This window comes from Tachypleus tridentatus, chromosome 8 (assembly GCF_004210375.1).
Source record: "Tachypleus tridentatus isolate NWPU-2018 chromosome 8, ASM421037v1, whole genome shotgun sequence".
Lineage (NCBI taxonomy): Eukaryota > Metazoa > Arthropoda > Merostomata > Xiphosura > Limulidae > Tachypleus > Tachypleus tridentatus.
In genome coordinates this window covers 82,173,242-82,317,420 of record NC_134832.1, presented here as the reverse complement: position 1 = coordinate 82,317,420, position 144,179 = coordinate 82,173,242, and the positions used below count along the sequence as shown (strand labels likewise).

Genomic DNA, 144,179 nt, shown 5'->3' with positions numbered 1-144,179 from the left:
AGTTGTCCTAATTGAGAGTGTTATCTAAATATTAACTAGTAGTGTAAGAAGAAAGAGTTAAGTTAAATTGTAAAGTTCGTTGCGAAGGAGTTCATTGACTCTTGAAATATCATAAACAAGGCATTTCTCTTGCGTGTAATTAGAAATACGGCCCCACATGGCACGACCCTTCTCAGTGACGCTGCTAAGCGTATATGTACTTTACGTTGACATCGCGAGAAACCCTTTTTATATTATTGTTATCGCTTCGACATTCGCGTTATGCACTTATCTAGACTGAAGTTTCAAACCAAACAACTCACTTTACCTAAAACACAATTATGGATTCACGAGATGGCAACTTTCTTGAAGAAACGTATAAACAGCATCCAGGCAACAGCTACGGTACCTATTTCTGTTCTTACGATACTTGTTTTGTTTTGAAAAAACAAACAAAAAACGTGAATTGAAACATTAATTGTAATATTTGACACATAATAGAACATGCTGATTTTGTTTAGGTAGAAAAGAAAGATATAATTGAACATTTTTCTAAGACTTTCTTAAAACAAAAAATAAACGCATTTAAGATACAGCAAAATCATAAACCGATGAAATGTGCTAAAACATCGCGAAAGAGTTACACACTCGACTGCTTTAGTAGTTGTTGTGTTGAATTAACTTTACAGGGCGTTCACCCACAGCTCGTGTTCACGTGGCATGGAAAAACTGACTTGTAACCCTATTTCGTGAGTCACTTGCGGGGAAGCGTCACAAGTGAGAGTGAACACTCTTATTATTCCCCTTGTCGACAGAACCGGTTTCTGTCCCTCATTGTACCGTGTATAATAAGATCTCGAAGTCAGGAGTTTCAAGTATACCTCCTGCAATGAAATCAACAGAACATTGGCCTCTGAGGATTTTTTTTTTTCATTAAACTCTGGTGCAGTAAAAGCTATAGATAGGTCGTGATGGGATCCGTATACCTGTCATACAAGATTCTGACGTCAGACAGTTGATTACAGGAGTAAGAAAAGGTGCTGAAGCCCTGATAACAGTTTTTTTAGGTTTGCCTACTACGTTAAACATAAACAAAATGTTATGAACTCGAGATTGATTTTAAAATGATAAAAAGAAACTGATCATCTACAGTCTACACGCTTTCTTTCACTCAACACATCCTCTTGTGGGAAATGTGCAGCTCACCACTGTACGGCAATCGCTGTCCCGGCTTGTAAACTTTAGAACTATCACACCCAGATCATATTAGTATACAACAACGTGTATAATCATAACACAATAACATTACAACAATTATCACACCGAGATCTTCTTGGCTTAAAACAATGTGTAGAACCAATATATATGCAAAAACGGCTCGTTTGGGTTGAGAAAATATTTTACATAGAAGAGCAAACAACGTTTTGACCTTCTTCGGTCATCGTCAGGTTCACAAAGAAAGAAAGAGGTAACTGACCGGAAGCTGACCACATGTTTGTGTAACTGAGTGTCGGAATGTAGAGGGCGGTGTTAGATGTTTGAATATATAACCATATATAGAATATATTGAATATAGAACCATAACACAATACCATTAAAACAGTAATCACACCAATATCTTCTTGGCTTACAATAGTGTGTAGAGCCACAACACAGCACTGCCTAAAACAGATCATCCTGGCACATAATACGTAAGATAATACGTAAGTCTATACAACAACACTCGCTGTCAGGATTAATAAACTAAAATGTAATAAAAACGAAGTTAGGTATTAATGGCCTACTATAACATGTACAACTATAACACAAAGTTTTTACCAAACAAAAGACTGTCTTACTCGTAACTCACTAGCACACAACATCTAAAACTGTAGCACAGCTGTTATCATATTCGTATTATATTACCACACAACAAAATATTATCATACTCATAATTTACTAGCCCGAAATGTGTAGAACTGCGGCACAGTGCACCGCGATAAAGTATTTCTGTACCCGGATTCTATTATAATATACACATGATTACTAGCACGTAACTGTAGAATTGTAGCAGGCGTATTGCAGTAACATGTTATTATACCCAAGTCCTGTCAACAGTGTGTAGAATCGAAACACAAGGTCATACGTTATCGCACTGAAATTATGATGTCACACACTGATAAATCTTCAGAATTGCAATACCCCCTTATATTTTCATACTTTGATACTACTTCGCACACTGTGTAAAGCAACAACATACTGCTATGTAACAGCTATCATGCTTAAATACTGAGAGCACACAAAATTGTAAACAGAAGTATGACAATACGGTTATCACTCCCAAGCTGTAACGAAACGCTATATAACATCTTTTTTTACACCCAGTTTCTACTAACTGACTGTAATTTCGTATTTCACACAATTCACACTATCGTAAATCAGCGTTAATTTTGCGTATGCTTCAGGCTCATGCCTTGTTCACGTGACACTCATTCCAATAAAAAAATGTATTTAGTTCTAGTTTTGATGTTATTGTATACTCATTTCGACCAACAATATCAAAACAGAATTTACTTGTTTAATTAGATCATGCACATGGTTAAACTCCTGTTCATAACAATGTGTACGTTTGACCTGCATCTTACATAAAACTTTACTTAACAATGCTCTGCTCAAACTACCTTTTCAAAGGCATACATGTCCTAGTAATCTACTGTTCTAACACTGAACAAATCTAGCCAAATTTGAGTAATAGAACATAGTACTGATCTGAGTATATGTATTAAGCAACCCACAAATTTTACTAACTTTATTAACAAAGCTCCTTTTAATGTCTGCTTTGTTGAAATCAGTAGTTCCGCAGTTATAGTAAAATATGTAAACATACAATATCATGAAACTACTTCATTATCTGTCGGTTGAGTCATCGTAAGATTTCATTTACACAAGATCGCAAGACGTTTCTAAATTATCGGAGAAACAATGTATTTAAAGTCAAGAAATCTTCTAAATACTTATACTTTATTCAAACTAGTAAAACACGAGGGAAACTCAGAAAAACCACAGTTGGTTGGTCACAAGTAAAACAGAGAATGTAATGACACTAGTTTTAAACAATGTACTGCAATCAGTTCCTTAAAAAAAGATAAACAGCCAGAGTGTTGTATGTGATGATCAATCTACAATCTAGCTTCACTCTTAAAGTCTCTCAACATTAAAATGTAAGTCTTTCTCCTGCTACGTGATAATCCAGACCCTACGTTGTTTCTCGCGTAACGCTACAATTAGGAAGTTCGAATGGATATTCCTTCTCTGTCCGTTTTCAAGTTCGAACTTAAAATCTTATGATTTATTTTTGTTTGTTCTTTCAAGGACAATTTGCGTAGACAACACTTCTAACAAAGTAACTTTCTTAAAACATTGGTGTGCAACTGGATGTGTAATATCACACCTTCATTTCACCGAACAGGGGCTACGAAGTTCATTACACGGTGGAAGAAATGAAATATACTTAATAGTTACAAATTTAGAAGATACATTAGGTCTCCCACATCTTCAGCATCATTATTGTGTATTTATTGGTTGGAATCTGATATAATTAGCTTACAAGAAATAAAACCTCGTTTCTTTGTGTACAACATTGTCGTATTGCCATAATATTATTCACGTTTTTATCTGCGGCTAAAACTTGGTAAGCCTCACAGATTTAATTTGAAATCATCGTTGTTTTCTCGAAGATTTGTTTTATTTAGTTAAGTTTCCAGAGATATCAGTAAACACATTTTTTAAATCATAATTAATTATATGGCTGACAGGCAGCCATGGTAAATACCAGATTCTTCCTGTTACAGACAGATAAAGAAGAGATTGTTCAAGTAATGTTTTCTCTGGTGAACAATTAAATAAACACAACTTACAATATAATTTAAAATCATAAAAAGATAACCAATCTTTTAGTTAAGCAATAACAGTTTTAACATATATTAATAATGAACTAAATTTGTATAACTATTGGTACAATAATCTCAATTCAGACACAAAATATTCATAACCAATGAACATTTGCTAATAAAAGTATTCGTCAAAGAACGAGTGGGCCATCGATTGTTAAAGGTTACTCTCATAAAATTCTAGTATTAGGTTTGCAAAATTTTGTAACGATTTACATTGTTTTAGTGCTTAGTCCGATGAAAAACATATGTTTAATTGACCAGAGTCATCTAGTATGTGTGTGAGGTGTGTTTTCTTATAACAAAGCCACATCGGGCTTACCGCTGAGTCCACCGAGAGTCATCAAGTAATCAAGGGTAAATCTGAGAGTTTATCACGCAAAAAATTCGACGTTCAATCCTTGCGATGGCTCCAGCATAGATAGCCAATTGTGTAGTTATGTGTTTAACTACCAATAAACAAACAACTGACCAGAATCAAATGGTCTTGATTTATGTTCTGCGAATAACTTATATCTGATTATAAAAATAACTCGTAATGTAGAGGTAAACATCTATCCGACACTTAGAAACAAATATCACATATCTAAGAATTAACTTTTACATGATTAAAGAAAAATACAAATGAAAAGTACCGAAATACAGAAGAAAAATTTAGTTTATTTATGAAACTGAGAAAACTAAAACAGCTCTCTTGACGTGTTTTCATAAACTTTATGGTAGCGAAATGAGGAGACCTGTGGGATATAGTTCGATTTTGTTTTATTTTTACGATGTATTTAGGTTTCATATTTCGTTAATGTAGTTGTTTTGATCCAAAATACTGTTGGTTTGTTATCAGTTATTGCTTGTTTTAGAATGGTTGTACAAGTATGCACAACGGACAGTCCCATAATGTACGGAGCATTTTTGCGATATCGGGACGAGAGTAATGTTCACTGGGAGTCACAGTTTGGGTACATTAACTATTAAGAAAGCGATTTTTATGTATCACACGGTACCCCTGTTGGTCAAAGGTACGTTTACAGATTTACAACACTAAAATCCAGGGGTCGATTCCTTATGTTGGACAGAGTACGAATAGCACATTGTATAGCTATGCGCTAAAATCATTATATATTTAGATATATTTCGCTTTCTTGCCATTTGGCTCACCAGTGAAGGAACAGTAAGTCAACGGAATTACAATGCTACAATTCTTGGGGGAGCAGCAGATAGCTCAACATAGATTTGACCTAAAACAAACCTTACTTTTTTGCACAGCTTACAACTATCAACCGTCAGTCGTTTAAGACAAAATTTCCAAAATCAAATCACTAATTTAGTATGTATAAATGGCTAAGTTATAGGATCACTATTCTAACTTTATTAACTTTCAGTAAAACTTTATAAGATAATGCCATGTTTAGAGAAGACAGTAGCGATAGAGTCTAACAACTGTGGTAATCCAATATTAACTGTTTGGTTAGTTACAAAAACTAAAAATGCAATGACAAGAAACCCACTTGAAGTGAAAATGTATTCTAAAGATGGCTGGTATGGGTATTAAAACTCTTAACTAAAATAAAGTATATGACAACGTTTCGACCTTCATAGGTCAGATTCAAGTTAACTTCTACTTTATTTTAATTAAAGCTTTAATGCCCATACCAGCCATCTTTAGAAAACAAATAAAACCTGATGTAATGTAATTATCTATGGATATGTTTACACTGAATAATGTTTTGACGAAAAAGCCGACTAAACTTTTTAACTTGTTTAAAAATCCGGAAAGTTTATATCATATACAGAAAGATTGCAACAGAGATACTACGATATATGTAACACAGTAACTCGAAACAGAGATACTACGATATATGTAACACAGTAACTCGAAACATTACTTAACAGAGAAGGAGAAATATTTTTTTACAAACATAATATTTTTATAGAATAAAAGAAAAAACAACAGTAAGAAGACCGTATTAATATTATCAGTATCATTTAAATTTCGTGTTTACGTGACATCAGAGAGCACAGACCACTTTTTTCCATTACACATGGTTTCTATAAGCTCAACCCTTGCTACCTGTACCTAATGGTCTTACGCGAAGGGGAAATAATTGAGTGTTGCAGAAAGGTAATTTTGGCCATTCACCTGTTTTTGTTTCTCGGGGGAACAACAAGTTCTTGCGGGAAACTTGAGGCTTATAAACGCGTGAGGCCCTAGTTAGGTTGCTTGTTGAGGCCATCGTACCCTTGACCTTGAAGATTATCCCCTTCTCCCCCCTGGTGGAGATAAAAAAATGCCATACAACTGTTGTTTTTATCGTTTCCAAGCAGTTTAAACACGGCTGAGCTTACTTAAATAACATCGCGGGTAAATAAGGAAGCTATGGTTGCCATTGAGTCTGCCAGACTTAAAGTTTAGATTTTGTAAATAAACAAATTTAATATGGAACCGCCATAGATGTTACGTTTTGTTTATTTTGCCTGAAGTGTTCTTATCAAACGACTGTTGAAGTCTTAACATCGGCCAAAAAAATACATTCAAATTTTCGTAGAGCTATTTAAATATTCAGCTCTGCTGCTTTCTTTATTAATGAGAAAACTGTTTACTTAATCTCATATTTGTATCGAATTGTTGATAATACCATACTTTTCTGATAATAAAAGGGCGTCTATATGGTGTATCATGAAACACTGTTTAATCTTTCTGTCTCCACTGTACACTTCCAAATCGCCGCATCGGAATAAAAAAAATGCATGTAGGTATTGCCTCAAACTGGGTCAATGATACTTTGGTGAAATGAAATGAGTAAGATTTATTGTTTAAGTTCTTAGTATATTTCATGTAATATACGAATATAAATTACGTAATATATATATATATATAATTAATAAAATGAATTGAATATATAAAAAATAGTGTGAAATAGAAATGATAATGTTTGCCAAAAAAGTTATTACCACGAAAATAAAATAAAAATATATGCAGCCTAAAATTACCAGTTCATTAGTTTAGTGGATAAATGCATTTTAGATATCGAATCAAAGCAGACGATGTCCAGATAAAAGTGTTCTGAACTCATATATATATTTAACTCAAATGCTACTTAATTCGTCTTTTCTCTACTTGTTAGTCCCCCTTGAACCAAATTCCTTTTTTTTAAGTGGAAGAAAACTGATAAATGTTCTATTTAAGAAAAGAAGCAGAAAATACAAAACATGGTCTAGTATTTGTTTCATCGGCTCTACCGTTCTTTGACTTATTTGTGTTTATATGTTCTGATAACGTTTCTTTAAGCATCAATTTTATTTCGAACATTTATTTATGAGTGCCGGTTGACCCTGCTTGAAAATCATTGTAGTAAATTGGTACTAATGTTTCTATTATGAATTTCAGCAACATATGATTTGAAAGCCGTGATAAAGGTTTTTTTTTTTTTTTTACTGATTTAAATAACTTTTAGGTTGTCGTCTTAATGATTTAAGTTATTGCAGTTAGGTTGTTTAGACTGGCCAGATATTTTCTAAGTTAATTTAAATGTATATGTAAACATGGCGCATGATGCGAGAATTGCGTATGGTAAACAATCTATCAAAGTGTTTTTGAACATCAAAGTTTTTGAAATTAACCTTTCACAGTAAAGTTAATATATGACTAAGAATATATCGTGCTAATATTTCGTGTCTTGTTGGTTGAAACAGACTACATGAAGAAACGTAAACAACCAAGGATGGATCTTCGTAACCGTGACCCCGACGTTGGAATCAAGATCTTACGTAGAGCTTCGTCCTGAACCAGCTGGGTGAGTTTTTACCCGGTATAACGTTGTTTGCTGGTTCGTTGGGCTTGTTCTCACAACAATGACACGTTAGTTCATTAGCTGTAAACATGAGCAAAGGGATTAATGCAGATTAGTAATTTGGTTATTTTTCAGTAAAAAAGATCAAACTCAATTATTTAAAATTAATTAGTTAATTAAATTGGATTTTTGATAGCACAGATAAGTAGCTTTAGTGAAAAACAATGCTTGTTGTTGTTTTAGCGCAAAGCTACATATAAAGTTAACTGCACGCTATATATCGGGGAGAATCAAACCTCGGATCTAGCCATTGTAAATACACAAACACTGCTTACTCAGCGAGTGGAGGTGAATAAAGATAACTTAGTATTAAATGCCAGAACTAACTGCAGAAACAGGGAAATTCTTATTCAGAATAAAAAAAATAAAATCAGCAAACTTGTGTGTGTCGAAACAAAACCTACACAATGAAGTTTGTTTCAAACACTGTGAAAAAACAACATTCAAGTGACTCTTTCACATTAAGTGAGGTTTGGTTTAGTTTCGTAATCTGAGGGTAGCGGGTTCGAACCCGGTCGCACCAAACATGCTCGCCCTTTTAGCCGTGGGATCGTTATACTGAGACGGTCAATCCCAGTATTCGTTGGTATGGCTCGAGAATTGGTGGTGGGTGGTGGTGACTAGCTGCCTTCCCTCTAGTCTTACACTACTAAAATAGGGACGGCAAGCACAGATAGCCCTCGTGTAGCTTTCCGCGAAATTAAAAAAAAAAGTTTCAGGGCTTATAATGCTAAACTTTAGAACACGTGGGAAAAACAGGATACACAGCAGATAGCTCTCTACGTATCTGTGCGCTTAGTCAAATAAATAATTGTTAGGTTACTGATTCTCTTGATAAAGTATAGAAATCAGCTTAAGGCTTACAACCCGAAACGGATTATGTCTACAAACGTGATGTTTCACGAGTGTTCAGCAGTAATTTACTTTTTTTCTTTATGTAAGTGTGCCAAAAGTAACGATCCTTCCTTTTACGCGTGATTTGTTATTGCTTGAAACTTTGAAAGACTGTTCTAAATTCGTATTTGATATATTGACTAAGCAACGAGGAGAAATTGTAAACAAATTAAGTTTCTCTTTCTCTCAATTATAATGTACTTATTAACTCCACAAAAGCACTATTGTTAAGTAATAAAAAAAACACACAAAAATTCAAAACCTTCGGCGTCACTTGAAACATTTTAAAAACAATATAGAAAAATTACTATACATTAGAGTTTGCTAAATAATTTTAAAAAGAAAGAATATTTTAATTACATCTTTAGCATTGCTCTATCTAGTATTGAAAACGCATACCAAAATCTAAGACCTAAATCACACGTATTGTAAAAAAAACTGAAACAATGGATTCATTTTTGAAACGCCATCTTCCAGACGGTTGATATTGTGTTTAAGATTAAATCACCATTAATTTAAATTTAATTTAATGTTTTCTTTCCTGGAATTCCTGATGTGTGAGTGAAATTAACTGAAAGTCTTAGCTGATATGAAAGAATAATCAGCAGTATTTATGTACTCGAATTTCACCCATTTTTATTTACAGAGCCAATATTTGTTCTGAGGATAATAGCAAATGTGAAAGTGTAAAAAATAATTTGTACTCTAACTTTGTTCGTATCTAATTATAGAGTAATATTTGATTCCTGAGAACTTTAACAGTTTTTAAAGTGTGAACAATGGTATGTACTCGAACTTCACTTGCATCAAATTACAGACCAAGTATTTGAATCCTGCGGGCTCTATAAAGTGCGAATTTGTAAATTATAGTATGATCCTGATCTTCACTTATATCTACTTACAAGACTAATATCTGATGCCACAACGCAATATGCTTTTGCGAATTGTAAAACCACTGAAAACAAGAGGGAATCCTCAATAGCTTCGGCACATGAAATTCTTTTAGATAGAATTTTAATAAGTTAATTTGTGAGACTTTTTTTCTTCTTTTGATCAGTTATATTTTTAAACGCCAGCAATAGCAAGCGTTGGGTGCACGCGTACCAGATTTAATGTTATCACTCATCAGAATTGTTACCAGTCTACCATTAAATTGTAGTTGTTTTAGGCAGGATTAGAGCAAAGTAATCTATAAAACCTTGAGCGTGACCAACACACGTTTGTACTTCAAAAATAAAATGAAAAAATTCAGAACCGTTCCACATCATACCTCTCTGTCTACGGATTTACAACGCTAAAAGTAGGGATTGGATTCCCCTCAGTGGACTCAGCATATAGCCCGAGTGGCTTTGCTACATGATAAAACACAAACACAGATGTTCCATGCCGTGGCTAATAATGGGAAGCCCATTCTGTTTGCCCTTGTTCACCAACCATAAAATACCTAGCTTTATAAGTCAGACAATACTTCCCATAAAATAGTCAGCCAAGAAGAGCATGGACTGGTCCTGTGGTAAACCTATGGGTTTCAGACTCTGTGAGATGCTTCAACATATTCCCCCCGCAGTTTAAGTTGTACATGCGTGGTAAGCGTGACAGTCACTCCCTTAGCATGGATTGTGGGGTGCTGCTGAATGACTGCTTTCCCTCTGACCAGTAGTTAGAGAAGTTAGCAAATAACATTAGCAAATTTGCCATAAGTAGAAATATAAAAACACACACAAGACATACAAATAATCACAATTTAATTAAACAGTTGAAGGCGAACAATTAAGTTCTTCTCATATATGTCTGTATCTAGTTATATTTAACACTGCAGTATTACTTTAGCCACTAAATGTTTCACCAAACCAATGTTGAAATGGTATTTATTGTATTTCCTCAACTGAAGTAGCACTTATTCTCGATGAACTTTGAAATCACGCTTATCCTTTCTTTCGAATCTGCCCCTCGGGTAATTCAGTGGTAAGCCTTAAGCTTATCACAAAAAAATTGGGATTCAATACGTGTGATGGGAAGAACGAAGATAGTCCATTATGTACTTTAGGCATAACAACAAACACCCCCACCACCCCCAGTAGTATAGAGATATGTCTGCGGACTTATGACGCTACAATACGTGTTTCGATACCCTTGCTGGGCAGAGTACAGATAACCCATTGTGAAACTTTGTACTTAATTACAAACAAACAATAATTTGAATTTATTTTCAAAATCAAAATTCTCTGAAACTGTATGCTTTTTTCTGGTTACCGTAGATTTTTGATAAATTTCTATAAATTTTAACATTGTCACCATTTTCAATTCATTGTTCCTTCAAGTGTTGGCAGATCTTTACATATATGTTTCCCTCTTTTAACTTTGATTCTTTATGTATAGTAATTACTGCTTTATGTACATTGAAAAAAGGGTGATATACACACACGAGTTTTTCTTGTATTGTCTAGTAATACGAGTATATCAACTTTTTGTCTGAGTTAGTATAGGTTAAGATAGTCATTACATTTCTTTTTTTTCCAGTCTTAAGAGCTTTCCTCACTTTCTCGCCACTATGGAAATGTTTAGAAAGAGTCTCCTAACTTTCAGGTTTTCACAAGTTAGAAAATCATATTATCAACAGAGAGAATAAATAACAGTTATATGGTTTGCCTCTCCTCAAAGAGCAGTTTGTTATAGCACGTTCTTGAAAGCAAAAGAAGGAATGGATAGCTATTATAAAGCTGTATGTGAGCCATTTTAGTCTTTTATTTTAGTTTTAATGTTACGTGAATGTTAAGCACTTCTGATAGTTATATTGACTTTGTGCATCCTTTCAATTCACTATTACTGTCGCATTCAGTTTTGAACTTTGTTGTTGGATCTTTTACAAAAACGGGTTCTCTCACGCATAAATAATTTTCGTCGTTGGTGGGAAGGTTAATTTAAAAAATTCCGTCACCTCTCTTTTTACTTCAGTTGCTATAGATTTAAGTTTGTAAGTGTTATTTTTAAAACCAAGTATATATTAAGATGAAAAACTTGAAAAATAACTTGCTTGAAATAAACAAAAGTGATCAATTTGAAATTCAAGTACAAATTTTGTTTGTTGTTTCAACAGGTCTTACAGGTGAAGAGTTGCAGAAATCAGAATTCATCAAGCACGAAATGAAGAAATGTTGTGATCTATTTACGTTCTATAAGGGAAAAAGTTGCCCAAATGCGACTGTTGATGGTAAATAAAGTAAACACAACATATTAATTTAATATACGGATATATTATGTTGGTAAACTGCGTTGAAACTTGTTTAATGTCTTTTGAATTTTGTATTGCAACTCCGTATTTGATTCATATATATAATTTAATAAATAACTTTAACGAAGATGCTATTACAATTTAAAAAACAAAACATTTTGATTTTCGTTTCGGAGTACATGAAAGAATATGTTTGTAGGTTTTGAAGCTTAATTGTTTTGGTGTAAACTTTTCGATTACCCTTTGAACAATTTTGATAAATATGACAAAAGTAAGGGAAATACTTTTAAGAGACGGTAATTAGATGGAATATTTCTAATATAATGTTTTAAGCCCAAAATGGGTCATTTTTTATCGCTATTCAAAACAAAAATAGAGCACATGTTGCACGGTCGATAGTAATTCGATGTTTCAAACTGTGTTCTGTTCTCTGTGCTGTCAAATTTATGCTTGGGTTTGACCTTATTTACGAAGTACGAGGCAGCATATATATTTTCACTTCAATCGCTGAGCTCCGAAACACACGTGTGGTGGAAAGGATACATATCTATGTCTCAATATAAAAGCTAATCAAAACTTCGACGTGTTATTAAATACGAGTTTAACGGTGTCTGGCAAATATCTGCAAGTTTTCTTTGAGTTGAGGGTAACTAAATTACACTTAGAATTCATATCTGTGCAATCTTTTCGATGACTTAACAACATATTCATAATTCGTATTGGTTTATGCTCAAAATATTTCCATAAGTCAGGGTTAGACAAAAAAACGTACAAATGTTCAAAAACCACCGAAAATGAGTAAAGATTTACTATTTTGTGAAGCGGCAAACAACATGTGATTAAACATCGCAGTGTTCTGGTTTGTTCTTCTTTAATTCAGTTTTGACCAAACTTCGCTGTATATATTTTGTTATATATATATTGCTCAGTTGAAAAACTATGCTAGATTTTAGTTTGTGTTATTATAGCTAAACTTTTATCAAACATTTTTTTTTGTAGTTTGGTTCAAGTTAATTTACTGTTTATATTTTATTTCTTTGGGTGTGATCTTGTCACTATATAGATCCAGGAATTTCAAATTATATGCACTTCCCAATGTTATTCTTACGAAGCTGTGTTTTGGAGTTCTTAAATTATTAATGCGAGATGCTGGTTTTATTTTTTAAATAACTCGTGGCGAAATAATTATTTAATTTTAATTTAGGTACTTACTTAAAAAAGAGAGTTACAAGAGTATATATATTTATATACAGAATATTCTTTTCTGATTTTCGTTTTCGTATTGTTCAGTTACACAAAAAGGTGACAATCGTATAAACCCCTTCATTCCACTAATGTCACAGTTCTGTCTTCGTATTTTAAGTTTACAATGATGCACACATTGCATGATAGGGCCTATCAAAATCAGAGAGAGTTGTACAAGGTTGGTTTGTATTATGACACAGGTCACATCTTCCACTTTAGTCGTTTCTGCGTTTTGTTTCACGTCTTGAATGCACTCTAAAGTTCTTTGTACTGTTTTAAAATTCCGATGTTTATAAATTAGTCAAAGTCTTGTTTATTGTTTAAAAAGTACAATTCTTGATCTCAAGTGCATTTGTTCTGTTTGTGACGTCATAAAATATTGAATATGCGAAATGTTGGGATTTGGTTCACGCATGTAAAACGTTTTTCTCAGTGGTGCAATTTGCTGTTTTGTTTATTATCTTACGGTGGTACGTAGAAGATAGAGTACTTTTGGAATGCTTCTTTAGATACCACTTCAAGTGGATTTCTTAGCTATGCTATATATCTGTTTTTCGTATTTGTTGTATTCAATTATAATAGTATTATTAATTTATATATATATATACACCCACTTTATGTATTTTAGTGTTATTATTATCATTATTATATAACAACAAATAAAATCGAATTTCGTTTCATGATTTAATTAGCTCATCAAAATTTATTATTTATATAGTCTATTAGTATTTTTTTTATTCAAAACCAGTAAAACCTTAACTGTTAAAACCTGTAAAGTGAAACGCATTGTAACTCATGGCTGAGCATTAATATGCTGCAAGTATTTTATTTATAGAAAAAAAACCTTTTGTACATAACGCATTTCCTGAATCATTTGTAATCTGCACTTAGAATTAGGAAGTTTTATTAGAAAAAATATTATATATTAATGTACCTGTTAGATTTATCGATATATTAAAAGAAGTAAAACAAATCAAGTCTACTGAACTATAACAAATGTGTATATACCTGTTAGTACAATCTGTTCGTTCTAGTATTGTACATTCCCAGAGAAAGACGATACATACCTTCCACACGAGGGCTGAAATGTTAGTATTTTATAATATCGATAAATGTTCGTACTGCTGTAATTTCCACGTAATAAAATGCGTTCACATTTATTCTTGGTTTGATCAGATGAATTTAAGTAAAAAATATCACTGCTGTTTTAAAACGAATACACACACGTACATGTAATTCACCTACATCAAAAGTCGAAGTTGTCTTGTCTTTATACTGATGTGGAACTCAGAAAATTGCTAGCAAGTAACGGTTGTATTACCAAAATAAATTTGTATATTCTATAAAAATCAAAGTATTTCAGGAAATGCTTATGAATAAACATGCAAAATAAAATATTGTTATTTTTTGTTTATTAATTTAACAATGAATGCACACCATGTTAGTAGCTTGTAGCTTACGAACTGCTCTGCAAAAATGATGAGGTAACTTAATTACAACATTTAACACAAAATTGCAACATTGTTATACAGACCTTGGAAATAGTACCTGTAAAACGAGATGAGTCAGCAGTTAGCCCATACATATCACTACCTCCAACGAGTGATCTGACAAAGTCCTCAGCAAGAAACCAAAGTTTACATTTGTGAATTACTTGTGTTAAATGTTAAATTTGATTTGTACTGATCTCTTTTAAAAATAAGAAACCTGAGATGTCATCTAAACTAAATTACATTAACAACGATTATTCATTTTAGCTTAACTGGAAATATATATGTGGTGGTTTATATCTTTAACTTCATCTTTCCCTTTATAACAGTGCAGTTAGTTATTAGTGGTACTAATACAATTTTGAACAAATAGTGGTCGTATGCACGAAATCTATAAAGCTAGATAAATAAATATTAGTTTTAAAATCATTTTTTTTATTAATACACCTAAGGTGTTAGTCTATACAACATAAAGTTATCGAGGGTATTTTGCTTTCTTCTACTGCGTGAGAAAATAGAATTATAGAGCTATAAAAGAACTTTCTGTAGTGCAGTAATATAAATGTGCACCAAAGCTAATTTGTGTTCTTTGTGTTATACATTCTGATTGCTTAGTTCTCAGTATCAACGTTTCGCAACACAACAGTTTAGGGCTGTAATGTCTCAGGTTTCTAATATGTACCGAATATAATCTCAAACATTATATGTTCATTCAAGGGATGTGTTTTACTATTTAATGTTATTGGTGTGTGGGTGTGTATGTGTATATACATCTGTATTAAAAGCTATTCTAGCTCAGTTTCACTGGCATGTACAAATGAACATGTAAATTTATTTTGTGAAGGCGGATGATCATGTACATTTCTATCTAATAAATGTTTTATCTTGCATACACTAAGTATGATTATTTCATTTGAAAATACACGTCTCATAATACAGATGAAATATATCTATGTTTACTTACCCTTTCATTCGTTTATCGTGTTTTTGACGTAATCATTTGTCTATGACAAGTATAACACAAATAAATGATATTGAACTGTTATAACAACATTTTTTTTTTTCATTCTGTATACGTGTACACGTTTGTTTTTATTTACTGATGTCAAACTCTTTACACATTTCTGCATGGCGTCTTTTTATTTTGTGAAAATAGGTTTACGTGACTTTCTAATATCAAAATTTACTTTGCAACTTTAGTTCTAACAGGTACAAAAATTTTATAACATTATTCAAGTTCCTGTGTTATAAACAATTCAAAAAGTATTTTGCTATACACTTCTTATAATTAATAGCTGTGAATCTATGCCACTAGATGGCAAGATAGAGCTATTTGTTTAAACAACAACAATCTATTTTAGACATTCCCAAACTGTGGTTCTTGGCCGCCTGGAGGTCCGCGACAGGATTGAAGGGGGTCTGTTTTAATACATGAAGTTTATGAAAATATTTTATTCGTTACTTTTTCAGTAAATAATAAAGCAATAAGACATTATAAAACTAACATAATAATATGTATATATATATATAAACCCCAAATTAGTAATTGTAATTAACAAACTAAATTACGTGAATGTTTTGTGCATTTGGCACCGTTGCCTGCCGATCGCAAAAAACAACAACAAAGAACAACAAACAATCCAGTTAGCTTGACGCATCTAAAATCGAAGTATAGAAATAACATAAATGTGCAGCCGGATCTTCGTTTGAAACTGTCAGAAACTGATCTAGGAATTTCCAAGATTGTTTCAGTAAAGCAGTGTCATCTTTCACATTGAAGTCATAAGATATTTACAATTATCCATATTTAAATTTATTTTCATTGTTCTTTTCTTAAAACTAGAAACAAGCTGTAAAGATAGTGAAATACACATACGTACACAAGTTGTAGACGATAAAAATCATTTCTAACAAGAGGCGGTCCGCCAATAGAGTAAAGAACTTGAAGGTGGTTCGCCGATTGACAAAGTCTGAAAACCCCTGATCTAGCCTCTTTTCTTACCCGTAATTAGTGTACAGTTTAAAAAATTTAAACTCGAATGAAAGTTTTAGTATTAGACTACTGACAAGCTGGGTGACCGATCAACCAAGAATGTGGAGTTGATAGATAGCTAGAACTGCTAAAATCAGTAAGTGACTTTGCCTTATTCAACAATGTTTCTCAAAATGCCACTGTTTCACCTAACTTTTCGGAGAACTTAGAGGAAATTTACATTTACTGAAACAAAGGTTTGGATAAAACATTATACCGTGTAATGGTAATAAATAAAACATCTATACAAGAAAGAGAGGGAACGAGTGAACATAAGAACAAAGATACATATAATGCATAATAAAATTATTATGAAAAAAGAAAAGTAGTCTTATTCAAGTTGTTTGCTTCCTTAGAATTGTAATGGAATAAATTACAATTACAGCTCAAAATATTCCAAATAAAATACAGTACGATATTTTAAGGTCGTCATGATTACACTCAAAGTAACCAGCAGAAAAAGAATAATTCGACAGGTACTGTATTACAGAACAATGCTTCATTTTTTCCGTCTCTGTTTATGAATTTCGCGGAAAGCTACACGAAGGCTATCTGCACTATCTGTCCTTAATTTAGCAGTGTAAGAAGTGCCAATGCCAACTCTTGGGCTACTCTTTTACTAACGAATAGTGGGATTGATCGTAATATTATAACGCTCCCATAGCTAAAAGGGCGAGGATGTTTGGTGTAACGGAGATTCGATCCCATAACCCTCAGTTTACGAATCGAACCCTAGCCACGTGGCCATGCCGGGCCAGTTTATTGTGTAATAACAGAATCTACTTTACTGAGTAAAAGTGTTATAACAAAATATTATTTTGTCATTATTTTCATTTTATATGCTAATTTGTTCCATGCCATTACAAGATGTAAATTTCAACACTATGGTGATGCCTCACTGACCTCTTTTGACAGTTCAATGAGCCAGGCTAAATATACTTCTCATATACTTGTACCAGGGGCATGCTATAAGAGTTCTGCTTGAATGAACATGCTGACCAAATTTAGGGTCTGAAATAACTGTCATGGTAGCCCGTGCAAGGTTTTTAACTATACAGATAGAAGCTAGAAAAAATTAATTTAATAGCTCGACACAAATAATCTTTGATAAAAAAAACATGTTTAATATTGTATCATTAATTCTTGATGACGAGAAAACAACTATACTAATTAATAACCTAACATCCACCTCCATCGCCCCTACAATTCCTTACCCGTTTATATTCTCGTTTCTATGACATGTGTCCGTTACCGGTCACATTCAAACTCTCTCTAGGAAGGTCGAAACGTTGTTCTCTCCGTACCAGAAAGTGTTAATAACCATACCATCCATTCTGAAATATATTGTATTATTAAGTTATAGTTTCATAACACGCCTGAAAAATGTAGAGAATTATCGACAAAGCAGGGAATATGTATAAAAACATCCCATGATGCTAGTGGGACTCTCCATGTTTCATATTTTTATGTATCAAAATACACATATACTTCCTATTATGTATATTGTTCTATAAATCTATTTGTACAGTACACATCATTGCATATACCCGTAGCCGTAAACAGATCACCTGTGGCATCATGCCATTAAAATAATAGATGATGTAACGGATTTTCTATTCTATACACTGCTGGCCAAAATCTTAAGGCCAATGAACATAAAGAAAAAATATGCATTTTGCGTTGTTAGACTCAACCACTTATTTGAGTAGAGCTTCGAAAGATGAAAACAAGAAAAGGGGAAAAAAAATTAGCATTTAATAGGGAAAATGTAAACACTATGAAATTAGCCTAAATACTAGCTGGTCAGAAGCTTAAGACCATTCCAAAAAGAAGTCCTGAACAGGGTAAGAAATGCCCAACAAGAGGTCTCAATCGTGAGTTGCATGGCCGTCATTTCGAATAATTGCAAACATTCGCTTTGGCATGGTCGATATAAGCGTTTGCAGAAGGCTGGATGGAATGTTATTCCAAGTGGTGAAGATGGCTTCACGAAGATCATGCACTGTTTGGAATTGATGTCCATTTCTATAGACTTCCCTTGCCATCCACCACCAAATCGCATGTTCTTACCCAATGTAACACAGGAGATGTTGACAACGCTAATGCTTGAACACAAATGACTAAATTTCGTTACGTGTTTACCGATTAACGCTTCGTTTCAATATGGTCTTAAACTTTTGACCAGCTGGTATTTAGGCTAATTTCATTAGTGTTCATATTTTCCCTATTAAATGCTAATTTTTTTATTTTCCCTTTTCTTATTTTCATCTTTCAAAGCTCTACTCAAATAAGTGGTTGAGTCTAACAACGCAAAATGCATATTTTTTTCTTTATGTTCATTGGCCTTAAGATTTTGGCCAGCAGTGTATAATTTTAATATCGACGTTTGTGTGAGTAAAATTTAAATTTAAAAATGCATGCGGCTTGTATAGTAAAATGTGTATTGCAAAATTCTCGCCTATCTTCTATATTTATAAAAGATTATTGAGTGTAAGAATGAACAATACATGTTTTACGAAAGAACTAGTATATTGTTTGGTGAGCTGAAAATTGTAGAACCTCGCCTTAACGTTTATAAACCGACAGGCAAAGAGAAAGTTTGTATTGTTGGTTTGCTACAGTTGGTATATTATGAATCTCGGAAGCTGTAGCTGTGATAAACACTTATTAATCGAGAAACTACAGATATTTAACCGAGAACGTTTACATATTACAAACTGCTTACCCTCAGCTGATTAACTTCGGATGCTAGTATTTGCATGAAGACATCGTATAATTTTAGCTGTGAAAAACTCGCGTGTGCAGGACTAGCTAGCTCCCCGTTAAGTAAATTGTACCTATATCGATTCAGGATTAATTTGTTCATTGTGAGCCCTCAATAAGATATCAAGGAAGTTCCGGATCGGACAGAAGACTGAATATTTTTGCAAGTTCGTAAAACTTTTGAATATAATTCATTATTTGTAATAATAATATAAATCATATTATTGTTTGCATATTAAAATATAATTGTATCAAGAAGGAAAATTGCATGTATCAATCTTGTTGGCAAATACCACAAATTTTATACATCTTTACATTCAGTTAACTTCTAAATCCATATTACAATTTAACTGAGCTTCAAGCTGCTAGAAATCGTAATACATAATAAATTGGAGGCTCGTCCGAAATAAATTATAATGTGTAACACCGAGAAGGGCAATTACCGTTAATTATGCGTCAATAGTTATTATGTTGTAATGTGCACCCATTAAACCCAAGTTTGTTTTCTTTTTTAGGAATTATGAATTAAGTATTTTTGCAGAATTCAGCAAAGCCAAGATATTTCAGTTTAAGTTCTTATCAGGATCAGCATGCACACTATCACCACCTTACATATCAATCACGCTGCCGCACCAAGACGTATTCAGTAAAGTAATTTACAATCTTGGGTAACTGTTAACACTAGTAGCTAAACTAGCTAAAGTAATCGATAATGATCAGCACATACCTCATTTAGTTTATTGGAGAGGCCTGGTCACATTCAGAACTATTCTGTGAAGAAGAGAACTAAAATTATTTGCTAGTTTTCCCTCGAGATGACGGCGACTTAACAGTAACGATACTAGCGTCTAATATCTTGACATAAATGCAGTCAGTAAATCTGTCTTTGCAAATTAACACAAGTATACATTATAATTTGGTAGCTTTCAGTCCTCTTTATTCACTAATATTCTGCAGATTCATTCATTGTTCTCTTTAGAAACAACACTTTTCCTAGTCAATCACTAGAAGACAGTTTTATGACTTTATTATTTTTAATTCAACATAATAATAATAACAACTATCCATACAGTATTATTAAATGTACCAATTTTATCATACATCATCTCTCAATGAGATAAGTTTACGCACTTACAATGCTACAATGGGTTCCAGTCCCCACAGCAGACACAGCACATAGCCCAACATCACTTTGCTAAAAAACAAACAATTATATTTTTCTAAAAAAAAAAAAAGTAAGACTGGAGGGAAGGCAGCTAGTCATCCACCGCCAACTCTTAGACTACTTTTTACCAACGAATAGTGGGATTGACCATCACATTATAACTTCCCCATGGCTGAAAGGGTGAGCATGTTTGGTACGACGGGATTCGAACCCGCGAACCTCAGATTACGAATCGAACGCCTTAACCCACCTGATCATGCCGGGACCACAAGCTGTTCACTAGCATACTTCATCAAGAACTATTCTTATTCTTTATCTTCCATAAGCTGACCTAATACGTTTCTGATTTTTACATTTTAATTAATTTTACAATAATGCATAAAGAATACACATATGAAACAAAAAAAAATCATAAACCATTCCTCTCTTCCCCAAGTTCAAACACTCATAAATACTAAGTTAAGATAAAGAAACAATTTTTTAACATCACGCATCAGTAAGGTAATCCCTTTAGCTGGATCATCTGTTTGCGGTTCCCCCAGTGGAACAGCCGTAAGCCTCCGGATTTACAATGCTAAAATCAGTGGTTCAATTCACCTCGGTGGACACAACAAATAGCCCGATGTGGCTTTGGTATCAGAAAACACACATACCCGTTTTCAAGGTTATCTACTGTAGCAATATTTATTTAATGCTTACACATTACGGAATTTAAATAAGCAAAGTAACGTAACAATATACAATGGGTCCTGCCAGTAACTAAGCACGTTAAGAAAAGTACTAAAGAATAATAAGAGAAGGTATATTGTCACATTTCACAAGAGTGAAAAATAACGTTCTTTAAAAGCCAATCTTAATAATATCCTTAAATACGGCGAAGTTATAAATGTAATTGGTATTTTTATTAAAATGCTTTGATAAAACTGAAATAGTAGTATGGTCTAAACATTAAGGATTTTTTACACCTACCTTATTGAATTTTTAAGGTTCCAGATATCTGACCTGTATAAACATTTTTACAATTAAAACAAGAGACAAACGACATTCTTTAGGAATTTTATCTCTACGGTATTACAAAATTGTTGAAGTCTCAATAGATTTATAGACTGCGCGGAAATAATCTTTATTTAAAAGTAATACTGAAACGTCTTTTATAAAACGTAAATCAATCTGAAGGGTATTGAAATTTATAAAACAAAAATGTCATCGATTGTTTAAAATTTATTAACAAACTATGGTGGTGAAGAATACCAATGTCGGAACAAGGTTTGTTTTTGAATTTCGCGCAAAGCTACTCGAGGACTATATGCGCTAGCTGTCCCTAATTTAGCACTGTAAGAATAGAAGGAGGGTAGCTAGTTATAACCATCCACCGTCAACTCTTGGGATACTCTTTTACCAACAAATAGTGAGATTGACCGTCACATTATAACGCCCCCACAGCTGAAAGGGAGAGCATGTTTGGGTGACGGGGATTCGAACCCGCGACCCTTGGATTACGAGTCGAACGCCTTAACACGCTTGGCCATGCTGGGCCAGGAACAAAGTCTTTAGATTTTTACTTCTACCAATTCCTGTTCTATATAAAGAATAGAGCGTCAAAAGCTCCTTTCTTCGGGTGTTTAAGTACATTATATTTTATGAGTTTGGAAATAATTTTGACATACCTTCTTCTCGAAATCTCACGTTCCTGTTATTTTTGATACAAGCGAAAAAAAAACTTCAAAAAAAGATAAGTACTTTAAGTGTCTTTCTTCACTAAAAATTAAACACGTGAGTCAATGTTTTTGAAGTGAAAATGGAAGTATGCAACTTGCAATTCCAAACACGCAAAAAAAAGCATCAACATGACATGTCCATATTTTATGCGGCCCCGTGGAATTGTTTATATCTGTTCAACATGTTTCACAACTAAATTGTGAATAACAAATGAAGTCGCTGATGTTTTACTAATCTGTTAATAACATAGTATTGTTTGTTTGTTTGTTTGTTTTGAATTTCGCGCAAAGCTACTCGAGGGCTATCTGCGTTAGCCGTCCCTAATTTAGCAGTTTAAGACCAGAGAGAAGGCAGCTAGTCATTACCACACACCGCCAACTCTTGGGCTATTATTTTACCAATGAATAGTGAGATTGATCGTCACATCATAACGCCCTCACGACTGAAACGGCGAGCATGTTTGGTGTGAGGGGGATTCAAACCCGCGACCCACAGATTTGATAAGAGTCGAACGCCTTAACACACTTGGCCATGCCGGGCCCTAACATAGTATTACGTAAACACATTTACAAATCATTAAAATGTTATTCAATGATATTAACCTTTAAGAAAAATATATTTAAATCTTTGAAACAAAAAAACTTGAACAATGATGACAGAATCAACGTTCATACTTTTTACCGTTCTCTTCCTAACATTTTTCAGTTGCTGAGATCACCCGTGATGTCATTCATCACGGTGTGGATTTTATTTCAGCTCCGTTATAATCATTTATTTTTCAATAGTTAAGAACGTATTGTTTTACCCACACTTATTCACAAAGGTTTGATTTTTTGTTTAGGATCAAAGCCACACTATTTGTGCAAGCCCATAAACTTAACATTGACTCGCAAAGAAACTTACCATTAAATAATAATTTTATAATTTCTCAACACATTTGTATTTTAAATTACACCTTATTCTATGCCAGAGAAAAGTCTACTGATCTTTAAATGTCATTTAATTTTCATCCTGGCCTTATAGCAACGTAAATTGACTAAATTTCTTGAGTTGAGCATTTGTAACATAGTTAAAAATACAAGGAATGTATTATAAGTTTGTACATTTGAGAAATATACGTATTTAATTTAGATTATTTACGTGTTGTTGAAAAACAGTATATGTATGTTTTTGATGTAGATCCTCGATAAAATTATATCCTGAAGAGTGGATCTTTGAAGTCATGAAACCGGCTAAGAAATAGAGAAAGGGTAAAAAAAGAATAACCTCTATTTTAGTGAAACAAAACTAGGATGTCAAGAGTAAGGGTTAAGAACAACAAATATGTTCGTAATTCCTTAACCATTCACTGAAACATTTGAAACAAAACAAAAATATAAACTTTCAAGGTTGATTTTTTTTTATTTGTTCACATGACCGCACTTTCAATGTTCGAGAACTACGCTGAACGCTGTTCAACTTATATTACACAAGATGGAAAGCACATGACCTTGAGTTCACACTGTCAGTACGGTGCTGCATTGTACAGATAAGACAGTTGACTGTATAAAAAAGTATTAAGGGATTTTTTTCGTAGTTCTTCTCATTATAAAACGAAAAAGGTGTTAATATGAGCCAAACGTAGTGACTTGCATCCCGCTCCATCAAAAGAGTGGTAAATTATCTCAATGGGAAGGGTGAAGTAGCTCTATACTACTTTATCACGTTTCTTCCTTTTAACATAAATTCGTTAAAGTCACATTACATTATACAAACAAGATGGAATCTTCAACAACCGCAACACTTGAAATTATTTTAGGCAGAATTAGAGTAAATTAATTTCGATACATTACTACTTTAAGTCTTGCTTCTGAAAGAGCTGGAAATTGACCACACAGATACTTGAAACAGTGGTCATCTTTGATTAAGGGCCTTTACGGATTGATAAATTCAACCCCACTTTTACGTAAAATGGAGGTAATAGGACCTTATGTCAATCAAATTTTCACTTTCAATGTTTTTCGATCCTGGTATCAGGCGGATTCTGCGTGGCCATCGCCTTTCATTTAGTGCTTTGTTATCCTATTCGCACAAAAAACACGGAAACTTTGTATAACCGGATTCCTGGCCCAACAACTTACAAAGGATAAAGTAGCCAATCATGGTTGTATTTGATCTTATTAAAAAAAATTCGGAAGTTTCGTATGTTTCCCGCAAGTATACCGAATGATCCATAGGGACGGACGCATATATTTTACCAATGTGAAAGAGAAAACATTTTAGATTTCTTTTGCATGAATCAATGAACAATTGCCACTCACTCAGTTCACAGACTATAGCTCCTAGCAATAGTATTAATTCAGCAATACTGTTGCGACAAACCAGTGAATCTTTTTGTGAAAAGTATAATATAAATTCTTTTTCACGATTTCTGTACCAATAAAATTAAGCTCATAAACTTTCGAAGAATCTGTAGGAAGGTCCAAACTTCTCACCAAATCCTTAAGGTCACCTTATATGAAAAGTTGTGGTTTACCAGACGTTATAGGGTGAAAACAATTCCTATCATCATTTCTATTGACAACAGATCCAGAATCAGATAAAACTCTATCAAGAATCTCCAGTAGAATAGGTACAGGTACATCAGGTTTATGACCAACAGACCTTATAGCAGAGTGAAGGTTTGGATAAGAAACTTTCTTTTTATTTTGACTGTTGTAGTATTGTACGTTACATGAAAAAAAATAGCAGCCACCTCTGTGGTGTCTGGGCTCATGCCAGATAACTGAAATTTCAAGGAGCAAAGGCTTTTTTCTTACCTTTAGTTTATTGTTTCAACTTTTCTAAACAAACGGTGTAAACTTTGTGTGAAGTTTATGATGTGTTATATTCAAAGATACGCTATTCAGATGAATTCTATAATAATTTGCCTTTGTTTCAAATGCAACAGAATATGTTTGTGTCATTAACACAACCTCATGTTGTATAGCAACAAATAAATAATACTGAAAAGAAAAATATAATGTTAAACTTCACGCACAAATACTATCCAGAAATCACACGGCATATTAAAGGTTTATACATTAGCGGCGTGTTTCCCAAATGATCGATAAGATTCCCACCTCGCGATTGGTCTAGAAATATCTATAGCCAGTGGTTGTCAATATTTTAAGCATAACAAAATGTAACCCAATTTTAGCGAAAATGATTCCCCTATATAAAAGTACACGTGACGTTTGTTGAAAATTTTTCATGTGATGGAGAAAAGTGGATATAATTTTCCGATTCAGCATACAGGAATTATCGCAGAATAAGCAAAAAATTGTAAGACAATAAAATCATCGCACGCATGTGTAATTAAAAATACGCAAGAAATAGTTTGGCCAAATTAAGTCAAGCATATATTTTTTTGAAACATGTATGGCATCTGAGTTATCTCGTGCAAATCATGGAGAAATTAATGGTAACTTTCGATCAGAGCAAGTTACGAACTTACGATCAAAACTAAAATGCTTGAGGTAGAGGTGACATTCAACTCGGTTCCTTTAGTGAGGTTGAGATCAAGCAAATAGAGAAAAATATGACAAGTTCATTCTTCGAAACGGGCAGTTATAAAACTTATAATGAAACGAAGTTTTGTACCATAAACAAAATGTCTTAAAGACATAATATACATTACGACATGGCGAACCCCTTTCATGCAATCTACAACTTTGAATGAACTTTCCATGTTTAACTTCAAAGTGTCGCCCCCTATCGTTAATGACTTTACGTTCTGCAAAAATTTCAAATTGGGAATAACGTTTTCAACTGTGATTTACGATTATAATTCACGGCCTAATTACTACTGCACTCAATACTATCAAAAATTTTATAAATTAATAACGATAATAATGCAACTGTGTTAGTTCAGTTTTGAAATGGAAACAAAATTGTAAGTTAGTTACCGACAACTCTCAACGAAAAAAAACAAACAAACCAAAAACAAGATCTCTATCTTCGTAGTCAAACGGATTTGTATGCAACATACCGATATCGTTTCTTTCTAGACAGTGCGTACCAAATTAGACCTTCAGATACAATCAATGTATGTGTACTGAAGCCACGCCACCCATGGAAAACACTAAGTCCCATCATTGATAATGTTCTCTCAATTAGGCTGTCATAAAACTATTAAGATTCACAAAAACGTCATTCTGTAATAAATATCACGTGACACGACGCAACTTGATCATGAAAACAGATTAATAACGTCAGCAACTTGAAGCGTTATAATGATCTAAGATCGTATTAAGACGTAAATTATACCGATAATTACCAAAAATGTATAATTAGAGTCAATATAGTATCAACACACAAGTTATACTGATATCTACCAAAAATGCATAATTAGTATCAATATTGCATCAAGACGTAAGTTATGCCGATAACTTGATTGATTTAGTGTTTTATGGCACAAAGCAGCTAGGCTATCTGCGCCAAACTTCCGGTAAAAATAAATTAAATGTAGTAAAATACATAAAAGGGAATGAAGGTAAAACAAAACATTATTGAAAAACAGAAAAAGCATAAATCCAATGTTGACACCTAGTTTACAATGTTAAGAAAGAAAGCAGAGTAAAAGAAGTTATAAAGTACTTTCTCTAGCATAATGGTAATGATCATAACCCACCAGGAAGACTAACAGGTAAGTTCAAGAACCACCGTCAGTCACCTGAAGTTGGCCTTTCCAGTCCTGGTTCTGGGTTATGTGTCATAGCAGCCATTGTCAAAATGTAAAATAATAGAAGTTTTAAAAGACACATAGCAAAATCGTAATAAGGTAAAAACAAAACAGCAATTAAAAACAGAAAATTGCATAAAACCGATGTTGACATCCAGTCTATAAAGTTGTAAAGAACTTCTGTAGCAGAATGGTAATGATCATAACCCGCCAGGAAGACTAACAGGCAAGTATCAGAACCACCGTCAGTCACCTAAAGTTGGTCTTTCCAGTCCTGGTTATGTGTCATTGTGGCCAGTACCAAAGGGTAAAGTAATAAAAGTTTAAAAGACATGCAGCAAAATTGGAGTAACAACTCGCCAGGACGACTAATGGGTAGTTCAGACAGCAGCGTTAGTCACCTGAAGTTGGCCTTTCCAGTCCTGGTGTCGACTTATTTAATGTTCTGGCCATTTTTCAATGTCAAATTGAACTAGAGAGAATGAAACTGTGAAAAGGGAACCACAATTAAAAAGGTGTAATGAATAAATATCCAACACTTAAATGAGATTAAAAAGATTAATGGCCGTTAAAAAACTAAAACCTTTATCAAGGTGGACAGTGTCACCATCATTATCCAATGTTACAGATAAACCCTGGGAAAAAATATGTTTAAAATAGTGCCGTCGTTGAGAATCGTAACGATGACAAGAAAGTAAAATGTGGCTGATAGTGATTTGAGTGTTACACAAACTACACACTGGTGCAACAGTTCCAGATAAAAGAAAACGATGAGTTAAAAAACTGTGACCAATGCGTAGTCTAGTTAGAAAAACTTCCTCCTTCCGAACCTTACGGAAGCTAGATGGCCAAAGCCCAACATAGGGTTTTATTTGAAAAAGCTTGTTGTCGCGTTGCTCACTCCAAGTGGACTGCCAGCTGGCACGGAGCCGAGCCTTGAATACAAGACCATAGTCCATGTACGGAATAGGCACAGTGGTGACAGTGCCGGAGCAGATAGATTTAGCTGCCGTGTCTGCAAGCTCGTTTCCACGAATACCAACATGGCCTGGTATCCAGAAAAACTGGATAAAGTAGCAGTTAATGAGAAATGGGCCAGTTGGTTATGAATATCAGTGAGAACAGGTTGTGAGCCAACGTGTAGTGATTCCAGGGCCAGTATAGAACTAAGCGAGTCAGTATAAATAGTGCAGTTGGAGTACTGGTCAGCTTCAATATGATCCAGGGCAAGAGATATGGCATACAGTTCAGCAGTGAACACAGAAGCTGTAGAGGGGATTCTGCGCGCAACCACCGAACCGCAGCAAACCATAGCAGAGCTCACTGAATTACCTGATTTGGAACCATCTGTATAAATGGGAACTGAATGATTGTTTGAAAGATGTTCATTAAATAAATGACGGTACTTCTAATCTGGAGTATCTGCCTTTTTCAGATGACTAAAAGAAAGGTCACATTTGGGGGCTGTAATAAGCCATGGTGGGATGGGCTGACCTGTGGAATCTGCAATGTTATCCAAGGACAGACCCAATTCATACAATTGTGCCTGGATGCGAAGGCCAAACGGAACAATGGCAGATCGTCTGTTCTGAAAAAGTACGGCCCACTGAGGAAGGAAAACACATCCCCAGGTGGGATGCTTTGGTAAGCAACGAAGTTTCAAAGAATATAGTAAAGATAGTAGTTGCAAACGGCAAAGGTGCAGAGAAGGTTCATGAGACTCAACGTATAAGCTTTGAACTGGAGAGGTGCGGAAAGCCTCAGTGCAGAGTCGAAGCCCTTGGTGATAAATGGGGTCTAGCAACTTTAAGGCTGAGAGTCTGGCAGAGCCATAGATCATTGATCCATAGTCGGGTTTTGATCGAATAAGAGCACGATATACCTTTAACATAGAACATCGATCTGCTCCCCAACTGGTAGTAGAGAGAACACGGAGGATGTTTAGTGCTCTTGCGCATTTGACCCGTAGCTGCTTTAAGTGTGGTATAAAGGTCAGCTTACGGTCAAAGATAAGCCCCAAGAACTTGGTCTCAGGAACCACTGGCAGTGAAACTTCACCGATATGAAGTTCAGAATCAGGGTGAATACACCGTTTGCGGCGAAAGAGAGAAATTAAAGTCGTTCACCATAGTCCACTTCAGTACACAATTGAGGGGAGTTTGTAGTCGCCGCTCAATATATCTCATGTTCGACGACTGAATGAGATGTGAAAGTCGTCGACATACAGCCCATTCGCAATAGTGAGAGGGAGTTGTTCAGTGATGGCATTTATCTTTATACTGAAAAGTGTGACACTCAAAACACAGCCATGAGGGACTCCAAGTTCCTGTACAAAAGAACGGAAAATGTCGAACCCACACAAACTTGGAATCTCCTGTCAATTACAATTTTTTTTAATAAACATGGGTAAATGGCCACATAACCCATATGTATGGAGGGCTCGCAAAACGCCATACCTTCACGTTGTGTCATAAGCCTTCTCAGTGTTAAAGAATATTGATACAAGATGTTGGCGTTTGAGAAAGGCTTCTCTGATTAATGTTTCAAGTCGAATTAGGTGGTCTATAGTGGAGTGCTGTCGTCGGAACCCACACTAGGTGGGCGAGAGGAGGTTGTTTGATTCGAGGAACCAAACAAGATGAGCATTAACCATCCTTTCTAAGATCTTACAGAGACAGCTCGTCAAAGCAATTGGACGGTAGTTTGAAGGAATCTTGGGATCTTTTCCTGGCTTAGAGAAAGGTAAAATAATAGCCTGGTGCCGGGCATCAGGAAAAACATTCTCCTGCTAGATCTGGTTAGAATATCAAAAGAAGCAGGAGAAATGGCAAAGCATGTCATAGTGTACATCATCAGGTCCAACAGATGTACTGCCAGACCGATGAAGGGCCATTTTCAGTTCCACCAGTGTAGAGAGTCAATTATAGTCAAAGAGACAGTCAGTTCGAAAGGAAAGAGGTGAACGCTCTGCCCGAGTCTAGATGGCCAAGAAGGTGGAGAAACAAGCAGAAGTGCTAGATACCCAGCAAAAGCTTTCACCTAGAGTATCAGCAATGCTCCGGACATCAGCCACCTTCTGACCATCAGAAAGTAGGATCGAGATGGGGACAGAATTGTAGTGCCCACTGACCTTTTGAATCCTGTCCCATATGACCTTGGAACTGGTGGTAGAAGATATGCTAGTTGTGAACTTAATCCAAGAATCCTTCTGCTTTTGACATTTTATCCACTGAGCATGTGCACAGGCCCACTGGAAAGCAATGTGGTTCGAAAGTGTGGGATATAACTACAGAAAATCAGGCCCGTTTTTGAGCCTTCCATGCCATGTGGCAGGCAGAATTCCACCACGGACGAGAATATCATGGAAAACGTGTCGAGGTTTTAGGAATACACTGAGCAGCTGCTTGTATAATACAGTCAGTTACCGCTGCCACACAGTCATCTGTTAATGGCTGATTCACGATGGCAGGATCAAGTTCTGCGAGAGGAGTGAAAGTGGACCAGTGTCCAGCTTCTGCTGGGCCACGCAGGTAGGGTAGCATTGACCACAACCAGTCTCTCTCAAAATTATAGGAAAATTATCACTGCCTAGTGGATAATTGTCAACCCTCCATGAAAAATGGAAGAATAATGAAGGGGAGCAAACTGAGAGATCAATCGCGGTAAAGGACTGACTAGGTGCATGAAAATAAGTGGAAGAACCAGTATTGAAAAGAGAAAGATTGTGATCAGAGAGCATACGCTCTACAGAGCGACCCCTCCCATCAATAACAGCACTTCCCATTCAAGTCCCCCAGGAGTAGAAAGGGAGATGGCAACTGTTCAATGAGAGCATCAAGGTTTGATTGATCATATGTCTCTCCAGGGGACAGATAGAGAGAGCAAACAATGATGGTATGACCCAAGGAAACACGGATGGCTACGGCCTCCAAGGGTGTGTTGAGTGACAAAGATAGGGTGGGCACATGCTGATCAACCAATAGTGCCACCCCTCCATGTATTCGTCGATCACACAGCCTGTCATTTCTGTACAGAGAAAACTGCCGAATGGCGACTGTATCAGCAGGTTTTAGAAATGTTTCTTGTAAGAAAAGACATACAAGATGGTAGGAAGCAATCAGTGTTTTGATATCATCCAGATTAGAACGTAAACCTCGACAGTTCCATTGTATCAAGATGGCCATTTTTAATGACGGGTAGGCGAAGTGGCTGGAGAACCCTTCTGTTTACGACCACGTCTTTCTTCCTTACTGTCCTTAGTTGGAGGAGGTCTATCAACCTCCATGGATCCTGCCCTGGGTCGATTGGGCAGGTCTTTGTTATTGGAAGAGGATTCCAGTGACTGAGGACGCGAAAGAATGATTGTTTTGCCTCTTGGGGTGGGAGAAAAAAGATGTATCAGAAGAAATGCCTGTACCTGGAACCAAAGGATGTGGATCTTGGGGTTTGTTGGAATGTATGGGAGGAACAGAGATGGGTGTAGAAGTTGATTCATCAACCTTTTTAACCATGGAGGTCAAAAGATTTTTCATTTGTTTTGGAAACGATTCTCTTGGAGGCACAGAGAGATCTGTCTGCACTCCCACTGTAGTTGTGGAACAAAGTGCAGCAGCATATGTCCGAGAAGGAGTGGCAGGCAGCAATTTCCGAGCCTCAGGATAACTAATGTTATGAGTCGTTTTCAAATGCTGCACCTCTTTTTCTTCCAACCATTTTGGGCAAGAACGAAAGTAGGAAGCGTGAGAACCATTGCAGTTGATGCAATGTGGGTCCATGTCACATTCATAGGCATCGTGGTCCTTGCCACCACAACGAGCACATGTCAGGGAACCACGACATGATGTCTTTGAGTGGCCGAACCTCTGACATTGGAAACATCGGAGAGGGTTTGGAATGTATGGCCGTACCCTGCAAATTAGATAACCTGCCTTGATGGTGGCAGGTGCACGTGATGATGTAAATGTCAAAACGAGGGTATTTGTTGGCAGTGTAACTCCATCTTTGCCAGTGGAGATGCGCCTCACTGCAGAAACTCCTTGAGTGGAGAGACCAGCGAGAATCTCTGACTCGGGGACATTCTTCAAATCCATCAACTAATATGTCTCCAGATCGAAGCTTCTTTACTGACTTTGGAGAGCCAGCAAGACCCTCTAGTCCCTTCTGAATAAAAAAGGGGGACAATTGCTCTAAAGGTTTTTCTGAAAGAGAATGTAATATAAGAAAATGAGGTACGTGTGTTTCAGATGTTGAAGATTGCTGCTCAGTCTTCAAGACGTGGTCGCTTACCTATTTACTGTTTTTTCACCATTTTATTTAAATTTCTTGAAGGAGGATCCATAGGAAAAAAAGAAAAATTTCGGTACCCACTGACCCCACCCACCATGGAGCCCTACAAAGGGACGCACTACAATGTCATGCAAGGACAATGCAGGAACGCCAGGGTTTCGTGAGCACTATACCCAAACACCAGCATCAGGCACAATCTCCACAACAGAAGTATCGAAACTCAATTTTAACAGTGTAAGCCCTCAGACCTACCACTGGGCCACTTTTAGGGTGGGTAACAAAATATAAGTTATGTTTTTACAAGGTATGAGCAACATTTTTACATCAAACTGGTTCTATGAAAACCCCAAAATAAGCGTTATGTTACGTAATAGTTCAGAACATCTTTCAACAATGAAACACGAAAACTACATTAAATATACTATATACTAAGAAATACTTTCACTGACACTTTTAGTGTGTTTTCTTTCAGTTATTTTAATATGCATCTGCGCTCTTACAAGTAATAAAATTTTTTATGAAACATTTCGAATATCCTTATTTGATATCTGCGGTTATATCTTCATGAAAAACATCCAGACTAAGTGAGACTTGTTGCCAGTACACGTCGTTGTCTTCTATATCAGTCATCAATACATTTTGGTATACATCGGTAAAGAAAAGTAGGGTACGATAAATATTTTTCATCATTTTACACTTTATTATTTCACTTTCTTTTCATGCCATCTTTAGATCACAGTTGTGGATCTCGTTAACTTTTATGGCTGGAATATTATATAGATACAGTACACACTTTTTTTTTAAAAAAACTATTATCAGTGAAAACCAATACTCAAAAATGAATAGGTCTGTCAAACTTTCCACGTTAGGTTAAATGAAAAGAACAGGACCCAAAGATGTACACCAATTTTGTTTTGGTAGTCTTTCCTCGAGTACTGTATTTTGACTACGACAAGATGACATAATAAAATGGTGTAAAAAACGTTCAACAGATTATATATATGTTTTTTTCATAATGTGACAATATAAGTGATAATAAAAAATCACAATTATACAATAATTTATTTGCATCTAGTTTCTTCCAATACAGAATGCAAATGATTTACAAATGAAACAAACAGTCCAGAAACTTTATAAAAATGTATTTTGAGCTAAAAAAAATTCTTCCGTGACAATGTTGGTGGTGGATATTTTTTGGAAAGAAATCACTAGATTACATACATTACTTGTCTGTTAGATCAAAGCCAAAAATATTTTTAAAAAGTCAACAAGAACATTATGACGTTTTGAACCCTTTTTCTATATTTTATGATACAGTACGAGTGACTACAAATAAGATCCATACGACTTAATGGTATTTACTTGTAACTACCTTCTATTCAACATGGTTGATGTTTCAAAAAATACCCCATTACATAATATTCTATTTTCCTAGTTCCTTTTATTACACAATGCTGTTTGAAAACACAATTAAAATACATATTTTTCTGCGCCTAATCTTAATCCCCCCACTCCGTGCACACGTTTTTTAACGACAGATATACTTATTATCAAGAATGTACACTTCAAGTTTTAAGACTTAACAATCCAGCATATGATAACATAGGAACTAATTAACGACATTCCACGTGTTCAATAATGGTTACTCACACTCCATACGAATAAACAAAAACAAACATCCGTCAAAATCACAATTGGTTCAAAAACAAGGTAAGTAAATGGCATCTACGTATCATGGCCAGAACTGATGTGTATACACCTGTACACAGAACATGCCACAGTTACAATAAATTTACGATACATTTAATTACAATAAAAATTGACAAATGCTAAAAATCTTCAGATTATTTTTATCATTCAATGAGGTGAGGTTTCATACACTTGGAGTAAACTTACCTTTCATTTCTACGACGAAAACACTTCCTTCATTTGGTTTTTTTCCTTTTCATAAGACGTGTAATTTACAGACAGAAGTACTTTCTTTTTACTGCCAATATGAATTAATTTTTCGCAGACTCACAGATACTTTTATTTTCTGTAAATGCTCACTGCTCTAACTAGAATTTAAACAAACAATCCACGGTATCATAATAAATTAGAATGCTTTATATAACATATAGATTAAAAGTAACCTTATTTCTTGATTCAAATCTTTACATTTATAGTGCTGAATGATGATTTCAGACATTATTAATTTAGGTTATTATATTACAAAGTCAACGGTCCTTAAAAAACAACAACAACAAAAAACACGTCAGGATGACCTTCAGGTGGTATGTGTTTTCCAAAATGCTAAATCAACAAATATTTATTGGTGTCATGAACGTTTCACAACAATACAGAATTAGCCAAATTAACCAAAAGTTCGACTAACACAATAACTTTACTGGTGTGTTAAGTACAAAAACCCTAACATGTAATGATCATGTTAGTAAATCTTAATATCCTGCTATATTGTTCAAAGGGTCAATATTGCGTAGTGGTCTTTTTTCTACTCGTTATACAAATAAATCACTTTTAAGGAGCAGAAAAATAAGTAATAAAGTACAAACAAATCCTTGAAGTTAACACTTATGTTATTTACTAATGTCTCTCTTGCTAATCACACACTTATCGATGCAGTTCAACTCCAAATGGTACCCCAGTGGAATTCTTTACTCGCAAATCATTACATTAAGTATTATGTTTTTCTTGAACATGCCTAATACGAATGTGCAATTCATAAGTCTGGAGAAAATCCAATTTAATTAATACATTATAGTAAAAGTCCAAAAAAGAGAAGAGAATGAAAACAAAAATACATACAGATCCACTAACAAATTGTTTGATAAAACATACAACAAAGAAAGATTATGTTGTGTAAATGTCATATATATATATCTGATAACACCTATAGTTATTCTAAAAATTGTTGTTTGAAGTCAAGCATGAAGCTACACAATGGATTATCTGTGCTCTAACCACCACTGGTATCAAAACCCAGTTTTCAACATTGTAAGTCTTCAGACATACCACTGTGCCACTGGGGGATATTCTAAAAATGCAATTACTTGTACTCTATAAACAAATACATATTTTAATGCTCTTTTTAAAAATTCTATTCAAAAAAAGAAAACTACATATGTGGCTATTTACTGCTATTGTTCCTGTATATAAAAAAGTGATGTTATTTTATTGTACAGATAAATTTATCTAAATATTCTTTCTAGTTGAAAATACTAAATTTTTAGTGGTTAATAATTTGAAATGACCGATTATCTAATATTTGATTAAATTGATCAAATCAGGTACTGTCAAGTCACAAAGCTCAACATTAATTTTCTATCTCCTCAGTTTTAAAACAAGAGATAAAGGTCAATTAATAATTGATAAATGTTCCACGAACAACAAATGTGGGAATAGATGATAAAACTGTTAACAAAATTAGAAGACAAACATCTATTCTTCAACTAATGCTTTATGGGAAAAACAATATAAAGAGGGACCTGCCCCTTACCTAACAAAGGTTGGAAATAATCACAGTAGGAAGATAAGGAACATTCTATAACAGACAAATATCATCACACAACTGGATCAATACATTTAATCACTACTAGGGCCAGAAGAGTAAACCTGAACATCTATTTCTTTGTTCACTTGCATGTGCAAGTGACCTAGTAATGCTAGGACGATGCTTTACTACTTCTCATCATGGTGCACTCTTAATTTTGATCACAGATGTCAGTTAGATATGTAGTGAGAGAACTAGGTAAAAACATAAAAAGAATGCTTAAAATCTTTCAAATGTTATCAGGATCAGGACACCTGTATCATCCTGATGTGGCGTCTGATGTGGGTTGGAGAAAAAACAGAAGCTGCTGATGACCCTCGACTTCTCTGACCAGTGGCAAAATCTGACATGTCAGGACAAGAAAAATTGCTGTATTTCCAATCATTATGTTCACACTCAAGGCTTCCAAAACTTAAACGATTCTGAGTCCGTTCCATCGATTCACTTTGAGGCAGTTTCATTTTCCGCCTATAAGGACTACTATCAACCCTACCACAATTGACTGTACTTCTGGCATCAAAGTAACTGAAACCAGCAGACTGATGAAACTTATCTGCAATAACTGGACATGACTGGGCCCTATACAAACCCTCTCTATTTTCATTCTTTTTTCTGGGCTCTATTGAGAGAAACCAATTATGTCCCAAAAGTCTTTGTCCATCTGGAAGATTTTCCAAAAGGTTTTCTTGGAAGTTCTGTAGCCTACTGTCTTTTCTTTCAGTAAAATTCTCCTTAAAACTCTCTTCTTTACTACAAACACATGTATTCTCAGTAAATTTTGTATATCTTTGGATGTCATCATGAGAGAGTTGAAGGGGTGCCTCCACTGAAGAAGGTGAAGCTGGTATACCTGAATCATGTCTGTCAGGATCTGTATTTGTGTCCTTTTCTATATTATTTGTTCTTGATAAGAAAATGTCATCTGTAATGAGAATTTCAAAAGAGACTAGTAACATGTTCAACATACCTTTTATACAAGAGAAGTGCTGAATTTGTAAAAGATGCTAAAAACAAAAGAATAAGTTCTTTTATTCATTTACTTGTAGGACTTATTTATCTCTACTGTTACCACAGTACCAGTTTCTTTAATGAAGTAGTTGCAATTACCCCAATAAACATGCCCTCTTTAAGTGAATAGCACTTCATCTATTTATATAAATATTAAATGTATGAAAAGATGAGAGATTTATAAATTGCTTAATTCAAAAATCTTCATTCTGACTGATGCCAAATACTTTAAAAACAGTTGTTTTTTAGTCTCTAATTTATTTAAGTTATTACTTAACAGCCAGTATCTGTAAAGGGCTTGTTTATAATAACAATTAACTCATTAAGAAATTTTGCTTTACTGAATGTTAAAAGTTACAAAATATAAATTATTTGTTTAATTGTCAAAAATTATTCTATAAATAAAGAAAATAGGAAAATCATTTGCCACAAGAATATTTTGATGATATCAAACACTTCATGTAAATATTCATAGTTATTTTAAATATATACATGGCTTTATAATTTGAGCCAGTTTTGATTTAACAACAACTATATACATGTAAAATATATCCCAGTAAACCTTTATCTATGGTAAACTTTATGTTACTATCAGGAGCTAATCTGCTTCTCCTTCAGTAAAATGTTTGAAATGTTTTTTTACTGCTAATGGACTCATTGAAGCAGGGTAGATAGTTTTTTACCTCAAAAAAGTATTTACAAATATATAGTAAAATTTTGTTTGTTCAATTAGTCACAAATTACTCTATCAACCAAACAGATACAATAAACTGTTTGTGCCTAAGAATTTCTTCACTTTATCACACACTTTATGACATTATTTATAGGTGCTTGAGATTTTCTAAACACAGTGAACCAAGATTTTAACCATAACTTAAGTGAAAAACAAACAAACATTGTGCAACATTTAAAATCAAAATGAAAACCAATAAATTTTCTTTGAAGGTAGGCTGTATGTTCATAATTTTGAGCCAATGTGTTTAATGATGCAAGATGATGATTTTTATCATGTTCAAAATTATATTTAACACTATTTTTTGTTATCGAAATATTCCAAATATTCCAAAACATGATCTGGATCCTTAAAAAAGTAAAAGTTTCATCCACAAACTTTTAATAGTGTAATATTTGAAAGACTATAAACAATCTATTATCCATTGTACTTCATGAAAACAAATAACAGAACAATAGAGTCTATCATTAAACAAAACATTTAATTCCCCAGTTGTAAACTTCAGTAACATCAAACATACAGATTCTGGAATATGTACTTCATTTGAGTTACTAAGAATTAAATATTCACTTAAATGTATTCCTTCTTTCAGATTGATATAAACACACAAGGACTAATGATCAAAAATGGGCACAATACAAGTTTCAATTTGTTACAAATTGAAAATTATCCTTCAACACATTTATTATTGGAATAATTCTTAAAAATGAACAAGTCAAAGCATGAGTATTGGTAGGTTTTAGTGGATATCCTTATTTACATATTTTGAGAAGGCTAAAAACAAATCCCTGGATGACTTGCTGATAGTTTCATGTTTCTGTGAGTTTATTTCTCTAGTAAAAGTAAGATCTTGAACAAATTTCAGAAATTTGGTTAAATTACTTAAAATGGTAATGAACTTTACTTAAATATTCTATAAATCAAAAATAATTGTACTACTGTCTTTATCACATTTAGTAATGAAAAGTTTTACCAAGCTGTTTTAGTGCTGACAGTTATTTAAATTTAAAAACTGATCATAGTTCTAATTATTAAATTCAGCTAAAGCTATTTTACTAACTTCAGTTCTAATGTTACAGAAATATTACCCAGATTTAAATCTAACAGGTTATTTCTATAATAACTGTGAAAACTATTCAAAAATAAAAAAACAATCTTCAAAGTTTTAATTTACTTGTTGTAGTAAACAGTAAATCATGCTCAATGATTTTCTTTTAGCCTCTTGAAATATAACTAGAATATTTTAAAGTGGCAACATCTGGTTGTTTTTTAAACTAGTCTAACATATTTTAAGGAAGGAAAATCAATGACGTTTTTTACCTAGATTGTACAAGAATCTTATAATTTTGCATTTCAATATTTTTTTTAATATGTAAAATATCTAAACCACTAAAATGTTGTTTCAATAAACAATAAATGATTTAAGATGAAACTTACAAGTTGTGATAAGTTTCAGGTCTTGTTTATTGTGCTTATAAAATACCAAGCACTTATGAATAATGGCATATAGCATTTGATATAGTCAAGAGAATCTGATGCACAAACATTTTGTATCTGTTTGAAAAAAGAAACCTTCACAAACCATCAACACACAAAGTTCTGATGTTATAATTTTACCCCACCCTATTTTGTTGAGAGTACTATAAGCAATACTAAATTTTTTTAAAAAACTGATGTCTGCAGTATCCCTCCACTGAATACATCAAACACAATTTATGAGGAAATGTACACTAGTTTCACTACAGGAAAGTTTCATGTCCAAACAAATAAGCATGTAACTTTAAGAACACCAAATAAAGCAAATGCTGTGTAGAACACTACAAGTTAATTTGAAATTATTATAAGGATTTTAACATGGGAAAATATTAAATAAAGTCATGATACAGGAGATCTTTCTCATTCATGATGAAAGGCTATAAATTAATCAAGTTAGCTCAGGATATAAATATCTGTTTATATTACTGCATACAATTTTTATTTACAAATCATGACATTAAAAAATGATTCTTACAAACTATATATTATGGTGCTCAATAACCACTGTGAAATAAAAAATTGAAAAGCAAACAAAAAATCTCGAGATAAGGAAGAAAAATACCTCTATTTGTCAGATCATCTGTTTCCATGAATTCTTCTAAAAGGTGACTTTCTGAAGGACTTAAAGGATCTTCAAATCCTATTTCACCAAGTGGGTTTTCATCTAATGCAACAAATGGCAAGTTTCCCAATGAGATCTCTTTTTGTATTGACTGTTGAGTTTCATGCAATGATTTCTTTACTGGCAAATAAGCAAATTTCTGACTGGGACTATTTTCAATTTTTATAGTTGCCCCTTCTGAGTGTTGCAATTCTGTATGTTGCTTATTATACTGACTATTCCTTGCTGACAGAAAAGTAGGTGTAACTTGTTTTGAAAATTCAAAAGCTTTGTTCTCTTCAATAGAAGTACACCAATCAAGCTGTTTTACTTCTGATGAATTGTGAGAATCATCTTTTAAAGACTTAATCCGTGTTGAAGAAGAGCTGCTTGGTGTTGCTTCAATAATTGTTTCAAAAGAAGTAATTGAATTTTGTTGAGGGCAAGGTAAATTCAGTGTAACAGATGATAAACTGCACGAATCTTGACTGTTACCAAATTTTTCATCTGTTGCATCAATGCAAGTTCTGGTTGTTACTGCTGATGTGTACATATTACTTGAGAAATGATAGCCAGAAATGTATGTTCTATCGAAGACTAAATTGTTAAGTTTTGAATCATCTCTACAAGAGTTTTTGTTACTTTGTTTACTCTCTGAAAAATAACTGCCAGTACAGCTGACACTGCGATAAACATGATTACCGGGTTTTCTCCTTTTACTGTTGTCTTTTAAGGCATTTCTAGATTGCTTTCTTTTACCATTTTCTTCTGGGTCTCGTTCATGGTTTTCGAAACTAAGTTTTGAAAGAGCAGCAGTTGGAGATTGATCTTCGCTTGGTGAGTTTTCTCCAGTAAGAGATTCAGGTTTAGACAAACTTAGCCTAAGGTTCTGTTGTTTATCTCTCTGATAAAAACTTCTTTGTCCAAATCCATCTGGTGGTGCAGACATCACTTCTGGTTTACAATCCAGTACACTATCATTGCGTAGTTGCTTCTCAAATTCAAGTAACTGACCCAAGAAGTTAAAGTTTGGAGAAATGGTTACTCTTTTTGATTTTACATACCTAAAAGAAAGTAGTACGAAAATCTGCTTAACAATTTTGATACAGGTTGATACATTTTGTATTACTCTTACTGAAGAACATACATGCAAAACACATAAGGTAACCCTGAGTATTCCTCACAAAACCTTGTAAGATTCTGTTAAAGTATATAAGTATTCAGAAAAAAAGTTATTTATCTGTAGCAGTTATTTTCATTTACTCTGTTAAAATAGTTCGAGTGCAAGATGATTTTTATTTTAAGTATAAAAACACTTTTCTTCATCTTACAGTTTTCATATTTCATTTATATAATATCAAGAACCTCCTAAAAGAATATCAAATGTTTTTTAAGATAATTATTTATATTTTTCATTCTTTCTACTATATCACTAACTGTAGCTATTATCAACAACATACAACACAATGAAATAATTAAAATTAGAAAACAGAAAGAATAATCACATTTTAATTTTTTGTATAATACCTTTAAATATTTCTTTTGTTAAATTTATAACTATAGTCCTTTTTCTTTTCATATATAGTTAATTTTTAATGTGTTATTTTTCTTTCTTGTCTTTTATCACCTATTATTCATCTAAACGGAAGTTGACAATGCTTTGGAGGCATATTACAGTTTTTTTGGGAGAGAAAGCAGCCCTTTGGCAAAATTTTTGTTCAGTGCATAATATTATAAGCCTTGAGAAAGGATACAATTATTGTGTATTTTTAAATAAAATGTTTAAACCTTTTAATTAACACATAAGTAATAAAAATATAACAGTTAGGCCTACATACACCAAACTGTATCTCTAATACATTTAGATAAAAAAAACACTAAGTGTTATATAGTCATTCAAACAGCTAACAATACAACAGGTAATTCCATGTACTCCCTGATGAAAACTGGGTACCAATTTCAAAATAACCATCCTTAGATTAGAGTTTAAAATAAGCTCTTTCTAGTGACTATATACACAGGTATGTAAGGTTTACATTTAGGCTAGAAAGGTATAAAATCTCTTGAAGATGGACATGCTACCCATCATGGGTTGAAATAATTTATTACTTGTTATAACTGTGTTTATTCAGATAACTTTAAAATGAATGAGTCAATATATGTAAAAATGGCTGGTTTGGGTTGAGAAAATTTTTATGTAGAAGATCAAACAACGTTTCGACCTTCTTCGATCATCGTCAGGTTCACAAAAATTCTCAACCAAAACCAGCCGTTTTTACATATATATTTTTCTCTACAAGTGGGTTTTCTCATCATCAATGAATGAGTTAATAAGTTATGCAAGATATTACTGTCTAGACATATCTCTACTAAACTACCATTATATTACTGAACCAAAGTAGATAATTTTCACAGCTCATAGATCACATAACAATACATATGAAGTTGCAAGTAAATTTTTAAATTTATTTTAAAACAAAGGATTTGAAACTTGGATAAAATCAAACTTTAAATCATAACATACATTATAATATTAATTTTATTCACATACACTGAGAGTAAAGGTGCTTAATGAAATTTCAAATATAACACAGTAACTTGCCAAGAAAATAGCTTAATGGGGCTCCCATTTTGAAAAGGTTAAATATACTCAATATAATCCCAAACAGTATGTTATCAAAGTAATGGTTCATGAAGATTAAAATCTGAGGCCAAAATGGCATAAGGAAAGAAGTTCAAACACCTTCAGAGGATGTTTGGTGTTAGTGTCCAAGCCATATCACAGTTAAATTAGGACTTTTATTAGCAGTAAGCTGTGAAAAAAATAACATGGCTTGTTATCCTTAATAATTTTTTAACTTTCTGTCTTAACTTTTATTCATTGAAATATCCCATGTCATGAATAAAGAAATGCAAGAAGGTGCTCCTTCTTAAACATATTTCTACCAGTCCCCATCTATATACATAAAGTGGACATTCAGTTCACTTGAACAGTCTAACAAGATGTCCCTTTTGTAATATTTATTTAGTAAAAAGGAAAATAACTTAGATAACTCATTACTAACATATAAGCCATCTCATCACTATAATATAAAAGATTGAAAATTCAGTTAACTTGGAAATATATCCTATTTAGATATCCATATCAGTTAACTTTCTAAATAGAGAAATGTGAATCCAAAAGGTCTGCTGGTGTTTCACTAAGAAGTGAGGTCCTGCTAAGAATGCCATTTTTTTTTAATAACAGAAATCCAGTTCAATTTCATGCATTTTTATTAAAAAAAGTGACTTGCAAAAACAACTGCAATGGTGCCAAGTCCTTGTGTATCATACTAACACATGATAATGAATAAATCTTTATACACAATCTAAACAATTACAGTTATTGAGGAATAATTCAATTTGTAAAGTCAAAAAAGCAAAACACTTAATTTTTTTAATAAATTTTAAAGAAGTTTCAAAAACTTATGTTTGAAAAAATGTCAGACAAGTGGCTAAAATCGAGTTCACTTGGTAAAAATTTTAATATTAAAAGAAGTGAAACCTGCAATAGATGGAGGTATAAATATAAATTTTGAATCATTTAATAACAATGAAAACAATACAGAAAAATACAAAATGTACCTGTAAGCAACATCTGAAGATAGTCGAAGATAATGCATGACATAGGCAATAGCAATAGTAGGTGAACGGGAAATACCAGCCAAGCAATGAACTAGCACGCAACCATTAGCCTCTCGGACTTTGTCTGTAAAATAATTACTAGTACATTAAAAAAAATTAAGTTAGACTCCTGTATATCCTGTTGGATGTAAGAAAGGCATTATTTTCAGAAAGAACGTGTTTAGTTCTAACACATCTTGCCAAACGTTTTCTATTCTTAGAAAGAACTTTAAATGACAGTTTTGGAAAACAAACTCAGTTCACTCTTGGTACTCTGATTAATATGTAAAAAAAACTAAAAAAAACACAACAAACAAGCAACAACTCAACCTTTAAAAAGAAATTTTCATCGGTTTTTACTGTCTCAAATATTTTAATGTATAAAAATGAAAGTTTTAGCGTAAATGAAAGCAGAAAAAAATCCTTTGTTTTTTAAAGAAAAATCACAAATGTAAGAAATAAGGAACTACAAGGATGTTTTTTTTATGATATTATCAGAATAACTGGTAATAACTAATGTACATAACTATGTATGTAAATAATGGCCGGTATGGGTAGAAAAAGCACTATGTAGAGGAGTGAACAATGTTTCGACATTCTTCGGTCATCATCAAGTTCACAAAGAAAGAAAGAGGTAACTGACCGATAGCTGACCACATGATTGAAGGTAGTTGTGTAATTGAGTGTAGGAATGTAGAGGGCATGCTTAGATGTTGGATTATAATTATTAATATAGGTATAAATGTGTTCGCTCCTCTACTAGTGCTTTCTCTACCCATACCAGCCATTATTTACACATAATTTTCTCTACAAGTGGGTTTTCTCATCATCATGGATTAACGTAAACAACTGCTAAATGCCTAGTGAAAAGCACCATTACACCATCTGGTAATTCAGAAATGAATACAACAAGTAAATTATGAAATTAACTCAAATGACAGGGAAGTCAACTAAACTCCATTTCCATATGAAGTAGAATGCACCCCCGAATTATACAATCAATTTGATGATGAAAAAGTGCCAAGGGAAAAAACAAACAGAAGCATAGTTATTGCAATACTGACATGCATGTAATTTGACATTTCTTTGGGATAGATGTGAATTCAACTCAAACCTTGTCAAGCAAAGATACACACAGAAACATGGTTTAATTTATTTCACTTGATAAGGCAAACAGACTAGTGCTGCTCTATGTATAGGATTGATCCTTTTGCCAAATGATCCCAAAGATCTGATTCATGTTGTTGCAAACAATATCCGTTAGTCAAATCCAAATGCAGTGGGATGTTATTGAGATGGTGAAAATACAAGCATCATTTCTAGAGATAAGTATTCAGTCAAAATTTTTTTAGCTCACATCTGCAAGGTTTTGAAGTGTGTTGAAGTGAAAAAGTTGTTGAGTGTTGGCATCAAAACATTCAAGACTGGACATAGATACTTTTGTGCTTTGATTTGTGGTGATGGCATATTCATTGATATGATAAAGACCTTCTTAAAGTGGCAGTGGAATTTTTTCTGTCCTGAGGCATGCCTAAATGTTGTTGTGGGGAACGTCTTTTATTTTAGATGGTAAAAAAAACAGGATTCCCTTTTTTTTTTTATGAAGTTATGAGAAAGAAGGTTTTGGAGTATATCTACAGAGATTACCTAGAAGAATTCTCATCCAGATTAGGCAGGATTGGGCATTCATTATTCATGAAAATACTAAAATCACTGACATCATTCATTCAAAAGGCATGCAGGGCTGTTTATTAAGTACTGAGCATACTGATTCAAAGACTCTTTTAAATATATTATTGACTAACCAACTATTAAACCTTAATGGCCGATTCTCACAGACATCCCAATCACCAAAGCCTGTAAGATAACTTTGGAACTTTATGAGACCCCAACCCATTGATACACACCCTTAGCAACCCTTATAGAATTCACTACCATCAAAACTAACTTTATGTTCAATGACCAAAACTATCTACAAATAAATGGCTTATGTATAGGCAATCCCATGTCACAAGTTCTAGCCAACATTTTCATGACACAGATTGAATCTCAAACAATTAGTTCAGCCTTATACCCACCAACACATTAACAAGAAATAAAAAAATAAAGAAAAGGATCCTAGGGTACAAGCTACAATGTGGGGTTATATAATCTCACATTGTAGCTTGTACTCTAGGATCCTTTTTTTTCCAAAATTGTGCATAGATATATATATAGACACACACACAATACATAGCCAAAAGTATGTGGACACCCAACTACCACATCCATATGTGCTTGTTGAACACCTCATTCCAAAATCATAGGCAATAATATGAAGTTGGTCGCTCATTTGCTGCTATAAAACCCCCCACTCTCTTGGGTAGGCTTTTAACTAGACTTTGAAATGTGGCTGTGGGGATTTGCTCCTATTCAGCCACAAGAGCATTAGTGAGGTTGGGCGAGAAGGCCTAGCTTGCAGTTGGCATTCCAATTCATCCCAAAGGTGTTTGATGAGGTTGAGGTCAGGACTTTGTGCAGGACAATCACATTCTTCCACACCAATCTTAGTAAACCATGTCTTTATGGACCTCACTTTGTGTATGGGGGCATTATCATGCTGAAACAAAAAGCACCTTCCCCAAAATGTTGCCACAAAGTTGGAAGTACACAATTCTTTAGAATATCACTGTATGCTGTAGCATTAAGATTTCCATTAACTGAAACAATGGAGTCTTGCTCAAACCATGAAAAACAGCCCCAGACCATTATTCCTCCTCAACAAAACTGTACAGTTAGCACAATGCATTGAGGCAGGTAGCATTCTCTTGGCATCTGCCAAACCCAGATTTGCCTGTCAAACTGCCACATAGTGAAGCATGATTCATCGCTTTAAAGAATGTGCTTCCACTGCTCCAGAGTCCAATGGTAGTGTGCTTTACACCACTCCAGCCAATGCTTGGTATTGCACATGGTGATCTTAGGCTTGTGTGCAGCTGCTTGGCCATGGAAACCCATTTCATGAAGCTCCTGACAAGCAGCTTTTATGCTAACATTACTTCTACAAGCAGTTTGGAACTTGATAATGAGTGTTGCAACTGTGGACAGACGATTTTCACAAGATACACACTTCAGCACTCAGTGGTCCCGTTCTGTGAGTTTGTGTGACCTACAACTTTGTGGCTAAGCTGTTGTTGCTCCTAGATGTTTCCACTTCACAATAACAGCATTTACAGTTGACCAGGACAGCTCTAGTGGGGTAGAAATTTGATGAATTGACTTGTTGGAAAAGTGGCATCCTATAACAGTGCCATGCTGAAAGTCAGTGAGCTCTTCAGTACGACCCATTCCACTGCCAATGTTTGTTTATGGAGATTGCATGGCTGTATGCTTGATTTTATGCATCTATTATTAATGGGTATGGCTGAAATAGCCAAACCCACAAATTAGAAGAAGTGTCCACATACATTTAAAAGAAAAACAACTTTCTACCAACACTAACTTGATGTGTGCTCCTTAGAACGCCTGCAAACAAAATATATTTCCCAATACTTCTTGGAGATTACCAGGTGATTAACAGTTGTAAATCCATAAATAATTAACTTTTGAGAAGTATTCTCTTTTTTTTTCAAATATAATCCGGAATTCAAATTTTAAATGTCATCAAAAAAACAATATAAATAAATCCACAAATTTTGTGTTTTTTTTAAATTCATATATCTAACTATATTAATCACAAGAGAGAAGATTTATTCAGATATTTAGCAACACCAACTACAGGATAACATAAAGGAATTAGTGCTGAAACTATATTTTAAGTTACTGTTTACCAGTTCTGATTCCAACTCTAAACTGTGATAAAATCACATTCTTATTCAGCCTGTAATGTTTCTCCTCTTAGCATTTATAAGATTATCTTGGACTGATTAAAGAATATATCAAAGTCATTTTACTATGAAAATATAATTTTATAGAGGTTATTACTAAGTTTATTCTTCAGTAGGTAAGTTACCTAACTGTTTAGGATTCCATTAAAATATAAGCTTCATGCTTTTTTGAAGAATAAAATACCACATTGAAAAATAGTTTTTAGAATTATTTTTTACCTTGATTTTTTCATGTTTTGTTCAACAAGAGCAATATGAGAATTTAGTTGGGTTAAAGGAAGAAAGCTTTCAAAATATCAGATATATTACTGTATTTATGTAAATAAATTTATTTATCTAAATAAATACTACTCAGTGTATTATTTCTACTACTGTCCAACAAGTCACTTTAGCCCTATCATGAGCAGGCATTTGATATCCCCAGAAACTAAAGAAATATTTGATGAAATATCAAATATTTTATAACTGTTTTATTTTATACATGAAAATTATATGTGAAAAGGTTTACCAAGTTTCACCCATATGTTCCAGAGAAAAGAAATACTAGGTGTACCAAACATGGGATTACAATGAGCTGTCTATTACTCAGCCTTATTAAGTGTAAACTTACTAGCTATTCACTAGTAAGATCTCTGCTGACAATAAAAAATAGAGACAGCACTTACCTAAGAATTGGAAAGCTTTAGGAAAGAAAGGCAGGAGTTTTTCACTGTAATTATCATTGACTGAGATCCTCATGAAATGTGTATCTTGGATAAAGTCTGGCTTAGGGCAGTTGGCACTGACATTCAACTCATATGTGATGTTATGACTCTAGAAATGTATTTTACATGTTACATGGTCATAAATACATGTAACACATTAATTTCATAAATGCAGAATACTGAAAATTTATCATAACAAAAATCATGTAAACCTAGGCAATAAATTAATTAATTCAGCCAAATATGAAAATGGTTGAGGTTACTTTTGGAATTTTACTCAAGGTATACAAGTATCACAGGTGCTATCCACAAGCAATAAAACCTTCTGCAAACCACAATTATTTATATTTTCTTCTATTGTCTTCATGTTCAAAGAATTTGCAAAATAGTGTGCTTTGTTTTGGAAATAGTTTAAACTTATTCTATTTTCAGTGTTATTCACCACTGATGTATTACTTTAATTTACTTATAACTATGCACACACACATACATGTATATAAATATAGTCACGCAATTTTTCTACCCTTTATGTAGGGCATCCTTGGGCACAAGGAAAGAAACAAAATTAGATATATTACAAAATGCATGACAAAAAGAATGGTTATAATCATGTGAAGTACAAAAAACAATAAAATTAGCTAACAATATTATAGACTATCTAGAAACAGTATGAATGGAGGAAAAGGAACAATATTTAAGACAATTATTTATATGTATTTATATACAACAAACTAAGAAGTTGGAAACAATTAGGTATGAGAGATTTTGTAACTGTCACACCACTTTCTTGTAAAACTGCTTTTTCATACATGAAAATCTGTAGCTAACGCATCAGTTGGAAGATATGATCTAAATGCATTACTGTCTTTCTATTCATTAAAGAAATGCAACTTCCAAATAAAGAATGTGGATTTTGATATAGAACTTTCACCAATTTATGAAAGGAAAAATGTAGTATCCAAGTTCATTTGTTACAAACTTCAGATTCCCTTGTGCAAAATGTTCCAGCATATAATTAATGTCAAAAATATTTTCTGGAAGAGGAACCCAAAAAACTAAATTCAGAAAATGTCCAAGTTTCTCTGTAAAGTAAGATTTGCTGATTACTCATATCCTTTTGAAATTACATACAAGAACATAAACTTATCTATTTACACTCCTGCTCTAACCCAAGACTGCTTTCATTCTTTCTCACCAATACTTCTTATCATTCTTTCTTCCTTAAAAAGGAAAACTTTTAAACTCTAAAGGAGCTTTCACACAATCCAAACATAATCATAACATATCCAGACAAAGGAAACAGAGTTATAGTATTAGACATTATGTAATTAATGACAGTTTAAGTGACACTATAAAGTTCAAACCCTTTACTTAAGAAAACTTACAGTGCTTCTTGAGACAGTTAGAAAGCAAAACCATTATTACTGATAATGCATTCAACCAATTATATCCTTGCAGACCAAGTAATAAAGTATGGTGTCCCTGAGATCCATAAATAGAATCATCCATTATGCTTATTTCCTTTCAGCAGTTAAAATACATTGTTAAAAAGTAGACAAATTTATTGTATCTATCTTCAAACCATTAACTTTTAACAAATTTAATGTCCTAAGCTAATTCTCATTCATTAGCAAATTAAAAAACCTACATCTCCCTATGGTAGCTTTATTATTCACAAATATTTCAGTAAAATAACTTGTAAACATCTGCTTAGAAAATCTATTTTTAGAAAGTTTTCATAGTTGTGATTTCAACCAAGAAACAACTCATATCCTTAATTACCAATTTTGGAAATAGAACTATTTCATATTTAATGGAACTTGCACGAACTGGCTGAAAAGAACTTGGTGGAGTGGCTATGGGGTTCTCATTAGGACTAATCCTAGATAATACTTTTCCTTGCCACCATGTAAAATCTTGATTGAAAAAACTGCTCAGAGAACTTTACAAATGTAGCAATGATAAAGTCTTGTCACACTATTCATGATAAAGTTTAGTTGTGAAGTCAAAGAATAGAATACTTTATTGTTTCTAGAAGGACTAATTACTCAAGAAACTCAAAAGTTCTTCAGTATCAATCTGTAAAAATAAAGCATTAACAGAACAATCAAATGAATCTGATAGATTTATACTTGTATGAAATGAGATCAACCTAGCAACAAGTCTACTGATTTGAGACTTTAAAATTTGTTCAACTTGTTGTATAATATATTCCAAGATCATTTTTATCCATTAAATGCCATTGTGTTATGGATACCTAAAATAACAGATCATCTAACAATAACATCCTCTCTTTCAGGATAAGTTCATAGTTTTCTCTTATGTTTAATTATACATTACATAACTGATATATAGTCAAGGTGTTCATCAATCAAATGATGTATTGCATACCGTTGTCTTATGAACAGATAATAACCAATTTCACTCACAGTACAAAGAATGTTCCAGTGAGAAACTTAATGATTAGCTTAGGTGAATTTGTAAGGGATTTTGCTGCATAATTTGCAAGTCAGAAAAATTGTGAGAGTTAGGAAAAATTGTCTACCTTTTGCATGTTATTAGACTTTATTTGTGGTTCATTATTTAATGCAAAAACCATTTTCAATATATTTAAAAGGTTTCAGGGATTACATAAAGGAAATTTGAGATAAGTAAAAGTACTTTCAACCTTAACATGAAATTACTTGCACTTGGACTATTCAAAACAAATACTCTTGATAAATGAACAAATCTTTTATTTTAGTTTATTAAAATATTTCACTAAAAATAATTTTTTGTATGCAAAAGACTTGTAATTTTAACCATAAAACTGCCAAATTTTGTTAAATTATACACATTGTATTGAATGTTAGAAGTATTAAATCTATAGACTTTATATGAGTACAAAGAAGTCACATGATTGGTCAAATTCATTGAGCCCATGTTGAGAGTTATGGAAAGTTTTCATAAAATCATCTTCTAATTACCAACATTATGAATAAAATGCTTATTGAAAAGATTAAATGTTTTTAATGTTACTTCCTCTACTATACTGATATTGTTTCTAGATAGTCAATACTGTTAGTTAATTTTATTGTTGCTTTGCTTCACATGATCAGAATATTCCTTTGATCTTGTAATTCCTATTGTGCCAAATTATCATTTTCATGAGTATAATGATGACCTAAACAAAATGTCAAAACATTGCCTGACCATATTTATATGCTTATACAATTGTATACAATAATTATCTTAGAAGTTCAAAACACTGAGGTATGAAGTTTTGTGTACTTACTTTCATACAAGCTTGAAGAAATATGGAGATAAAACTTAGCACTCCAAAATTCATTATTTGTCACACCATTAAAATATTTTGTTGTTGAATTGTGATTATATGAAAAAGAATGTTCTGAGATTTAGCATCACCTAGTATAGGATATTTTATTACTAACATGCTCAGCTTACTCACTCTTATCAGTTGTTAATAAGTAACAAACACGCATTCCTTACTCAAAAATGGAAAATTTGGTTTAGACTCATTATTTATATTAGGACAAGAACATTACTGGTTAAGCAACAAGATACACCTAAAGTTGCACTAGAAGACAACAACCTGCTGACCAATAATACAGGTATTTAGCAGTTGACTCTAGCAATCAGGAGAGCTGATCATGACAAAATCTGTGAAGTTTTTTAATACTCCAATTTCACATTATTTTAATTATAATATTCTTATACATTTTAAGAAAGCATAAAATATATGTTTAAACCTATCAAGTTAAGAGTAAATGAAGAAAGTTATAATTTTTCTACACTGAACAGGTATTTCCAATAGGCATTTCTTATTCAGTGCTACTCTCCAGGTTTTTTCTTCATGTATGCCACAAGCATTCTGCTTTCCCCTATTGGAATCAAATAATTCCAACATGTCTCTTATGTAAATCATCATGTGTCACTTCTCCATCCAAAGAAGCAAGAAATATTCATATGATGCACATGACTCCTTCTGTATGCCTCTTCCACACTATCATTTTGAAGTTTGCCAGAAAACGTAACACTGGGGAAAGTTCAGAGGAAGGTTGGGAAGTACCTGTTAGAAACACATTTTCATTATAGGAAAATTCTATCTTCTGATATGGTACTTCCCTCCACTCACAAGTTCAGTTAGTATCACACACACTGATTAGCTGGTGTGGTTAGTGTGAAGAAATGACAGAAAAACTCCATAAAAGTGTCTGAAGGATGCACTTGGAAATGAGGGACTCAGATCTGAAGAGCTGATGAGGGGAATCACACCACTTCTGAAACCAGGTGTACTCTTCACTGATCTGTGAAGTATGTAGTAAATAAGGGCTGAAAAAAACAGGAGCACATGCAAGTGAGAGAACTGTGGCAGGTTAGTGATGCCAACCATGAAATGTATATGCAGTTTAATCCACAAAGTATAAATATGGGTAAAACATTGGAGGTGCCCCCAGGTATAGAATGGCTAGGTCAACTTCAACCAAAAACCATGCTACTGGGAACAAACATTCATGTGAGATAGGAGGATTATACCATCTTCACCTCAAGTACAAGAGACTGGGGGTAATACAGAACTTCTCTGAATCATAATCATGACACAGTAGCTTTGATCTATCAATCTAGGGACCTTGCATCTCATATTGAAAGAATATGTGTGTAATATCAATCTAGGGACCTTGCATCTCATATTGAAAGAATATGTGTGTAATATAAATCAGCTCCCCCAATAGTAGAATTGACAAAAACCATCTGAAAAGTAATAACATCATTGGAATAAGATGCAACAAGTGATAGCAAAAAGAACAGAACCAGAACATTCCCATTTCCTCCACTGTGGCATACTGCATGGAATGTGACTGAGGGAAAAATATAAACAACTATAAACATGTGTGAGGACTTATGTTGATTGGTTCTACTTTAAATCGAAAACCACAAGGTACTGACATCAACATGGGAGTAGGGTGAGGGCTACCAATCGAAGGAGTAAACTGCAATTTTATGTCTCATTCCTTTCTGAGTGTATATTGCATATTGGAGGATAGCATGTCATATACACCTGCAAAACACCACCATCCCATCCTGCACTGAGTGGTTACTGCCGTCTTCGAGTGGAACCTACCCAGGAGGGTGTCTCCATGGCCGATCACCCCAGCAGCTTAGAACTGGAAAGTGTTTAGGAGTCCCATAATTCACTAGAAGAAATGAGAGTGAGAACATGGTAGAGAATCTGGATGAATGTCATCACCTGAGACAGTGCAACGGGAGACCACAAAACCCTATTTGAAATGCATACCGTATCAATTTATTCAATACAAGGCAGGACAGGGATGGGCAGCTGTCTCCTTCTTCTGCTTTACACTTGCAGTCCATGGGTGGTATGGTCCAGAACAGATAAATTTATGAAGCAATTACATTACAAGATTACTAATATATAAGTGATTTTGTGGAACACCCCCATCATAAAAGTGAGCATTACAAAGCCATGGAAGATCAAAGTGCACATCAACATAGCTGAACAGTACAGATTTCAAGTTGAAGAATACCTTGCACCACTTGTCATAGAGTGGGATCCATATAATGATTAAATGAAGCAAGGTCTCTTGAAAGGAGATGTATGAATATAACCTAACCCAGTCAAAATTTTCCTAAAACCTGAAGAATGGCCAGAGGTTGAAGACCAAAACCTATGATGAAGAAACTAGGATAGGTGTAAATAATGGGAGATGAACTTTATACAATTTCCTCAAACAACTGAAGATGAGATGTCAGGTAAAAGGTAAGGTGTTAAATCTGATGAGAAGACACCTGGAACATATTCTGGGAGGAAGAAGATAAGAGGGAAGAAGCCAATCAAATCAAAAGTGAAACTCAATTAATGAGGGTAGAAGGGGAAAGATTCCAAACAGAAACAAAATTTCAGAGATAAAGAATCAAGAATATGTACCATGGAAGGAAACTGCATGGTCAACATAACAATGAAGAGTACAAATTGCACATAGAAATCTATCTCAATCAGGAGTGTAGAGATGAGAAAATAGGTGAAAAGAAAGATTTACTCTTCCCATCTCCTAAGATCTTTAAGAGGAAGGAGCCATCTGGATAAAGGAGGAGATAGGTAGGATGATTAAGCATATGTGAAATGTCAATGGGAAACAAATCAGACCTTTGCTGTCCACAGGCTAGGAGGAAAAGGAAATACCTTTTAAGGGAAAGGTGGGTAATGAAACACAAGCAAAGTGGTTCAAACAGTGTTAAATTAAGGGAACAGAGGACCACATTACTATCCCACTCCAGAAGAGTTGGTCATTGAGGGGGACAATTAATATGGAAAGAATGCATTAAGATGGTAAGGACAAGAGAAGGAAAAACTAAAGGTATAGGATAAGGCTGCCTGATAACTCAAGACACCAACTTAAATGACACATGAGAAACTCCACTATTTGAGCCATGGTCAGTGGAGAATTCTGCCAGCCACAGACCACTTGTGCAACATTTTCCACTTGCAGTGATGCATCTCCATTGTAGAAAGACATATGGAACAAGCTAAAAAGAAAGGTGCTTGAAGGAAGGAACCTGAATTCCTTGCCAAGAACCTGATAAAAGCCAGACATGAAGATAAAGGATGTGAATGGCTGGATGTAAAACCAGCAACCGAGGTTAGCGAAGAAGGAAGGGAGACAAAGGAAGAGGTACTGGAGGGAAAAAATGAAAGTGCTCTAAATTGCAAAAACCATGGTTGAAATGACCAATAAGGAACAATCAAAAGGACTCAACTTACAGTGTATTGGATGAGAGCATTCACCCAATGAATTAATTGGATAGGAGGATAAACAAAGAAATTTGTGGAACAAGCCTGGTGGAAGGCACTGATAGCCTAAGCCTGAGGTACTGCAGACCAAGAGGGATAACTTATGATTGAGGTATGTGATAAATGCATCTACACAGGAAAACCCAACCAACTGCAAAGCCAACAGAAAATAAGGTATCTAAAAACATTCCATTGGATATATTTGATCAGGGTAGGAAAAGTGATCCACTATGAGACTAAAAGCACCTGTAACATGACATGCAATGAGATAAATGTGGTGCATGCGAGTTCAATATAGTAGATTCAATGTTTGAAAACAGATTTCCATTGTAATTGATATGTGCTACCACTGCAGAACTGATGGAACGAATCCTCACCAGACAATGTATGAGGAGAGGAGGGTATTGATTCAAAAGCATGACAGACAACATGACACCTGAAAGGATGCATCTGTGAAAAGATGTAGATCTGGATGAGGAGGAAGTGGGAAGCCTGTTGATGTATGGGCCTTGTCTAACCAGCAGTGAAGATCATCAGGGTACAAAGAAGGGTAATGGGAGCTGACAAGAGATGCTCTCCATTAATCATGAAGAGCTCATGAAAGGATTGCACATACTCACGACCAATGGGAAACAATGCTGTCATTAGCGACCACATCCTTGAAAGCAATAAAACTTTCTGAATATAAAGTGAGGGAGCTGAAAGGGCATGGCAAGCGAACAGTTCCAAAGAACAAAATTGTAGAGGAGAAAGTTGTGCTCACCTGAGACGTCTGGTCAGGTCAGAGGAAGGACTTCTTCAGTTTGATTAACCAGCACACCTGAGCAGCCACTACAAGGACATATTCAACCCCAAAGAGTGAAGATAGTGAAAAAAGTTCTTACCATCTGACAGAAAAAAAAGGGGAAAGTAGCAAGCCTAAAAGGTAAGGTACCAAACTGATAAATAATTCGTGATGGATGAAGCTAAGATACATATGAGACCATGGTAATATAGGGATGTGGAGATTAGCATTGGCAATGTTTATCTTGGTCATCCATAAGCCTGATGAAAATAACTGTAGGGTAAGAAATGATTCCATGGTAAAACAAGGCAGCTGACTAAAGTGAGTAAGGTGGGACAATTTGATGACAGAGCTCCAGTCCCCAGTTTTCTCAGGAACAATATAAAGTCTTAAATAAAAATCTGGAAAAGAATGTAGAATAAGTTTGATGGCTAACTGAGATAGTAGTTCCAAAATCATAGGATTCCAAGGTAGAGGGAAGGAAATGGGTATAGCAGATATGGGAGGTGAGGGAAAAATTAGGATGTTGAATCCTTCTGATAAAACATGAAGAACCCAATCATCCCTGACAAAAGGATGCCAGAGACAAAAAAATTCAGAACTTCCACAAAAGGTTAATGAAATAAAGATTATAAATGAAAAAAATATTTAGAATGTGAAAACTTTAATACTTAGCTTACTGCCTTTTGGACTAAAGACTACAGAAATTAATATGGCACCAGATTACAACATTAGAGAAACTGTAATTTTACATTGCTACTTTTTTTATTTTTTAACTTGTTATTCACACAACTGAACGTCTTATAGTTCTCCAGTTTGCAGTACCAATATACAAGTCAAACTTCTATGATGAATTTGATGAAAAAGAACATAGCTTGCAGATGTCTTTCTCTCCTGCAAACCTCTCAATATGCCTATTTTAGTTTCCACATCAGATGTATGTAGAAATAGCATTTAATATCTGTCTTTTGTCTCCCACAAATTACTACCTGTTAACTTGTAACAAAATTTCCAACACAACATTTACTACAAACAATATCAATCATAAATTATTTAAAATGTCAACTTCTGAATTATCTTGGTTTTCTCAAAAAATGTAATTCCAAGTCTTTCTTAATTCATTGTTTTAAAAATAGTGATAACATTTGCATTCTACACTCAATTAAATGAAATCAAAATTGGAGAGTATACTACTAAGGATTATCTTCAGTGCAAACCATTAATTTTTCTTTTATTTTTACTTTTGTTGTAAATGACTATTTAATTATTTTATATCATCCATTTGAAAAACAATCCAAAATCACACAGATTGAAATTGTGTACTGTTAACGCTTTGAGCAACTGTTATTGCATCAGGCATTATGTTTACAGTGCACAAAATGCTTTCAAATAGGATCTGCCAGGAAAACTATGATAGCATATATAGCATAATATGCAAATACTACATGTTTTATTCTCCTATAAGACATATTATTTCTTTTCCAAAAATGTTTAGGTTTTCTAAGTTCTAATTTTAGACCAAACAATATCCAGCTTGAAGTGATACTTTTTATAGCTTGAATAGTAAAGGAACTGCTGTTTCATGGGACAGCTGTATTGTGTCTTACTTAACATTATGTATGGGAGATCAATTTGAAGCAGTTATTTTGAACACATTACACATTTAATACAATCCAAAATAGTGGTGTTCCTGTTTTGAGTTGCAACTGTTATTGTAATATGGATTATCTTCATAAAAATCTATGTACTACAAAGAAACTATATGATGTGTATGAAATTATTATTGTTTTAAATTACTACTACATACAACCATATATGTTGAGATGAAAATGTGTTTGAGTAAATTAAGTGCTTGTCAGATTTTCCAATTAAAAACAAAAGTTAATAACTAAATTTTGTTAGAGATTATTCACAACTCACTATGTCATTTATTAGTTTAGCTTTCTAGTACAACATTTAGAAATAGTGGGAAAAATACTTTATGCAGCTACAATAATCACTTTTTCCCTGTAATATGCATTTGTTTAAGAATCTGTTTTATTTACAATTTTTACACCAAAAACACTATTTTTAACTTTCTTATATTAATTGTGGTACTTACATTTAACATCTCTTTGTTAAAAGCATCACTTTGTGAACCAAGGTACATGAACGGTAGAATCTTGGTGGGTCCCTGATGTGTAACTGAGAGACAAGGCTGAGATAAAGATGTTAAAGGTGAACATTTCCAAGTTTTATCTTCACAAAGATTAGGGTAAGCAGCCTGGAATTCCAGAAAACCACCTGCATTTGGATAAAAGTTTATCACATTTAGCACACACTGTCACACAGAACATTTCACTTAAAGCAGTATTTATCTCATTACATATACATGCCACTAGATATTCCCAATCCATTCACCCACACACAAAAAAAAACATCTTCTGAAAATGCTTGAGATACTATTTTTTAATTATCATTTATCTCATTTCATTTTCTTTTATTCCCAAGTACTTTCAAGTATCTTAATAAATAAGGATATTTTCAACTGATAGATAATGGACTAGCTTTTGAAAAATATCAAAATTAAACTTTCTTCCAATCTCCTCCTTCAGCCTACATTTTTATATTGCTTTGAATAACTGTATGCAAGTTGAATTTTAATTACATTCCAGTAAAATAAAATCATTGTTCTTCACTTTTAAAAGAGCACTGAAACAAGCTTAAAACAATTTTTGCTGTAAATAAAAATTTTGAACAATCACATTTTTTGTAATCTAACATTTTAAACAAGTCCTGCATCAGTCTAAACAGCATGAAAGTTCTATATGCCAGTTAAATTTAAAATCAGATTTTTAAGAGAAAAACTGCATATACATTTAACCAGTGACAACAAAATTTTTTTCTACACTGAGCTGCACCTTGATACTTTTAAAAATTATGTTAAACCTTTCACAACAGGTCAGGGTTCAAAGACTATGTCATTGGGTTTGTTGACTTGTATTTAAAATTTTATTAAACTATCATTTTATGAATTTACATTTAGATTGTAGATTATACTTAAAACTTATGAGTTAATTTCTTAATTTAAAAGTAAATATTAAAATAACATTTAAAATTAAATGTCTGTGAAGTCAAAACACCAAATCTATAGTTTTGTACAAATTAAGAACTCAAATTACTAATATTAACAAGCTACAAAAAAAATGGTAAAAATTTCATATATTTTTGTTTTACTGATGTGTGGCTCATATACTATATATATCAAACTCAGTGATTCTGTTTATCTCTTTACATTTTTTGAAACATTCTCTTATATACTCTTGCTGCAGTATACGACATGTGAATAACCAATCAACAGTTTAGAATGTCTCCAGAGTGATTTTCTTGGCCATTTTAATTTTTGATGCCTTTTTAGGCATCACATTATTTTGATCCAAATTTTCAATAATATAAATTGTGTCTTTAGTCTGCTCGAAGTTTTATATTTTTAAAAATCTAAATAAATCTGTTACTAAGCTTACAAAATTATAGTGGAATTCTATGGTATTAGTGCAATTTTTATGATTTTTGGTTCTTCAACTGTATAATATCTATAAAAAAAAATGTTTCATATCCACCACATGCAAAATTTAAAAGGCTTAGCAATGTATGTCCAGCAACAACCTAGTATATAGATCATAAAAGGAAGAGATAATTATTTGCTTTACTTCTCAATTTATTGTTCTATATTTTAAGAAAAATAAGTTTAAAAATTTATTTCCAAGTAGGAGAAACCTATATATATGTACACATTAATTTAGCAGACTAGTAATTTGTAAAATAGTCACATTTCAACTATTATATATGTATATATCATTCTCAAACTTATTTTTCTTGAAACAGTAAATAAAGAAGTAAAACAAAAACAATTATCTCTTCAAGTTATGACTTTTGTACTTGTTTTTGCTTACTGTGCTTACTGTAAGGCTGCTTACTAAGCCTTATAAAGTTTCACATGTGGAGGATATGAAATAAAATATATCATTTTATTAGATTTTATACGTACATGTGAAATAACCAAAAGTTATAAATAACTATATTAATACCATAAAATTCCATTACAATTTTATTGAATTTTACAATATACATGAAACAGGAAATGTTCACATTCATTTTAATTTTTTTCCTGAAGGTTATTTGTTTTTAATAATATCTTTAATTATTGTTTTAGTGTAACACAAGTATTTAGCTGTAATTTTTTTTTCCTGTTCACTAGAACCTTCCCATTGTTGACATAAGAAGCCTTTTTGTAAATATAATGAATTCCTCTGTGCCCAGTACATTTGTCTTCTGGCTGAATAGAGTGACTGTTTACCACAAGTATTTTTCTGCATTGTTGTCAAAGTTGTATGTTTTGCTCAAGCATCCTTAAGTTATGTGCTGGCCTATATTATTTCTTCATCATCATTTTTGGAGATACTGTCTTAAACATAAGGTTGGTCATCTTTACAATCTCTTGCCTTTCTCTTTTCACCTTGTTTATATTCTTCATTAACACATGGTCTTCAGCATTTCCAGGGTTCCAAATTTAGTATGCAACATAGTGTTAAAGTTGTGCCCCTTAAGTTTCTGGATACATGTTGCTATCCGACATCCTAAATTGCAAAAATTCACTAGGCTGCCTTAATGTTCCACGAGCTACGAGTAGTAAATATTTGCCTATATAAATAAATATGAGTTTAACAACAGTTACTAGCTTTTTTCAAATTATACAGTACCTCCTTCCTGCAGTATTCATTACCTTGCTATAGAAGACAATCACATTCTTTTCCATGGTGTAGTTTTCATATAAAATTGCTCCCACTGCAAAATCACTAACACCTGTATTCAATAAGAGGTGATCTTCAAGAACTGGGTATGCTGTTACAGAAGTAATGGCCAGTTCTTTCTTCAGTTTGCTACATGATTTTTTCTCAATCAACAGTCTAATAAAACTTGTTAGATTTTTCAATTAATCTGTGTGTAGATGATTTATGTCAGATAATGATTTTACAAAATGACAATAGTAAAAGTACAGTCCCAGAAATTGTCTTATCTCATGTAAGTTCTTTCATGCTGATCAGTTTTAAACAGATATCTTAGAAGGGTCTGTATATAATTCCTCTGTCTCAGAAACTTATCTGTTAATGGAACAATTCACACTTCTTAGGATTCAGCTTAAGATTATCCTTCTCAAACTGTTTCAGATTTCCTTTAACCCATCACAAGCATTGTCAAAGGTCTTATGTGTATTTATGTCATCTAAGTAGATTAGTACAATTTTCCAGAGTAGTCCAGTCAAAACATACTCCATCAGTCATTGATGTGTAAGATGCATGTTACATAATCAATATGGTGAAATGGTAAGTTACCACAATCTATTTTTTTCAGTAAAGCTTTCTTTTCTCAGTTTGCTATATCTGCCTCACATGTGACTACTTATGATGTTTTATAATGTCCCATTCAGCCTTCTTTCCAATTTCACTATTAGTTGTATTCATGGCTCTGATGATGACACCTATCTTTCAGATCCATAAGTTATTCCAATAAATAATCTCCCAGAACTCACTGGAATATTTGGTCTATTATACTTCAACCACTAGATGTAAATTTATTACTAATAAATCCTAGTAAGAGTATTTCACTTCTTGTTGATACAATTACCCTTTTTGTTGCCATTGCAAGTTTTAACCTCTGACATTAACTGTTGCGCAGTGCACAAGGAACTTCCTAGTTATAATCTTCAACTGAGGCCAGTTCCCAAAAGGCACTCTTCAATATTAGTTACCCACACATCACAAGGTGTAGAAAAGCTCCCCATATTAAAGGTAATTTCCATCTTTTGTCTTATCAGAATATTATGTCCATTTGTTTCCTTTATTTTTGGACGTAATTTTCTAATTATTATTATCAAATTTATTCAACTGTAGCTGTACAGCCACAGTCAGTCATCTAAAACCAAGGTTTCATACATTGTATATCTTATGGTTTATTTCAGTTTATTCCATTCATTATTATTAGTTATCTAACAAATTGTTTCACTTCTTCTAGAATGTTGTTTGTTTTTATTTTTTTTGGGGGGACAGGTTCAGTACTAATTGATTTGATGACACCATAACTACTACATAGTACTTTTAGTTCATTTGTAACTTTAATAATTCCAAGTTGAACTGCAAACTGAAGAGTTCAATTTTAACATATATAGATATCTTGATTCAGCTTATTGACACACTGTCTATTATGACATCTATGAATTGTTCATCTACTAATTAAAGCATCATTTCACAAGCCTTTCTAAATATTCTGTAAGTTCAACTAAAGTATTTTCTTTTTTCTGCTCCTGAACTTTACTTTGGAAATTTCCTTCTAGTGTGGTATTCCACACTTGTTTGATATGGCACCTACAAATGCTTGATAATTGTTAAATTTCTCAGAAGGATGAATAGCTCATTGTTCATTACTCTATATATTCACTTTGGAATATATTTTAAATTAAACTTCATATGCTTCCATGGTACTTTTTCATCTCAATTCACTGGTCTGTTGAATGAATGATCTTGTTGAACTAGACAAAAAAAATTCTTAATTGTTTTGGTAGCAACATAGCCAGAGTAGTCCAAGAAGGTTCCTCATCACAGATAGCAAAGAAAGTGTTAACAGATGTTAAATAAATAGTTTCACCTATTTCATATTTTATAGTAAATGGTATTTTAGATTACAATTATTTAGAAACATGTATGATATTTACATTTATTAGTTTATTTTCCAAGCGTTTATTCTGTCATTGATGTTATTTTTTACCTTACTGGTTTTACTATTATAATCTTATGTACTTTTTCAAGTTTCTCATTACAGCTTACAGCCTTTCTGTACTTCTTCAATCTCATTGTAATTCCACTCTTCATCTCCAACAGTTTCATGAGTCTTATCTTCAATCATATTTATATTTATTCTAAATTCATCTGTAACTGCTGTATCTTCTCCTTTCAACCCTTCTCTTAAAACTGTGGCATCTTTCTACTTAGTTTATTTAAATTTTCTACTTTTTTTTTCTTTATTCTCTCTTAATTTTCTGTTTTATTATTTTAGTTTTCAGTCTCTTTCTTCTTGATGTTTTATCAAAACTCTGGCTCCTTCTAAATGATCTTTTCTCTGCTGTTTGTCTCCAGAAAATTTGTGATGTCTTTTTTTTCTTGTGTTGTCATTTTAAAGTTCAGGCAATGTTCAACTATATTTTCACCAAAATAATTTCACTTCTCACACGACTGTTGTAATGTTTTCTATTGTTGGGTGGGTTTTTTAAATTATTTGGTAAAAATAAGGAAAAATTCATTTCATTGTAAATAAAGAATTTATTTATTTCATCAGTAAAGTTTTATATAGGCTACAATCAGTGGTAAGCCTATTTTCACAAATGTATTATTTATATGTAAAATTTCATTGCTAATCAGTTGTGACAAAGATGCTTGCTTACCAATTAACTTGATCACTGAAAAACAAAATTATTTACTCTAACTCACTAGAGCATTTTTAACTTACATTAAACTGATTAATTAGTCACAGCTCACACAGAATGTTATTTTTATACTGTTCTCTATTTCATAAAAATTCAAAATTTAACAGAGGCCTAAACTTTCATAAAATTTCTAGACTTCACAAAATTAATACATCATGTAAATCAGAATTTCATACAGTGGACATGACATTAAAATATTACAATTATAGCCCACAACTATATAAAACCATCAGTTGAGCACATCTGTAAAAAAATAGTTACAATTACATTTTATACTTCCAACTCTATGACAAACTCACCTTTAACTAAGTTCACACTTCGAAACACTTGTGCCAGTTTCTTCATCAGTACAGCAATAAAAGTATCAGTGGTATTTATATCTACTGTATATGATCCCTGGTCATACACTACAACATCGTATGTTTCATGTATGTCAAATTGGCAAGTATGTATCAGCAGATCTTTCACTGAAATCTGAAAAATTGGAAAAAGAACAAACTTTGTGAATCACAATTGTCATACATTTTCCTCACAATCAAATTATAAATACATCCTAAACTTGAAGTTACAAGATTAAGTGTGGACTTAAATTTGCAGCAGTACATCTTTATTAAGCTGGTCCAGCAGTGTTAATGTTGGATTTAAAACACACTGTACACAAAAAAATATGATAGTTTGAGAAAGAAAAATGAAAGTCAACACAGATGGACTATGCACTTATTCAAACAATCTGAACAAAATACGTCCCATGAAACACTTGAACAAGTTTTCAAGAGCAAAAATTATGGTTTTTTTTTGGTTTTTTTTCATATGCCATTTTATTGACATTATGTCAGTCAACAGTACTAATCAGTGTTCAAAGTACATTACTTATAATTCTAATTTCTTGTATTTAGCTGTATCATAAAATGTCTCAAATGTAGTCAATGGAGGAACCACATAACAGTATAAAAGAGTGGCTAATTATTAGCAACTAATTAACTGATAATTGGATTACTTTTTGTTTTTTAAATTCTAGTTCACTCACAAGCCCAGTATTATTTCTGTCATGTTAGTGTAACAACTGATCAAACTAAAATATGAAAACATTTTACGTTTTACCTGCATTTTATTTCTACAGTTATCCATATATTCACATGAAATAATCAATTTTTCTTTCTTCTTAAGAAAATAGCACAAGTCAAAAGAAACAACAACAAAAAACCCAAAACAATTACCTGGAAGGCTGGGAAGGTAAGGTTCAACTGAAGTAAGAAAAATAACCTTAATCTATTTTATAAGAGTGTGATCAATTTGTGAGCCACATTTGTTTCTTTTTCTGTACAAATCAAGTTGGCTCTTAAAAAAGTTAGTTTGGTTAACGAGCTGAAGTGTTAACCATGTTAAAGTAATGTAATTACATTCTGCAAACGTATGGATATCTACTGAACATTTAACAGATTTTTCTAAATAGTTTTACAAAATTTTAAAAGGATGAGATAAAATCTTGGTATTTACTGCTAATAAGAAAGAAAAAAGAAATTAATTTTAGATTTCAGGATACACCTCAATAATTTAATAAACATTTCCTTCCCATGTATTACACACATACCTGGCCCACTAGAATAATTTTTATAGAGATAAATTTTAGACCTACCTTATCCTGTTGCAATCTACGTTTGACAAGTTTTGAACAACAAACATTAACAGCACTGGCAACATGGTAGGTATTATATTCAAGAAATGATCGACTGTCAATGATTAATACCTGTAAAAGAAATAATTGATGTATAGTGGTATTCATTAACACCCATTACACTGCACTCCACTTTCTTTTTATCTTCACATACATGATATAAACAGGTTATTATTTTAGTAAATAAATAAAACATCAGTTCAATGTTAGAGATTATATTAATACTCTCATCACTGATGAAAAAACAACATACGATAAACACTGAATAGTGTACTAAAATGTTGTTCCTGATGTAATATTAAAATATCTACTTTAACATCAAACGTAGCACAAATTTCTATTAAAGATTTTCATATTTTTTAAAATACTATACATTACAACTTAACCTTCGATATTAAAATTTGTTATTAATTATTTTAACCATTAAGTTATGAAATGTTCAATAGATACAAGTCTTATGTACGTATCATGCTACTTACCGTATCAATCTGATTCCTCACCACAGCAGCTAACTGGTGGACATCAACAATAGTAATAGGAAGAGACTTAGAAGCCATAGCTAGAGATAATTTTGTATCTCTTGAGAAATGAGCCCTGTCACTCTAATCTAACATCCATTTTCCAATTAAATCTTTTTTCTTTGCAGTTTACCAATAACATTTGGTTGTAATATTTTTGCATGGAAGCATCTGGAAAATTAAAAAAAGAAGTCAAACTATCTGCTACTAGAATCTTAAAAGGAATGAAATACAATTTTCATCATACTGCCGATACAAAAAAAATGTAAATAAATAAAATGTATGACCACCTGTTCCTGTACACATTTTTATGTGACTTATATTTATTAAACAAATGACAAGAACTATCTACAAGTCTGTGAAAGTTTTATGATCTATCCACTTTTGTTTTTAGAATACTAGTTGGTAGTCAGTATTTATGTATACAAGTTGATGGGATATAACCAGAAGCATCATTCCTGTTGGGGGTATAGCTGTGCAAATTAAGCAAATATTTGATTATGTAAGAGTAGCAACTACACCAACTGAAATGTGCATTTTCAATTATTCCAACTATCAAAGTATTGCTATTATATTTGTTGTTGAGCACAAAGCTGTGTGCATAATTAGGGGGTGGAGATTCATGATGGGAGGATCTCAGGCTCAATCCTCATTGCTACTAAATTTGCTCTCCCCATATTTTATTGTAAAAATGCTAAGGTTATCTGCCACCATCATCACATTTGAACTGTTGGCTAGAAGGAAATCAACTAACTATTGGCATCCGGCCACTTAATCTCTGGCTACTCTGGTGTTGAATTTACTGTTTTTTTTACACTGTGTTAGCTGGAGCAGATATAGGGAAGGGAGTCTGTACCCTTTTTGTTCTTTAATAAATCAATAACTATTATTTATTGTCATATAAGTAGTTGTTGATGTATGGAAGGGGGCCTGTGACCTGCCTCCATTTTGTTTTATAGAACTACAGTGACTGTAACAAATTTATAAGCAGAACTATTGGGTTGAGGAATAATTCGTGAGCGTTTTTTCAAGTTAAAAAAATATATTCATAAATGAAACGCTTTCGCAAAATATTTCATGTCATTTGGTAGATAATTTTTTGCTCTAATAGATGGTGTGTTTGATTTTCATATGTCTTTAATTTTTGCTTTCATTTTCAGCTCATTAAATGGAATGTCAAGTGGACAAAATCGAGCATTTTCAACACCATCTGCTTTTCGCATTTAATTTCTTGCAATTTCGTTTAAAACAATGCATACTATATACCTAGGTATTACATGAAATAAAGTTTCATAATAAATGTTTTGGGTGTAATGTGTTCATGCATTGAAGTATTGTATAGTCTTGCATGTAATGCTTGAATGAAATTATTTAAAAATGCTCACAAATTATTCCTCAACCTAATAGTAAAGAAAAATTAATATGACTGGGTAGAGCAAGAATTAGACTACCATATAATAGTAAATATAAAAGTTTAATTTTTACACTTTGCTCTTTGAGTTTTTTTCATTTGTAAATTGTGAAAGTATTTGTGCATTTGAAAGCTACAGAAATTTTCTTCAATAAAACAAAAGATAATACAAGTTTATATATGGGTTGAATCATTAATAAAGAAATATTACAAGCTTAACACATTAATAAATGTACAATATTTGGAGAAGCTTTTGTCATCATGAGATATGAATAGCTTAACCAGACACAGGAATATACATACTGTATGAAACAAAAAAAGTCTGAATGGAGATTGCTTAGAGGTTAATTAAGGTATTTTGATGTTTTTTCTTGAATATTATGAAGCTTTTACTTTTTAATTAACATGTTATGGTTTTATTTAGTTGTAATGTTTTTAAACATGTTTTTATTAGGTTCATCAAATAAAATTAAATTGTTTTCAAATTAAATAAGCTTAATTAAGCTTACTTTTTGGTGAGTATGGTAATTGACCATAAAATATTCTGAAAACTCAAATTTCTGAGCATTATTTTTGTTTATGTTACTGAGATAATGTACAATATTTTGTAAAATTAAAAGATTATTATACAATTACCGATGAATGATGATGATAAAACACGTTTACATTATTTTATTTACAGTAAATTAGTATGTGTTTACTGCATATTTTAAGAAACATGGTAGTGATCACATGGCAATAGTTAACATCATTCATTTAGCAAGTATTATTATTTCATTATAATTGTTTCCATACTTGTGTTTCATTAGTAAATATCAAACCACTTGATGTGACATAAGGACAGCAGCTAAGGCATGTACAAAAACTATGCATAAAAAAACAAGGAAGTAGTTTGAAAACTAAGAATTAGATAATATATTATCAAGAATGACAGTTTCTTAACAAGTTTAAAGCTATTACTTGGGATGAGCAGAAAACATTGGAATCCCTGTATATGTATATTCACTTGTACATACACACACTTAAACTTAATTTAGGAAAGGGGCAGAAAAAGAAAAATTTATTTTATGGAACTGAACTTGACATCATAGATTATATCCAATAGTGAATGAAAATGCACCTTGAAAAATAAAAAAGTTACATAAAGTCAATTGCAAGTGTATAGCTAAGTTCAATTTACATTTACAACTCAAATGTTGACAAAAATTATAACTTGTTATTAACCTTTGAAATAAAATAACAGGAAATATGTTGTAGTAAAGATTATAGCATGTATTTTGAAGAGCAAATTACTTAAAGAACAACATACAAAAACCATAATGTACAAGTGAGCTATAACAACTATTAATGAATGAGAGAGTTTTACCCTTTAACAATCAAAAATGTTACATGAAAGAGAGTAACATGTAGTTGTTGAACTATTAGGTGCTATTTTAAAACACATGAGCACTATGCTACATGCCAAATAATTTGATGTAATTAAAAATAACTGTCCTGGAGATCACAACTGTTGTTCTCAGGTATTTGAACAAATATTTTGACAGTGAACATTAAAAGGAAATAAAACATAGCTCTTCACACATGAAAAGTTAGTTGGGTTTTGGTTTGGTTTTATTTTGAATTTTGCACACAGCTACACAAGGGCTATTGAGCTAGCTGTCCCTAATTTAGCAGTGAAAGACTAGAGGTAAGGGAGCTAGTCATCACTACCCACCACCAACTCTTGGGCTACTCTTTTATCAACGAATAGTGGGATTAGCCGTCACATTATAACGCACCGACGGCTGAAAAGGGAAACATGTTTGGTGCAATGGGGATAAGTTAGTTGGGAAAAACAACGACAACAAACAGTTTGGTATTAAATGTTTTGAGAAAATTAAAACTTTTAGGTAGGGTTTATAAATATTAAACAAAACCAGAAAGGTTTTCATTCAAAGGAAAGTTTTTTTTATTGGTAAAAATCAATGAAATAAAAATTAGTTCACTTTCACTGACAAAAATAAAATGTCCATTTTATTTAACATTTTAATGGCATATTTCTATAAATATAAAAATTATGTACTACCTAAAGTGATAGAAAGCAAAGCAAAAAATTTATTTAAATACTTTGAACAGACAAGAATAAGGCAACAATAAATATTGACAGAAGAGAAAAATTTGCTGTATTTTTTATCACACACTATCATTTATTTATATAAGGTACAAATTTAGGTGTGAAAAACAAAATATTTAGTTTCATTCAACACATTATGTTTCTTGCTACGATATGTGGAAACAAAGCAAAATTTTTTTGGAAACTAATATATTCAGGAAGGAAGACAAGTTACAAACATTATCTTAAGAGGTTGAAATAATACATTTAATTCAATTTAGACAGTAGTGAAAAAAAGTGCTACACTTCTGACAATAAGTAAATTAAGATAGAAGCTATTATAAATTTTTAGTGGTTGGATCACATTATAAAATACAGTAGCATTAGCTCTTTTTCATGATAATACAAGATATCTACAATGTTTGGGGTCTTGTTGGTACAGTATAAAACACTTACAGACAATGTGGCAGTACACTTACACAGCCTACTTTAAACTGTGCATGATAAAGCTTTAAAAGAGTATATACCATAGAGCAGTATATAAACAGAGGAGTAAGATGTTTAGACATGTTACATGTACCAGTCAAAAACTGTGTAAAAGCTTATGTACAGTTTTGATTACACTTCTTTTGTAGCATAAAATTAATAAAATAATTTATATAAGTAAAAAAAGAGTAACTTGTCTTTCTTCAAGCTCAATGCCTTTTGAAAAGGATATCACATTTCTGTTCTTACAGATGGAAAAAGATTGAATCAAGTCAATATAATAATGAAAACAAAGGAAGATGGACTAGGCAAATATCAATCACTAGCTGACAAGACAGTTATGAAACCAGAAATTATTGATATGGAGAAACATACAGCCTGATGATAGATGAGGTGGAAAGCAATGAAACAAACAAACAAAAAAGAAGACCCAATGAAATGAAGGAGAAACAAAGGAAAAACAAATGCAATCCTTATTATTTTGTTTGTACTGTTTTTGAAGGGTTAATATCAATTATACCTATATTTATTTCCTTTATTAAAAAGGTATTTCTTCACATAAGCATGTGCATGCACACACAGTTTTTTTTTTACAGGTACCCCATACAAATAAATGTTTTTGTAAATATTATTTTCATCTGTGAATAGCTTTACTTGAATGTACTTCATCCAATTTAAGTTTAAAGTGTATTTTGATGCATTAGTGTCACAGGGGTGTAGTACAAGTGCTTTGTTTTTGTGTCAAAGCACTGAAATATCATCTTCATTAAATGGTCTATTTTTTGTATGGTTTCTTTCATTCTTCTGTCAAATTTTTCATAAAGCTACTAGAGGTTATTTGTACTAGCTGTTGCTAATTTAGAAGTGACAGACTAAAAGAAAGGCAGAAAGTCAATATTACCATTTGACAATTCTTGGCCTGCTCTTTAATAACAAAGACTGTGATTGACCATTATATTATAGCTCCTCCACAGCTGAAAGGGCAAACATTTGGTAATGGAATGCAAATTTTTGTATGGCATGTAGTTTCATAATTAGAGGGTTATTTTGTATTAATCTGAGGTATGACATCTTAAGTATTAAAAAGTATTGTTAAAAGGTTTATTTCTATCATATGTGAAACTTTCATTTTTTAGCCATTTTTCTTTGTTTTACTTTCTTGTATTGTTAAACAAATTGTTTTAGTGGTGAGAGAATGTTGCACTTATCTTAGCTGTGGAAACATTCTGGATTAATAAGATAGAGCTCAAAGAAGTTCCACTTCTCTCTCTCTCTCTGACCAGCACAACACAGTTACAATAAACCTACTAGTTCCTATTATATCTTGGGATATTAACTGTGATCATTTTTGTACTGTCATCAAAATTAATAACATTTGACAAGACATCAGTGTTAAGTCTATTTTTTAAACATTGCACCCTTTATTCAATTCCTCTAGGTTTTCCAAGAAGAGTGTATGTTAGTATTTCAACTATGCTAGGTGTACATGTCCATTCTGATGATACATTTCACTCAATACACAATTCCTCAGGCCAGCTAAGCCATAATTACCATAATAATGATCAGAAGAAAATTTGTTTGAGTGACTTGTTAAAATAAGAATTATTATGGCATGAATTCCTTTAAGCTGGCCAATTTTAAAAAGGGCATTCACATCATAACTAGCGTTATTCCAGAAAAATTCAGTTATAAATTAGAGATAACCACCTTGTATCCCATAACTCACCATCCTTCAAACCTCCAGCAAGCATGCCCTAATTGATTACTCCAGGGAAATGTGCAAGTTGGAAAATTCCACATATTTGTGTTTTTGCCATGCTAACTGAATTAGTCTTGGGAATATTATTTTAAACTGAATAAAACATACCCAGTCTTCATATAACAAGAGGGTATGACAATGATAATATACTTAAAGTATCGGAAATTATTCAGAAGATTAACCCACTGCTCAACAGTCAAACTTAATATGAATGATACAGATTCTGTGAAGTTTACATAACATAAAAGTTGGTTAATCAATCAAAATAAAGAGACAGAGAGTCCATTTTTACTGAGACAAAAAAGTAGCTCAATCTGTAATTTCTGAGATAGGGTTAAAAAAACATTGTTTAGCAGAAAAATGCAATGCAAAAAGAGAATAAGTGTAGCATATATATCTATTTTTTTTACAGCTTCACCCTACCGATTCAATACAACACAGTTTATTTTAGCATGATTCTTATTAAAATGTAATAAGGTAAAGAGGTGTACGTGAGTGATAAGAAATATGACAAAGTAAGATGTGGTGTCATATGTTACATAACAGCATTTTAATATCAGAAATGCTAATGGGTAGGTATTTATAACCCAAACTACAATACCTTACAAAAAATCTTCCAAAATTTCAAGTTTTGTTGAAATTTATCTGGAATTCATTTTACAACTACGACTTCTCCATCAAATACATTAAATATTTATAAAATATTTAAAAGAACTATTATTATACATTTCAACATCATGCCAAAAAATCTTATGAACACGTGCTTTCACAAAACATGCCTTTAATATTTATTCAGTAATGCATAATAAATAGTTTGAAAAACAGCCATCATCACAAGTTTGCACATTTTATTCTTAACTTTCTGAATCATCATTTATAGGGCTGACATGTATCATCTGTAACTAGGTCAAGGTTTGATGTTTGAAACTGGTCATACTATTTAATTAAGGTAATATTCCATCACTGCTATTTGTTACAATGTTAATTCTAAGTCTGGTCTGCTTTATGAAAGAAGCTATATACTTAAAACAGAAACCTAAGCTGCAATACTCACAATTATAAATTTCTTTATACATTCAATTAATACATTTATAAACACACTACAGTTACTTTTTTTTGTGCAAGCACACAGCAAAAGACAAATATTTTCTGGAGTAACAAGATACAACATGCTGGAAATATAGACATAAATCACCTTTTTATTTGTAATTTCAAACTTTGTTTTCATTATTAAATATACTGTTTTCTGCAACAATGTATAAATGTTATGAGGATAAAAGTCTTATAATTTATTCTTAGGAAACATCAGGAGGACTGATATCTTAGCCAGGATAATAATAAAATGTTTTAAACTGATAGGTTTAATACCAATGTGCAAAGTCCATTGTAAACTGATCTTCCTAACTGTATATAATAACATACTTGTTTTTTTTTCCATATTCTTAAAAATCTAAGATTTAAGACTAGGATTAAGGTGACCACTATTTATTTCATAAACGAACAACTCAATACCATCAATGAATTCCCATACTAAAGTACCTAGTGATGAGTGTAATTGAGGTTCATATTTAAAATCAATTTAAAACTATGAGCACAGTTGCCTGTAAAGAGATAAGCAAACTTAAATTTCAATGAAATTTTGATTTTCTTTAAGAAATTCTCTTTGCAAGACAATTTACTAGAAACTAGATCAAATATTACAGAAATTAGCCACACATTGTGATTTTTATATTTAAAAATATGCACAATTCTTCAAGTTGTATTATTGTGTCCTGGAATATATTAGGTATTCCAGAAATAAATGTCAGAAATCTCATAATGATAATTAGAAGCTGAATATTGAATAACTCATTGTTGGTTGGTTGGTTTAATCCAATGTTTGTTGCTTACAAGGTGTATTAATTGTCTGTTGTTTCAACTCTACTCAGAGTAAGTTTTGCAATCCCCAAGGTAGCATGGACAAGAACTTGTGTGTTTTTCCTCTACAACTTCAAGCTTGGACAAAAAAACTCCTGAAACTACAAGGAACATCAAACATGCATTCAGCCATGGGTCTGTTACTGAATATACAGTTCAGCATTGGTTCCAAATGTTCTGACATGGAGATGAAAGTCTTGAAGACTACAAAGGTTGTGGAAGAAAGCCATCCTTAGATGAAAACACATGAAGAGAAACAGCTGAGACAGACCCGCATGTAATAATACGCGAGCTTGCAGAAAAGCTAGGCACAAGTTAATCAAGCATTACCAACCACCTGAGTGCAACTAGAAAGACAAAAAAGTTTGATAAATGGGTTCTGCATGAGCTGACTGAAGATCAACAAAATTGGCATAATGAGGCTTATCAAGGGTGATGCTCCAAAAACCGAATAAATTTGGAATGAAGGTTCTACCTCATCCACTTTATTCTCCAGACCTTTTCCCTATAGATTTTAATTTTTTCAAGCACTTGGACAATGTTTTGAACAATAAAAATTTTCAAAACCACGCAACTGCAGAAGAAGCTTTCAGGGACTTCATTGAGCATAAAAACTCTGATTTCTACAGCAGGGGCATAAACAGTGTTGTTACATGGTAGCAAAATTGTGTTGAAGTAAATGATGCTTACTTTGACTAAAGTATGTTTTACAACACTGGTTTTCCAAACTTTGCATTTTAAAAACAACATTTATTTCTGGACAACCAAATAGATGTTAAGATTAATAGTTTGTTTGGAATTAAGCACAAAGCAACATAATGAACTATCTGTGTCTGCTTATCATAGGTATTGGAACTTGGATTATACCACTGTAAGTCTGCAGATATACTGCTGTGCTAGTGGGAGGCAAGATTAATAGAACCAGTGAACTGTAGACTGACAGTCTGGTAATGTAAGTATATAATTAGTTGCCAACAGTTATGAATTGTAAGAATTTTTTCTTAGCAAATTTTGAGCATCTCTATTATTATTTTTTTGTATTTTGTGAGTTTGGAAAAAACATTTATTTCAGAAAACTGTTTTCAGGAATACCAAACAGTGAGCATAAAGAGAAAATCCAATGATGTGCATTAGGTGTGAGAGATTTATATTTCATGCTGTAGTAGATTTCCTTCACAGCATTCACAAAAAATATTTGCATTTAACTGATGCAAAAACAGATCATTAATAAAATGGGGGGGAAAGGTTAGGATTATACATGTTTGAAGTGTCTCTTTTCAAGACAAAACTATTAATAGTTTAATCTATTGCATTCTATACAATACATATGCCAATGTTTTCCTAACAACGTGTGTAAAACAACAGTTCATCTTTGATAGGTCTATTGAACAATTTCCTCAACCAGTACTACATATATTTTCCTTTTCCTATTAACTGTTGTGGAATTTGTTTACAATAAATCTCAGTAAATTATAAGTAAATATGTTGATGGTTACTGAAATACAAACTATGCAAAGAATCTGACATGAACTGTAATGGCTTGTTGGAAATCACGAGAAATATACTTATGTTAATTTTCTGTTTAAATATTACTTAACCAAAAAATCACACTAGTACTACACTATAGTAATGCTATTATTTTTCATATTTCTACATTTACAACTGAACCAGCAGTTTTTGTTTTTTAGATTTAATGTGCATTGATCATTTTTGTATTCCAGATGCTTTTGGAATGCACTTCAGAGTACTAATTTGGGTAACCTCCAAAGTTGATAATTAGCTTTTATTCTTCATGTACTACACAACTTTAAAATATTACATTTAAGCACATTTGATTAATATACTGATTATAAATATATGTATATATCTTTCAACAGTTAGTTGGAGTTTTGCAAAAAATGAATGTGTACTTGTATAACTGATTCTTTCCCTCATTTTATCACTAGTCAACATTCTAAAATGTCATGACACATGTAGTCTGTGTGCCTCTAGAACAGTGGTTCCCAACCTTTTTTATGCCCCACACCCCTAAAAAATTTTAATATGTTCTCACACCCCTCACAGTAATTATTTATTTAAGAATAAAGGTAGCCAAAACAAATGTTACCTCTCACCCCTGGTTTGGAACTACTGCTCTAGAACATAGTTCTGAGTACTAATATTTTTTAAACATTTTCTTGGGGGTGGGGACATAGATCCATTTCAGTAAAAGAAGGGATACCTCTCCTATACTCTCTTAGCATATTCTTACTAACAGCAGTTTATTCACTTAGGATTTAATTTTGATTTATATAACTGCTTTCCTTTGATCAGAAGTTATTTGAAACTAACACAAAGTGTGCTCCACAGATGATTCAGCATAAGCTAATCACTAAGTTTTATATTCTAGTATATTGAATTATAGCACTAAGTACTAATGACTGTATTACTAATTATTTAAGTTACTTTTTATGTCCAGTTGTTTAAACTTTCACTTCAATATCAAGAAATAAATTTCTATTGGTCATTTGTGCTGTTTACTAAAAACAACTGGAGTGTGCATTTTTGCTTATAAATTTATGTAACACTCACTGTTTTCTGACATTGGCGATACAATATTCAGAAACATGAATATTAAGTATTTTCTTGTCCTGGGTAATGAAAAATCAAGCAGATCTAAGCAACAAATTACTAGTATTTTCATAAGCCCTATATGTAATATCCTATTCCACTTTTCTTTATAGTTTAAAACATCTTATTGGCTATAATGACAGTGGGTTGAGAAGATTTTACGAAAATGATTTTAAATATGCAAGTCACATGAAAACCACAACCAATGGAAAGTTGTGATGAAACTGCACATTAGAAATACATTTTGGCATTGTTTGACATTTCATAGATTTTGAATATGCAAATCAGCAAATCACATGAAAACCACAACCAATAGAAATTTGTGATGAAACTGCACATTAGAAATACATTTTGACATTGTTTGACATTTCATAGATAGTATGATGCCACCAAAAATTGATTACTTTTCAAACAGTATTGAACATTCTTTTTTAACACAAAATAATCATACTCTCAAATCATACAAATATGTTTAGATTCCTTGTACTTAATTGGATTGGAAAACAAAGAAATATTGATAAACCTGAAACACCAGGGCCATCTAGAGTGTCCTGCAACAAATTGTGCCTAAGCTGTGGTAAATAAAGTGTGGCATGTCATAACAGGCAAAAAAATCAACAAACACAAAATTAGATAAGTCATTTATGTATAGCATGCAACATTATCAAGACAGATCTCCATCTAGAAATAGGTCAACAGGATACAAGTTCACCAAAATAAGGCTTCTAATAACACTCTGACTCTCATATAATTCAAACAGCAAAGGAAATGGGTGTCCAAGTTATTCCATACAAAGAAACAATTGTCAAGTTGCCAGATGCAGCAATTAGACTTTTTTAAAAATGTGTTGGGAAACCAGCACATTACACAATAGATTATTGAAAGCATGCAGAGTAAGCTTTGAACATGAAAGTCTTTATGATGGACCATTTTGCAATGGAAACTACACTATAAGGCTATTGTCAAAATGCATGGTTGTCAGAAAGAGCATGACCACTAGTAGCAATATGAAAGTAATAAAGTGGTGGGTTCCAAAATCATTTTAATATAATTAACTTCTCAACTCAATTAATTCTACTCAACTTCTGCATTATATTTAACTCATTTTTAACATTTTTTTTTAAAACCATAATTACATTTATGATGATTTTATTGCAATGTGCATTACTTTTTGGATTCAGTACTACCTTAAGCTGGTGTCTTTCTGAACACACATCTTAATGTTATAGTCTTTCTATGCCAGGAAAGATTTTTTTTACTCTCCCTTTTAAGCATCTATAATCTATAAAGCTGTCAACAATGTTGTTTGTATAAACTAGAACATTTGGCAAAAAAAATAATTTAAGTATTTATAATCTTTCCTGAGAATCTTCAAAACAATTTGCTTCTCTTTCATTGTTCTCAGAAGCTATACTTACATTTCTTTTAATTAGTGTTACTACTTTTCCTAAAACCAACTGTTGTACAATACATTTCAGAACTTTCCTTCCAGCAAGAGACTGTTTCACTTTTGCTCATTGAGGTGTACAAATATTACCTTTTTGAAGATAAATTAACCGTTCCTTTTCTATCTATACTTTTTAGTTTCTTCACACTTTATTTTAGCTTTCTAAGCTTTTGAATGCTTAATTATTTCCTTATACTTGTTCTTCTGTATGATCCTCCTTTATTTAATATTTTTGAATTCCTTAATTTTTCATCACTTCCTTTTAAGGCAATGTTCTCTTTTGTCTTCTTCACTAACACTTTGTGTTAGCATTTTTGTTTTCACTGCACATGTTTCATGGTTCATCTTTAATCATTTTTCCAAATTCTGGGCCTTGCCTTTGCTTTCCTATCTATTTTACTTTCTTTTTCCAGTTTTTATGGCATTTTAATAACAAATTCTTGTTTGTTTCAAATAAACTAGGTGTTATATGTTGCGAGTGTTCAATTTATTTCCTTGTTTTACATATATATATTCTTACAACTTATTTTCTTCACATCCTTTTTTTATTATTATTCTTTGTCAGTAAACTTCATTTTTTTTAATAGTATAATAGTATTAAATATATATCTATATATATGGGTGTATTGGGCTAAGGATTCTCCTACAGTAGGTGTATGACTTGGTAATCAACTGATGATAAATGAGCAGTAGGCACTCTGCTTGTTTTAAAATAATACATTCAAAACAAGTTAAATGTATGTACAAAAATTATTTACACTATGCATGTACACAGGCCAGTTCAACTGCCTTAGAATTCAGTTGACAAACTAAACTATTTCTATCTTAAATACTATCAGCGTATATGTAATCAACTTAATCCATTTCTTCACTCTCTTTCTCTTCCCTTTTATGACAAGAGTATTCATGATTCACCTATGCTGCCTTGTGAGCTACCTCTGTTGTATCCTGAACCTCCAATACTCATTTACTTTTCTACATTTAGAACTACTTCACATAAATGTATCCTCTCTACATATAGGCTTACTTTCAAATAATCGTCTGCTTTTTGTCAAAGTCCACACAGACAGAATCAGTTTCTTTGTGATACTCTTCAATGAAAAATTATTCTCCTACAATTTTAGGAAACTGTTAATCTGACTTTAATATATTATCTGTTAGGCTGTTCACTCTAGCAGCAATGAAATTAACATTTTTAACTTCTCTCTGACTGAAATTCTCTTTTATCAGGCTTCACTTTTGGTTTATTTTTTTTTTTGTCTGCTTAGTGCTATTTATATTTCTATCACTTAGCCTTTTTAGAAACCTGTATATCCTTCATATCAATGGACTGCATGCAATATTTGACAGCCTCAACATCAGTAATTTACAAACACAACTTTCAACAACTGTCTGCTTTCAACTCTCTTATTATGTAAAACGTACACTTAACAATCAGGAAATATTAATTCACAAAATAAATAAATGAATATGACCTACACTAAACAGTTTTTATATCTGACAATCTCTTCTTAAAGAGAAATATTTACAATATTATTTTTACTATATACAAAGACAGTCTATTTCATATACTAAGTTTTCTCATGTAGTTAAAAGATGACTCCTACCCTGCCATAATTTATTTTTTCACCTTTTCCTACTATTCTTAGTATTAAGTATGAAAATACAATATACTCGCACAGTACAAGAGAAAAATGTAGTTTATAACAATTGTCTAACTTAAAGAGCAGAAAGTTAAAAATGGAGTGTACCAATTATATTTCAAACAATGACCAAAAAAAACAATTAAAACTAAAAAAAGACTAAAAATGAGACAATATTATGACAACTATAGGAAATTTAGGATCATTACACATGACAAGGTACTTTAATCATGCTTACATTAAAACATATTTCCACTCACCTTAAAAAACTGCTACAACTTAGTCCACAGTTTCATCATATTATGCAAGAAACATGTACCTCATCTACTCATTATCAGAAAGAAGAGAAAGGAAGAGTCAAGCAAGTTACTGGTAAAGCTTCTTTAAAAGTAGCAACAAATTAATGTAAATAAACAGGTTGTGCTTCTCACCATGTTTTCAAAACATTAGTACATCAAATGATGTTCCTGTAGAAATAATAAAAAAATGATTTAGTAAGCTTAACAAGTCTTTTTATGAAAGGTAATCAGCATAAAATAAAATAATCTTATAACAGGCAATTAGACTGTTCAATAAAGAGTTATTATTGGAAGACATGTTCATTTAAATTATACAATTCATTTAACATGTAATTTCTGGTATCTTCATATTATGAGGAAAAACATATTCCTAATTTTAAAACATGCTTTTTGTGGTTTACACCTTTGCTATTCTTGAACTTATAATGATGTATTTGTTTAAATATATCAGAGTTTCAGATTTGTTTAAAATGTGGTTTACCCACATTCTGTCTTAAAAGCAAATTTTTTACAGTACATGTCTACAAGGCTTAATTCATTCATCTCACATTTTAACATTTGATTATTTTTTCTCTCTAAGATCCAACCAATAACAGAAGTTAATGTTCAGAGTATAGAATACAAAATCTTATGTACTAAATTCAAAATAAAAATACATATAAAAACTTGTAATTTTCTGTGGAAACTATTAGACCTTGTCTCAACAAATCCTCAAAAGGAGTATATTTGGTGAGGACAGCCCTCCATTGAAAAATAATTAACATGGCTTAATTAACTGGATTTTTCATTACCTCAAATAATTTACATGCCTACAATGTTAGTTTAATATATGTATTAAGCATCAACTTAAATCTCTTGAGCTGGCTAAAATATCATTAACAGCAAGTCTAATCAACTGATAAATCAATGCATTCTTATCTTTATAAATAAGAAAGTATGAAAAGTATATTTAATTATCAATATTCATTAACAGGTTGAATATCAGTTTCTCTCTATCTCTGATTATAAGTTAATATTCATTAAGCAAAATGGCAACTAAAAAAGTAAATTGAAGACAACAAAAATTAATAATGCAAAATTGAGCCAAACATAGTTCAGTGAACTTAAAAACAGAATTGTACATATACATTTCAAAGCATAATAAAAAATTCCAAATTACATCTATCTCAGTCAAAAAGCCAAAATGTTGAATGCAAAAAAAAAAAACATTTATACATAATACAGATACAGAAAACAATACTTGTAAATCTGTCTTGAAAAAACAATAGCAAACTATCAAGATCTTTCTTATAATGAATACAACCTCTAAATGTTGATTTTCCAGAGGGCCTCTCTAGCCCCTGAATGCCCCTAGAGATGTTCTACCTTCTCCTTCCTTCAAATAAAGATTCTCTATGGTCAACTGCTTATGACTGGCATCTGTGACCATCTCCAGCCATACAAATAAGTCTGATGGAGAACCCAAGTCTTTGTTCAACCAATAAATATGGTCTAGCAGTACATCTCTACACCTCAACTGTGACTTTGCTGAACTCAGAAGTCTGAATGAACAATGCTTGATTAGTGGTTTGGAGAGTTGAACTTATTTCACACTGCTTATGGCAAAGTTTTCTGGTTTTAATGGGGGTACCTGAAGTCCAGAAAAGTGTTTGAGCCTCTTGGATCTTATGCACCTCCTTCAGATTCTGATTGTCTCAATGCATCATAGTGGTAACAGAGCAAGGTGGCATCACTGCTTTTTTTTTTGGCAATGCTGTCTCCTGTGAAAGGGGCCATTTTGCTTGTTCCCCCAGTTATATTGGACTCCATATCAGATAGTGGAGGTTGCATTGATAAATTAAGAGGTCGAAGACCCAAGGTAGTTTCTAGACTAATAACATTCAACATGACCAGAAAATCCTATTCCATAGTATGTACAACAAGTAAGGTCATGGGTACTTATAGCAAAACTATTTAAAATTCGTAAGTTGACTGAATTGTAGTAAGTCAGAAGTTCAATCAGTAATGTAAGGTTATACGTCACAGCCAATTTGAGTGTCATCTTTTCTACAAACAGGAGATAGTGCATGTGCCACATCTTACAGTAACAATGGTAAATGCCTAAATTCTACAGTGCAGCAAAAATGTGTTTGTCTAAAGCACTAGTAAATGACCAATTCATAGAGCCTCTATTGGACATTGCACAGTTATATCAAGCATACTCCTAACCCTGAAAATAGGCTAACCAGCCAGAGCACAACCATCTCACATAAATAACTGATCACCTGAGCTGCTTTGTTCAATAAGAAAAAAGGGTTAAACGATAAACCAACACTTTATCTTGGTAGATAGGATTAAGAAAAATACTTTAAAAGCAGTGACTACAGAAGTTTGAGATGTTCAATACCTACTTGTCTTCTGATAAAAGTTAAACAATCTAAATAAAGTAAAAAAATAACTAGTTTTACAAATAAACTCTGAGCTTTATTTACACAGCCAACACAAAACTCATGCTACTTTATAACTAAACACAATGTACACAAAATTTGTGTACAAAAAATACTTTTCAGAAATACTGAGACAAAATATTTAGTAACATTTAAAAAGTTTTCAGAGTTCAACTGTACAAATGACATTTATGAACCACACTACCTGAAAGCAATAACATTACATTTTATTTCACTCTGAATAAATAAGTAAATGTAATTTCACCTTCATAAAGATTAAATCACAATATCTATGAATATTCACTTGCCTCAAATGTTAAATATTCTTTCATCAACAACACTGAAAAGAATGAAAAACCAATGTATGTTTCTTACTTAGTGTGACCAGTGCAGATTATCCTACAACTTAATGATTCTTATACAATGGAAAATCACACACACTTACAAATACTTCAGTTCAACACCAAAGTCCAAAAATCAGTCTTTACCAGCATTAAGCAAACACATAACATGCTGTGTTTTGCTTTCAATATCTCAGCCAATCTCTTTGGTCCATATCAAACACATACATCTCAGTATTCTGAGCATATTTCTTTTCTTTCTTAAAATAGTACACTTTTGTAGAGATCATATTCATATACATAATTAACTGTTTACAAACCCATATACAAGACACATACACATACATACTAATATATGTATATTATTTTTAACATCAAATTAACCAGTAAATACTCGCAACTGCCACTCAATGGTAAATATAATAATCATAGCAAGCAATGCTGACATTTTATTGCAATTTCCACGTGGTAATATGCATGCATCCAACTTGAGCCATTTCACAAATGAGAATAACCACAGACAGAAATGGCCCTCATTATTTTATTAATCCACTCAGATAATCACATTCTATATTATAAACTTGAAATATATTCATTCATGCTCTAATATAGTAGTACCAGAAACTTACTGCTATAAAAGTATAATAAAATTCAATATCTAAGATGAATATGAATCTTGAAAAATATCAATTAAAACTATATATATTTTACAATTTTTCACATAGTGTACAGATCTATCAGGTTAATTTTGTACAGTGATCCAACACAACTTCAACTTATGCACAGAGTCACTCAAAGTTTTTACAGGTACAGCCAAAACCAATTTTTAGCTCTATGAGACACTCTCATCTGTTATAACTTTATCTAGTGAAGATCAGGCAACCTGCTCACCAGAAATGCTACTGTAGTTTCATAGTTATATTAATCAACTATCACAGCACACAAGACAGTCATTGCTATTAAATATTATTTAAGAGTAAAGTGAATTGGCATGTACCATGTATATACAGTTAAAAGCTTCATACTAACTAACCTGGATATATGAAAAAAACAACTCCAATTTTTACTGTTACAGGAAGGACAGTTTTGATTAATAAACCAGCACCTGGTGATTCAACAAAAGTAGCTTCAATGAACTAAAATGCCTGCTCATGTTCCAGTATTGCACAAATTAAAAATCAGCCTTAGTCAAAGTGGTGCAGCTGCCTTGTAGAAAAGTAGTCATAAATCAGTTATACAGCATGAAACCTAGAAGACCAGACTTCTCGTATATATATATAGTAGCTTAGTCAGATCTAGCATATTCAATCAAAACAGTACAACTCAAGACATCCAAATACTCATCTGTTCATGGCAGGAGAACAGCACTAAAGTGTCACTAGATCTATATGCTTAAAACCCACACAGAACCCTCTTTTTTTTTTTTGACAACCATCAACAGAGACAGTCAAGCATTGTAAACATTGTATTATCCATTCCTCAACATTCATTCAACTCAATGCTGGTAATGTTCCTGATGTTCTAAGGAAACCTGTGCAGTTCTTATATTCAATACACATCACCTTTATTTCTTTAATAACACATAATTACTGTCCAACACCATCTGGTCTCACAGACACATTACCAAACTTCTTGAGCAATTCACTGACTTCTTTTCTATTAAATTCACTATCCTCAACCAGAGATTTAAGTGCTCAGGAAGCCATGTGTTTATTTCTGGACATAGTATAGTAGATATGACAGTAGTTACACTAGTGGTTTGCATCAGTTCTATCTCAGTTATAATACCAATTATTATTCCAATTTTGAGCTAGATAACTATTTATATATTAGAGATTTGCACATGGGCATTTAAATGTTGGAACAACTTTTCAAGATAAAAAAGGTTTGTGCAATGATTTTATCACTAAAGCAGATGGAAATACTCCAGACTTTGCCCATAGCCCATCAAAAAACACCAGTTGAATTGTCCACTGGTCTCATTATCCCTTTCTCAGCACTGGATGGTTTTCTATGAGCTTCCAGTTAAGCTATTACACAAACAAACCTGTCAACAATTGTTTTGCAGTAGGTGCATTCTTAAGGTACCAGTATCAGAATAAAGATTACAAACAATTACATTTATTGGGGTATCCACATTACAAAGACAATCTCCAAGATAAACATTCCCTTCTTGTCTAGGTTGTCACTATTTGTCTGAATAGATTTTATGATAACTGACTGAAATGAAAGCTTTCCTTTAAGTGTCTGAAACATGACAAAAGTCAAGTAAAATTTTGGCAGCTCCAGTATTCACTAGAAATTTTCAGTGTTATATCCATGTACTTTTATACTCTGATGTCAAGTTTAGTTATCTAAACCAGCCACTAAAACCCTGAATACAAGCTGACTGCTGCACCTGCCCAATCTAATAACCAGATCCAATTTAGCATCCACAAATTCAAACTACCTATTGTAGCTGCAGCCATAGTTTGTCATCTATCCACCTGCATTTTGTGTGGTGTCAATTTAAATAATACACAGAGGAGTAATGATAAACCAAAACGCTATAAAATGTGCTATTATTTTGCTGCTGGGATACATCACGATATAAAAGTATTGTACTGGATTTTCTAATGTTTTTTTTATAAATACTAAATAAAATAAATATTTCATAAATGTTAATTTGATGACAGTTTTGAAGTCCCATTTTTAAATTATTTAAAGAACTCAATAAGAATTAGTAAACTGTTGGTAGATGGTATGAAAAATGTACTTTTGATGAAAATGAAACTACATTCTCAATGACAATTGACAGATTAATGTCCCAGGTTTTAGGATGGAAAGTTACAAATAAATTATAAGATATTTAAAATGGCATATTTCTCAAATAGCTACTATTATATATTTCCCATTATATCTTTGACACAATACAATGTTACTTCACAAACACTGTATCCAATACAAATGGTGAATGAAAAGACTTCCTGTTGTGAAAAAATGGGTCAAATGCTGCATTTGAATATATTTATCCAAAAAGACATTGAAAGACGGTTCTGTTGATAAGCACACCTATATCTGCATTTTATGCAATGCAGAGATAAAACAAAGTGACAGTACAATTAACTACATTGATGATAAATATGGTATGTGTTTTTCTCATAGCAAAGCCACATCAGGCTATCTGCTGAGGGAAATCAAACCCCTGATTTTAGCAATGTAAATTCACAGAATTACCACTGTACCAGCGGGGAACAATACATATAGTATATCATCATCCAGCAGTCACACATGCAAGGTCAAAATTCATGCTCATTGTTACATCTTTATCAAGATGTAATATGAAAGATGAAAATGTTCCATCCACACAAGTTCATAAAATTTTGTGTAAACTATACTAACAAACCAACAGCACCAACCGTGTTCCAGTCAAAAACAAAGTACCCATCATCTGCACAAAGGGCTATAAATAATAAAAAATTCAACTGTTTATTTCATCACTAGGAAAATGAGGTCTTTCAGTATGGTCTCAAATACAGGATTTGTCAAGATTATTTAAATTTGACAATATATACACAATTCCTAGCAGATAACATTTATCAGAATGAAAGACATCGGATATGTATGAGAGAGAGAAAAATGAAGTGAAAGCAGTTTTGGCTAAAGCTAATAAAACAGAATAATTATTAATGGTTGAACATCAAATGCCATGGAAGCTTATGTCACCAAAACAGCATCAGTCAGCTACAGTTGGAACTGAAAAACATGAGCCTAAAACACAGGAGAGAAACTAACAGCTGCAATAAACCAGGCCGTGACTGAGTGGGAAACACTTGTCAACCCATCAATACAGACACAATATTTATATGATTGATAGAGCTGCTATGTCTACATCATGAATATCACAGACAGGAGAGCTTTGAAAATGACTGAAGCTTGCCAAGTACTTGGTAATATGCAACAAACTGCCTCATTCTTTCACAGTAGTGGAATTAGATTCCCTTTTAAAGTGAAAAATCAAACAATACTCATCATAAATTACAAGTTGGTACATCATATCTTTATTTATCCATTCGAATTCTGAATAAGTTATGTTAAAAATGTTCTCAGAATTACCAGCCAGGTGTATATGTGTGTGTAATCACCTTGATATCTAGAAAAAATAGCAACAGAACTAATAATGTTTCTGTCTGTGGAAAGGAAGTTCTAGTCTGCTTGACCACCCTCAGAACCATCATCAAAGTACTGATACAGAACAACCATATACAGTCTCAAATATTATAATTCTTCAATACTAGCTTATGCATACATTGATGGTAAAAGCTGATCCACTGCTGACAGCCTTACAACCAGATTTATTAAAAGATTTGCTTGAAAAAGCTGATATATACTTCATTATAAAAAAGTAAAACATTTTGAAAGATAAAACAAAAATAAAAAATGTACACAAGGTACCTATAAAAAAGTAAACATTGATATTCCACTCCCAGTATTGCCACTAAAACCAAAATAAATACAAAACAGTAAATGTGCAAAATATTTTATTCCAATGGTCAAGTGTCAAAATCTGACAGTAAATATAGTTATTGGTTCACATGCCAAATATAACCAAACATAAAACAGAAATATATTTTGATTTAATAATAAAAAAGTTTAAAAGTAACTTATTCAATTTAAACTATTTAATCAAATATCAGTTAATTTGTTTATTTTAATCTTTTTCAAGTATGAATACAAGTATTTCTAAAGAGAACATCATTGTTTAATCCCATATTCAAGAATAAGCCTTTTGTCATAGTAGAAGAAAGCTTTGAAATCTACAGTTACTGGATATGACAGCAGTATATAAGAATTACCCAAAGCCAGTTCAACTCATGGTTGTAAAAATGGAACACATGGATGGTAGTCATTACAGACAGTTATTGCTTCTACTTTTCTCATATCTAGAAAAGAAGTTGGCCAAATTCTCAAATCACTTTCCATAAAGATGCATTTTGAACAATTTAAAAATTTATTTTTATTTAATTATAGCACATCATGACATTACTTAGTTGATGATCATGCTCATTGTTCTTAGCTGCAGCTGCACAGCTCACAGAATGGTTCAGAGCTTACTTTATTTCAAGTACAAAATTTTAGCTCAGAGGTCCTCCATTTCTTGACTGATTTGAGATCTAATTACTTGACATATTTTACCATTCTCAAGGTCTTTTAGATTAATTTGCTGTAATCCTCCTTAAAAGAATTGGTAGATTGGTAGAAATCCTGATGAGTAATAAAATCAAATTTGGTATGTGGGTGCCCCATGCTTGATATTGCTGATGCACAGAAGCACAGCAAATAAAAAGGGAAACAAGGGTCTCAAATTACATTACTATAATCCTGCCTAAAAGAATTAAGTAACAGAGTTATTTAAAATTCTTTCATTATTACTTTGAAGTCACATATAAATACAAAAGTTCACTGGTTTTCAAAACATCCAAAAATACTCAGTCAGATTAACATAGTACTGATTTTTTTTTTGTGCAACTAGCATTTATATCTGTAGATTATAAAGTACAATTATTGTTTAAATATTCTGCATAGTTTGTCTCATCATATCATCATAGTAGCAGACAATGTGTGGCACATTTGTTTTCCCAGACAATGATGTCAGAAGCAATGTAGCAATAATTCTAACTCAACAATGAAGATAAGGAGGGAAACTTCAGAGTCATTCCAGTGAACAGCTAAGCTACATTTAAAATAAGGGCTTCTTTTCTCATGCTCTTGATAATTCTGGAAAGCTCAACACTTGTTGCACAAGTGGGGGCTGTTACAGCAACTAGGCCTGTGAAGCCATTTTCCCATCCACATCATCCTGGGGCAAGTGTCACAGTGGAACTTTGGATCAACACTGTGGCCAAATTTTAGAAGCTGTCATAGAATTTTGAAAGTTGCTGGCTTTACTTCTGATCCAATGCACAGTTTAATATGATTACTTAAAACTGCATCACCACAGAACCACATTCAACATAACATTTTCTCAAATAAAAAAAATCTTCTATCCTGGTATTGTTACAACAGCAGTCATTCACATAGTATTAATCCTTTTTTCCAAACTGATCCAATCCACAGTTTTTAACACCAGCCAAGGCAGAAAAGACTAGGAGAGTGTAGGGAGATAAGTATTATTAAAAATACATTTTTGATTTAAAAAATGTTAACTTCCAAAACATACTTAACTCTTCTCATACTACAGTTAAAACCCTACATTGATAAGGTGGAGGAGCTTGTGAGAGCATTATTCAAAGAAAAGACATTTGCATATACCATAAGCATGCCAATGAAAGATCAGCACCCAAGTGGGAGAACCATACTACATCCAGAACAGGGATGCTCTTCAAATGGAAGCTTGTTCATGTACTGTGGATGGAATTTTACACAACTCTTCATCACTATTTGTCAATCCCTAACCAGGTATTTGAGGTTCCACTGCTCAGGGTTATAATTATAGGGCCATGATCCCTAAACTATGTGTTGGTGGCAGGACATTTGTACTACAATATATTGTAATGGATTTACTGTTACACATTTATTTCATTATCTTCATTTTTTTCAGTTTTATGCATGTGACATATATTGTCAAATATGTGTTGTGCAAGTTCTGCCTGTTCTCTAAACTTGTAGAAGATTGTCAAGTGTAAGAATCAACCATATATATTTTACAAAAACACTAGTGTGTCTCTAAATGCTGTTGAACATTCTTGAACCTCACCTCAAAGTTTATAAATCAACATAACAAAAGGCACTGATAGAATATTGTTGGTCAACTACAGTCAGTATAATATAAGCCTTGGAAGCTATAATTGTGATTAATGCTTATTAATCAAAAACTAGACATTACACCAGGAACTTTTATAGATTTCAAACATTACAAACCAATCAACTTTGGTGAAATAACTTTAGACATCAATATTTCTATGAAGATGTTAAATATCTTCATTGGTGAAAAGTCAGCTTGTAAGCAGTGTGAAGCCAGCCAGGAAAAAAGTTAGCTGAGGTGTAAACAATATCAACTCAGACCAGATGGAAGAATCAGTATGATTTGTAAGTTGTAAAACTCTTTTACATAAACCAATATTTGTAATAACCATTGTTATAAAATGTATTGGTGTTTGAAAATTAATATACATTTATGCTATAAAAGAAAATTGCATGTATCAATCTTGTTGGCAAATAGAGCAAATATGATACATATCAAAATTCAATTAACTCCTAAATTAAAACTTCCAGCTATTTGAAATCATGATACTTAATGTACATAATCTAATAAATCAGATATAATACATAGCTATATATACACACATTTTTGAGTGGATGATCCCAAACTGTAACTACACAATGATGCATTCCATGATAGTGAAATCATGACAAGAAAGCAAGCAACACTAAAGCAGACAAACCTTCTCCTTAACCTGAAAAAGTCCAAAAGGAAACACTAAACTTGGAATGATGCAGTCCTGTCATATTCAACCTAAGGAAACAGAACGCATCCAGTTTAGAATTATGAATACTCAACATTTCCGAACTGTGTTGGTAACAAATTTCCACGTCTACAGAATTATGAGGTGAACATGGAACAAACAACTAATGAACCATGATGAAATTATTTTACACTTGGAATTATAAAGAGACAGTGGACCCTCTTTTATGAACAATGCACTAAAGCAATATTGATCAAAAAGAAGAGCCACATCCTACCCAAACAGATAGCCAAGCATCAAATTCAAATAGGTATTATGAGCAGGATCCTATGCAGGTTGTGGTCTCGCTCACCAACATCTAGAAAAGAAAAAAAAAAACATTCAGGATCCTAGGCATGAAGGCCCCAAATTTCACCCTCTTCTCCAACAGTGGAGAAATTAACTCCAATAACACTTTGGAGTAAAAGTCTCTGCTACCACCTCATGGACTGAAAACAAGGTGTAGTAATTACTCTCTAGCTTCACTGGTAGAATACAGTGGGTATTTGTGTTGGGAAGTCATAAAAAGCAGTGCTCTGGAACCAGTGCAATAGGTGAAACAAGTTCATAATTTTTTAAAAAGCAAAACACCCCTAATTTATTCAACCCAATGATATGCAGGGATGGGCAGGATCTAATTATGCTTTACTCATGACAATCCAGCATAATATTGTAACACCACCTAGTCAAATCCTAGGTGTTCTTATGGAATGCTTCATTTCTACAGAGCCTTTTGCAACCTATATAAGGTATACTGAAACAGCAATTGCTAATATAGAATTTATTTGATTAAAGCATATCTCTGTGGGTAACACTTACCATAAAGTGAGATCACATGAAAATGAGAAAAGAGGCCATAAAAGCTAAAGACAAGCCAAATATTGCAAGAAATACCTCTCTGTATAACTGTATAATCTAACAGAAGTGTTTAAGATAGCTACAGGGGATGGTTGAACAACCTCAGGTGAAGATACTGCCAGATCATGCAAGTAATGTGGGATAAAAGTACTGGAGAAGGTCCACATACCAGCCCACACAGTCCTCGTAGCAGGCAATTCAAATGGGACACTAGAAATGTAATTTATATGATTAGATATGATTCATAGAAGACTTCTCATCTGCAAAGAGAGCCCAGGATAAGCAATAAGGAACAATTTCATATCCATCTTGTCAATGTAACTGGGGATGAATTTTGAGAAACTGAAGATCCCAATGAATAAAAAGTTCTTGTCTAACCACTCTAAAAGCATCAGTGTGAGGAATTAAGCCTTCAAGATCCTCACTGGACAGAACACAAATGATACAACACTGAGCAGTCACAGAAGAAAGAAATAACAATTAAACAAATTGGTGAAAAGTATTTATTCCCCTTCCCTGGATGATAAGAACAACAACAGCAACAAAAAAAAAAAACACAATCGGATTGACAATGTCAGTTGGTTAGCAGCCACAAAAAATAAACCAACAGGCAAAGATGATTCATGACATATAATGCCAAGATCACAAATGGACTTTGAGAAAGGGTATGCAGTGTAACCTTAATAAACCAACCAATTAGTCAACTGGAATAGTTGTTTGGGACAAAGGACACAAAGCAACTTGAGAAAGACAAAGAGTACTGAAGATCGAAAGTTTTGTCTCAACTATTGAATGGTAGTCAATAAGGTTGCTACATGCAGAAGAACTGGGGTAGATGCAAAACCATTGCCAAAGAATCAGGTCGAAGAATGAGTTATGGTTGGCATATCTGTGAAACTTCTCAATACACCACTGCTAAAATGTATGTCATTTCCATTTACAAAATGTCAATCATGGGACTAAGCAAAGCCTGAGACACATACATGACAACCCTAGAAATTAAAACCCAATGCCATACAAAGGACTGCATAATCTCCATGCTTGAAGCATGAATTTTTGGATAGCTGGGTGCACCATGTCAGAACATGGCTGCCTCCACAGAGATAGCCAAAGAGGAAATGGAAGAGATACTGAAGAAGCAGTAACCAGAGTGTAACTGCCAATATGGTGCTATCAACAGGACCTGACAATAGGTTGGAGAAAATCATATCGAGTAGGAGATAACATACGAATTGGAAGGAATTCCTAAAGTGGTAGTCCCATCCTGTTCTGGCAGAATACACCTATTGCCAAAGCCTGAATGTAAGGTACTGAAGAACAAAACAGTAGTTGGGTGTTCCAGTGAGTGATCAGCCCATAAATAATAGGGTGGTATGATTTGTCCTGATAAAGGAAATTCAAGGTGTGAAAAACAAAATGCCCTGGACTAAGTGTTCTTTGATGGAAAAAAAACAAGACACCCATGTGGATTTGTTGAAATCTGATGATGTTCCCCTTAATCTCAGACCATAAAGCATGACCATTTAAACATCAAAAAGAACAAACACTGAGTAGGTAAGCTTCATTGTTCGTGCATAAACTGTCGGAAACAACATATTGAATTTTAAAGTTTCAAGACCATAGACATCTGTCCCACCAAGGGACATTTATCCATACAGATGAACTGCCAACTCCACCTTAGTTCTCAATATCAAGGAGCAGATGAGTTAAAATATGTCCACCTTGCAGTGTAGGATAAATCATGTAGTTACAACAATAACCATGGGAGTTAAAGCTTAGCTGTCCAATCTCATAACTGAACAGTAAACCTCCCTGCATAAATCACAGTATGTGTGGAAAGAGAGTTAAATGTTCATAACCAGACCTTACACCCATAAAGTAAATGCAGACTAAACTTAAAAAAGCAAAGCCCAACAGATTTAAATATGTTTTCAATGACAGTTTAAAGAGACACTCAGTCATTCTTAGTTTTGGATGCTCATGAATAATGCATGCAAATCAGAGCACTTGAGTACTAAAATTTTTTTTTTTATCATAAGAACAATATCTAAAAGAATGTGAAAGATATCAGTGAAATAAATGTGGGAAGGATACTATGGAGTAGTCAGTATATTTCTGTTGAAGAAAATGATGGAACTTTTATGATGGTGGAATTATTCACCATGAAATGATTTTCTTCCATGACTTTGCACATTTTTCAGCTATCAACTCAGGTCTGTGGTTGTGCCAATGAACTTGTAGACAAAGGTGTTGCTATAGTGACAATGAAGTTCCACACTGGATCATTCCCCAGATTATTCCAACAATTACATTAAGGCATCACTATGTCCTTGCTCAAGTTTTATATCATAATTAACTCCTTTTAATCTACATTTACGGGAGGAGTTGAGAGTTGATATTGGTGTGGAACTTGTAGAGTATAATGTACATACTGAAAGGCAGCTAACCAGTGTGAGCTAGCTGACAGTGATGTGCCTGTTGCTACTCTTGGTAACAACTATAATTTCAATAAACCTTTCTAAATTTGAACTCGATGGAGTTTAGTATGTTCAAAGACTTTTTGATCAAATACACTGGACAAATTCAGTCCAACTTTTTCATATTTTCACTAATACTTTCTACCTCAGGTTCTTAAACTACAAACCTATTTTGTGGCCAGTTAACATCAATACCTTTGATACTTTTACATACTAAAAATGTCTACTTTGTTAGAGTATTTCATTTAACTTTTCATGTGGTTATTCTTTCTGGTAGGTTTGAAGGAATATAGTTTCCCCATAATATTTCTAAATGAAAATCTCCAACCTATTTCCTGATTATTCTTTTTGTAGGAAATACTTCTTAACACTAATTTTATTTTTACCAATTTTAACTAACTAATTTGTATTATGCTTCAGAGTCACTTAATTATACTAAACCACACTAGCTACAGTTGTGACTGCAATTCCTTTATATCTAGATGCAAAGTAACATGAAGTAATGTTGAAAAACCATTATGGTGAGCTTGGGCTTGGTCACAAAAGTGATCTTTGTTGCTCACTCTAAGAATGAGGTTGCCATTAATTAAAATTTAACTAAATAGGTGGCAGCACCAGGCAAAATATGTTGGTAGTAATTGGTGAATTATCATATGATTGAGTGCCAAGTCACTTGTTGATGCTACTTATTAACTATTAAAAACATGCATTCAAGCTATCCTCACAAAACTATAACTTATTTCACAGTATAAACCAACTTGTGCTTTAAATGTTAGGAACAAAAGTGAAAGTTGGTAATATTAATGGTAAATTACTTTTACTACTAACATTAGAAACATAATATAGTTTATATGTCAGGCTGTATAACACATATGATCAATATGACAATATAATGCTTAAACAAAATAATTTACTACATGCAATTTCTGTTATTACTTAAGCATAACAAATATCAAGACTCCCATCTTTGTTTTCAACAATGTTTAATGATGTTTCATTTAATATTCTCTCATTCTTAATATCAACAAAAGCAGCAGAACCAGTCTAGTAAACAGAAAGCCAAGATAAAGTCTGGCATGTGCACTGGTGTGTGTGCTTGGCTCTGTACACTGTACATGTTTATGTGACTGAGTCATCCTAGCAGTCCCACATTTATAGCAGGTGTGGGCCACAGTCCTGATTGCATGAGTCATCACACTCCTGAAGTTTACTGTTCTTCTGATGTATATACAAGAAAAATCACAAAATATATACCAAAAGAAAATATCCTGCAATAATGTAAAAAAGTCTGTATTTAAAATCAAATAACTTGGATATATTATGCATGTTTAGAAGATAAGTTAGGTGTATGATAAGTGAAATGAGGTTCATAACTTAAATACAAGAGATATACTTAAAGTTGGTTAGACTGTTTTAACTTGTTTTATGTTTTGTTACAAACACTAATTTAAACATTTTTAATTTGCTCTTTCTTAACACCACTAAAAATACATTTTCATGGTATATGCAAACAAATACAGGTACAAGTATTAAAAACATTAATATAAAGTGTCATAATGCTAATAGTCAGCCATACATTTTTTACTCTTAAAATGTGGTACTGTTAATGTTTTGCACCTTTAAATAACTATGACATAAGATTATAATTAGTTAGATCTAATGTAATCCTCATTTTACAATTCTTATTACAAACTTCACTTACAGTTACTCTAGAAACTGTAAATGACTGAAATAACTGGATATCTAAGCAAGGCTCATATAAAGTTGAAGATAACTTCTATAGAAAAATGATATCTGTAGAAAACTGCTGTAAAACGTATTACAACATATCCCAATATAACAAGTGTGTGAGGATTCATTATTCATTACATCACTCAAACAAGATTATTTTTCACACTTCTGATCAATTTAAATAAATAATTTTATTGTATGTTCTGAAACCAAAAATAACAATGTTTCTGAAACTTTTCAATACCATTATTTTCATTAATATATTAAACATTTTCATTTGGTGTGAAGTTAACTATTTTGAACAATTAAATAAAAAAAAAATCCAATAGAGGTCCATAAGTTAATTTTCCAAGATGCACATGTTATTTTTGGTTTTATTAAAAAGAATGTGTTTACATATTATACCACTATTATTACTTATTCTATTTTTTACTAAAGTTTACTTCAATATGATAGATCAGTAAATGTTCATCTAAATTTCACCATGCAAAGGTTAGATAGTTAAAGACTGTTATAAGTTTAGAAACTAACAAAGGTTTTTTAAATATTTTGTGTGATTTAGAGAATATTAGAAAAACCTAACCAATGGACTTGAGCACTTGAAGATCTAAAATTGTAAAAAAAATTTTTATCTAAAAATCTTAAATAAATTCATTCATTATATATATATAAATTGTATTTGTAATTCTTTATATACCACATCTTTAAAGGCCATTTAAATGTGACAACTCATAGAACACACACACATAAATGTGCATGTGTTTAACAAACAGTTTTTAAATAAACATGTCTGTTATTCATTATTTTTAAGTAGCCATAAAAGTAAATAACAATCAGACAAACTAGCTGTTTAATCCTTAAACAGCAGCCACCATCAACTGATGCTGCTACTTACAACATTCCCACTCTTGGACTGGAAATGAACAAGTGAAGGTACTGCTTTCACAAGATTTACTGCTGCTATCAAACTAATAAAACATAAGAAACTGCAAGCATAATTTCCAGAAATCCTATAAATTGGGAAGACTGTATTTTGACTTAAAATCTGAGAACAGTCTGAACAACAAGCTGGAAACAAACTGTCCACAATAGAAGCTTAATTACTTTCAGAGGTTACATGGTGAAAATGGCTGCAGTTTTAGACTTTCACTAAGAACTGAGATAAAATGACCATGCAGTATTTCATCACTAAAGTTGTAACAAAGATCTATATTCAAGAGCTAAATGTCTTAGTTTATAAAATCAAAATTGCATGTGCTTTCTTGAAATGTTCTGTTCAACAGATCTTAAATGTTTCATAACTGCTGTTATAGGTAAAAAAAAAATAAACCAAAACTGTTGTAAGTAGAAATATTATTTTGGAAAATCATGTACTAATTATGCTTCATTATTCTTAAGTTAGAGTTTACAGTCCAACCAAAATATATGTATAGAATTGCTAGCTTTGAAAATTTTCACATTATAAAATATTAAATTTATTAACTAAATGTAGCAGAGTAAAGAATCTAATGCTTTATTTTGCTCTATAACAAACAAAGAAAAGTTTATGAAAATTGATTACTAATAATATGATACACACACAAAATATGCTTTGAAAAGTTGAAATTTATTGAAGGCATTTACTGGAAGTAATTGAGTTATATCATAAGCAAGGAAAACAAATTTGTATAATTTCTTGAAGAAAATAATGTAATGATATGATGATTACATGAATTGTTAATTTACTTGAATAACCACACCTATTTTAATAAGTATCCTTGAACTATATCCTGCAGGAGATATTACACTATGGATGTATTTCAAATTATATTCTCTCATCTGTTATAGCAGCCTCTCTTTTTTCACTTAGTTAGATACTGTAAATCATCGTTACCTGTGTTTTAACATTTCATATGAAATGGCATTGGGTCATACATTTCATATGAAATGGCATTGGGTCATACATTTCTGTAATATATGAGTATTAAGTAACAGCACTATGCTTTACCTAATTCTTATTAAGCCTGTCAAAGTCACACTATTAACCTAAAATGATTTACAGCAAAACTTTACAAGTCTTAACCCACATTCTCTAGTGTACGTGAAATGGTGAGCTAAATCTAAAATATTTAGAAATAAACTATTTTTTTATCAGGAATATCTGGTTTAATTATGCAAAATAATATAAATATTATAGCTACAACATGATAAAAGCATATAGAGACTGATTTGTTTTCACATAGAAAATGTATTAATAACATTTCTTCCTATACTTTCTACTTACCAATCTACACTGTATTTCAAATTTCTTTTCAATGTTATTTAAATACAAGCCATCAGATTCAACATCACCCATCAAATCTTTACAGAGAAACCTTATTTAAAAATGTTTTTATTTGAGAGTAAAGTGGCAGGTAAATGAATAAGACAAGTTTAGCCTAAAGCCATGTTTGCTATTCCTTATTCAATTCTGATATCCAAGACAACATTTGAGTCTTTATATTACATTTAAGAACTGCTGGTTAATTACAGAAATCAATCGGTAAACATCAAAATCATTCAGTTTTTCCAACTTTTCTTTTTCTGGTAAAAATTGTTTAAACACACTCAACTTGAATAGGAGATGGTGGGTAATTTCACATATATGAATAAAATTATTAAACAATAAAACATTTATTACATACAAATTTTATGTAATAAGCTTCAAGATAACTCACTAAGTTATTATAAAGCATATTCACAAATTTTGTTTCAATTTTAAATATATACACAGTAGTTTGCAAGCCAGTAAACAAACTGTTTTTCAATAATGGATAATACTGTAAAATTCTTAGTATCTACAAAATATAAATATCCTCAAATAATTTAGACTAATTAAGAGACTCTGAATAATGGAAAAAAAGTCATCACTAAGCTTTGTATAACAAGCCTGTAATATCTTAAAATTAAAGAAAAACACCCAAACAGATTTCTTTTTTTTTCTGATAAAAGACTGAACAAATTAACCAAAAATAAATGATATAACCCTACTTAATTCCTTATGTATAGAACTATGTTACGTAATTACTTCACACTAATATTTCTATTAGAGCTTTACTCTGACTTAAAGGAAACTTTCATAACTTATAATTTCACACAACAATTGCTCTTTGGTCTTAAGATTGACCAGTAACGTTTTTTTTTCAAAACTACAACAGAATCATACTTTCCCCATTTTCATTATCTTCAAACACATTTCAATAATATTTCATTGAAGTACACATTAAAATACTCTCACTGACCTTAGCTAACTTAATGAAAATGGTTTTTGTTGAATTTGCTTAAAATTCTTCTTATCTAGTAGTTGATCTACATTATGAATAAACAACTTTTAAAGTTTTCATTATGGTCATTCTGTTGAATTTGTTTTTGTTTAATCTAAATTGAGCTTTTACTAGACCTATCAAGAATACGGTTTCAGTGGTAATACATTAATTTAAATGCACTTAACACACAATATTTCAATTAATTGTCTTCACCATTATGATCTTGCAACCTGTTTTAACAGTCTTCTTATATTTTATTTTAATCTGTTTTGTTTTTTTTACCTTCTGCAGTTGTTAATGCTCAATATTCAGTTTTAATCTTAGACAAGACTTTATATTATTTTGAAATACAGGTAGTAAAATAACAGTATAAAATACTTATCATGAGTCATGACATATTGCACTAATGAGTAATACATGTTGCTTAAACATATAGTAATAAGAGCAGTTCTTTTCAAACTTGGGTATCATAAAGTAAGCAATGTTACTTAGCATGTAAGAACAGGCTGGCTCAAGATAAAGCCAAGGATAACAAGTTTATTTTTGTAATAATGTAATTAAACTGTAAACAACTATCACATAAACAGTTTACAATTCACAAACTGAATGTATTAAAGTAACTCACGGGCACATTAACTCACTTGATTCATGGTGATCAAGTAATGCTGAGCCTGTTGCAACTTCTGTGGAAATATACAACAGATAAATGTATGATGACCAGAAAGTTAACAGTGTACCATTGACAGCAGCTGTTCAGTTTTTGTTGTATATACATTTACCCTTCTTATTAAGAAATCCAAACACTTTCCAGCAAACTTTCTCTCTTTACAATAGTATTTGTTTTAATGTTCTTACATGTAGTAGTAGCCTGCAAAACTCATGCTGCATAGCATGAACAGAAATGGTAAAACTCTAAAATTCACATTTTAACATTTTTCTTTCTCTTGTTACACCATGTCAATAATATACAGACTGATCTCGGCAAATATCATGGGTAATTTTTTTATTTTTCAATAAAAACAACACAAGGTCAAGTCATAAATCAATGCAGACCATAATCTATCCTTAAATATTTACAGTCATGTAAAAAAGTTAGGACACCCTATGAAAGCCTGTGTATTTTTGGATATATAGATATTTAATCTCAATTGTAACAATACTGAGATTATTGGAATATAACTAAATTAAAACTGAAGAAAAGACTTTTCAAGAACTTCTGTAAATGTAATTCTACAAAAATGCATATTCTAACTGAAGAAAAATTTAGGACACCCCCACATTTATTCCCACTTAAAATGGCTCAACTCACACACAGGTGTATCACACCAGGTGCACATGATTAGAAGATCATTACTCAGGATTTTGAATGAGGCTTGCCCTATTTAAACCTCAGACATGTAGTTTGGTGTGCTCCTGCCTGTTGAAGTGAGAGTGAGCACCATAGTGAGAGCAAAAGAGCTGTCTGAGTCCTTCAGAAAGAAATTTGTAGCAACTTGAGTCTGGTAAGGGATTTAAAAAGATCCCAAAAGATTTTGAAATAAGCCATTCCACTGTCTGGAAAATAGTCCAAAAGTGGAGGGCTTTCAAAACAACTGCCAACATACCCAGGTTTGGTCATCCAAGCAAGTTCACCCCGAGAGCAGACCGCAAGATGCTAAGATGTCTCCAAACACCCTAACATGTCATCACGAGACCTACAGCAGGCTCTGGCCACTGTTGATGTGAAACTGCATGTCTCTACAATCAGAAAGAGACTGCACAAGTTTAACTTGCATGGGAGGTGTGCAAGGAGGAAACCTTTGCTCTTTAAGAGAAACATCAAGGCCAGACTGAAGTTTGCCAGAGAGAATGTAGACAAAGACCAGGACTTCTGGAATAATGTTCTTTGGACAGATGAGTCCAAAACTGAATTATGTAAACACCAGAACAGAGGACATGTTTGGCATAAACCAAATACAACAGTCCAGGAAAAGAACCTCATACCAACTGTGAAGCATGGAGGTGGAAGTGTCATGGTTTGGGGCTGCTTTGCTGCAGCAGGACCTAGACAGCTCACAATCATAGAATCCACCATGAATTCTACTGTGTATCAGAGGGTGCTTGAGGATCATGTGAGACCATCTGTACGAAAATTAAAGCTGAAGTCAAAGCCCAGATCTTAACCCCATTGAGATGCTGTGGGGTGACTTGAAACGGGTTGTACATGCAAAAAAACCCTGAAACATTTCACAGCTGAAAGAATTCTGCATTGAGGAGTGGGGCAAACTTTCTTCAGACCAATGTCAGAGACTGGTAGATGGCTACAAGAAGCATCTCACTGCAGTTATTTCAGTCAAAGAGGGTAACACTAGCTATTAGGGGGTAGGATGTCCTATCTTCTTCCTCAGTTAGAATATGCATTTTTGTAGAATTACATTTACAGAAGATCTTGAAAAGTCATTTCTTCAGTTTTAATTGTTTAGTTATATTCCTATAATCTCTAAGTATTGTTGAAATTGAGATTAAATATATATATATCCAAAAATGTTACAAAAATACACAGGCTTTCATAGGGTGTCCTAACTTTTTCACAGGACTGTATTCTGCATATGAAGTCACAAGACATTGTTCACAGCCATTGTTTAAACACTTTCTTCAAGGGTAGTTTTCACATAAAAAAAAAAAGAAGTTAACAGATAAATGCAAAATATAAACTGTAGCCATAGTATTATATTTGTGTTTACACTTCACTACACCAAAAATATATTTCCTATAATATATACCCCATCTCAAACTTCAACTTTACTCTAACAAAAGGTTCTCTTCTTTGCCCATCTCAGCATTGGTATCAATTCTACTACACTTGATGCAGTTTTAATGCCCCTCCATATATTGCCCCTACTGAATTTAATCTTGTAACTCTACATCCTCTGTACCTAATCTGTATACAAGCTTCCCACTGTATTCTCAAGACAGCTGATATGGGTATTAGAACTTTAATTAAAATAAAATGCAGAATAATGTTTCAATCTTCTTAAATCATCTTCATTGACCTGAAGATTACCTAAAAAGGTCAAAACATTGTTCTGTATTTTATTTTAATTAAAGTGCTAATACCAATACCAGCTGTCTTGAGAATATATTTTTACTTCAAGTGAGTTTCTCATCATCATTAAGAAGCTTCCCATTATTGTTTTTATTAACTATTTCAAGATTAGCAATATTATTAAACACAAACATTATACATTGTGGGGAGGAAGAGCAGGATAGTGTAATAGAAAGTAAGTATTATTTGAAATACATTTTCGATCAAAATGTAAACATCCAAAACACTTATCTTCATTCACTAGCCAGGTGGAAACACTGATGAAGGCAAGATCCACACAGAAAGTGCATATGTAGATAAACAGGTGTGCAAAATTGAGGTATAAAAAAGCACATTGGTGGGGCTCCACACTATTTCTGGAACAGGTATGCTTTTTGCCCAGACTACATGAAATCTAGACATGAGTGGTAAAAGCCAATCAGTTAAGAGTCAACACTGTTCATTATCATGAAATTTGTCAAAGTCCCAACCACACAGACTAGGTTCCACATTTCTTCGTTGGAATTATAGGGCTGTGGATGGAAAGCTAGATCCAGGGTGTAGTAGCTAAGGTATGGGGACTGTAATATGATATAATTCTATAACAGGAAAATTATATGAATGTAACCAAACTTGAAAGTTACAGCATGTTGCATTTAGAGCTACCATAATTGTGAAGAGAAGGCAAGCAACATCTAAGTGGACAAACTCTCACTTCAACCTGAAAAAGCATAAAATGCTTAAAACTGATCTTGGAATTATGGACCCAAACACCCAACCTGAAAGTTACAGAATGCCACTGGTATTACTAAGGAAAGGCAAGCAACATCGAATTGCCAGGCAGGGACATAAACCAAACTTGATGAGATGCGACCCTAAGTAGCTTCTGCTTTTCCAATGAATGTTTAATTCACAAATCCAGATTGTCAAAATGATAGGAGATAAATCATGTTATATCAAAGGACAAGAATGAATAAATAAGAAGTTAAATGAGCCCCAAAACCATTCAGTGAACACCTCATAAAATCACAGAGCCCAAAACAAGGCATAAGAGATTTTAAGTCATTAATTGGAAGTGAATGAAAGATGAATAAGAGAGAAAGCCTTCTCTCTTCCCCTAGCTACTGCAATGTTAGGTAGAAAGAATCTGTCTGGATAGAACAGAAGGTAGTCTGAATGGTAGTGTCCTGTGAACATGAAGTGCAAACTGAATGTTGACATTCTTTTGCCAATAAAAGAAAATATTTTTTTAAGTGAAAGATATAGCAAACATGACCCCAAAGGTTCAAAAAGGTAATGCAATAATGCATGAAAAAACTACTATGATATGCCAATTAAGAACTTGGAAAGGCCAAAGGAGACAACTGATTTTGAAAGAAATGACAAACTGAGGATTCAAAAATGTGGCTGATAAGGCAACCTTATACAAACCAAGAGACAAAAGCACCAGATCTTTGTCAAGCAACCACATCACAAACTGAAACATGTAGCACAGTGGGATGTAATGGGTTAAGCCCATGTCTGATAGACCATCAATGATAAGTAAACCATTTCCTTTAACTAACTTCCAAAGAAGAATGTTGAATAGAACATGTTAATAATTATGCCACTCTGTCATTTGATGGACTGCATAAAAGCCAGGTACAAATTCCAAAAACACATCTACTGCTGGATGAAAAATGTCCAACCAGTGCTGACATATCTGGCAAAAGTGAAAGAACCAAATAATGAGACTGCATGCAAGAGTACCTCTTTGCATACAAGGAACCATGTATCAAGAAAGTAAAACAATAAATTCTAAATAATTTAAAACATTGTAAATGTGCTACTAGTCATGAAGAGAAACCCATGATCAATATGTAATAATGTCTTTGTAATTTGCTTAATCATTATGCTTTATACACACACACACACACACATGTGTATACCTTCATCATCATCCCAGCAACCTCTTGCCATAAAAGAATTAAGTAATTTAAAATCCATGCTGAAATACCAAGATTTACATAAATAACCAATAGCACAAGCTTTAAGTCGGATGCAGATGACAACTACACCTGAAGAGAAAAAGACAGGGTCCAAAATGGCCAGATATATTGAGCCCATCCTTGTTGAATAAGGTTTAACAATGTAAAGCCATAACTTCCAGAAATTGCAGAAAGAACATTATGCAAAGTTAATTTAATGTATATGATAGAAATGTGTAATGCATGAAGACTTACCACAATTTGTGGAGTTACTCCTGTGTGAGAATTATTGTTAACCTTTCATGTAAAATATGGAAACAAGACTTTATATCCATTCCTGGATTTCTGATAATGATATCAATATTTGGTTAGTAACAAACAGTCTCCTTACTATTGGTTAGTGTCATCCACACCAGCATATGCAGGCAAATATATAAAAGATAAGCATTTCAATAATACTCATAAAATGGTCTGTATTACCCACTTGTAAGCAAATACAGAGAAAAATGTAAACTAAATGGAAAGAAAACAATTTATTCTTTTGACCATTGTTTAACAGGCCATTTACTGAAAATCAAAATGATTTTATGCTTTTAACCAAATCCTAATTGGTGATAGACCTACAAAATTTAATATCCAGTAATGTTTAACTTTACCATAAGCATGCTAGAACAATGGCCATGGATTAAAGATTCTGTTTAGGAAACATTTCCGACTGAAATTATTCACATTCTTTGCTATTTATATTTCCTAGCCAAAAGTCTTTTTTCTGTGCTATTCCCTTTTTAAAGTACTGAAAACAATGTAGAAATATCAGAAAACAATCCCATATCTTTTATTACTTTCAACTATAAAGTGAAAAAGTATATTAATATAATAGTAAACCAAATGCAGCAAATTTGGATGTTGCTACAATGAGATATCCATTGAAAGTTATCAAAGAAAATACAAAAATATTGCATTTTGCCAATAAGCACTGGCAGAGCCAGAGTGAACGAGGTAGCCCAATGCAGATTTTGAGAAATATGAATACCATGGGAGGCAACACCAGCCACCTTATAATATCCTATATAAAGGAAGAAGGTGAGAAAAATTTAATGACAAATAAAAGGTACTCATCCTAATCAAAGACATGTGGTCTAAAAAACAGCAACTGGAAGGAATCAAAATCTCACAAGAGAGGAAACAACCAGATGATGAAGATATTGAGAAACAAATATGCAGATTTATCCAAATATCAACCTGAAATATCTTGTTCAAATGTTGGTGAAAATGAAATGCGAGTGAGACAATTAACAAATATGATATGACAAAACGTAAAAGAACAAACACCTTCCCAAATAGTTAAAGCCTTAGAAAGAAAGGCCTGGTCTGGATAGAAGAACAAGGATGATGAAAGCAAGTTCAGGAAACACTGATGGCATTATACATCTAAGTGATGGCAACCACAGGTGAAAAGGAAAATGGAAACATGTCTTAAGAAAAGGATGTTATAAAATATATACTGCCAAAATCTTGAATGAAGCATGTATAAGTGTGTGTTAAACCACATTAAAGGAGGGATTGGAACATAGTAGAAAAAAAATGAAGATGCAAAAACCTAGCAGTAATTAGAAGAGCAAAATGTGCTTGATAAGTCACCTGATAAAAAGCAATGGTGGAAAGTAACAACTCAAGGTGAAACAATCATGTAAAAAAAAACAATATGTGAGGTGCAGCAAGATGTTGCAGAGGAAAGGAGTGGTTGATGGACCAGCATTGAGAAACCTGACAGTGGAATAGAGTTGATGGACAAGAACGAGAAGAGAAAAAAGCTACAAGATCAGAATTCAGCCTTGTCAGCAATGGACTGCACAAATTCTACATCTGAAGGCAAAAGAGCAATATGCATGGTTGGACCAAGAAAGCAGAGGAAGAATGGGCCTGAAAGTTCTGTATATCAAAGACACAAAGGAGAAGATGAAAAGGAAGACAAGTATGAAGAAAAGTGGCAACAGTCCTGACTGAGAGCAACAACTGCCAGGGCAAAGAATTATAAACTAACAACCAAAAGACAGGAAATACAGTGTTGAGTACTAAAGATGTCAATGAAAGGTGTGTCCAAATGAGAAGGAACCTGACAGAAAACTTAAGGTGAAGAGACAATCCTGCAGCACAAGACAAGCTGTAAGATGAACCCAATGGGAATGAAACAAAAATAGCAGGTCCAATGCATAAAAGCAAAGAAGTCCTAGAATGGGTACCACACCAAAGGTTGATATAAGAAACAACCAAGAAACTGTTGGAATGGATTATGAAGAAATGAAACATTGTGACATGCCCAACAGATGGTGAAAAGTTCAAGTACACACTCCTTCAGAACTTGCATGCCTAAAAAAGTTGTTTGGAGACGTGTCCTAGCCCAACAGAAAAGTATTTGCGAAGAGATGGAGAATTAGTCAAGGTACAGCAAGGGCATTTTTGCTACATTATTGACTCAGATGAGCTATCAAGACAAGTCCCTGAGAATAGGAGGAGACACATAATCAAGAATATAACATCCAAGAAAGCTTTCACTGGTCCTGAAATTGTCAGTGGAGGAGGTGAATGCAGGTGCAGCCTAAGGAAGAAGTGGTTTGAGGGAAGCAAAAGTTGCACAACATGTCAAACACTAGCTATCACATTCTTCACTGGTACTGTGCAAGAGACATCACCACTAACAATGGACAAAGTGGAAGTTATTGTTACTTGAAAATTTGTAATGGTAGGAAACTGTTATACATTGTTTTTTTCTAAATTAAAAGTGAAAAAAATGCTGATTATGTGAATCACAAATCTTAAGCTCCTCTGTGAGAACCTTAAATTCAATATTTATACATAAATTCCAGAATTCTTACTTCCTGTTCCAATCATGCCTGACCACCTAAATCTATCTTTTTCACTACGTGCCCATTGAAAATTATTTTATCCCAAAAGCAGCAAGTTATACTTACTCTATTGCATAATTAATTTTTAAAAGTGCTTTGCACCACCACTACCACTCCACTATGTATGTATATATATACACGCACACAGTAAAAGGCCCAACAAATTTTATACAAATATCAAGTAACAGAATACAACATTCAAGCATACTATCCCACAAACTTAAATATATTTCTATAAGTAATTTAGTAAAATATGAAGTTGTGGGTTAAAAAAATTAGTTCAAGTTTGACTTCATTTCAACACCTCACTGTTCCATAATTTAAACTAATTCTTAAGCCACACACACTTCTGTAAACAGATCACAATGTGCTCGGCTTCTATAACTGACCATTTTACTCAGTAATTATACCAAAATCATACATCTCTCATACAATGTAGAATTTGTTTTTCACCTTTTCTAAAGCAAGTTCTTAACGACTGCTTCATACTTTTAGTCCAAATTATTCAAACAAAAATAATTCTAGTAGCACTTCATTCAATTTATTTTTCCTACTTAATACAATAAATAAAAAAATGTACATATCCATTGGCTTTATATGATTGGAAAGATAACTTTTGTAAATTTGGTTTGGTTCTTTTCCAATAGTGATTTCAAAGTACCAAGTTCTAGGCTTAACCCCCCAATTTTAAATTTGATATTTTCTGCCATACACGTGTAGTTTAATAACAGCTTTGGATGATATTTATTGAAATCTTGATACAAAATTAGTAATTTAACATTACACAGACAATAAGTCACTACAATTGAAAAGTTTCAGTGAAACTTGCTGCCAAAATATTTGTTATGGATGTTACAAGGTTATAAACAATTTATAATACAGTATTTTTCATTGCTGCAAGACAAATTTCTTTGGTACTTACTCATAACTCATAGCTATGCAAAATTAACATAACATCTATTAACTGCAACCTAATATTAGTACTTTCACTTCCAAGTTATAACCAAGCCCCTAATGCGAAAACCTTTTTTCTTAGCAAGCAACTTCAATACAATTAGCTCTTTCTAGCCTTTTATCATTAACAAATTTTGAAATATTGCTGTTTATACAACTATCACAACTCACTGAGATAAATACTAAACAAAAAATAGATGTCAGAGGTTCCATCAGTCACATTCTCTGACTTCAAAAATACATATCTATAAACCACCCTTTATTTTCATTGATCAATTTTTACTGTATTTCTTTTGTTTTCTATAAATTGTATGAAATCCACTGTTAGTTATCTTGTATGATGTCTAATCCAGAGCATTATAAAAGTCAAGATATACAAAATCAACAGAGATATTCATAAAATCAGAAGTTGTATTGAAAACTTCAAGATAAAATAGAAAAAAATTAATATCCTGACTAGATCTGTTAAATATATTGTGTTAAAACTGTTTTTGTGCCACATTTTAACAATTATATTGTTAATAAAAAATAAATTATTTTTTATTTAACAATGGCCTCAGTGGGCAGAGGGACCTTCAGTCATCTTGTCTTTTTTGTTTTGATGAAAAAAATGCTCCATACCCTAAAGAAAATTGGTTAGTTTGAGACTTCCTGATTAGTCAAAAATTATTTTGCTTTTTATCATCCCTTACTATAAATTTGTTCAATTGATAGAAATATCAACACAAATATTAGGGATAACAAGCCTAGGTGCACTTATTCTTCAACAAACTTAATTTTGGAATGGCTTACCTGATGACAAGGCATGTGCTATTAGTCAGAAATTAATTTTGTTGGATAGGAAAATGAATGTGAAGGGCTACTTTTAATCTCCTGTTTGTCTTGGTTGCTGATTTTGTTGGATGAAGGATGACTTGCTCTTTATGTTGTTCCTTCCTTTAATATCATAAAACTTAAAACTCAAAGTTGAGCTCACTATACAGTATAACAAAACTTTGCTATTCACTAGCATAAAAAAATGCAGCCTATTTCTTAAATTTATGTCAATTATCTGTCTTGAATACTGCCATTTTATATACAAAGGTTGAAACACAAAACTTCAAGATTATAAACGAGTATTTCACATTTGATTTAATGCAGTAAAACAACTAATATCTTTCTTTCACCCCAATGTAGCTTAACACAAAGCTTACCAGCAAACCTTTCCATTAAAAACTTTAAGAACATGATTTTTAATTTTACCTTTTCATGAATGTTTATTTAAAAATAAAATTTAAATACAATAAAAATTATTATCTGGCATTTTACACAGTTGGGCAGTGTCCAATAAAGAAACTGTTTATAAAAGAGCTTCCCTCACAATATTTTACAAAAAAAAATATTGACATGCTGTTAATATTCTAAAGGCTAATATTTATACATCACCTATGGTAGTAGCAGTTTTAAACAATAAGAAATGTGGTTATAAAAACAACCTCAAACTGTATGAATTTATTTATAAATACAGTATTTCAAATGTGAATCTTAGTAAAGGCATTTAACAGCTGAAAATTGCAATAATAAAAGTACATAAACAAAGGCATAGGGGCACCATTAAGCAATTGTACTTGAAGGTATAAATATTTCCAGTTACAAGAGCTTTTCTGATGTGAAGGTGCCAGATAAAACTTTTACTGTAGTATGGCTTGTTCAGATAATTACTGAAACCTCATTTTTTATCACCAATTAGAGAAAAACTTAAATTTCTGTAAGTTGTTCTAATTGGTTCTTTCTAATGTTTTGTCTATATCAATAACTTCTCTTTAAAAGCTAATGATGTGTTTCTTTTTGCTTACTGTGTTTCAATATTATAATTATAAAATTGTAAAATTTTTAAGCCTCAAATCTAATCAATTCATCATAAGTACAAAGAAACAAATCATAAATAAGCTAGTTTAGGTCAACTTGAAATGCCTATTATATTAAATGATGGATAGTGTAAAAATATCTTCAAACTAGTGGGGCATTCAGTAGACCTTATACCTTTACCCAGCAGCATACTTGGCCCTTAAAAAATATGAAAGTGTGTCTGTATGTCTGTTGTTATTGATGGGCATGGTCCACTTTTGGCAGGACAGTGAGAAATAATATTCCAAGCCCACCAAATTTCATCAAAATCTGATCATTTTTGACTGAGTTAAAGAGCAAAAACAGTGTGAAAAATCTGTCCTCAAGTGAACAAATAATAATTTATTTATTTATGTAACCTTGATCTTTCAAAACTAATCACTTCTAAGTTGGGTTATAGTCCAACTTTGAAACAAATCCATTCAGCAAGATTTCCCAAAAATAGCTATGTCTGTTCAGTGATGGACAATAAAATCCATACAAGCTGAAAACAGGAAGATTACTCTCATCTGGGAATAAGTAATTAGTTAGATGTAACTGATTAAGGAGCTCCACAATTAATTTATTAGCAAGTTCTACTAATTTTCAAATTCTGATAAAAGTATTAATAGTTCAAACATAAGTATACATTATCATTAGCAAACTCAAAGTCTATAGTTTCATTATCATTTGTTTCAAAGTATGTTTAATTACAACCCTATGTAGCTTTTCTGTAACACATTGTCTCTGCATTTGCAGTGGTATCTGTTGGAAGTCTTTATTTTTAGAATTATGAAGACTGAAATTGAAAACATGACCTTACTCAGATTATTTTTAATGCTCAGTGTGAAAAAGACGTTCTTGTCTTTAAAATGCACACTCAGAAGTTAGAAACTTAAGAGGCCAATATTAAGTCGAGGTCTTCTCTAATGTTAATGCAGATGGTCTTTCATTTTAAGAGAAAATGTGTGTGAATTTCGTATCGTTAAACTCCTTCAATGCTGTAACCAGTATAAGTTACCACATATATTATATTAGTAATACAACATACAATTTATTAGATAAAAACCAATAGTATAGAGAGTTCAACTTCTAACAAACCTCAGAACTATCACTAAATTCTTCAACCTCAATGTCTTAACACTAGTAACAGTAACATTGTATGGTTACATCCAATGTTGTATTATTATTTTCTGTTAATTTTTGAGCTACAAAAATAAGTTTGTTTTACAATGTAACTTATAAGTCACTATAATCTGTTTACAAATGCATCTCACAATTAATATAATTTTAATCTAAAAATTAAAATAAAACTAATAAAATACGTAAAATAACTAGCAGAACCATTACTACGATCTTAACACTTGAAGTTAAAGTTTAATTTTTAAACTTTAAGACAGAATTTGGCCCAAGTTACAATTTGTATTACTAAAGAACTTAAACTTACACACCACATGTACAGAGATAAATACGCCTACTCAAAGAGTAAAATTACTATAACCTACCTGTACATGTGTTAACTTTCTTCATGTCATAGAAAGCTACTCATTTCTCTGGAGTCTGATTCTAATTTCAACTTACCATATCTCGGTGGGCCCGTGTGTATGTGTATTACTCTTACGACACTATCAAATTATAAGCTTACGTATGCATGACTTTAAAAAATATAAGATGTGTATCGATATTATAATAATATAATTAATTTGTTTTAATTCTAAACTTTTTAAACCTTAAATCCAATTAATTTATCTCTATTATGAAAACACAGTTCATAACAGAATTTTATTAGGTCTAACAAATCTTACATCATTTGCTAAATTGAGATACATATGATGTCAGTGATAGCCAATAGAAAATATTAAAGTGCGCATGGCATGATATCACTATCACCCAATCAAAATGCTCTCGCTGCCTCAACAGCCGCGAAACTATTTGCGAAAATTAGTATTTTGTGGAGAATATCGTGGAAAAAAAAAACAATGATATTCTTATAATTCGACTTTCTTTCATATTTTTTGTAATAGAATCTGTGTAGTAATTTAGAAGTTATTCAATTAATGGAAAAGTTACATAATCTGATTTGATCTCTTTTTAATATCACATTTTACTATTTCAATTATTGACTAATATGCACTAACTATTGTGCACCACATGTTTATTGTTATTTTAAAGTATAGAACAAAAATATTAATTTTCCATTTTAATATAATTATTGTTATTATTATTATTATTTGTAAGTGACATTTTAAAAATGATTTCCTGGTTAGATGGTAGTAACTCTATGAATTTATAACAATAAAATCCAGCGTTCTATTATCTGCGGTGAACACAGCCAATAATCCTAAGTGATCTTGTTTTTAAATAAGAGACAAATAAACATTTTAAATTACACTTAATTAGTCACATAGGCAAGAGTATACTTACATATAGGATTAAGTATTGTCGTTAGTTTTGACGAATTAACTGCAGTTGAAAGGAGTTTTGTTAACTGCTTCTTGCATAAAAAGAATACGAAGTTAAAATATAAAAATAAATTATCCTAAAGACTAATAACTGTAACATATTCCCCAGTGATTTGACGAGATAGCGCAGGAATAGTTTTAATAGGAATAACTAAAGACCACAACTTTATTGGATTTGAAAATAAGATTAACTTCTATAACACTCGATGGCAGCACCTATTGAAGACGTAACGTAAAATACGGAGTGTTGCGAAGGCTACTTTGTTGTTTAGACTACAGGAAACCAATGGACGCAATATTGTGAAACGCCACCATGAACTCATAGTTACACCTATACCTATAACAACCTTCGTCAAAAATCATATTCAAGCAGTTCTGAACAAGTCACTACAACTGATGAGTACGTTGTCTTCCACATGATTAAACTTAAATTGATTTACACAATAAGTCTAAATAGCAAAAATTACTTTTGAAATAACCGATAGACTAATTAAACCTTATGATTTATTACTGTCGTAGGCATACGGAGTATTTTCAGAGGGGGACTGTACAATTTATGCCCAAATGAGGTTATAAGTAAGGAATTTCTGCTACCAGTTTTTCCCGAATGAAGGTAAAAATCTTTCGTATACCATATTTTATGCTTTAATTTTGTACTATAAGCTGGGAAAGAGAGCGTCACACACCGCCATCTCGTATGACAATGATTGTTGTTTCAGGGTTCTTGTTTTTCATGTATATTTCTAGATCAAAAAGAAAATACTTTGTTTCTTTCTGTTTTTAATTATACTAGTAGAGGTTTTAAAGATAAAAACTTTATTTAATTTTATAATTTAGAAACTGACCATAGTTGATATTTCAAGGGTTGAGAGTAAATAACACATGCTCCTAGTTGGCTCATCGATAAGACTGTGAGCTTAAAATCCTGTTTTGGGTTTCGATAACAGCAGCAGTTAGAGCACAGGTGTAGCTCTGCGTTTAACAACAAAACGAAAATTAACATAGGCTGATGCTTATACGTCAAAAACCAAAATTAAGAAACTGTATTTCGTCTGAAAGGACAACAAAAAGTAAGCCCTTTTCTAATAATGAGTAGGTTTATAACAATGATTTGCAGCATAAAAAAAAGCTTATATTGTTGGTGGAACATACTATATGTTTCCACTGTTCATTGGTCTGTCTTCTTCAGGTACTTCTTTTGCCTGGTATAGTGTCTCAGACAATTCCAAAGATTGTCACTAGACACTTTAATGATCAATTCAGTTTTCCCATCTTCCTTTTTTATCGAATAACTGTAGCTCAGTTCGTCTTTCTAGATGATTCTGCATAATTGACACGACACTACTCTGTTTTTTTGTTGGTCTCAGGACTCCAAAGAGTTAACTTCTTTGTCAATCTGTTGGATTCAATCTCAGAAAAGTATGAATGCGTCTAGTTATGTAGCTATTCCTGTAAACCAATAAGTTGTTTGGTGTTTTTTATGAATTTAAAAATCAAATCAAACAACTTCAAGAAAAATTTACTATAATACTGACAGATCGAGTTGGAAGTGAATGAAATTATTAAAACTTAAAAAAAAATCACTTCTACATGGTTTACATTTTCAAGATTATCATATATAAATGCTTTACAAAACTAAACAAAAATCTAATTAATTCATGTATAAAAACCGCAGATTTATAAAAACAAAAATGAGAGGGTAATGGTAAGAATTAAAACATGCAAATAGAAATTTTGACGCAACATAGATTCCATCGTCAGTGAATTATAGCAAAGCTGTAATATTCCGTAAAATACAAAACGCGATGAAAAAATTCAGACAACTTGGAATAAATATAACTGAAAAGAGACTGCACATTGTTAAGTGTAAAAATGTTGTCCTTTGATTGACAATATTTATTTATTAACAGTTACGTAACAGTGCTAGTTTACTTAAATAGTGAAACTTGGTAAATTAATTGTATATTATATGTTTTCGATGTGTTGACATATATATATATATTAATATTAATATATTAGTATAATATTAATAATATTAATATATTAGTATAATATTAATATATTAGTATTATATTAATAATATTAGTATAATATTAATAATATTAGTATAATATTAATAATATTAATATATTAATACATTACTTAAATTTATACATTAAAATAAAGACTGATTCACGGAAACTAAATATATTTGATAATATATATTTGCGGTCTTCATTCAACGAAAATTTAGTTGTTTGTTTTGTTTATGGCAAAATTACCAAGGTTATATACTGCTGTTCCTAAATTTGAACGACCACAGTGTAAGCAACTGGTCAGCGTGGGAATAGTTCTCCCGTCATAACGTCTCCATAGATGAAATGGTAAGCATGTAAAGAGGAAGGTTTCGATCCATAACCATCAGGACATGCTAAGCCTCGTTTAATAACACTCCTTCGTCTGTATGCCGATATGTGATACTTTTTTAGAGACCTAGACTTTCCAGAAGAGTTTATGGTTCACGTCTTGTCTCAAAATCGTACTTTGGACCTGTAGGAGCACTACTTAGAATGATAGTTACATCTCACTGTTCTTTCAGACAAGCTTGTTTATTTGTTTATAAATAAACACAAAACTATATAATGAACTATCTGGGCTCTGCCCACATGGGCATCGAAATCTAATTTCTAATGTTCTAATTCCGCATACAACCAACTATGTTGCCCTCCAGGAGCCGCTCATACAAGAGTACTCCAAGAGTGAGTGGTGGGTTCTGTAGATTAGTTACCTTTTTTCCTTGCCCATCAGTTGAAAATTAGGGATGTCTTTGTGCAGGAAGACTTTTGTTTGGTTTTGCGAGATAATTATGACACAAACTTACTAACGTAGACCTTTGAAATACACTATATTTGATTAGGCACGATTCGTGTGTTGAGGATATATTTTATAAACAGCCACGAGAGTTACTACATTCGTAGGCACATATGGTGCCTTGCAAAAGTACTTATTCCCTACCAATAATGTCATATTTTGAATAGATCCACATAATATAAACAGTTTTTAATAATCTTGTTTCTATTAAAAATTCTAATGATCAAACTTAACACTGTTATATGTGTAGGAAATTGAATGTCAGTAAAACCTGCAAAGAAGATATATAAATTAAAATTTGGTGATTGCTTAAGTATTCAGCTCCCTAAGTCAGTTGTTGAATCCTTTTGGATAGGTCTAGCTTTGTACAAGGGGATGGCGCAATAATTGTCCATTTATTCATATCAAAATAGCCCTAGTTCTGACACATTTTTTGCGAATGTTGATGAATTCAATAGGATTCAAGTCAGGACTTTGACTTGGCCACTCAAAGACTTTCACTTTTTACCTTTGTAATAATTCATTGTGACTTTGTTTTTGTGCTGAAGGTTATTGTGTTGCTAAAATGTGAATTTTCTATCCAGATTAAGATTCTTAGCTGACTCAAGCAGGTTTTTCTCTAGGATTCGCCTGAACTTTGAACCAGCCAGCTTCTTCTCCACCCTGACAAGCTTTCTTTCCCTACTGATGATACTGCTACCATTGTGTGGATAGTTGGGATGGCATTGACTGGGTGACTAACTGCGTTGAACTTGTGCGAGACGTAACGCTTTGAATTTAAACTAGAAAACTTTTGTTTGTTTGTTTGGAATTAAGCACGAAGCTACCTAATGGACTATTTGTACTCTGAGCACCGCGGGTATTGAAATTCGGTTTCTTGCAGTGTGAGTCCAAAGACATTCTGTTGTGCCACTTGAGACCAAACCAGAAAGCTCAATTTTTGCCTCACCTGACCAGAAAAATCTTATGCCACATATCTCCAATATCATTTACTTGCTTTTTCGGAAACTTTGTAGGAGATTTAAGAATATTACTTTTCTATAATGGCTTCTTTCCTGCTACTCGCCCATGCAGTCTAGGTTTTTCTAGGGATCTAGATATTGTCGTTGCATAACACTGACTCCTATCTCAGACATGGACCTTTGTAAATTATTTAAAGTCAATGTTGTATTCACAGTTGTGTTTGTAATCAGTTTCCTACTTGTCCAACTATTTAGTTTGGAAGGTTGGCCTGTTCTGAATAGTGACTGAATGGTATGAAGCACTCAAAGTGACAACAAGTGACTCTGAAATCTTTTTGTAACCTTCTCCTGACCCCTGTCACACCTAACATGCTCTCCCCTTTTAGCCGTGGGGACGTTATAATGTGACGGTCAATCCCACTATTCGTTGATAAAAGAGTAATTCAAGAGTTGGCGATGGGTGGTGATGAGTAGCTTTCTGCCTTCTAGTCTTACACCTTTAAATTAGGGACGGCAGCGGAAATAGTCCTCGTGTAGCTTTGCGCGAAATTCAAAACAAACCAAATAAAAACTGTTCTACTGACCTGTGTTATGTATTATGATTTCAAATAGTCTGAAACTGAGTTAAATTGTAATTTAAATTTAGAAGTAAATTAAGTGTAGGAATGTATCAAATTTATGATGTTTGCCAAAAAGATTAATATACGTAATTTTCTTTCTTAATACAAATAATAATGTAATCTATAATAGCAATTATTACAAATAATGATTTATATATTAATGTTTTACAAACGATACCGAGTCTTCTGTCTAATTCAGAACTTCCTTAGTATCTTATTCGGAGTTTGCAATGAACAAATTAATCCTGAATCGACATAGGTACAATTCATTCAACGGAGAGCTAGGTAGGTCTTCGCTGATCACATGTGAGTTTTTCACTGCTGAAATTATATAATGTCTTTGTAAAAACACTAACATCCGATGTCAGTCCACTGAGGCACGGCATGGCCAGGTGGTTAAGGCGCTCTACTCGTAATATGAGACTCGCGGGTTCGAATCGCCGTCGCATCAAACATGTTCGCCCTTTTCAGCCGTGGGGGTGTTATAATGTGACGGTTAATCCCATTATTCGTTGGTAAAAGAGTAGCCCAAGATTTGACGGTGAGTGGTGATGACCAGCTATTTTTCCTCTAGTCCCACACTGCAAAATTAGGAACGGCTAACGCAGATAACTTTGCACGAAAACCAAAACAAACAAACAACCAATCCACTGAAGTGAAATGATTAGTGATGTTTGAAATATATAATAGTGTTTGGTCATATATCTGTAATTTTCTGATTAATAAGCGTCAATCACAATCACAACTTCCGAGGTTTATAGTATATCAGCTATAGCAAACCAACAATATATACTATCTCTCCGCGTGTTGCGATAGTTACCTTTTATAATCGACAGGCGAGTTTCTAGAAATTTCATTTGGCAACAGTACTGGCAACTGTTGATTCTTATACTTGAGGATCTTCTATAAATTTAGGAAACAGGTAGGAATTTCACAATACAGATTTAACAGTATTAGTTACACGCATTTCTAAATATATATTTAACTGAAGCAAACGTCCATATTAAACTAATATATATATATATATATATATATATAATAGTAAATCTGTCACACTTCCCTCCTTAAAGAGTTAAACATTGTATAACGGTAATTTTGAATTAAGTTACTATACACACACACACACACACACATTGCTTACAATATATTAAATATAACACATTATCAAATAATTGTACAACTTCAATAATCATGACAGTATATAACACAATCAATACAAATAACCTTATGATAATGAAACTACATAGCAAATGAAAATGCATCAACACAGATATTATCAGTCCCTTTGACATAGATTATCTTCATATCATACTCTTTTTGTGTTAAAATCTAATTTAACAGTCTTCTGTTTTGTGCTTCATTTGGTTCAAAAATGTCGACAGGTTATGATCAGTGTAAATAATAATAGGTTGTTGTGATGCAGATACGTACGCATTGAAATTTTCTAAAGCTAACACTAAAACCAAGGTTTATTTTTCACAGTAGAATAATTTTTTGTGACAATTACATTTACAAGAAAAATAACAAAAAGGGTGTTTAATACCTTTGCTGTCTGATCGTAACAGAATAGCACCAGCGCTACAATCATTGGCATCATTAGCTAGTGAGAGAGGCTTACCAAATTCAGGTGCCATTAGTACAGGGTAATTGCACAATAAAGATTTGTCCTTTTCAAAATCAGACTGGCATGTTTAGACCACTTGAACTTTTGATTTTTTATTCACTAAGTTTGTTATTGGTACACTGAGTCAGCAAAATATACTTCCCAGGTATCCTGTAAATTATAATATCATAAACATAATTTATAACATCTGACAAATTGTTGAAACATGGATTCGTTTTTAGCTGGAAAGCTGCTCGAAAATTTTTCATTCCAAACGGCATTATATTGTACCGGTATAATCCATCAGGAGTAACGAAAACGGAGATTTATTTTGCTCTCTCAATTAGAGGAACAACCCAGTATCTCTTCAGCAGGTCACATTTTTTTATATATCTGGCTTTGCCAATTTTATGACTACAAACTTCCATTCTTGGAATGGGATAGGAATATGTCTTTGTTAAAACATTTACTTTGCAAAAGTCTGTACAGAATCTAACCGAATCATCAAAGTTAGGAACCAATCACTTTTACTAGTTCTATAATGCTGTTTTCCAGCATATAAGATATTTCTTTCTGTATTTTATCGACCTTGATGGGATTCACATGATATGGATGTTGTTTCACTTGAGAAGCATCACCTATATCTACATAATGAACAGCGATACTGGTTTGATTAGGAACGTCTGGAAATATACATGCGTATTTAATCAATAAACCAGCAAACTAATTTTTCTCTTCAAGAGGGAAGTGATCGAATTTTGTACTGAGATTAGCCAAAATATCAGAATTACTCAGCTTGATGTTGCGTTCATCTCCAGAATTTCCACATTTACTGGTGTATGAATCAGAAAGACTGTCATCGCTATCAGAAGAACACACAATGGCTAAAATGTTTTCAGATGCATCTCGGATGTGACAGGACTTCAACATATTGATATGACACAACTGGGTAGTATTTTGATGATCATGGTATTTAACTTTGAATGGATGTTTCAAAATGGGTAACAATACTAAGACCATGTCACCAGGATGAAACTTGCGATCATTAGCCTTGCGTTAATAAGTGTTTTTCATTTTACCTGGGGATAACTTCAAAATTTCTCGAGCCATTTCACAAGCACCTAAACGTCTAAACCGAAATCTGGTAACATAATTCAGTAAATTAATTTCTTTTGGATCATCATCCAACCATTGTTGCTTCAGTAATTTCAAAGGACCACGCACTGAATGGCCAAACACCAACTCAAACTGGTTAAACCCTATCGATTCCTGAACTGACTCACGAACAGCAAATAATAATAAATTAATTACTTCATCTCAATCCTTTTCCCTATTTAGACAATAAGACAACACCATATATTTTTCAAGGTAGAATAGAATTTCTCAAGAGCACCTTTCGATTTTGGATGACACACATTAAATTTGATCTACTTAGTGCTGAGCTGATAAACAACTTACTGAAAAAATAAACAACATAAAATTCGATTCCTGATCAGACTGATTTTTTTTGGGGCAAGCCAACAGAAGTAAACCAATGTTTTTGGCTGAAATGTTTCTCAAGAGGATAATTTCAGGGAATCGAGTGAATGCACACATGATAGTCAACAAATATCGGTTCTCTGATCAAATTTTTGATAAATGCTCAACACTATCAATAATCTCATGCATGCAGGGTTCTTCACAAGCTAAGTTAGGTTTTCAAAGGGGCAACAGAAATTTTACGTCTAGGTTTTCCAACTAATTGACAGGTATTACAAGTTTTACAAAACTGAGAAACATCTTGTTTAATTTTTGGCCAAAAGAAATGTCTAATAATTTGTCACATGTCTTGTTGATACCTAAATGACCTCCCTTTGGGAGTTCATTGGCACCTTTCAATATTTTAGAATAATATGCTTTGGGAACAACGATTTGATAAACTATAGCCCAGTCCTCTGAAGCTGGTACATTTGGTGGTCTTCATTTGGTCAAGAACACGCCATTTTTATTTTTGAAGAGGTAACTTTCTTCAGTTCATCTTATACGAGCAAATATTTAAATATTGAAGAGATCTGCAGATCCTTTTCTTGCTCGATCATCAGTTTTCTTCTAGCAAACGGAACTTCACCAGACGAACCAGATCCCTCACGTCTCTCACTGTTAATCAGCAAGAAATTGTCAGTAGAAAAATTATTCACAAGATCCCAGTTGGATCTAAAAAATGACTGAGACAAATCTACAATATCATCCTCTGAATACGCGTTTATCACTTGTTTTTGGCTTAAGTTCTTAACCTGAGCTAGAGTCACAGTACACGAGGGGAACACATTAAGATTCTTCCCAATAACAGCATCGTCCTTATATGAAATAATGATCAGCTTGCTAACCATTTTGGGTTCAGCAACGACTTCCCCCAGCCAAATCGTTTCCCAACAATAATGATACACCCTTAAATGAAAGAGTAGGTCTTACTACAACAATAACTGGTCCTGAAACTAGGTTTGATGTTAAACAGATGTTATGAATAGAAAAATTAACAAACCCACTCTCAATACCCTGAGTAATAACAGACTCACTAGTGGCAGAACTCGAAAGTAAAGGCAAAAATATGTTTTCTAACAATAATGATTGTGTCGCCCTAGCACCACGTAGAATACTATGGATATGGGATTAGCAGTGCCATTTATCAAATACACAGAACGATCAGACACAATAGGTCTAAATTCTTCTCTAACTATATCAGCCTTTGTATCAGTAACCAAATCAAAAATATCGGGTGATCTGGTGAAGCTACGTTCACATGTGGACACCAACACACTGGATGTTCCCTCTATTTCTTCTTCAACCAACAATCGGACATAACATGAACAGGTTGTTTTTTTAACAAAAATGGCAGGTTTTAATGGTTTTGATGAAGTTTTATCCTGACTGTCAGAAGATTTCGTACAAGAAGAGCTGAATTTTTAGAAGAATTTTCAAGTTTAGTGGATTGAACAGATACAGGTTTTTGCTGAGATGGCAGAAAGTTGTTTCCATGAAAAGTGGTTTTATGTGTTAAAGTGTATTCGCCAGAAAGAATGAATACTTCCTGTAGTATTTCAACTTTCTTTTCATATAAATAAGTTCTGAGGATGTCACTTGTACAACGTTTAAATTCTTCAATTAAACATGACTGTCTTAGTTTGTCGAAAATGTTGCTAATATGGATATAATTATACCATTGATCAAAATAAATCTTTCTTTTGTCGGGGGGAGTAAATTTCATTTATGGCCCGGCATGGCCAAGCGTGTTAAAGCGTGCAATTCGTAATCTGAGGGTCGCTGTTTCGCATCCCTGTCGCGCCAAACATGCTCGCCCTCCCAGCCGTGGGGGCGTTATAGTGTTACGGTCAATCCCACTGTTCGTTGGTAAAAGAGTAGCCCAAGAGTTGGCGGTGGGAGAAGTGATGACTAGCTGCCTTCCCTCTAATCTTACACTGCTAAATTAGGGACGGCTAGCATATATAGCCCTCGAGTAACTTTGTGCGAAATTGAAAAACATAAATTCCATTTAACTTTGATTATCGTGCTTGTGATAACCTCAAAATATTTGGTGATAAGCCTTCGGATAGCTGCTCTAACTTTATCATAATTCGTGCACTCTTATAGAGAGAATGTGACATCAGCTTCTTGTGCTTTACGAGCTAAAGCGTATTGTAATAATAATTACCATCATTCAGTGAGCCATTTCATCGTTTGAGGAAAATTCGCAAAATGTTAGAAATATTTATAACTTTATTTGTACTGAATACTTTAACATATTAATTAAGTCCAAAGTTGTCATTTTACTTTGGTCGATCTTAGTTAAGTTTAATTTCCATCTCTTTCAGCCTAATTTCTTTCTTGGCTTCGATACGAGCTTGCTCCTTTATGGCTTTCATACATGATTGTTCGGCCTTAATATGTTTATTTTTTCTTTCAATTTTGGTAAGAGTTCGATTCGTTTGAGTTTTAGTTGGATCTCTAACTTAACTTTATCAATAAACCACGATTGGCTAGTAGGGACACTAAAGTATTCCCCTAAGGCTTTTTCACACAACAAATTATCGTTGACTAGTATTTCAGTAATACGTTCTCTTCCTTCATTTTTCTCATTGATTTCCTAACCTCCAATTCTACAACTAGGGCAATTTCGAGCACTTCACATTTGTTATATCTTTCTAATTGTTTGAGAGAGAGTAATTAAAAAAATCTTGATAATCAGACATGATTAAATCTTGTTAACTCTGATAAATATAAATTGAATCAAGATTTTAATTTAGAATGAATTTTATTTTTGATTCAAATCTTTGACACAAGCTCCCAATTTATTATCTTACGTATTATAATTTCAAACAGCCTGAAACTGAATTATACTTTAATTTTAATTTAGAACTTAATTAAAAGTATAGATGTATCAAATGTATGATTTTGCCAATAAGATTGATACACACAATTTTCTTTTTTAATGCAAATATATTTAATATATAAACAATAATACAATTATAATAACAATTATTACAAAGAATGATTTATATACAAAAGTTTTGAAAGCTTACAAACAATATTGAGTTTTTCATGTGTTCCAGAACTTCCTTGATATATTACGAGAGTTTACGACGAGCAAATTAATTTTCAGTTGATATAGGAAAAATTTACATAACGAGGAGTTAACTAGCTCTTCTGTGATCACATGTGAGTGTTTCACTGTTGAAGTTGTACAATGTCTTCGTGAAAATACTAACGTCTGATGTTAATCTGTAGAAGTTAAACGGTTCGTAATGTGCAAAACCTATAAATGTTCCTGGTCGAATATCTGAGTTTTCTGATTAATTATCGTTAATCATAATCACAGCTTCCGCGGTTTATAATATACCAACCGTAGCGAACCAAAAATATATACTGTTTATTTGTTTTTTGCGCAAAGCTACTCGAGAGCTATCTGCGCTGTTGTTGTTTTGAATTAAGTACAAAGCTACGCAATGGCTATCTGTGCTCTGCCCAACACGGGTATCGAAACCCGGTTTTTAGCGTTGTAAGTCCGTAGACATACCGCTGAGCCACTGGGGAGTCTATCTGCACTAGCCGTCCCTTGTTTAGCAATGTAAGACTAGACAATAGCTGCGGTTATAATTAAATCTGTAACCGGTCAAGCGATATATCTATGAGCTAAAAGTTTGTATTTGAAAAATAACATTCTAATGAGCCGCTAAGCTGCGGCTAAAAATATTATTAAAAGTTTGATTGGACATATCGCCAATCCCAATAAACATAACATCTGTTTCCTTAGTAGTTTAAGAAAAAATGGTAACAGATGTCATTTTAATTGACTGATGAGAAGCTTTAAATCCTGTTGTAACATTCAAAGACACTAATGTAGAGTTGAGACACACATGTAACATAATAAAGTTGAAGTCTATTAGTGATGGTTCTATTTTAGGATACAGTATATCAAAAGATAAAAGTACATTTTGAGAGGGACCAAATTTTTGAGAGTTACAAAAATTAAAATTTTGAATATTATATTCCATTAAAATGGGTTGGAATGTTTGCTTGGATGGACAGAGCTCCATAAAATTAATCTTTTCCTGTACCTGCATCAAAAAAGTAAGAATGAGTTTTTAAAAATTTAACTATCACAACCAAGGTTCCTACGGGGCTATGATTTAAGTCAAGCATATACAGGCTTTTGAGTGAATACGTTTTATCCGTATAATACGTCTTAATGTAAGCTTCATTTGCAGATAATTGGCCCTCAACGCAATTAGCCTTAGCATGAGCAGATTACCTGAAAAAGTAAGTAGTTCACAAAATAATTATTTCAGGGAAAAAAATGGAGTGTGGTACGGTAACAAAATGTTACCTTGAGATTTATATTGTGTACTCTCGTTTAAGGGTGCACATAGACTATAATCATTAGGCATTTAAAATAATTGTTTATTGGAAGTAGTAAATGTAGTTTGATATATTGGGTGGAATCAGTTAATTGTACCTGCATATTTTATGTTACCTCTAGCCTTACATTGCTAAAATAGGGACTGCTAGCGCAGACAGCCCTCTTGTAGCCTTGCGCGAAATTCAAAACAAATAAACGATTTTTGTCACAAGTAAAAGTAAACTTTGTAGTAGAAAATTTCAGGGTATAATATGGGCGAAGTAACAGCAGGGCAGGAAGGATAATGTGAGATCTACGCTAGGAGAGTGTCTTTCAGCTCTATTTTATGCATACACTCAATGGAAGCAACTGTTAATTAATAATTTAAGAGCTAGGCGACTAGTCCTCCTTTTTTTTTAATTTTAAATGTACATTACAGAGATGCATCAGTTAAGGTTTAAATTGGCTAAAATGTAAATGCTTCAGAGGGTTTGACCTAGGCGCCTAGGTAATTTTTGCCTCTTTGTACTCCTACAGTGATGCCAATAGTTATATATAACTCTCTCTTTCAGATTTTTGGGAACAATTAGTCTAACATAGTTCATTAATACATTTTCGAACTGAAAAGAGTGGTTCAACTTATCTTTGGGTTATGCGAATTGCTCCAACTATCTTTAAGGTCTTGATGTCTCAATCTACTCCATAAACAGAATAAATTAAGATAGTATTTAATTTAAAAAATAATCAACCTATTCGGTATTACTAGTTGGTTGGCGCTCTTAGGAAGTTAATTAAATATACTAACAATCTGAAGTAATTTTAACCTGATTTATTCAATACCTTAAGGATATTTAAAAACAAACAAATAAAATTAAATAATAATATCAAGTTCCCACAAGATATGGTACTGTAAACAAGGTAATAAAAATAATAATATCAAGTTACCACAAGATACGGTACTGTAAACAAGGTAATAAAAATAATAATATCAAGTTACCAAAAGATACGGTACTGTAAACAAGGTAATAAAAATAATAATATCAAGTTACCACAAGGTACGGTACTGTAAACAAGGTAATAAAAATAATAATATCAAGTTACCAAAAGATACGGTACTGTAAACAAGGTAATAAAAATAATAATATCAAGTTACCAAAAGATACGGTACTGTAAACAAGGTAATAAAAATAATAATATCAAGTTACCACAAGGTACGGTACTGTAAACAAGGTAATAAAAATAATAATATCAAGTTACCACAAGGTACGGTACTGTAAACAAGGTGATAAAAATAATAATATCAAGTTACCACAAGGTACGGTACTGTAAACAAGGTAATAAAAATAATAAAAGGAAAGAGTGTATAGGTATGTTAAAAACAGACGATTCTAAGAAAGTGTATTCTCTATACATGAAGACAGACAATTTGTGGGGAAGATATAAACAAAACCCGTCCTATATGCTTATATGAGAGCAAAGAAAGAAAACATGGATCAGTCCTGAAGTATTTTTTATACGATACCAAAATATCAAATAATTTGTTTGTTTTTAAATATAACGTAACACAAAGAGTTGTGCTCACCACGGGCATCGAAACATTACTTCTAGCGTTACAAGCCACCAACCTCACTGGTGGTTCACTGAAGGGGGGTATATAACATTAAAAAAGAAGCAAATTAATTTAAAACAAGTTTTGTTTCTTTTATTTTTAAAATTTCTCACAAAGCTGCTCGAGAGCTATCTCTACTAGTTATCTCTAGTTTTGAAGTGACAGAGTAAAGAGAAGGTAGTTAGTGTACAACAACCACTGTCAACTCTCGGAATACTCCTAAATAATGAAAATTGCATTTGGGCGTTACATTATAAAGATTCTACGGCTGAAAGGGGGGAGCATGTTCGGTAAGGGGTTCAAACAAGCTGCACGTAAATTCCGAGTCAAGTGTCCTGACCACCTGGCTCATTTAGAAGAACATAATATTAAGTTATAGAAAAGCTGGTCATGTTTCAGGCAAACCAACACATTATAAATTGACACAAGAGGCAGATCCATATGGATGCAGGAGTAATTCATACATGTGAGAAAATATGCAGATAATTGTCGAATCAAAGGAACACAATACTAACTGAAAGAAAACAAAACAGTATTGAATCAAAACAACATAAAAACAAGTAATAGATGAAGCCACACAAAGAACTAGAATATCACAAGACAAAGTGGTAGAAAGCTGAAACATTTTAGCTATAGCAACAAAGTGCCAAGTGATAGACGAAAGAGATAAATATCAACCTAAAACAGCACAGAAGTAATGGAAGAATCAGCTATACATCAAGCTAGAGCAACACTGGATAAGTGACAAAGAATTTGATTTACAAGAAGCTAGAGAAACACTGGAATAAGTGACATAAGAATCAGATACACAACAAACTAGAGCAACATTAGTATAAGTGACTGAAGAATCAGATACACAACAAGCTAGAGCAACATTAGTATAAGTGACATAAGAATCAAATACACAACAAGCTAGAGCAACATTAGTATAAGTGACAGAAGAATCAGATACACAACAAGCTAGGGAAACACTGGAATAACTGACAGAAGAACCAGATATACATCAAACTAGAGAAACACTGGAATAAGTGACAGAAGAAGCACATACACAACAAGCGAGAGAGACACTGGAATATGTAAGATAAGAATCAGATACAAAACAAGCTAGAGCAACAATGGAATAAGTGACAGAAGAATCAGATACACAACAAGCTAAGGCAACATTAGTATAAGTGATAGAAGAATCAGATACACAACAAGCAAGAGAGAAACTGAAATATTTAACATAAGAATCAGATACAAAACAAGCTAGAGCAACACTGGAATAAGTGACAGAAGAATCAGGTATATATCAAGCTAGAGCAACACTGGAATAAGTGACAGAAGAATCAGGTATATATCAAGCTAGAGCAACACTGGAATAAGTTACAGAAGAATCAGGTATATATCAAGCTAGAGCAACACTGGATTAAGAGACAAAAGAACCAGATACACATCAAACTAGAGAAACACTGGAATAACTGACAGAAGAATCACATACACAACAAACTAAAGAAACACTGGAATAAGTGACAGAAGAATCAGATACACAACAAGCTTGAGAAACACTGGAATAACTGGCAGAAGAATCAGATATACATCACGTTAGAGAAACAGAGAACTAAGTGAGTGAAGATTCATATACATATTAAGGTATCTGTTCAAATAATATATTAAGGTTGTTAAAATTACATCATTTATTCATGTATTTACCTTTAGATATAATATTTCCAGCTGCAAAATATATTAGGTGGAAATGTATCAAAGTATTTGTTAAAATAGTACATCAATTATTAATGCTATATCATTTATTAATATAATCAACGTTATATATGATATTTCCAGCCGACCAACGAACTGTTGTACTAACTACAGGTCTCCTTCCTATATTCATAAAACTTGAGCACTAGAGAAGAAGAATTACATTGACAGGCCATGCAGTAGAAATTTCAAGGTTGAGGAGAATGTTGCAAATAAGATTTAACATGAAGATGCCACAGAAAAGAAGCTTCATAAATCTGGATACCTTGTATGGAAACAGAAAAATGTCAGAATGTTTGAGACGAATGCAGTAAGTTCATCCATGAATCTGCAGAAGCAACTACAGTAAGAGAAAGAATATCACATATCTGAGTTATCAAGGTGATGAAGTATGAAGGTAAAGTTACCTGATACTCATCTGAATAACAAGTAAAAGCAAGCTGTTGGAAATGCTGAACAAAATCTTCCAAAGACACAACAACTTGAGAGGAAAACTTAGAAAAGCAAAGGGCCATAATTCCTGGCTCTAAGATGGAAAATGTAGAACAGAGCCAACTACTTCATGAACAATAGCAGTAATATTGCTCAACTTAAGAGTTCATCTATTTGATATTGAAGTAAAAGATAAGGACTTTTGTTGAGACATATCTGGAGCTTGAGGGGTGAAGGTGCTTTGGATATGTGGGTAGCGGAATTAATATTCAATAGTAACTATAAAATTATATTTTATCTTCCTTTTACTTGAAGAAATCAAACTGAAGATAAATAACAACTTATTACAAAGTTCAACTGAAATTTAGATGTAGTGAAAAAGATTCAGTTTGACAAAAGACTTCAGAAAAATTATAAGTCTAGACAGTGTAGTGCTGTGAAAAGATTAAGACTTTGGTTTAAACACAAAACATTGTTGAATGGAATACTGCACCATGGAGTTGCACCATCTTCCAACTGGTGGAAGAGTATGATATAATGTTGTTTAACAACATAAACTAGCACACTGGGGTGAGTGCTGTGGTATGAATACATTTACAGTACTAAAGAAGTTCATTAAGATTAGAATTTTATATTACATACACAATTCTTAAATTTAACAATCATCCCCTTAAAACTAACTTACTCTATGTTACAAATAATATAACATCCTTTTAAAGTGAATTATTCTGTACAAACATGCTGCAGAACTTTTTCATGGAACATGTGTAATTTATGACTGATTTTCATTTCTGTTCATTTATATAAAAGTCAAATGACCTAAAATCCAAATACACTAAAATATGCAACCATTTGTCTTAAAACACTGTAATTTTTTCTTTTATTATAGTTGATTTGATAGTTTAAAAAACAACTCTCACAGGGCAACCTTTATTTCAAAACTCACTTTTTTTATGAAACCATTAATTTAATACTCTTACAAATTAAGAACTTATCTTTTCTAAGATTAATGACATAACAATTAAATGAATACACTTGGAAGGTTATCATTAAAAATATTTTCTTAAAATATCTGTAAGTGTTTTACAGAGATATGTGTTAAAAACTGAGCTGGTAAGCAACTACTCTTTCGATCCTATTAGTATCATGTCAAAATATTTTATATGAAATATTAAAGCATATAATAAGATAACACAAACAAGAAACTAATTTTGCATTACTTCATTTATAACACAAATACAAGATTAACTGTATTAATTTCATTCAACCTCCTTCCAAAAAAAATTAAAAATGTTAAATTTACTTCAGTAAAAGACAAAGTTAACACTTTATTTTATAGATTTTATACAAAATATTAAGGCATATCATAAAACAAACAAGAAACTAGTTTTGCATTGTATGATTTACAACACCAATACTAGATTAACTTACAGCTAGGATCAGGAAATGGGGAAGTTAAAACAAATTTGAAAATGATTTCACATCATGAAAACCTTTTTTTGAAAATGTTTAGCCTATGTCTTATTTATGCACATGTATTTTTCTCTTTTTAACTGTGAAAGAAGTTTTAAGGCAAACTTTACAGTAAGATTTAGTAGTCAATTTTTGTTAATTTTATGGTGTTATGAGTAGACTTTAATAAAAGTGTCTTTCATAATAATACCTGATTCAGAAACGTCAACAAAATCAACAACTAGTAAAACTACTGTAATAGCAGCTAATATAACACAAGTTATCTTATAACAACCATGTATATACATATAGCAAAAGTAAACAATCTTAACCTTTGTGTTCTAAGATTGAAAATAAATACAAGCCAATATATCACTGAATTTACCACCTGTCATTAAATTATAATTGTTTCATGGAATTTTACCTTTCACTAGTAATGCTAGACAAGGTCAAATACTAAAGAAATAAAGCTTGATTTTTTTTATCATTAACTATCTATCATACATACAACGTTTTTAGTTGTCTATTACTCACCACAGTAAACATATATTTAGAATCAAAATGTATTACAACATTTTAACTGTTTGAACAAACAATAATATCAGATTAACTAAATGAGGCCTTTTAGGTTTCATGAATGAAATTGATGAAAATCTCAATTAGGTAACTATCATAAAATTATTTGTATATATCATTTTACATATTTAAACTTCTAGTGTTTTTGATTAAATCAAGTTTTGATTAAATATGTTTTATTTGGGGGTCATTTGCATCATTGGTCATCAGATTTATTGAGTAACAACAGGCAATATCTAGTATTTTGACAAAAGACTACTAAAAATTTGCATTTAATGTCAAATGATAATCTATTATAGTTTGAAAAAAATACATGATAGGACTAATAGTGGATAGAGAAGACTCTATTAACTAGCTCATGATATAAGTTTAGCATGATGCAAAAACCATAGTAAGATACACATATTTCAACATTCAAAACCTATACTATATCTCTAATTAAATGATGTAAAACAAATATTTTTCAAACAACATACACAACCATTTTAACAAAAGCACATTTGTGATAAATAAGTCATTTACATGAATTTAACACAGTTCAACTACCCCATCCAACAACATAAAACATTAAAAATGTTAAGTTTACAACATTAAAGATAAAACTACCAATTCCTTTCTGCAAGTTGACCTTCACATAATGCCAGCATATGCGCAAAGACATGTTCATTCCACCCCTCCTGCATATTTGACATGTATTTTATTCAACTTACACAAGTTCTTATTTTTGTGAAGTTTTGCTCAGCTATTTTCTATAGCACCAGGAAACCCAAAATACTTCAACAGTGCTAAACTATAGAGCATCAAATACCTTTGAATTTGAAGTACTTGAATTTCATCTTGACATAAGCATTTTTCCAATTTGCTCAAATACACTGAAATTGTATTGCTGACAAATACAAAACTATTCACACATAGCTATCTGATTCAGTACCACCAACTTTATGTAAATGTTTTCACACCCTACTAGTTTCAAAGCTTTAACCTAAGCTCTTGTTTCTGCATGTTGCATACTAATAAGTATGTGAAAATCCTCCACTAATAGGAGTGTAACACCCTCCTAGCACAGCTGAATCCCTCTGTATTCAACCATCATTTTGAGATTAGGTAAGAAAAGGTGCACTAAAGAATGTGTTGGAAGTGTATCTGTCAGAAATACATGTTCAGACCAGGAAAATGTTAAATTATATTAACATACAGCTAAAAAACAGGACTGAAATGGTAAAGGGATGACCAAAGCAAAAGTTACCTATTAAGCCCCCTTCAGGAAGTATCCACAATGAATCAATAGGATGTGGCACCATATACAGTGTAATAATATACAGACATACCAGTGGAAGACCACACCTTGTTTGTACCAGAATACACTTGTGTAGCATTTACATTAAGATATTCAAAAGTGAATGCTGAGATTGACCAGGAATTGTTTAAGATGCTCAAGCATTCCATATCAGAATATTTAGTCTCAATATTCTTTTAAAGTTATAAAAAGATTTGGATGTGTTCATTTATGGATCCTCATTTTAGACAGGATCATATATCTAAGATATCAACATCATTCTTGCTGGAAACCATGTATGTGGCCACAGTGTCTTTAATTGACTCTGGTCTCCAGGTCCAGTAAAAGGAAAAGATGGTCATCTCTTAAAATTCTGGAAAAAGGCAGCTTTAATAAAAGTATCATCCACATTTTGTTTCTTTAAAGACAAAGGAAAATCAGGAATAAGAATTAAAACTCATTTTTAAAACAGGAGACAAGAGGAGAAAAACTGAAGTACGTGTAAACATCCTGTATGTGTCTAAAACAGTTTCCAAGAAATTTCAGTTATTTTAGATTAGTGGAAGATACATGCCTAGTCATTTTCACATCTTTCCAATTTAAATTGCAATTATCTGTGTTTGCCATAGGGGTTCATCTGAAAGACTGTTCAGTTGACGTAGATTGGTAATGTCAACAGCTGATATTTTTGTATCTGAATTTCAAGATGGAGAAAATGGAAAGGGCTTTTGGAAACACTATTATTGTCTTTAAAATATAGCTTATATTCTTAACTTTGGAAAGCACCTAATCAAACTTACAATGGTCTTTATTTTGCCTTTTTTTAAAGCAAACTAGAAGCAAGATATGTTACAAAATGATAGAAATATCTTTATTTTAGCAATTTGACCTAATTTAGGTAATAATCCTCTCCTTACAGAAAGATCAAAGAAACCAAACTGTGTATGTAACAATGTTTTAGTTACCTTCAAAATCTAATCAAGAAACTTTATTATAATATTAGGTCAATGGATGTGACATCACAATGTAGTTTATAAATCACATTTTAATATATGTTTTAATTTTTAATTCAAAAAAATATTTTAAAATGCTAAAGATGTTTGTTGTATGCCATATGAAATGTCTTATTGTTCAGTTTATATTTTATTACACCTGTCACATGACATTTGTTATGGTTAAAAAATTCAAAACTGAAATTTCACACATTTATGAGCTAGAATATAAAATAAGAACCTGTTATGTTGTTTTGCTGAGATATAATGATGTCTTGAAATTTACCAGGGTAGCCTCATCTACTACTCCATTCCTATGGAACCTCATATCTTCTCACACCAAGTATTTTTAAGTTTATGAGCAAATTCCAAATTATGTAAATCTGATATTTGTTTGCAATTGGTCTGAAGGAGAAATGTGTAATATGACTAGAAATTTTGAAGTATACTGACTAAGTTATTGCTATGAACATAAATGAAATTTTTTAACCATATATAGCTCAGTTAGAAAGCCAGATGAATTGCAGTGGTTTTTTTGTATACCAGTATAGTAATTTCATAATTTTTTTGGTTTTTCTAAAATGCATCTTTGAAATCTACAGAAATTAATTTCTTTTCCTCTTCCACTTGAGAGTATAAAAAGGATTAGCAACTAATACACATCAGTTTTTATAATGTGATATGTACCAGAAATCATTTTCTATGTTTTTTATTTATTGTTCTATGTTTCAAGAAAAATACCTAAACATAGAAGCACTTATAAGTAAATAACAATACTTAGATATGTGAATAAGTACATACACTGTACATATAGTGCTTAATTCTGACTACCCTGGACGAGAACATTCAAATACCAAATTTATTAGATCCACCCAGATATCATACAAAGCCATATAATAAACATTTTTTTTCAATTTTATTACATTAACCAATTCTCATTTAAATCACTGAACTATAAACAAGCTGATAAATTCTATCTCGCTGTGTTCTAGAACCCAGGATTATGATAAACTCTGGGGTAAAGTTCTGGTAATTTCATTACAAGTACTTGTATGTTACTGAAAGTGTCATATTACAACACCATCTAAACAATCTAATAGCAGAAGTGATGATTAATTCCTTCATGTATGACAGATTTCTACTTCAGCTGATAACATAAAATAAACATAAGAAAGAGATTTGAAAATGTCATAAACTGTTAGAAGTACTTTGGAACTTTGTGTTAAATATTTAAAAGGATATAGCAATATTTTGCATTTTTGGACCTCTTAAAGTTTTATGATGATTATGAAGTTTGTCAAACTGATTGATCCCCTACAGAGTTAGAATTAAGAAATTAACAAATTTGAGTTTTCTGAAGAAAAAAAAGATAGTAATTATGAGCACAAAGCTCTATACGGTCAGCTGATGTGAGTTCAAAATATAAGGAGAGTGTACACACCAAGATGGCATAAGAAATTCCCTTGATGGTAGTGAAGATGATACCCTGTTTGAGGAAAGTAGTGACTCAGGTGAAAGTGAACTTTCAGGACTTGTTTTCAATGATGCAAAAGATTTTGAAAAATTTCATAACTAATGGACAATGTTTTGATGCAAATGTATGAAACAACCATATTTTATTTTATTATGGACACTACTCAAAAAGCATTCTAAAGAATAATAAAAGATTATGCTGATGTTGAACAAATAAATAAATAACTGTGAACAATATTTTTTTCTCCCTGAAATAGCCTTGAAAATAGGGGTGCATTTTATATGCCGAAAACACGGTACCTAAGTCTAAAGTTTCACATACCACTACAACCGTCCCGACATGACAGAGTGGTTAAAGCACTCGTCTCATAATTGGAAGGTCATGGGTTCGAATTCCCATCACACCAAACATGCTCGCCTTTTCAGCCGTGTGGGCGTTATAATGTGATGGTCAGTCTCACTATTCGTTGGTAAAAGAGTAACCCAAGAGGATGACTAGCTTTCTTTCCTCTAGTCTTGCACTTCTAAATTAGGGGTGGTTAACGCAGATAACCCTCGTCTAGATTTTCGCGAAATTCAAAACAAACCAAATTACTACAACTAAGCCTATATAACATTGTAGCAAAATCTACAACACTAAATTGTAAATTAAAACTTTGATCCTCTTAGCTTTGTTTACTAATTTTACTCTTTATATTTATTATTGTGTATTATAATATTAAGATTAAATAACTTTCGGGAATCTATAAATTAGCATCACTAGTATAATTCTTTAACTTCTTTTTATTTTTTTAATTTGACGCAAAGCTATACTTTTTCATATCTATCAGTCTCGGCAACTTTCTACGTTTTCACAGTTCCTAGTGGCTTTACACAACCGGTTTTTTCTCTCTCTCTCTCTCGGTGTTTGGGTAAGAAATGTTCATACCCTAGAGGGTCAGGTTCTCTATGACCTCTTCCTCCTCCCCATACTTATGGTCTTGCTGGATTGGAATTTGTAATTGTTGAACTGAATATTATTTTGATCCTTTTCAGGGCAATGTCTATGTATTGTGGCACATATATAGTTATTATTTTACTCTATCAGCAGAATGTCAAGTTTGTTGGTGGCACTTTTTTATATTATTATTATTATTATTTAATATTATTATTATTATTTAATATTTATTATTATTATTATTATTATATTATTATTATTTTATTATTATTATTATTATTTAATATTTATTATTATTATTATTTAATGTATTAAAATATTTATTTTTATGTTTAAAATATAAATTAACTGGGGAGAAATATTTAGGACTAGCTTCATCATGTGTGAGGTACCTATCTAGTTCGCATAATAATTCGTTTTTCATCCAATTCTTATTAAAGTGTAGCTTTGTGCGAAATTCCAAAACAAACAAACAAACTTATTAAAGTACATTATTGTACTATGTAGGAGTCTATCTGGTACGGTTGGTATATTCGAATATTTGTGAATGAATTGAGTTGATATAGTTCTTGGAACTCTGTATGAGATTTTTTCTGCTTTCTTACTACTAGCTACTTAAAAGTGCGCCAAACGTTAATTAAGTAATTGGTTGTTCGCAAAGCACAAAGCTTGTTTTGTTTTTGAATTTCGCACAAAGCTACTCGAGGGCTATCTGTGCTAGCCGTCCCTAATTTAGCAGTGTAAGACTAGAGGGAAGGCAGTTGGTCATCACCACCCACCGCCAACTCTTGGGCAACTCCTTTACTAACGAATAGTGGGATTGATCGTACATTATAACGACCCTACGGCTGAAAGGGCGAGCATGTTTGGCGCGACGCAACTAATTATCTTTGCTCAGCCCACCACGGATATCAAAGATTCTCAGTATAACTATTTCCTGAACAGTGAAATTTAAAGCTACGAAACAAGTAGAAGAAAGTGATAAAAGAAGGAAATAAAAGTCAGATATCCCACTGCTTTCTTATTCATATCCATAAGAGAATCATTTTGATGTTTTGGATATTACTTCAGTGGCATACTGGTATATCTGCGGACTTACAATGTTTCGATTTCCGTGACAGACAGAGCTCAGATAGCCATTTTTGTAGCTTAACTTTAGACAAACAAAGTTTTGGTTTTATATATATATGTTTCACGAAGATAACACAAAACCAATGGCTAACAACAAGCCTCAAAACCTGAATTACGCCCATAAAAGCAAAAGGTAAATATCTCTATTTTTCGCTTATCTAATATTAAAAGTACTAGCAAAATCTTTAAAAAATTCAGTGAGAAGTTTTCTAAAGTATTTACTTTTTCTGTAGACCCGAAGACAAAACCTCCTTTTGTATTTCATAATGACGAGAAACTCACTTGAAGTAAAAATGTATCTCAGGCCAACAAAGAAGGTTGAAACATTGTTCTCTGCTTTATTTTGGTAAAAGTGTTAATTACCATACCAGCTGCCCTGAGATACAAATAACTGCAACTCTTTAATAAATGCCTTTCAAAATATGGAATTAAAAACGAACCTAACTACAGTAACTTCTCTTCACCAGAACAACTACAAAAAAGTTTATCAAACAATTTCAGTTTAAAACGAATAAATCTGCAAAGAAAGCATTCCATATCAATACACTGCTTTCAACGAATGAATTTCCACTTTCTAAAACTGAACATTGTGCTCTTTTTCGAGCACTAAACAAAGTCAGGTGTTTTAGCCAATAACGAAACAATTGGTTTATCTTTACGAAAGTAAACTGAACCTGAGTTTCGTTTAAGACTTTTAATTAATCAACCTACATGTCGTGATAGTGACAATAATTACATAATTTGTACAGATTGTGTACAACTTCCAGTATCATATCCACCAGGATGTAATAAATTAAAGAGTAGTCTCAAGCGATTTAATGGAGAACAATCGTTACAACAACATTCCCCTTCTGGCTGTTGTGTCAAACCTCATTACATCTAAAATATTTAAATAACCGGTGTAATAATTTTATACACATTATCATCAGTTAACAATAATTTTCAATAGTTAGTTAGTGAAGCAGATGACAAAAGTCACGTTTAATTAACTGAAAATCCAATACATACTCGGAATATTCATTGGATAAAAGCAACTAATGATGCAGAAATAGTAAATACACATTCTGAACCCTTTTCTTGTCAGAGTAAAGAAAAGACTACATGAGCCTAATATTTCAAGCCATAGTTATACAGAACCATCAGAAAATTCTAGGCATTAGAAAATTGACACATATCTTATATTCTGTACATTTGACCAGGTTCTTACCAAATCAAAGCTAATTAAATAGGATCAAAAACAAGAAAGCAAACCATATTTATTGCAGGCCAAAAATATTGCGTTGTTGTTGTTGTATTCAATCAAGCACAAAGCTACGCAATGGGCTATCTGTGCTCTGCCCACCACGGGTATCGAAACCCAGTTTTTAGCGTTGTAAGTCTGCAGACACACTGCTGAACCACTGGGGGACTATCTCGTTGCGATCTAACAGATACGTTTCTCTAGAAGAGTTGGAAACAAATAAAAATCTATTGGACTGTATTTTAAGTGAGAATGAGCTATCGTTACCTCATGATATAACATAAAATAATTTGATAACTGGAATAGACTACACACAGACAAAATAGGACAAAAATCGAATCTCACATCACGGCTAATCAATTCCGCAGACTTAGTTGATTCACCAATTGGTAACATTACGATTTGGTAATGTAGAATTAAAAAAATGAATGCACAATAAAAATCATTTTCATCACTCTTTTCGTATAAAAGATGTACATCTCAACGAACATTCGAATTAAAAATAACATTCTTCTATTGATTATTCTAGGCTAAACACGAAACTAGGAAATGTGAACACCATGTTGAGTTCTTACACTTCTAACATTTATAAACATTGCCGTATAGTGTCTAATAAGTGTGGCTCAGATAAAAAAAAAAATATGAGAAGTCTCAAGATATTTTTGCAAAAGAAATGCGTCTCTGTTTCATAATTCATTATATTTGTTATTTTCAGTGGTTGCCAGATATCATTGATTCTAATACCTCATGAATAATACAATAATGACAACTTTTACTCATAATATTTTATGTTTTTGTACATACTCTGCTATAACCGAATTTTCAATATGTTTGTTTCTTCTACATACCTGATGTTCTGTTAAACGATATTTTAGATCACGTTTTGTCTGTCCATTACAGTTTGAGCCCGGATTGACCAGGTAGTTAAGGCGCTCGACTTGTATTCTGAGGGTCGCGGGTTCGAATCCCTGCCACACCAAACATGCTCGCCCTTTCAGCCGTGGGGGCATTGTAATATGACGGTCAATCCCACTATTCGTTGGTAAAAGAGTAGTCCAAGATTTGGCGGTTGGTAATGACTAGTTTCCTTCCGTCTAGTCTTACACTGCTACATTAGAAACGGCTAGCACAGATAACCCTCGTGTAACTTTAGGCGAAATTCGTAACAAACAAACATTACAGTTTCTTCCATGTCAAAATTCAAATTAATAAATTTTAGTTTTTTTTTCTATTAACTCTATCAGGCTATCTAGTATGTCCACCAAGAAAAATAAACACGTGAATTTAGCGTTGTAAATCCGTAGACTTACCGCTATCCTAGCGGGGGACTTCGTGAGTGCAAATCTAACCAAAGATGAAAGGATTATGTGTTCAATTTATTATTTTCAGGTTAATTAATTGTAGGGGAAACAAAATTATAGTGGTAGTTATTATTGGATAATCCTGCAGAAAATAAGATAACGGTTAATTTTAAATTCAAATAACAACAATTTTGAACTGATGATGACGCCGTACTAAAGGTCGAAACGATGTAGTTATTGAAGTATAGAAGTTGCTGTTATTGCATTTTGAATTTAAATATTTAATCTAGCAGATTCCTCACCAGATATCAAGACAAAACTAGTTTAGAAGCTTTTTAATACTGTAGAAATCTTACCTAAGTAATTAACTGGTTTTGAAAACATTGATATATTAAATGTGTTGCATTGTAACTGAAACGATTTTATCTTAACGTTTTTAAATCTCACTTCATAAGATTTACACTTTGAGCTAAAAAGGTTTGAAAAATAAAGTTTGTATAATAGTTATTATGGGCAGAATATAGATAGCTCTTTGTTGAGATTACACACGCACACACACAGATTTACACCGAGGTGTCGTTACAGGTTGATTAATTTATGTTTTAGCATATTTTTCACTCAGTCACATATGGGATACTTGTACATAGTCGTTCCAAGTTTTAAACCGATAAACTACATGAAAGTTAATTACTGAATAACACATACCACCAACTTTTGGAACGTTATTTTCCGACCGAATACGTAAGATTTGACTGCCATTCTTAAAGCGTAACCACAACTTCAGATAATGCAGTACGAATGTGACGTATACTTTATAAAACATGAGGGTCTAGCGTCCTTTCTTAATAACACTTGAGCTACATCCCTGCCCATTTAACACTTTCAACAGAGAGAAACATAAAATTATTCAATATGACCTTGTATGTTGTCTCACTCCAGTAGTTAAGAACCTAAACACAATTTCTATAATTTGAGGGATAAGTCAAGGAATAAAGATGTGAAATTGACAGTCAATAAGTTTGTTTTTGAATTTCGCACAAAGCTACTCGAGGGCTATCTGTGCTAGCCGTCCCTAAATTAGTAGTGTAAGACTAGAGGGAAGGCAGCTAGTCATCATCACCCACCGCCAACTCTTGGGCTACTCTTTTAACAACGAATAGTGGGATTGACCATCACATTATAACGCCCCCACGGCTGAAAGAGCGAGCATGTTTGGCGCGACGGGGACGCGAACCCGCGACCCTCAGATTACGAGTCGCACGCCTTAACACGCTTGGCCATGCCGGGCCTAATCAATAAGAACCCATTTGCTCTCCAGAGCATGTTGTATTACTAACAGTTACATAACGAAGCCTCATCAAAAGAAATTGAATAATTACGTAATTACGTCTGGACAGTTGTAACTCGCTGTTCCGCACATGTTTCAGTGATTTGATGTTCTTTTAACGATTGTTTATATTGCGAAAAAAGAATAAAAACAAACAAGTCGCAATGCGTTGTTACTATATTTAATGCCAAATATAGTTGAACAACATTCAATATAATTGTTATTATTCATTTGTTGGAAACATAGAATTATCAGTTTGTAAAATCCTTACCTATAGAAAACGATAGAGTACTAGGGAAAAAAATATTAATTTTTACTAACCAAAATTGTCGAATCATTAACGAGAATAAGATAATCTGATAGAAGAATAATTTTAATTTGTCAACACGATCTAAATCTTCAAGCGTTTTGTTTCTTTATATGGTTTGTTTGTACAATAAGTTTTGGTTTGGTTTGTTTTGAATTTCACGCAAAGCAACACGAGGGCTATCTGCGCTAGCCGTCCCTAATTTAGCAGTGTAAGACAAGAGGGAAGACAGCTAGTCATCACCACCCACCGCCAACTCCTGGGCTACTCTTTTACCAACGAATAGTGGGATTGATCGTAACATTATAATGCCCCCACAGCTGAAAGGGCGAGCATGTTTGGTGTGATGGGGATTTCAACCCGCGACCCTCGGATTACGAGTTGAGTGCCTAAACCACCTGGCCATGCCGGGCCAACAATGTGTTTTTCAAGCTATTTTGTATTCATGTCTAACCTCACTAACATCGTCGAACAAAGCAAGTTAGATATTCTTAGATGAATTTTAGTTGGGTAGACAGAAGTATTAACAAACAAAAACCACTACATCACGATTCACATATATATATGTATGTATATTGTTTTGATAGTTTCAGGTATGTTCGTAATCCGGATGTGAGATTATGAAACAATGATTTCGCTTGCTTGATACAGGTGACGAAATTTTAAGATAGACGGAATTAGTGTTAAAGAGAAAGACATCATAGAAATAAACAACTTGATAATAAAAAATATGCTTCTCCATCCTACGTCGTTCCAATCGGAAAGGCAATTGAAAAATATATACGAACTTGGAATGCCATTTTCATCATTAATATTATTTATCTATGTACTTATATATGAGACGTTTTAAGATTAATACTGTAAAACAACGAATTAGGAAAAACTTAAATAACAACCATAAGATTCTAGACAAACTAGCTATAAAAGAATAAACCCAGAAAGAGATATAATTTCTGCATAAAGCTTCATTGAATATAACTGTTTTTCAGTCCCTACGGTTGGTTTAATAAAAAAATATAACTGTCTTTAGATACCACCAGAATACATTCATATCGTTGTGCCGTTATATCCTTTCCTGTCTGGTACAATTATGCGCTAAATTTTATGTCGTTAAGGCACTCGACTCTGAGGGTGGTGGGTTCGAATTCCCGTCACACCAACATGCTCGCTCTTTCAGCCGTTGGGGCGTTATAATGAGATGGCCAATCCCAATATTCGTTGTTAAAAAAAGTAGCCCAAGAGATGGCGGTGGGTGGTGATTACTAGCTGCCTTCGCTCTAGTCATACACTGCTAAATTAGGGATGGCTAGCGCAGATAGTCCTCGAGTAGCTTTGCACGAAATTCAATATAAACCAAATCAATTTATTTTTGTTCTTCTTGAAATTAAATACAACAGGGCGAAAACGAACTACTTTATCGGGTTAGCCAATCTACCTGAAGGAAGTGAAGGTTTGCAGGCCCACATGTAAGGTACAGTGGGGAAGATGCATATATATGTGTGTGTGTGTGTGTGTGTGTGATTCAAAGAGTCAGGTGGTTTTAGTGAAGCCATGGTTACAATCATCAAATTATTTCTCATTAATTATAAGTAGGAAAAGCGTAGATCCTAGTAACTAGCGACTCAGGCAAATGGAAGAAAGTTGAGGCATAAAAGAGAAAGGAGTTAAAAACACTCTCAGGTGAATATTGAGTGTGAGCAAGGTAAAATTCAGAAGTATTAATGAACACCACATCTCTGATATACTGTAGATAGAAGAAGTTAGTTGGAGGAGGAAACATGATAGGGGGGGGGAAGAGAAAGAATTGGGAAGAAAGACTATGGGTAAAAATACAGAATTATCCCTCTCTGCACAGACAAGTGTGGCCATAGTACTCAAACCATGAGAGACTGTTACTCACAGGACCCAAGTGGATTTAGTAATGACTGACAACCTCAATGAATCATACACCAGGTAATAAAGGTAAGTTGGGAATTAGAAATTATAAAACAGCAAACTGGGAACTAAAACAATGTATCCTGGTGGAGGTTTCAGTTTGAAACACTATGGAAACTAAGGGCAAAATGGGGGATTGATGATGGATAGTCTCAGCTTGTGATCAAATCCAATCAGGATTTCCATAAAAAATCTTGTGGAAAAAAAACAGGCAAAGAAAATAATAATTACCTATAAAATTCTCTGGGGCATGGTGAAGCACCTCAGACTTTGGCAATATAGAGGAGAGGTAAAGTATGGTTAGAAGAATCAAGCAAAGACAAGAATACTGAGAAATGGAAAATGAAACTAATACTAAATAGTATCACCCAATTCTCCAATAAGCAAACCTAGGAAAAGAAATTCCTCATGGAAGAAACAAGGAAATGGAATTCAGAATGGTTGAAATTGAGGATAAGAATCAGACAGATGGTTAAGTGAAATTTGAAGTTACAAGAACACAGTTGATCAAGGAAAGATAAAACAAAAATTAGTTGTGGTTAGAATTAGGAAGAAGTAAACAAGAATTGCATGACTCAAGGGATAGAGAAAGAATGATACATAACCACGAAGGAAGAAAGTTTGAAGGTATTTTTCCAGCAGTGAGAGAAGTTTCCAAAGTATAATAATTAAAGAAGACAATGAAATCCATCCTCCTTATTGTCTTCTCAAAATGCAAAAGAAGAATATCTGAAGAAAGTATGCTCCAGATTACATACTAAAAACACACTAACATATGCACAATGGCCATTACATTACGTACTGTCAATGTACCCATATAAGCCACACATGACTTGTATGAGGAAATTATTCACTTATACAAGTAACAGAAGATGTTACATGAATAAGTCAAACTCATAGTTCATATAAGAAAATGAGGAGAAAGATCCTTAAACATCACAAATCTCATTAAATTAAAAACATATGTAATGTGTTCAGTGCTGAGGAAATGGATGAAGATCAATGAGAGAAAATACACAAAGGGAGTGAGTGCATGAGAAGATGTATCACCCACTTATTTGTGGAGAGCTTTTGTTTCATAATAATCTCATTATAAAGTAACACAATTCACAATAAAATATTGCAAGATCAGGTGGAAGTTCATTAAAGTTTAGAGGAACTCTAATCTCTAAAAGAAAAGTATAAGAGAGATAGCTTAACTATAATTTAACCAATTAACAACAGCTCAGGCAATAACACTTTTATAACTGATCTTAATAATGTAGTATTTAACTTTTCTGATTTTGTTTAGAATAAAACAGAAAACAGTATAAAGAACAAGTCTCAAGTTTGTAACTCCTCCTTTAAAATGTAAGATTTTTTATTATTTGTCATCTTCCAAAAAGTTATTACAGTAAGTTTCAAAATGAAAAATATGAGATTATTGTAATAAATCATTTAATAGTTTGGTATGAATTTTGTGCAAAGCTACAAGACGACTAACTGTTCTAGCCATCCCTTAATCACTAGTGAAAGACCATGGAAAAGGCAGCTAGTCATCACCATCCATTATCAAATTTCTGGCTACTCTTCTACCAACAAATAGTGGAATTGACCAGTATTTAATAGCATTAGTAGACAAACAACTGGAATAGTTCTGCCATTGTTTATCATTAATAAGTATATGGGTATAAGAAATGTACTGCTAAGAAAAAATATTTTCTTTCAATAAGAAACATTAGCAAATAATAATAAAACAAATCAAATGAAAAATGACAAAAGCAATACAAAGTTCTTGTGAATAAAACATATAATTCTAAAATTAATAATGCTTTAAATTACAATACAAAGTTTATTGTGTTACAAATAATTCTACAGAGAGTAGAGAAACTACAAAATATTATAAATTATATTTATAGTCAATGATAAGGCAATTGAACAACCATATGGCTATATTCCATGGAATTTCTAAATTATTATAAATAGATTGTATATAAATTCTGTGACATGAATTAACTAGTTTGCCATTTAAGTTTTTGAACATGAACAGTACACTTAGAACGAGTATGCTGTTAAAAACAATTATTAATTTTCTAATGAAATGAAAAACAGTTTAGTAAAAATATTTCCTATGGATATTTTGATATAGATTCTTTGTACATTGATACTGATTTAGTGAAACGTTTATGACTAACATTTAATTATTATATCATAGAGGCAGTAATATTAATATATATATTTCAAACATGATTAGAATTTGTTGCCAAGGGATCCTATTTTTAATTTAATAACAATATATGAGCAAATTCATGTAATTATGTGGGTTAGCACCATCTTATATTTTTTTGCAATCCATGTTTTCTGCCTGAGCATTTACTCATCTCCCATTTACAGCAACTGTTTCTCAAACTTCATTTGACAAAGTGCACACACAGGCAAAGCTCAATATGCACTTTCAAAATGACAGGAAAACAGGAATTAATAAAGTTTATGACAAATATTCTTTTAGAAGTAAAATATTCTACAATAAACTGTTTGGAACTGATCACACTATCATTCACATTTCAAAGTATGATGTAACTTAAATAATAAAAATGTATATTTATTGTATGCTATGGTTGAGTGGCTCTTAATTTGACTGAAATGATCAAAAATTACTCTTTCAGAGTAAAACCAAAAGTGTGATACAGTTAATAATTTTAAAAACTAGAAATAGTTTAAATTGATAGATTAACTTCAACTTTTCCTATCACTGGAAATGGGTACTGTTGTTTGTCATTTACTAATCTGTTCATCTACCTTTATGGAAAACAATTTTTTTGAAAATTATCTTTTGACTTAAGGTGCAAGTTTCTTACTTTTTTAACCCTAATCTTTCTTAGTACTTATTATCTGTTAATTATAATATTTCCTTATTTGTTTTTACTTCCTTTATTTCACTGTGCATAACATTTTCATTTTAATCAGCTTCATGTCCTATTACTATTTTACTTTATAAATGACCATTATAATTTTCCTTTTAATTAAATTAACTGTTTTAAAAATACCTTTTTATACTTTATATCTAAAAATTCTTGTTTCACAATTTATTTTTATTATAAAACACAAAGAAAATTAGTCACATCTATAATATTCTTTCGATATGAAATCAAAACACTTCTGGTTTCTCATGATAGTCTGATTTCCATAACCATAACATTACTACACCTTTCCTCTTGATTAATTTAGTAATTCCCAATTTTCCCACACAAAGAAAGGCCTACCTTTTGAAGATGCTGATATTACCTGATTTCTTATTCCTGTCTTTCTTTGTTTTTCTGGACTTACATATTTTCTTAACATCATGAGCGAGATGTTTATTATAATCAAAGGTATGGTTATAATACCTTTATTAAATTAATTATTCTCAAGAAGTAATTCAGTTTTTACAGTATCTATAATGAACTTTAAAATAACAGTGATTCTGTTAAAAACTGGTAAAATAGTAATTTGTCTAGTTTTAGTAACCTTCTCATTTGGGGAATAAGTAATAGCTGTGAGATACAGATATGCAAATTTGTTTCTGACTTATGAACTTTTTAAAAAGTTTGTACATTTACATGGTTTGGTCAATATATCAATTAACATGCTACACTTTTTAACTACAGAAAAGTTGGCTCACTTTTAATAGCATATATCATATGCATATTCATAAAAAAGCCAACAAAGTAAGATGAAATTAATTATAACAAAACTGGAGTAAGATCCAAAGTTTTTTTATAAGGAAGATGAAACTCCTTGAAAAGTATGTCCATGTTATAGCACCTAAATCAAGAAACAATCCTTACACTTT

General features: G+C 32.5%; 2 protein-coding genes and 1 long non-coding RNA gene across 7 annotated transcripts in view; 2 read left to right on the top strand and 1 right to left on the bottom strand.

The window, feature by feature from the left end:
* LOC143222797 (uncharacterized) overlaps nt 1–15,508 on the top strand; it is a 19,520-nt gene extending 4,012 nt beyond the window's left edge. The window contains exons 2-3 of the mRNA XM_076449784.1: nt 7,599–7,699; nt 11,748–15,508. Of these exons, the coding sequence (XP_076305899.1) occupies nt 7,599–7,690 (92 nt within the window). The 3' untranslated portion in view covers nt 7,691–7,699; nt 11,748–15,508. The remainder of the gene's footprint in view (nt 1–7,598; nt 7,700–11,747) is intronic.
* A 17,819-nt stretch (nt 15,509–33,327) lies between these two features.
* LOC143222795 (uncharacterized) lies at nt 33,328–110,091 on the bottom strand. Of its 4 annotated transcripts, none has more exons than XM_076449780.1 (11): nt 109,777–110,091; nt 107,198–107,341; nt 78,875–79,081; nt 65,211–65,420; nt 64,693–64,803; nt 63,356–63,530; nt 57,642–57,823; nt 47,907–48,054; nt 43,337–43,460; nt 39,674–40,776; nt 33,328–36,756 (listed from the first exon to the last, which is right to left on the bottom strand). In XM_076449780.1, exons 4-11 carry the CDS (start codon nt 65,286–65,288, stop codon nt 36,080–36,082), a joined length of 2,598 nt encoding a protein of 865 aa, XP_076305895.1. In that variant the 5' UTR covers nt 65,289–65,420; nt 78,875–79,081; nt 107,198–107,341; nt 109,777–110,091; the 3' UTR covers nt 33,328–36,079. The 4 variants fall into 4 exon arrangements, with proteins under 4 accessions (XP_076305895.1, XP_076305896.1, XP_076305897.1 ...); XM_076449781.1 differs by having other exon boundaries at nt 109,853–109,991; XM_076449782.1 differs by lacking the exon at nt 107,198–107,341.
* A 609-nt stretch (nt 110,092–110,700) lies between these two features.
* LOC143224198 (uncharacterized) lies at nt 110,701–128,078 on the top strand. Of its 2 annotated transcripts, none has more exons than XR_013013262.1 (3): nt 110,701–111,133; nt 111,253–111,346; nt 114,207–115,229. It is a non-coding gene; the product is annotated as an uncharacterized LOC143224198 (long non-coding RNA). The 2 variants fall into 2 exon arrangements; XR_013013261.1 differs by adding an exon at nt 126,074–128,078 and having other exon boundaries at nt 111,103–111,346; nt 114,207–114,337.
* The last annotated feature ends 16,101 nt before the right edge of the window (nt 128,079–144,179 follow it).

Bases quoted from the DNA above. Each gene is read 5' to 3' on its own strand.
- LOC143222795 (XM_076449780.1), bottom strand. From the start codon at position 65,288: ATGGCTTCTAAGTCTCTTCCTATTACTATTGTTGATGTCCACCAGTTA. The intron at 64,804-65,210 runs GTAAGTAGCATG...TTTCTTTTACAG, and splicing joins TGAGGAATCAGATTGATACG to GTATTAATCATTGACAGTCG. The intron at 48,055-57,641 runs GTAAGTACCACA...ATACATTTCTAG, and splicing joins TTAACAAAGAGATGTTAAAT to AGTCATAACATCACATATGA.